The following is a 144,179-nucleotide window of genomic DNA, read 5'->3' as shown; positions in this document are numbered from 1 at the left end:
AGTGGTTCCGGGTGTCACCTAGTTGTTCTGAGGTGCCATGTGTCACAATGTCATTGGAGGGCCAAATCCGCCCTCATCAGTATTGATGACAATTCACGGGGGTTATTTCATTGGTCAAAATTCTTTAGCTAGGTACCATGCATGTGTTTTTGGTGTCATAGATTTTTCCTTGAGAAAATGATGGAAATCTAAGATGTGAGTATGTTCTGCCTCATCATCTTATTCATGAGTTTCCATTCATTTTTAACATTTTTTCGTAAACTAGTAATTAAGCACATGCATTTGCACGTGAGAAATTTTTGTCATATTAATTATTTGAATTTTAGATATATCATAATTAAGATAAAAATTGAAAATTAATAAAAACAACAATATGGTTAAAAATAAACTCAACTGCTTATAATAAACACACATGTGCATTGCATGTGGAAATTTTAAATTATAATAACAATTATTATTATTATTATTATTATTGAATTTTGTATTCTATTAATTTTTGCCATAAATAAAAATAAATTTTATTTGTTATGATGAATATATAACATTATAAATGTTTCCGAGCGCAATAGAATTTTGTGTTTCATCTTTTTTAAATATTTATTATTCAATTATGACATCATGAGTTTCTTTGAAAAGTTGGATCATTGACCCACCATCTAGATAAGAAAATAGCTTTACTTTTGGATTTATTTTAAATTATATATTATCTACATTATATAAATAATTTTTACTTATTATACCTAATTTTTATTTGACATAATTAATATATAATTTCTTATATATTCTTTTGATTACTTGTAATTTTTTATTTTTTAAAGATTTATTATTTAACTATCATATCATCGGTTAATCCATTTGACCCAAACCACTAACCCACAACCCAAAAAGGAAAATAATTTGATTTCTATGTTTACACTAAATTTTATATTACATTTCCATCATTGATATTGAATGTATAATATTAGAGATGTACCCAATATTTATTTTTATGAATTTAATGATGAGAAGAAATTGAATGCTGGAATTATTAATTTATTATGTATAGATTTAATTAATAGAATTTAATGATGAGAAGAAATAAAGATGCCTTAAATATATGATTCAATGAAGGTGAATGCAAATTAATACCTTAAGTGTTGGATTTAATGAGAGGAAATTGAATATCTTATAATTGTCTTCTTTCAACTCATTTAATATTAAAAATTGATTAACCTTTTGCCCTCATTTTTTTATTAATAAATTTAAATATAGAAAGACAAATTTTATCCTCAAAAAATTCCAAAAATATTAGTGAGACTATTCGTGCTTTTTAAAGTAGTATAGATTTGTATAAATATTAACTCCAATTTTAAAGATGTATAATATATTTACTAACATTTATTGCACATTAAATCAAGATTTCAACTAATTGTATTAAAGATGTTAGATAGTCTACTCACTTGTGTTTATTTTAACTTTATATTTCACAAATTTTATTTACCATCAAAACTTTAACATCATTAAAGCTGTTAATTGTTATCATGGGGTCACATTCTTCGTTCCATGGTGCATACATGCACTTGATGCACTACAGATTTTGCTAAATATTAAATAAAGTGAGTATTTTCATACAAAATTGTAAAAATCTTCAACTTTTCAGAATAACTATTCTGTCATGCACTTCCATTTAGTGTGTAACAGCACATTACATGTGTAGATACCTGTCTGGATTGAATCGAAGTGTAAGATAAAGTTTAGGAAACAAGCATAGGAGATCCAAACCTTTTGGTATTACAAAAGACAAAAAGAGCTCTGATCTGTTGACCACAATACATTGCTGTCTATGTTCTTCCAGCTGCACATCAGGAACATGGGTTGTACTTTGCATCACCAACATTCCCAACATGCAACTAGATGAACGTGACTAGCAATGTGTTGTGGTTAGCAGATTTTGATTTGGATAAAAGTGGATTTTCATCCAATATGGAAGTGCATTTCCTCTTTTTTTTTGAACTCCTTAGAACAAGTGTAGTTTCCTATTGTTTAGATAAATGCAGAGATTTTTTGGGATAAGGAGGTTGCATAGTTCCATTTTTTTTAATTTTTATTTTACTTTTATTTTTTGGAAATTGTAAACATTGTAAAAAATAAGGATAAATTGTTGAAACTTCCCCTAAAGTTTGATAATTGCAATCTCCTCCCCTAAACTTTTTGATACAGTTGCTAGTAGACCCCCTCTATTAGAATTTTCTAAAAAGAGGCACAAAATGTTCAAAATAGCCAAGCAATTACTATTAAGGCTGGTTTCTACAAAAACAATAATACAAATTTTATAAACAAAAAAAAAACAGATAATTTAAAGTTGAAGATTTACCTTTGAATGATTGATATAAAGCATAAATTTGGAAAATAAATCAATTTCAAAAAAGAAATTGTAAGGGTTTTAGCTAGTGATTCATATGAAAACAAATTTTAAATATAAACATTTTGATCAAAAGTAACTACATAGGTATTTTGTTTGAGAACCACTAGCAACTATACCTAAGTATTTTCTTTGGAATCCAACATCCAGTATTAAATATTTTTTTCATTAACAAAAATGAAAATATTAGAGCTCAAATTAAGTATAAGGTTTGCAATACAAAACAGCAATAAGCCCTATATGATCTTGCCATTATCCAGAAATATTGTTTAATGACTTTTCCTCAACTTTATACTTGTTTTCTAACAAAGCAAAACAGCATTTGGATTTGGTTTAACATTGACAACCTAAATGAATGTGACCTGCACTAATTACGACACATGTCACGGTTTCTTGGCTTTTTTTTTTCAATTATTATTTGAACTAGAAAATTAAGTTGTATTTAACTTGTTACCAGATAGATGAACTGTAGCGCAGTTGGTCAATTGGTAGGGTAAAAAAGATAAAGGAAAAAAATATAAAAAAAAGGAAACGAGAAAAGACGTTCAATAGATTGAATTTTACAATAATTTTGAAAATGATATGAAAAATCATACAAAGAGACACATAACCATATTGCTGCTATAATATATGGTATTACGTAAGATGCTTTTATTAAAAACAAAAAGAAATCAGATGCTTATAATTTTTGGTGGAGACAATCTCTTAGTCAAGGCCCAAAAAAAAAAATCATATCTACTCTCCCATTTATCTTTCCTTTATTCTCTACTAGTGTAAAGATCACATGTTATGCATATATATGCAATATTAAGTCAAATATCGGCTTTATATGATATTAATGTAAGGGCACGTGTACAAGTAAATAATAAAGATAACATGCACAAACCAAGGCATGTATATATTTTATAATAGTATAGATAGATAATGTATATGAAAGATATATAGAAAGCAAACATTAAAAAAACCTCACAAAAGCTTTGCAATTAGGGTTGTCAATGGGTTGGGTCTGACTTGATGGACCCAAATCGATTGGGTTGGTTTTGGTTTTAGGATTTGTATTTAGGGGTGTCAACGGTATTTGAAATTCCAATTTTGAATTTGAGATTCAACCTAATCAATTGAATTTTGATAATTTGAATATCTAACTAGTCAAATTCGGATATGACCTGATTCAATTTGATAAATATTCGAAATTAGCCGATTATTTAATTATTATATACAATATATAAAACATTTAAATATTTTATATAATAATTAAGTTATATAAATACTTTATGTAAATAAAATATTTATTTTATATATTTATTAATTACAAAAATAAGTAATTGGTTGAATTTGAATAAAATCAAATATTTAATTGAATTCAAGTTCAAACATTAATTTTCAATATTCGTCTGATATCAGATTTTCTAATCAAATTCGAATTTGGATACTGGTTTATACCCCTACTTGTACTGATGGGTTGGTTTTGGTTCCTAATCTATTGTCCAAATTATTATTGGTTTGAAATTGGTTCTACTCACTCTCAAACTAACGTAGACCTGACCCGAGCCATATATACATATTAAATGTATAATATATTAAATAAAATATATGTTAATATGTTAAATAAATTATATATTAAATGTATACTGTTTTCAACAAGTTTATTATAATCGGTTCCATTGGGTCATACCTGATTGTCCCAAGTAGACTTGTTCATGGGTCGGGCTCAAGCTTCGCTTTTGCCAAAATTTGAGTGGCTTCAGCTCGAAGCCCAAGCCCAAAACAGTGTAAAGTTAGGTTCGAAGCCCAGTCCGTGAACAAGTCTAGTCCCAATAACCGATCAATTCAATTCTGGGTCTAAAATTATTAACCCTATAGGGTATAATTCGGTTTTGGTTCTTTGATATTTCTTGTTGGGTTAGTTTTGATTCTACCCTATCTCAACCCAAGCCTGACCTATTAACAACCCTATTCACAATGGCCTTTAGCTATATATTGGGAACATCTCCCCATGAATTTAACATATATGTATGGAAGATATTTTCTGATGTATAATTGGTCAGCTGGATTCTATATTCTTAGAGGTTTTTGCTGTTAGAAGATTTAGACTCACAAGGGGTCATTAATTAGTCCGGATTTGCATGCCTTTTTTTTTGCACTTCCATTTAGTTCGTGACAAGTGTTCTATTATTTGTGTAGTCTCTTATGAAGGATATTTATTACACGCATGTAAAGGGAAACCCATTACAAATTGAATAAAAGTTCAAGAAAAAAATGGGGGGAGGGTTCTGATTGGATGTAAAAGGGAAGCCCACTACATCCACTTTCTACCCAAAAAAATGATTGAGCTTGGGTGCCTCACTTAGATACCAAACACCACTGCCTGAGTTCTGATCTCTTGCCAATAAAACATGTTTTTGACACACATATTTCACCATGAGACTGCGAGGTACCATATAAGTGGGGCCTGTCATGTATAAGATTTATGGTGTTAAATCATGTTGGTAGGGTGTTGGAACATATTTCATTGGTAAGTGATTCAGACTGATTCAAACTCCACTTATTGTGGCAAATGGATCAAATCGATTTGGATATACCTATATCCATTTTTTGGATATTACCCATATCCAAATTTAATTCATTAATATTTGGATTTGGATTAATCTTTTCCATCGGATTTAGAGCAAATTAGTGGGGGTCGTGCGAGGCACGGACTTTGTTAAGTGAAAGCTAAACAATAGACATAAAAGTAGACAATTGTTTAATATTTTAATCTTTTAAATAATTAATAATTAGTTATATTTTATATAATACTTGAGTTGGCCAATTTTCTAGTATTTATAGTGGATTTCAGTTCAGCAATTTCCAAACCTGACCAGGTTGGAGCAATTTTAGTTTGATCATTTTGACTAAAACCAAACTGACCGGATGAATTAAAATTGATGAAAACATTATATATTTAATACAATGAACTAAAAATGACTATCGCATTGTATATTATAAATAAAGTGATTGAAAATAACTTTTACCAGACTTGACCCAATGAATCTTTACTTAAATATATAACATTTAAACCAACCATACTAATACATTATATAAATTAAACTTTTTCTAATGTCTTTTGATTCATGTGTTTGTTTCTCCAAAGTTAGAATACCACCAAGCTGACAAGGAAGTCTTGGGAGGTTTTGAAGAGTTAAGGGTACATTTAAGAAAAGTAGGAAAAATGAAGTTTTAGATTAATGTTCGACTATGATTCTAAAAAACTTGTTATTAGAGCCTGGAACTCCTTGAAATAAAAACTATACACACGTAACATTCAGCCACATAACGGGAATATATTCTTTTTGGTATTTTGTGTTATGCACATTTATTAAATTATTCTTAACCCTTTTTTCTTTCTATCCCCTCTCTTCTTTACATTCTTTTTGTGAGTTTGGTTTTACTACCCCACGACAACTTATTTTTTTATACTATTTATTTTATATTATTATTCATTATTTATTATTTATTGTTTATTATATTTATGATACATTTTACCAAGGTTTTAAAAACAATTTAGAATCGGAACTATTCAGATCATCATTTTCTAGGTTGATGATTCAACCATCTGATTCAAACGTCAAACGGGTCGATGGTTCAACTACTTGGGTCAACAGGTCATTGACCAAAATCAACGGTTTTTGGTCAAGGATCGAGTTGAGAGTGAAATAGAACCGGTTGTTTGGACAGAACAAATGGTCTGACCATCTAGGTCAATGATGGTTCGGAAACACTACTTTTTACTATAGTATTTATATTTTTTTATTATTTTATATTTTTTACATTATTTTATTAATTACCAATCTCTCTATTATATTTTATATTTTATATTATTAAATGATCTTTTTATATATTTATTTTACTATTTTATCATTATTTTAATATTATTTATTAATTTTTTTATTATTCTTGTACTATTTTTTATAATATTGTTTTACTTTCATCATTTTTGTTTATTTTTTTTTTTTTCTTTAACTTCAGATTTAGCGAACGCCACCTAAGTCTAAATTAGATCGTTGAAAGACAGCAAAATAGAGCCATCGTACGTTGGGGTCCGCGAAGTGTGCAAGTTTGACGAGGGAACCAAATTTGGTAGGTAGTTGATACTTGATAGTGTAGGTAGGAATATAGGATCAATGATCGATGGTCATCTATGCATCTCACTGTTTTTAACCGTGCATCGAGATCTGAACTATTTAAGCACTTGTTCATCGTCGTCCTAGGATATTACAATCGGACGGCGATGGAAGAGTCAGGTGAAAGTTGGGCAGTTAATCGTCTAGCACCAGATACATAATACCGTTAACAAAAAATAAGGAGCGATGAGTTGGCTGTCATGTGCAAAAGTCCACCTAAGATATACTGATGTAATGGCTGGATTTTGTCTTGTAAATGATGGCAAGTAGAATAATTAAGTAAAAGAGACGTGGACAAAATGGGAAATTCACGGGTTCACTAATTCTCGCCAGCCCTTCAGCTCATTATAGATTATACTGTTGAGCAACTTCTCTCGCTCTCTCTCTCTCTCTCTCTCTCTCCTATATATTCAGACGAGAACATGTGACCCCTCCACGGCCCGTCCACCCCCTGCGAGATTTCAGGATTCTCTCTTTCGCTCCTCCAGAGAACGAAGAGTGTGAAGGATAGAGAGAGAGAGAGAGAGAGGAAAACCGGAGCTTAGATTTAGGGCTCCCCTGAGAGAATTCATTGTAGTCAAAGTAGAACAGAGCAACATGGCTTTGCAGCAGAAAAATGTCGGGATTCTGGCCATGGAAATCTACTTCCCTCCTACGTGCGTTCAGCAGGTGAAGATCTCATCCTTTTTCTTGTTTCCCCTTTTCTGACTGACTTCTTCTGCATGCCATGAACTTCTTCTTCTTCTTCTACTACTACTACTACTACCACCACCACTACTACTACTACTGTTACTTCTTCTTCTTCTAATTTTTAGGTTTAAGTTGATGTGAAATATCTGGTTTGCTTTGATTTATCCTTCCTTCTCTAAATGTACTCTTAAGGGATAAACTGATGTTTTGATTTGGAAGTATTTTCCTCTGCAATTTAATGAACGCATTTTTATCGGGGTTCAGGGTTGGTGAAATGCAGTGCTGAGTTGAAAGAGAGTGATGTTTAAATTTGTTGACTTGAAGCTATGATGCTTCGTCCAGTTAGCTTTAACTTGGGGTTATGGTTGCATGGTAACTTTGGACATTCAGATGAAAAAGCTCTTTCAGCTTTGATCTTCACAAGTCTAAAATGTGATGGAATGTTTTGTACTGTTTGCATGTCTTTAACTGTTTCTTATCTGTTCTTGGCATCTAGAAACAGAGAATTTAGGAATTTAAATCTGCTCCCGATCAGATGTCCGAGAATCCTTGATGCCAGGCAGATCGGTTTAAATTCAGTTTGGAAATGCACTCTGATATGTCCATTTTTTCCTCTCAAGATTATCCTTCACTTATGCCGAAGCATTTTGGTGGGGGTTTATAACCAGCATATGAGAATTCATCCTGTTTCTTCTTCTATTATGAATGTTGCATAAAACATGTAACGAGTACATAGGATAGATGTCATGAGGATTTGACTAGGCAAAAAACCATTTATGACTTAAGTTATGGTTATTTAAAATATTTTATTCTAAATTTACAGGGTCCTTTTCACCACTTCATTGTAGCTCGGATTTTTTTAATTGAACTTCTTAGATTATTTACGTGCACTGTGTGATGTTCAATTTTAATTAATTAATTAATTAATTAATTTATTTTTTAAGAATATCCTTCACTGAAGCGAAAGTATTTAGATGGGGGCTTATAACCAACTTGTGAGAATTCACCTACCGTTGGCGTTTTTTTCTGTTTATTCCTCTATTAAGACTGTTGCATACAAGAAAGAGACATCTGAGTACATCGGATAGATGTCATGAGGCTTCGGCTAGAAGCAAATCATTAATAACTAAGTTCTGTTTGATTGGATTCTTTTGTTCTGAATGTACAGGGTCATTCACCTGACTTTCTATTTAAATTTCTTAGGTTTATTTACTTGTTCTGTTTGTTTAGAAGCTTCAATGTAGAAAAATATTTTCATTTTCTATTATCTCTGTCTAACTTTTTGTTGAAAAAGATTAGGGGTATTTCTTTGGCACAAAAAAACTGCTTAATACATATTTTCTTGTTTAGTTCCGTTTGCTCTCCCCTATTCCTTTTTGCAAGTCCCTCATGTTCTTATAATAAATAATGTCTAGTTTGTCATGTTCTTGTTAATGTTCTTTGCTACATATGGTCTTATTTGAAACTAAATAATTCAATTAATATTGCCCTTCAATTTATCCTTCTAATAGGAAGCTTTGGAGGCTCATGATGGTGCAAGTAAAGGAAAATACACCATTGGACTTGGTCAAGATTGCATGGCATTTTGTACAGAATCAGAAGATGTCATTTCAATGAGGTCTTCACTCTTTTTTTGATTCCATACTATTACTTATATCCCAGTTGTAGTAGAAGTTGTTCCTTTTATCTTCAGTTGACTAGTTGGACTTCTGGATTTATCATTGTTATTGTTTATTAGAAGGATAAGCTTATGAGCTTAGCAGGGCATGCGACATTTAATCTTAATCAACATCTCTACATTTTTCAAGTATTGATTGACATGAGTACAAGATCATTTCCAAATGTTTGGTACAGTTCCCTTGGTTTGTCATATACTATTACCTTTCACGAGAAGCTTGATGATTGATATGAATCAAGATCACTTCCAACTTTTAATTCTATACCCCTAATGGTCCTTGTATTTTTAAATATGAAGTTTTATTCTAAAGTGCTTTAATAGAAGTAGCAACTAGCAAGAGAGCTACATCATTAATTTCTGAACTCATGTGGCTAAGGTGTTGGTATGTTTCAGTGAGGTTTCTCTTGTCTGCCATTTGGGAACAAAAAAAAGTGGAAGCACTTCTTTGAAGTGTTACCAACTGCAATCTAAATTGGCACAAACTCCCTTCTCTTATATGAATAACATTTTATATGTACTTATCCTTGGGAATACTGGACTGAAGGATGCATAAAAGGAGCCTTGATTGCTGAACATCTGAAAGCATTTATGTGGTAATTAAAGGACATGAATGCATGTACATTGTCCGGCTATTGTTTTTATAAGAGTGACGTTTTCTACCTTAGCTATTTTTCTTGCTGCAGGTTTGTTCTAAATTAACAATATGAATTTTAATGATTGTTTAGAGCTTTGGTATTGTCTATTCCAAAGGTTCTGATTAGGACAGATGGTCTTGGCATTTATTCTACCAATGTTACTGTTGTATAGAGCCTTGTAATTGCAAAGCTTGTCAAGTTTTTCTTAGGTATTTTTTTCTCAAATTCTATGCTTTTTCAGTTTGACAGCTGTAACTTCCCTCTTTGAAAAATATGGGATTGATCCAACACAAATTGGTCGTTTAGAAGTTGGCAGTGAGACTGTGATAGACAAAAGCAAGTCCATTAAGACCTTCTTGATGCAAATCTTTGAGGTATTCTATCAATTCCATTGAATACAAATACTTTTTCCTGCAATTTCTCAACTTTCTCCTTCTCACATTATCTGTGTAAAAAACAGAAATATGGTAATACTGATATTGAAGGAGTTGATTCAACAAATGCATGCTATGGGGGGACTGCAGCTTTGTTCAACTGTGTGAATTGGGTAGAGAGTAGTTCTTGGGATGGTCGCTATGGACTTGTTGTCTGCACAGACAGTGCGGTATGATTCTTCTCTGTAGACGTTTTTTGTTTCCCTTATATTGGCAGTCACTATCAAGATTTTTATTCTAACAAGTATGACTTCAAACTTGTCAGTTTAACTAATATGATACTTCTTTTGTTCTCTACTCAGTAAGTATTTTTCCAATATATTTAGTCAATTGGCTTATGCATATCTTTCTTATATTTAACTTCCATGCATGAGCCAAAATACTTAAACTATTGACTTGTAGTGAGTGGTTACTATGTGCTAACTGAATTTTGAGATAAATGGTCAATCATATGGCAAGTTAAGTTGCTTGCTAGTTGACACTTAATCCGGAAAGGTATCATTTAGTTGCCTGATACTTTGATGTGCAACGTGTGTGGATTGGGTAGGGTTTAGTGCCAATCCAGGCTCAGCCATAAGACATGGACAGTGGGCCTGGGCCCAAACCCAAGCCCAAGTTAGCCAGCTCAAGCCCGGAACAAGTTAAATCCAACATAACTTGGTCTAGGTTGGGACTGACCTACTCAGGTTGGTTGGATTTAAAGATCTTCTTGCCTATGTTTTGCACTTCCACTTTTTCTTTGGGTTTGTAGTCTACTAGTCTTAGAGGTGCAACTTGTCCCAATCAAGGTTCAAAATATTGTTATGTTCGGCCGATACGTATCATACCGGGGCCTTCCTGATACGCCCCTACAGGGGGTGTATCGGGTCAGGCCATGGTTCAGAGGGTAGCCGGGACTTAAACTGACCCCTCTGAAACAGTTTTGAAAAAAAATATATAACATAAAAAAGCACCGATACAATCTGATACACCCTACCGGCATATTGGCCTGTATCGATATTTAGAACCATGGTCCCAACACAAGGTCTGAACCTCAAGCTAGGCCTGGCCTGGCCTATGCAAAATCAAGGCCCGGGCTGGCCAGCTCAAGCTCAACACGAGCTAAATCCAACAGGCTTTGGAGTGTACTTTATTGTGTACATAAATATTGCGAGTTATTGTATACACATGCATTTCTTAAATTATTCAATGCACATACAAATACATTAGAGAAGGTTGGGCAGGTTTTGATTGGATTGGTTTGGGCCTGGTATGGATTTGGGCTACCCAAGGTCTCAAGCTAGGCCCAACCTTTGCAGAACTTTGAGTGGGGTACTTGTGTAGGGTCAGGCTTGGATTAGGTTCACTGAAGTTGCAGCCCTATATAGTTCACTTCAGAAATAAAAGAGAAATGCATACAAGTTTTCAGGCCTCAAACCAAGCCCAACCTAAATTGAGGAGTACAAATTTTAAGGCCTAGACCCAGTCCAGGGCCCACAAAATCCAAGTACAATCCATGGAAAAGCTTGGGTCGGGACTGTTTCTGGTTGAGACTGCCCAAATTGCATCCCTACTTGATACACTTTAATGTGCTCATGTGAAAAAGTAAAACTAAAATGATACTTGTGTTGAATCTGGAACCTTATCTCTTGGCATTTCATTGATTTACCTTTCAATCGACCAGTAGAAAACCATATTGCACTCATTTTTTTAATATGTTATTGTGTTTTATCATCTTTTTTTAGTGACAGGTATGGTCGGTCATTCATGAATCTAAAGAATATCTTTATTAATAAAAATAAGTTTCATGATAGGTAAGGGGCATTTGAATACTGATAACAGCTAAAAATGCTGAACTGAAAAACTTATTGCTTTGTCTTTTAGTGAATCAGACTTTAAGGAGGTTGTGAGCTCCTTAATGGCTGAAAATGAAGTTGAGTAGACCACTATATCCTTGGAAATTTTACTATTTACTTAGTTTAACAACTAAAAGACAAAGAGATAAGTCTTTCAGTTTAGCAACTTCAGCTGTTATCAAATATGCAAAAAATTCATTGAAGTTTATGAATTTCTTGCAAATTTGAGGCCAGAAAAATCTTAATGCAACTCAACACCCTTAAAAGTATCCCCTGTATATGTTGTCAGACACCCACGGCATGATTTCCTCTGTCTATATGTTAACGTGTTTCCTGTGCTTAGGCAAGAGACTAGCTCCATAAAAGCTTTGTTTTGGGTAATGTATTGTTACTGTGCATTATTTATCTCATCAATAAAATCTGTCATGTTGCTGATAAAAAAAGTGTTCCCTATGCTTTTTTCTTGCAGTTCTTGTTACATGCTGTTCGTTTCTCAGATGCATGCATGGATAAACACAGATTAGAACATATGAAACTTGCTATTTTGTTTAACGTTAGGATGTTCGGTTTGCTTACTAGGATCTTCCTTCTTACAGGTCTATGCAGAAGGACCAGCCCGGCCTACTGGAGGTGCTGCTGCCATTGCCATGCTAATAGGGCCAAATGCTCCAATTGCATTTGAAAGCAAATATAGAGGGAGCCATATGTCTCATGTCTATGATTTCTATAAGCCCAACCTTGCAAGTGAATATCCGGTAGCTCTTCTAATCTTTCTTTTATTTTATAGATATCCATGGCCATTGTCAGTGCTTGTAACCCTGGTTAGATCACTTTTGTATGTTTCTGTGCTAATAGATTTTCTTCTTGCAAAGCAACTGCTTCTGGTCTTTTTCATTCCTTTAATTTGTGGGCCCCGTTCTACAGTTTGAGATTCTAGGAAATAAGGTTCATTTTTTTTTATTGTACTGTTAGTTTGTCTTCATCTGAACCTACCAACCTATTTCAAATATTACTACTTATTTTAAAAGGGCCATTACCCAATGATGGAAATCTAGGGTCTTGGGAGGGATGGACTGGATATGGACCTAACATTCCGCATTCCAGGCTTGAATGTACATTCTCACACTTACCATTGTGCCAAGCAATGTCCCATATTACTAATTTGATTACAAACATGTATTCCATGGACTTATTATATTAAATGATTTGAAGCTACTTTTATACCCACATGCTTTTCTGATTGTTCTGCTTTTATATGGAGTTGTGCAATCTATTCAATCTATAGAAAACAAAATAAACAACGATGATATCTAATGGGCTACCAGGTTGAGTCTAGTGTCATTTTAGACCTTTATTTGCATACTTGCATAAAGGTGGCTCTTATGTGAATGTAGATCATTGTATACTATGCTGATTTCATACACATTGCTAATGAAGCCAAAGAAATACATTTCAAAAACAAGGCAGTGGTTGTGTTGTCAAATAAACAAGGTTCTCTTATGTAACACCTAATAAACAAGGTGGAATGTTCAAATGTAAAATTTTCTATCTCAAGGCACTTGGTAATTAATACATGTTGCTCACTAATGTAACACCAAATTAGTTATAAGTGGTCATTACCAATTATAGCTGGTTGTTTTAATATGCAATTTGTGTATGTAGGTTGTTGATGGGAAGCTTTCACAAACTTGCTATCTTATGGCACTTGATGCTTGCTATAAACATTTCTCTAACAGGTAAGTTGACCAATAATGATAGTACTTCCTTTTTTTTGCTTTGGCTTTTGGTGATTATTATTTCTATTGGACTTCTTGTCCATCTTTCTATAGATATGAGAAGTTGGAAGGGAAGCCATTTTCAATGTCTGATGCAGACTACTTTGTGTTTCATTCTCCCTACAACAAGGTACTGCATTTTATGCATTTGGAATAAAAAAAAAACTATCTACTGTGGACTTAGCGGTTAAAATTCTTAAATGCTTAATAGTTTTATTTAATTTATTTCTTAAACTGGTACTGCAGCTTGTTCAAAAAAGCTTTGCTAGATTATACTTCAATGACTTCTTGAGGAATGCCAGGTTTTTATCTTCCACTTTTTCTTGAGCAACCTTTTGTTTCTCTGGTTTTAGATTTTATTATTTGTGACTGTCTTTTTTGTATCTTTATTAAATGTCTTATTATATGTTGCATCTTATTTTATTCGTCAGTTCTGTTGAGGAGGTTGCAAAAGAAAAACTGGCACCATTTTCATCTTTATCTTGTGACGAGAGCTATCAAAGCCGGGATCTTGAAAAGGTTGCTCTGGTGTCTTGATATTGGATGTTATTGCAATTTGTAATTTACAGTGATATGGTTGCTCTGAGTTGATATTTGATAATATTACTCAATTATAATTTCTGTATATTTGTTCATCTACAGGCATCCCAACAAGTTGCAAAGAACCTATATGATGCAAAGGTGCAACCGACTACTTTATTGCCAAAACAAGTTGGCAACATGTACACAGCATCCCTTTATGCAGCATTTGCATCCCTTGTTCATAACAAGCACAGCACACTGGTAAAATTAAAAATTTTCAGGCAATGACATGGCTTCTTCAAATTCAATGTTTTTTTTTTTTTTTTTTTTTGTAACTTCAAATTTTGTTTTATTTCTTGCAGGATGGTAATCGGGTAGTAATGTTCTCATATGGGAGTGGTCTAACTTCCACAATGTTCTCATTCCGTCTTCATAGTGGTGAACATCCATTTAGCTTGTCAAACATTGCAGCAGTAATGAATATCCCTGCAAAATTAAAGTCAAGACATGAGGTATTCTTTTGTTCATCATTTGTTGGAGATGATTTTTAGCCTCAAGGTTATTATCTAGTCTGGAGTTTTGTGCGCCTCAGCTTGTGACAGATAATTAAAAGGGCAGCCCAGTGCATGAGGCTCCCGTAAATCTGGGGTCTGGGGAAGGACCTCTGACGCTGTCTCCCTCTGTTACTATAATGTTGATTGTTAAGCAAAATCTCTGAATAGGGGACACGTCTTCTAGTTCCCTAATCTGAGTAATTCTTTCCTTCATAGTATTTATTGTCAATAAAAAAGTAAACCAAAACTGTTTTCTTTCTTTTCTTAAAATATGTTATTAAAACTTAAAATTAGGAAAAAGCTTAGAAGTACAACAAGATGAATTTCAGCCTGAGATAGCATACAAGTTTTTTTTTCTTTGTCTCTGTACCATTACCAAAGAATGGTAATGGTGAAGCTTGAACTTGAATTTGTGCTAGTTGGTTGAACAGACAGTTCTAATGACCGTTTTTCAGATTTGAACCCCAACTCACTACTAGACTTAGATAGGTACCCTCTTTTTTTTTTTGACCTCATCTCTTGTGGAAATGGGGATCTATTTGGTTTGTGTTTCAAGTTCTGTATTGCGTTTCATGGTTTGTTAGCTCGAGATCTCCTATTGAAATGAGGAAGCTTGTGCATTTCAGTCTTCATTCCCCGAAATCTTTTACCAAGTTGCCTATCTTTGATGCAAAGGCGATATGGTTCTTAAGATCTGCTGCCAATAAATTCTGGTTTGGAAGTATTATTGCGTGAATTGGGTTGAGTTGTTGGAATTAGTGTTGCAAGCTGAGACTTTCCCTCATTTTGGTAAGAATTTAATCGCTGGATGCAAAGTTAACATAAACGAGGAAAGGAAAATATGAGATGGTCTCTTGCTTTTGAGGAGCATGAGCTGACACAATACATGTCAGTACTGCATAGTTTCTATGTATGTTTGTTGTCTATGAAAAACAGTTCTGCTAGGCATTTCCTGTTTCTTATTATTTTTTTCCTTTTCCGTGCAGTTTTCTCCTGAGAAATTTGTGGAAACCTTGAAGCTAATGGAGCATCGTTACGGGGGCAAGGACTTTGTGACGGCAAAAGACAGGAGTCTTCTATCTCCAGGCACCTATTATCTCATAGAGGTGGACAAGTTGTACCGGAGATTTTATGCCAAGAAAGTCGGGGATGACAACACTACTGATGAGAGTGGTGGCACATGTTGTAATGATTCAGTGGCCAATGGTTATTAGAAGGGGGATGAAGGAGCCAAAGCCCGCCTAATTGCATATCCAAATGTTGTAGTTACTAGTTAGTGCTTTTCTATGATGGCCAGAGCATATGGCTCGATAAGCGGGTGTTCTTACTACTTAGTACTTACTAGCTCAATCAATGTGTTCCTAATGAATAAAGCATTAAGCATGGTTATGTTTACCCTAAAAATGTGCATTAATGAAATTGTTCAAATTTTTTTTCCAATCAGCCACAGATATTTCATTGGATCAAAAACATATACAATTCCTGGGTAGCCTCGGCTACCCCTCAAATAAGCTATTTTTTTTGTGTTTTTGGTGGAAAGAAGATTCATTACTGAAAAAAAACCCTACTTACTACAAACAAACTACCCACTACTGAAAAAGCCAAAAAAAAACAACTAGGTAGCATCTCCCAAAGCACCAGGAGAACGATCTGCTTCGAGCACAGGATGAAGCCACCAAGGATCAGTAACAAACAACACAGCCGAGATCTTCAAACCACTTTGGGCAGTAAAGTGAGCATCTCTGTTAGCTTCTCTTCTAACCCAAAGAGAAGACAGAAACAGGTTCCTGCATAAGAGAGTAATATCTTTTAACGGAAGTAAATCTACTTTGTGTAGCCCGAGGCTTTTAAGGCAAGAGACTGAAATAATTTCTCACAATCACTTTCCATAGCAAATGATTCAATGTTTAAACTCTGCCAATTTTATAGCTTCCAACACAGCTATAGCTTTAGCTGGACCATGAGACACAGCAACACACAAACCCCTGGAATCTCTAGCTACAACTCCAAAAGCAGAATGCTGGGGATCACAAAAAGCAACATCAACATTGAACTTCAACTACTGTCCCTTCGGAGGGAATCCAAAGAGCTGGAGACAGTATAACAGAGAACTTTAATTTCTTTACATTACAACTGAGCTCAAAAACACTGCTTCCTGCTTACTCCTTGCTTAGCTAATTGATCTGCAAAGCCATTAGTCAACCTTGGAGTCCATGAAAAAGTTGCCATCATCGCTCTTGAAAGCCTTTCTATACTTTTTATCTCATTCCTGAAATGCCAAAGGCCCTTCTCTTGTTTCATCCAGTTGATAATTAACTTGGAATCATCTTCAATTACCAGTTTTCTTACCTCTAGCTCCATTGCTTTTTGCATCCCAAAAATCACTGCCTTCGTAAATCTCCAAAGTATCCTCCCCCTTCTCTTTTGCCACATAAATGTAGAAGAGTCAAACAACCTGTCCAAACTACTTGGAGTATTCCATATGCAACTAAAGAGTGAGAAAAACCAAGCCCAAATACCAGTAAAGGGGCAAGAGATTAGAAGATGATAGGTAGTTTCACCATTTGGTTCATACAAAATATACCAATTTGGGGAGAGGTATCAGCCTGGTTTCTTTCTTTGAAGTAAATCATGGGTGTTAATAGCACCATGGTAAACCTTCCAACAAAAAGTACCAATTTTAGGGGGAATAGGCCCACTCCAAACTTCTTTAACTGGAAATGTCAACAAGGATTGGGTAAAAGAAGACAAAGACTTGAAGAAAAAAGCACAACTAAAGACCTCGGAAGGATGACTAGTCCACAAATGATTGTCCCTTTTGTTGGTATCAAGGAAGGCCCTTTCATGGTTATGTAGAAGGTTTGATATGGGCCCAATTTTGTATCTCTCACGTTCCTATGAAGACCCAAATTCCACCCACACCTAGAAAGCAAGGGAGAGGGGATTAAGAACTCAGAAACTGGTCTTCCTCTAAGGTTATGTTTGGTTTGAAGGAAAATGAAGGGAAAGATAGATAGGGAACCCTTTACAAACCTTGTATAGGGTTCCCTATCTTTCCCTTCCTTTCCCTACCTTTTCCTTCAAACCAAACGTGGCCTAAAGGAAGAAAGGGCCTACGAGAAAGGAAATAAATCCTTTAGAGGAATTTCACCCACCCACAAGTCTTCCTAAAACTTAATTTTATTAGCTGAGTTGAGATCAAACTTGATGTAACTGAGGAAAAGTGGGAGGACCTTATAGATAGCTTTCCACGGCGAAGCACAAGATGCTTTGTTAGAAATTCCAGAATTCCAACCATTTTCAAAGTGCCCATGAATGCTTGCTACCACAATGCCACCTTATGCCACAATTTATTTGTTTCACTCAGGAATCTCCAGTCATCTACCTAGTAGAGATGGATTCTTTTCCTTCAATCTTCTTAGACCCAGGCCACCACATTCCTTTTTACTACTCACCATTTCCCACCTTACTAAATGGTCATTTTTTTCCACCCCAAGTTCTCATAAAAAGTCCCTCATAATCTTCTCAATCCTCTTCACTACAACTTGGGGCATACTAAACTCTACTATCATATAGTAATTTTTGTTTCTCTTTTTGTTGGTAAACATAAAGCCATCTGTAATTACAAAATGCAAAATCATTATGGTTTGTTCCTTTCTGTCCTTTCCCGCAAACATGAACTTATAATTGGATTAATACATGAAAGCATGTACAATATATTAGTATTGTGTTCAGTCTATTTATATCGCAATTTAATCGAAGTGATCCTTCAGAAAATAAGCTAAGAAATTTCCAATTTATTCCTTAAATGATAAAGGTTTGGATTAACCATTTCTATATTATGTATGCTTATGGGGACCTGAGGAAAATTTTGTTATGTTGTAGGAAAAAATTGTCTTGGCATGCATCGAATTTTTCTCAAGGGGCTATGGCTAAAGAGACCATATACTTCTCAATAGTGGTAGAGGGGGTAGCTGTGGGTTATGTAGGGGTTGCTAGGATTTTCTTTGTTATGTCAGACCCACAAGCTAAAGTCTTCCCCAACCTCCACTCGAGTAAACCATGTGAGTACATAACTGCAGACTACATAAAGAGAACACAACCTTTGCCCTTAAGCAGTTGCCATATACCATGGTATCAGAATATACCAATGTAATCTCACCCAGATGATCTTTCAAAGCACCATCCACACCACACCTAATTGATCCCAATTCCCAATGGAGCAAGAATTCTGCTGGGTCAAAATTTTCCTTTCAGCCTAACATCTGATGTGGGATACAATGCAGATAAGCACTTTAACCTGAATCTGAAGTAAAATATAAGGCTATTATACTTAACTCTCGTTTTGCCTAAATTTGGGTTTCAAATTTTGCTTCTTTGGCATGGTTTTTGGTGTCATCAGAAAGGTGAATTTATTACCTATCTAATATTGTCAAGAACCACATGATGGAATACGAATCCAGAAAGTTATGTTCATTATACATACAACAAATCAGTATGTGATGCATTTTCTATTTGTGGGATGTTTATATGAGTAATTGAATTAGAGTATATTTTTAAGATATTATTTTGGTAGGATTTGGGTTCTGAAGTGGTTTTACTCTTAGAAATTTAATTATGTGAAAGTGTCTAATTTTAAAATATTTACAAGTTTTAGTTAGTTTGGAGTCTGTTCTAAGGCCTTGTTTTGATTGCAACAGAACTGGAATTAATTTAGGGGGTCTTTTCTGCAAGTTTTCAGGTTGAGTTTATCCTATAGAAGAGTGGAATTTAGAAATTACCGGGCATCAAGTCTCCAATTCTGTGTTTTACAGAGTGAAGATTTTCTTTTTTGTTTAGGGTGTCATTAAATTCTGCAGAATTAGGCAGAATGCATTTTATTTAAATTCATGGAGCATTTACATTAAAAGAAAAAAGAAATATGTATAGCAGAATACAGACCTGCCTGTGTGCCTGAATCGTATTTGACTCATCCTAGTCTGGGAACAAGGTGTTAGGTATGATACATTTTCCCATGATAGCTTGTGATATTACTAACTGATTCCATACTTCTCTTTGTGCAATAATTTGTTAAAATATCCATTTAATATATTATTCCCCAGTTATTTTTGCACTTTTTTTAAACTGCTAACAGTTCTATCCATTTAATAATTAGAGGTTAATATCACTATTAGCACTAAGATATCAACAGAAGGCACATTTGAGCTTCACCTTGTTTTTGCTAAATTGGGTAAAGATCCTTCTTTCTGAAGGCTATAGGTGGAAGCTGATGACCCAGTAGCTGAGTTGGTCACTCGGTATCCTCAAAATATGGAGGCGTGGGATCAAATCCGCATAATTGCAGGCTCTCTGTGGTATGGTCAGTGGATTTATTTCCTTTTGAGATGCAATTGATGGGTTACAATAGGAAAAACTATGGTGCATCTAAGATTTACCAGATTTTCTTATGTCATAGTAAAGTGATTTACCAAGATAAAAAACAAACTCATCATTCTTATTCCTGTTTAAATAGTAAAGTTTATGATGATGTTGTGATATAGAGGCTTTTGTTCATCCAACTTGTACAAGTAGTACCATTGGAGGAGGCAACAGAAAGTGAGATATCAGGTTTAGCTTAAAATGGTAAATAAAGACTACTGAGCTTTGTTTATAGTGCCCAATTTGAGAGCTTAAAATGAGGACCGACTCATGAAGCTTTTTTTTTTTTTTCAAGTATTCAGCTTGAGTGGTGAAGTATATTGGCTATAGGAATGGAAACTTGGATATATATAATCTCTGAAAGTTTTTAGCTCTACAATATAATAAGGGTTAGATGCTATTAAGTTTGTAAGGTTCCTCCAACAAGCTAGCATATCACCTTAAAGCCAATAGAGTCTAGAGGTGCATCTTGATTATTCATGTGGTTGAAACAGAAGAGGTCATGTGGTCAATATCCAAGTATTTGATGTGGAAAACTAATGAATGTGCTCAGATCTTTCCAAATTTGGACTCAAGTAACCTACCAGAAACTGTTTGGATTCTATTGAGTTAGGTTTTTAAGGTGTGAATTGTGAGAGACCCAAAAATATTATGTAACCTTTATTTTATTTTTGGAGGGGTAAGACCAGAGCAGGGTGCACTTGAGGTCCACCAGCCTTACCAGATAGAGCCTGCAGTGATTGTAGGTTTAATCCTATACGTCTATATTCGGAGTGACATCGAGTGACCATCTTAGCTACTACTGGGTCCTTGGCTGGAAAGGATTATGTATCCAATTTACATAAGTTTTGCGGTAGTTGGGTTGGGAACTAGAGAGTAGAGAGACTGAGCTGCAAGTTCTGTGAGGTGTTCCCAATGCATGGCTGAAAGTGTTGTGAAGTGGGTGTAAAGAGGATTCTGTGAGGAAATCTGGATTCAATTTCCATGGCAACGTGACATGCAGCAAAGCTGACAGAAAGAGCTCTTCTGGGATAGTGATCTTTGTGGAAGTAAGGCTTGCATTTTCACTGTAACTACTTATGTTTCTCTATAATCTATCTATAAACAATTAAACACTGCGGAAATTGACAATAATATATATTACACTTCATCTTCTCTTCTTCTCTGCTGGTTCTCTTTAATTTACCAATATTACTGTTGTATTATAAGGTTTTTTGTGCAAAGAACTTGAATTTATTTTTGGCTCTCGTTGTAGAAATGAATTTACTTACAACCCAATAAAAAGCCATCAACTGTATGTCATCGCAACAGACATGTGAAGTGCCAAGCTCCTCCTATGTAGCTCTCAACCATGGAGTCGGAATAAAGCCCAAAAATCCAAGCCTTACCCATGCGAAAACTCAGGTTCAGGGGCGGAACTGGGAGAGGGGGGCAGGTAGGGGTGTCAATTGGATTGGATTTGGTCCAATCCAATCCAGTCTAATGTGAGTCCATTGCAAATGGACCAGGTCCAATCCAATCCAATGAATAATTTGGACCATTTTGGACTGGTCCAATTCAATGTCCGGACCGTCCAATTTGTTCAAATTCGTTTTAATGTAGATTGATTTCAACTCAAACCCAGTCCATTGACACCTATATTATTATCTTATCTCAATGGATCCGATATTGGCTTAATCCAACCAAATCCAATATAAATTTATTACAGACGGACCAGGTCCAGTCCAATCTAATAAATATTTTGGATCGTACTGATCCAATCCACTATGTCTTTTTGGTCCATCCAGTCCGTCCAAATTGATTTTAGACTGGACGGGGTCCAGTACAAAACCGGTTCATTGACACCCTTAGACCCAAAGAAGCCATGGCCCCCCATATGGCCCAGAAATCCCCACTTATATATTATCCCTTCATGTATATTTTTCTCCTCCCCCATTAGCCCATTTATGTTTATTCTCCCTCCACTTTAGGTTTTGGCCCCTTCATAAAAAATTCCTAACTCGGCCCCTACTCAGGTTGGATTGGTCAGGCTCTAGTTAGGCCCGCCCTATTGGAAGAACCTCATCATAGTTCTTGTTACAATTGAATTTGAACCCATTTTCTTCTACCCAAACTCTATTACATGTGGACTGTAAATGAGTCAAGGCCGAGCTAGCTAGTTACCTTGGCTCGATTTAGGCCGAGTGTCTAAGTCCCTTAGAGGCAGAATTGGGAGCTATTCGTGGCTACTGAGCAGGGTTGGGAGAAGGTGGTTGTGGAATTTGGATCTCCTGCCAACAAAATAGGTTCCAACACCCTACCAACATGATTGGACACCGCAGATCTCATATGTGGCGGGTCCTAATCTTATGGTGAGATGTTGGATAAACCAGAACTTCAGGATTTGTCCAAATCTTTTTCTACAGCTATTTTTGTATGTATAAAAAAAGATCTAGTATGTTAGCTGCCCATACTATTAACTAACTCAAAGTACAAAAATCTTTTGGTAGGGTTAGGTACTGGTCGTACTCTCCACAAGTTGGTTGGAGACTGTTTGTTCTTCATTTTGTTAATGGTTTATTTAATTTTTCAATGGTATGTGTAAAAAACATGTAAAAAATAAAAATAAATGATCATAAATTACCTTTTCAATGGTACTTTACATCTCAATTAGTTTAAAACGAGTCCAGATCTCCTGCCCACGAGAATTCTGTTCATGTTAATTACAGTCACACATGGAGAACATCTCATCCTCTGCATAGTATTATGCAAGGGGAGATGTTCCCAATTCACAGGGGGTAGTGTATTGTAGTTAGGCATGAGTAGAGTTCTCATGGGCAGGAGATCCAGGTCGTTTAAAACAACATTACCATTGAAGGTTTCAATGGTCTGATCCAATCTGAGTCTGAGAACAAAGTATTGTAGTTGCAAAAAATATTATTTTTTTTCCTTTAATGCGTGTATTTGTTACTTTTGAGTGATTATTAGAAGTTTAGAATATCCCCCCTTCAAAAAAATGAGATGTGCTCCAAACAAGAGGTGGATCTGAAGTTGCTACCCATACATATGCTCCTCACAATACATTGAAAATATCTCCTATATTTTATGTGTTGTTATTAATGGAGAGATGTTCACAATACATGATGGGATGTGCTGTGAGGTGGGTGTTAAGTGCTCTATGAGAAGCAAATCCAGATTCTTTCATACTTGTGTTATCATTGATGAGGTTGTACTTGATCATGGTTCAAAATATCATAAGGTTGTGTTTGGTTGGTTTGAAAGAAATAAGGTAAAGGAAGGGAAAGGTTTTACAAACCTTATATACATTTCCCTACCTTTCCTTTCAAACCAAGCACAACCATATGATATTCCTTTTTTTATTATTTCAACCAATGTGTCTTGTTTGATATATTGATAGATTAGGAATGGCAAAGGAGCGGGGTTATATTCTTCATCCACAACCCCAATTTTGAAACAAACTCACATCTCCAACCCTGATCTCCATTGGGAATAAAAATTACGCTCTATTCCCAATCCCCAACGGAGGCGGGTTCCCTAGCTATGGGGCCAGGACTTGAAACCCTGAAAATTTTTAATTAAAAGCATTTTTTAATTGGGTTGGGGACTTCACTCTCCATCCTTGTTGATGAGGCTAGGGACATTGATGGGGATGGGGAAAATTGCCATCCCTACTTGAGATGCGTGAGTAACATCTTGTGGGTAGCACATCTGAACTCATTCAAATAACCCTTCTTTAAGAGTCCTAATATTACTTCCAACATGATTCATTGTAGCATATCTCAAACATGTTTGTTCTTGTATATTGTCATTGATGGGATAATATCATGAAGAGGACAATCACAGTCTGTAAGTCGAGTTGCCCGATTAGCAGAATTTCAAGTACATCAGGTTGGGCTTAGGGTTTGGGCCATTGAAAATTTAATAAATTCCCAACCCAAATTGCACCCTTCGAGATGTGCAAGTTTAGAGGATGTTGGAAGCTAGCAAATTAGAATTCCTTCTACTGGATCAACAGTAATGCACGTAGGGCACATAAGGTTTTTATTTGAAGTCCCATTAAGGTGCATTCATCGGTATTTGTTGCAAGTTAAATCAAGATTTCAATTAATCATGTTAAAATATCATATGATATATCTATTTTTCATTAGTTTAAACTTATCACTAAGGCTTTAAAAACATTAAAGATGTGGGTTGTGGTGTATCATTTTATCATTAATTCATGTCTTATAAGGCACAGTGCACTTGTTGCAACATAGGTTTTGCCTTTTATTTTTTCAAACAAAAATAATTGTCAAACCAGCAATCACTCCGTGAGTTCAGATCTACTATCAATAAAAGTGCTCCCAATACTGTTCCAACAAGCCACTACAGCAGCACATTAGGAACATCTTCCCATGAATGATAAGAGAGATATTCCCACAGTTCTCAATAACAGATTCTTACCCTCACTCAGCATCAGCATGTGGTCCTCTAATCCATCTTTCATTGTTCCTTCCACATTGCATGCACACACATCACTGAATCAGCTCTCCTTTAATGTATATTGTGAAAAACCGATAGTTCATGAATCATGATACGTACAATTCTTCAACAAAAAAGTGTTGACAGTAACTCAGAGTGTTCTCAAGCTGGGGATTCTACAGTTGTGGATATTGTTGAACAACCTATGGGGAATCAAGATTCTATTCCTAATAATCTGCCTATTATTCTTGGGGACATGTCAAGTGTTCGGAAAAATGACTTCATGAACAATGCTGTAATCTACAGCACATTTGTGCAAGTCTAGGAACAACGTGAGGTGGAATCCAGATCCACAACAGGTATTCGACAAAATGTCATTAAAGAGAGAGAAGAAACAGAAAGATCAGGTAGAGGAAGGTAATCAAAAGCTTTCTGACACAGAATCATAAGAGATGATGGAAATAGAACAAACAAACGAAGAATGCAATGATAGGAAATGGTATTTTTCTTGGTCAAAGGCAAATGAGTGGAGTCATGACGATCAAGAGATTGGAATTCATGACAATGTGCACTTCCTTTTTAGTAGAACTTGTCGCTATATTGTTGAGGGTGTTCCTAATAATGTATGTATTTGGTTCAGTTTATGTTTATTGAATAAACATTTGTACTTTATTTGCTAGTAAAATCGAGAAATGCAATAATTTACAACCGTTTATGATAATTATGTGCCACTAGGCTTTACATCAGCATAATAGTGAAAAAACACCTGGCCGTTTGTGGAACCTTTAAAAAATAACTTTCACAAATGGCTGGCATGCACAAAAACCAAAGTTCATTTCTTTCATTTTCGATGCATGCAGAAGAGCAAGAGAGAGAAAATGCCGAAGTGGTGCCTATATGGCACCGACAATAAACGTTTAGTACATAAACGTAAACGAAACCAAACATTGATCCTTTAGGTGAGCAACTGAGTAATACTGCTATACCCATAGAGACAAATAACTCAAATTAAGATTTGGTGACAATGGAAAGGAAGAAGAAGAAAATATTTCTAAATGCAATAAAACTTGGGCACCTCACTTAGAAAATGTCCATAAATCCTATAGAATAAACAAAGGCTACCACCCCATTATTCTTAAGGGGCATTCGTTTTTTGGATTTTGAGAGGGGGGAAGTTGATCAATGGGATTTTGATTCCCATTGACCAAAAATCTTATGCTCTTTTTTCAGATTTATGTGGGGATCAAGGAAAGTTTATTTTCCTGAGTATCATTTACCTATCATTTACCCAGGTAATGATATCCATCTCCTAGGTGAATAAATAACTTTCCCACCTTGGGGGAAAGTTGCCAACACTTGAAAGAGACAAACATAACCCTTATAATAATGGATTATTATGGCTAAAATGGTCATTATCTTATTTATATAAAAAATAAAAGAACATAGGTAAATACACTTATCCAAATAAATATTTTCCAAGAAAAATTTATCCGGATAAATGCATTTACTGGAATAAATAACTTTTATTTCAAGGGTAAGGCTTCATCCCCCCTCTTTAATTATTAATAAATTCTCCTTCAAAAAAATGAATCATGATACGTTTCTTCACAGTAAAAGGAAAAACCTGAAAACACAACTCGAGTTAACCACCGGACAATGGTTGGTCAGATTCGTTGCTGCAACTAAACCGTATGTACTATGTCGTAGGACACATGTGGACCCCGCCTCGTGGCAGATCTGAGATGAGAGATGTTTTAACATATCTAATCGTGTAGAGTAGAGAGGTGGGGGAGATGGACGGACCACTTCAAAAAGTGGGTCGCGGTCATCCCTCGACCCAGATGGTGGCCTGGCCTACGAGGATGAGCGGACCCCACGGCAACCTAGGGGGGCCGGCCGTTCACGAGAGCGACAGCTTCTGAGCTTCAGCCTTCAGCCTTCAGTTTGTGGGGGCCCCACCCACCACCTCAGAGGTCACAGCATTGGTGGGTACGACTCATCCACAGCGGGTTTGTTGACCCCTACAAGTTGCATGTGGTGGTCCACGTCGACCTCACTAATAATCCCCGACGTCTCCTATCTCTTAACTCTTAACCCTAGTTTACAGTTCAGTTCTGTTGGGGAAGGGCCCACCACAAGTTGGTGTGCTTGGTGTTGGTGGTGGCCCTGATTCCGCACCGGACCGGACCCACTCAGGTTTGACAGTCACGTATTAGAGGGCCCCGTCTACTCCTGCTTAATCCGTATATGTGTGCAGCCTTTACAGCTTACTACGGCTACCCACTCCTAACTTAAAATAAAGCGCTCTTTTATCTCATCCACGCCACGCGTGCGCATTTTAGCATGGCTTATAGACTTGTAGTCGTAGCAACAAAAATAAAAGTAATTTTTGTTTCTATTATTTTTCCACTCTCTACTCGGTCAACGTGTCGCAGGTAACTTACGATATGGTACGCCTAATACCAGGGTTCGTAGGGAACTGTTCGGGAAGAGTGCAAATACAAAAATGCAATGTTTTCAACCTGCTGTTGATTCGACCGATTGAACTGTTCTAATCGTTATCTAGTTAGGATTTCGGGTCTGGTTTAGTCAAGACCCGTTAAATGGTAAAAAATCATTGATTTGGTCAAGAATCTTTCAATTCGACTGGTTGAATCGTTGATCCATTCGATGGGTGATTGGGTCGCGAGTTGCACACTTAATGCATGTAAAACTTCCGGAGGCCATAACTTTGTACACCAATGTCTAATTGGGATGACATTTTTTTTTTTATTTTGGATAATTTTTTGAGATCTATGTGTCTCAAGGAGCCATAGGCGCTTTTCCTTGTTATTTTTTGTGAAAAAAATCTCTTTTTTGACATCAAATTATAATTTTTAATATTTTATAAATAAAAAATAAAAAACTGAATTAAAAACTATAAAATAATACATATAACATATCTAAAACATATTTATACATTATTTATTGCTAAAATATATATATTCATACACATATGTATACATATATACACATATATAATGTATATAAATATATACATATAGAATGGTCTGAACCGTTCGACCCGACTGGTCAAACCAGTGACCCATGACTTGGAGACAAAAATGGTTCAGCCTGCAGGTCGGTTTTTAAAACACTGATCGACTAATAACCAACAAAACTGAACCAAAGTGCCAATAAATAATAAACTGCATTTGCACCTTTTCCAAACGGAACCTTAGGTAAAAAACTGAAATATGTCATGGTGTCCATCTCGTTAAGCTTTATCCCATTGTATGGAGCAGTCTGTAATGCATGACGATAAACTCACACTAACGGAGTTATTAGGACATTTGGTGATGTTTGATATCATTACAATTTTCTTGAACAAGGATAACATTTATGCCTTACAATTCAATAAATTAATTTTGGATTTTGTGCATATTTGATATTGTTATTTATTATAAATTAGGTATGATTACAGGCCAAAAGTTGAAAATGTTGTTTTATGGCAAGCAACATTAAAATAGTGTTTTTATATAAAAACGGTTCTCACAAAATCTGAGACATTCAATAGTACTTAAAACAGTTGTAAAGTATTCAACCAAACAAAAGGAAATACGAGGGAGAGAGCAAAATGGCTACGTACATGTCAAAAATGCTTTAGAAAAAATAACTCTACCACCAAACACCACCATCTTAATTATTCATTCAAATAACAGTGATGCAGCAAGTGGGACCAATCCGTATGGTATGGTGTAGGCAGAGGTCAGACTCACACCACACAACACCACACCGAAAGGTAGTGGGATCTGGCGCAACCACAAGGATCCGTGAAGACTGAAGACCAGCACGAGGGTCCCGCGCAACATCTTCTTTAGGGGATGCGTGGGACCTGGGGCATCAACAGCTGCTTTTTAGTTTTTACTTGGCTTTTACAAAAGCTTGAGCCTTGGGGTAAAGGCTAAAGCACTCTTGGGCCGGTTCCAGCAAATTAATAAAAAAAAAAGGAAAGCACTCACCTACACTTGCTGTGAAGGCATCTTCATCTGGTTGCTTACATCTACCACCTTAATTATAAAAGCTATTCCTCTTTCCCTTTTTCTACGGGTTCAGTTTACTAACTTAGATACTGTAAAAGTTGTTAATCGTAAAAGTGGGTTTTTAGCACCACTAAGTGTTCCGTTTCACGAATTTGTCACATTACAAAAAGAAAAAAAAAAAAAAATCAAATCAGCCCCTCACAACCTCTCGTAGCACATGTATGTCATGCATTAAAAATATTTAAAATAATATAAAAAATGATGATGTCATCATCGAAAAGTGTTGTTAATACATGGCAGGAATGTGAGGGACGATCTTGTGAGGGCAAGAAAAAAAAAAAGAAATGGTAAAAAGTCATGTTTGGTGTGTTGTTTTTCCAACTTCAAAATTTGAAAAAGGAAAATTTTTTAAATAATTCGGATGGACTCCCCAATCTCCATAGAGCACGCCCCACAGCCCATTCCCTTTAAGTATTAGGAATATCTCCCATGCATCATGCGTGTCATGGGGAGATGATCCCAATGCACGGGAAGGATGGTTTGTGGGGCACCTGTTAGGCACATTCTGGAATCTGGAGAGCCCGTCTCGTCTCATTTTTGAATCATCAATTTCAATTGCTTTGGTGATCTTCACCGAGGTGATGTGGTATATTAAAATTTAAAAAATTGATAACTGTCGTTGTAATTTATAAATATATAATAATAAGTGAAATTTAGAATTCAGTCCATCTCAAATATTTATATTATTATAAACATATTATAATAACAAGTCAAAATAATTTAAACACCTATTCACCTGCATTTCCACCAAAAATGATTTTATTTTATATTTTTTCAAAAAAAAGAAAAAACCAGATTTGTTCATCACGAGATGCACCTAACACCAATCAATTTCAAAGCGCTATCAGCCCTACATCGAAAACATTTCCCATACTTAATATTATCATTCAGGAAGATGTTTCCCAATGCCTTGCGATGTACTTACTGTAAGGTTGGTGTGATGCACGCTCTGTGGAGAGTAAATCTGCAAAATACGAATACCCTAATCCTAATGGTCACTTGGCACCCCTCGAATTAAGAAGTGCAAAGAGCAAATCTGCAAAACCATAACCTCCTGTTATGTCCAAGTGGACCCTACGTACACCCTGCCCTACCCCATCTCTAGTTCTAGTTCCCCTGATATAATATGAAATTAAAAAAAAAAATGTTAGAGAAGGTCTAGGTGGGGACCAGTCTACATGTGACATTGTGAGGAAGAGATAATGAGATAAGGTGATTAACTGGTCAAAATTGTCCCTAGACTATGATCTCTAGGCAAAAGCCAGTAAAGATGATGATCAAATGGTCAAAATCATCAGTAGCCTATAATCTATAGGTAGGAATGTGACTCTTTGATGGAGAGTTGAGATTGAATCGCCAAACCTTCAACTCTGGAATGTGGATGGGTTTTTCAAATTAATGAGGTGCTTTAATAAAATAAGGCATCCATCTGAGGGGACCCATACCTCCCATAAAAATAAATCTGCGCTGTTCAAACTGTTGACTTCAACATAACGAAAGATGCGGTGCGGACCACTGATACTCTGTGTCGGCACGTTCAAGCACCATGGGACATGGGATCCACATTGCTCGCAGTCTGCAGACCATTAGATTAATAGCTCACGTGCGACCACACTGAACCTCTCTAAAAAAGGTGTGGGTCCCAACTCCCATCATTTCTGATCAAATGATGTGTATGGTTGGATATACTCGAAGCTCGTGGGTCCCTGACACCGTGGCCTCGATAGACGACACAAAACAAACATCCAAACGCCACTATCTAGCTTCCATGGCCCCATTTTTTTTTCTTCCTGCGCCTACACGATTTCCTAATTCACATGTATATTATATACCGAGCTCCGGGTGTCCAGCGCCGTCGATTTTACATCCAACGACGATTAATGCAGGTAGATTTCGTCATCACGGACGTGGAAGATGATGTCAGCATGTTTAGAAACCACATGTTTAGGCAGGAAGCAATAGTAATAAGATAAGGAGCCATTAGAGAGAAAACACGTGTTTTGGAAAAAGGTCTTATTAGCAAGCTTGTGGGTCCCGATCCACCATCGGATTGATTGATAGCCGTGGCCCACATCTGTTGCGACCCGGTCAAACCATTTAGGATGGTAAAATAGTTGACTTGGATTAATTTGGACCATGGGAATAAACTATTCTCTTCATTGTATCTGTAGGATTTTTCTTAGCAGGCAAGAGCTAGCTAATCCAAGAAGTTTCATATTCTGGTGGGCCACTTCATTTGGGCCCCATAGGTCCATTCACTTCCAAGTGAACCTGTCCAATGTCGAGAGAAGATCAGTCTTAATGGGCCGGTGGGCCCCCTTTTTTTACTTTGGTGATCAATCAATAGGAATTCTCATGATCTCATTAGGGCTGCAACTTGGGATGATCTCATTAGGGCTCCAACTTGACGGGCCCAACACTTAGGTAGCCTGAACTCGATTTGTGCTCGACCCAATTATGCATATATATGCCTATATATATAAATATTGCATACATGTATGGTTTTAAACCCAATCCAAGTGCATCAAATTACAGTGCGGGTTGCGTTTGGGATGGGAAAATTGGGTTTGACCATAAATTCGACCTAATTCATTCGATTTGCACCCTTAGATTTCATCTATGTTATTTCATGGTTTATGACATTGAGTCTTGATGAGGGCGGATTCGGCCCTCCAATAATATTGTGACACATGGCACCTCAGAACAAATAGGTGACACCCGAAATCACTTTGGCAACAATTTGCTTTGGCCAAATTGATGGTATCCCACCTGGCGGCCTGGCACAAGCGCGACCTGGCGGCCTGGCCCTAGCACGACCTGGCCCTGGCACGAACTGGCAGCCTGGCACAAGCCCGACCTGGCCCTAGCACGATCTGGCCCTAGCACGAACTGACAGCCTGGCATAGGCACGAGCTGGCAGCCTGGCACAGGCGCGACTTGGCGGCCTGGCCCTGGGCGACCCGGCAGCCTGCGAGACGTGCTCGACAACAAATTCAGCATGCATATCCATCCAAACACTCCCACAATCCTTGGAAGTTGGCCCATGTGCCGAACGATCCGGAGGGTCGTCAACGTGCATGGTGGTTACCTCAGGGAATCTCGGACCACTTAAACGACTTCTCAGAAATCTCGGATATGGTGCGTGAAGCCCACTCCAAACAATGCCTATATAAAGGCACCAACCCCAATGACATAGGGGAGCAAGTAAGCAAGTAAGCAAATTCTAGCTCTCATACTTTGTGATTTTTAGTTCGCAATCTACTATGAGAGTACTGACTTAAGCATCAGATCAACCTTGCCGAGTTAGCCACCTTGGGTCCTTTGACATTTGGTTCCTTGTAGGTCTCTAAAGAGCAACGAAACTCATCAATCCAACTTGGCACTTGGTTAGCTCAGCACCTCACAAGCAACTCGGCACCTGATCAGCCCGACACCTCACAGGCAGCTCGACACCTAGTCAGTCCGGCACTTCATAGGCAGCTCGGCACCTGGTCAGCCGGCACCTCACAGGCAGCTCGCCACCTGGTCAGCTTGGCACCTCATAGGCAGATCGATACTATAGTCAGCTCGCTTCCTAGCCTGCCCAGCTCGATTCAGCTCGGCAGCCAAAGTTCTTCACTTCGGCCTGAGTCATCGGCCACTTGGAAGCAGACCAAATGACGAGGTACTTAGCACGAAAAATTGGCCATCACCCAAAAAATTGATCCATCAAGTCTTATTATCTGAAAAGTGCTTTCTGCTTCATTATTTTCTTTTCTTTGGTTTTACTTGTTTTTTTCCTTTTTGGGAAACAATAATTGTAAAATCCTTTACTTTCTCAAGATTTTTTTTATCATATCTTTTTTCTTTTTTTTTTTTTTGGGGGGGGGGAATGATCAAACCTATACTTTAAGGGTTGTTTCAAGTCAATCCACGAACTTTAAAACATGTCTCTGTAGTATCTTGAACTTTCAAATTGTGTCTAATAGGTCCTCATCCATTAACAAACATTAACGAATAAGTAAAATGACAAAAATACCTATCATGTGTCATCTAATTTTCTTTATCTGTCACTTCCACATAAACCAATTCAAGAGCTAAACAGCTTGAAATGATAGCACTTTAGATGCTGTGACTATGGTGGAGAATTGTTGCATTCGTTAATATTTTCCTGCATTCTTCTTTTACATGTATGGGGAATGGGAGCTTCAACGTTTGATCAGTATTTGGTTTCATAGCCCTTTTTCCCCTTTTCTTCTTTTAACACAGACGAAATAGATAAATGGTAAAATAAAGGATAATTTTGCCATTTTGAAATTGTTTAACGAACACATGATGTCATGTGTAATGTTGACTAATGGTCAACTAACGACACAGACCTATTAGACAATTTAAAAATTCAGCGTACTGCAGAAATAAGTTTTGAAATTTGGTGACTGACTTGACACAACCCCAAACTATTGAAACAACATGTCGAACCTGGACATTTTCACCCCAAATGATCGGAAAATTTTCTACATTTGTTTGGTTGTAAGGTCAAATAAGCATTTAAGCTGTTACCCAAAATAAAGAAAAAGCATTTAAGCTTCTTAATTTACTACCGTCTTCGTGCAGAAAAATCTTTTGTCAAACTAGTGTATGGAACAAGAGTTGACAATGAACGTAACAACCCTAGCCGTCTCTCATCTCTCACTCATATGCGATTTTCTGGTTGCCGAAAATCTGGTTTCGGTGGAATGTAATCGATTTTGGTTTTCCACTCACATTCTATGGCAAAAAATATTCTCACCAGTCACCTTCTAAATTCAATTGTTTGAAAACGATAACCTAAAATGGCAACAAGAACTCAAATGCTGTATGGGAAACTTTGAAGTTAAACAATTGAAGAATTTGGGGATTGGGGGGAGATGTGTTTGGGTTTTGGTTGAGTTGGCTAAGAGTGCCACTTGGTAGCCTCTGCGACTAGTTTATTTCCTCAGCCACATCAGTACCACGTGGGATAGATAAATGCGACCAAATAGTGTCTTATACGGACGAGGAAGTTAATCCCACTAGGGAAGATGAGTCATCCCTGAAGACCTTGATGGGTAACCTCACCCTGACAAACCCGGAAATCTCAACCGAGTAGAACACGGTTCTTCAGCTATAAATAGGTAACTTCCGTCGAGGGTAAGGGACTTTTGGACTTTGTTACCTTTGCTTTACCTTTTCTGCTTGGACCGGTATTATTCTTACCTGCTTGGCCTGACCACTTATCCTTCCATTTGACTAACTTGAGCGTCGGAGTATCTACCTGGAAAACAACTCATCGGACCATCTTAATGGTCTTAACCTTCATTGCACCCTAATATGTGAAATCCAGGGGTGGAGCTAGAATTTTTTTTTAGGGGGACAAAACCTAGAAAACATGGATATGGGGGGGGGGGGGGCAAAAGCTAGGAAACATAGGTAAGGGGGTTAAAATATAAATGAAATTTAAATGGTTTTATGGGAATTTTGAAAGCATAGGGGGGCCATGACTCCCCTCCACCCCTAGTGAAACCGTTACAAAGAGTCTATAACATGATCATTAATGGGACCTCACCTATAAATAAGGGTCAAGGGGCACAAATAATCCTCTTAGGCTCTTTAAATCTCACCTCAGTACCTGCGTTCTTTGATCATGTATGCGTTTTGTTCTATGAGCGTTTCGTGATATGCGTTTATCAAAGCGCTGCTATGTTATCACCAAATCAGCATTTTTTCCATCATGTTTAATGTTTTGCCCAAAGGTTGAATGTTTATTCACTGCTCCATTGATGTGGCGCCTAATTGTCAATACACAATTTATCAAATACTTTTTCTCGATTTTGAAGACAAATGAAATACAAACGTCTATTTAGTAAACAGAAGCTGTACCAAATACATACCACATAAGCTGATTTAACTGTCAAAATTCTCGTCCCTGAAACTATACCCTGAGGCCTCTCACTTCTTTTTGTATTGACAGCATGTGGCCAAATGGCCTCAAAAGTTCCTAAACTACGTTCATTACATTCTTCATTAGCATGATGAGTTTTCTTTAGAGTACAAATTCAAATATATAGAGTGTAAAACCTTATATTTTATATTATCTTATATGTATTTACGTTTTACATATTTGCATTTATATTCTTTCCGAACTGAGGTTAATTGAAAGATTTAGAAGACCTTTATTTTTTTATATATTCAACAGATTTATGCTCAACTTATCATAAACAGCTCAAGCACACGAGCATATATATTCTGTTCTTCTTATCTTTTTGGAATCATATCTAGATAATGTTTTTACTTGAAATGTTAGAAACCAAGGAAGGAAAAAAAACATGAATTTGAGATATATTAAGATGGGATTTGAAAATCCACAGTCCTGATCGTGAAATGACAATCCCATATGCGAAAGCATTGCCATTGAGTCTCTTTTATTGGGAGATTCCAATAAAGAATCTGCTTGCGAACTTACTCACCATCCACTCAGTTTGGATTATTTAACGGTACAAAATAAAAAGTGGAATCAAAATCCGCCCTTCTCTCACTGAATTAACTAGCTAATTCAAAATCCTTCCTCATTCCCCCACTTCCCGGATTTTAAAATTCACAAAAAAGAAAGAAAAAAAACAGGAAAATCCACATGTTTTTGTAATGACTCGTAGTTATCCTTTTGGATCCAAGCAATGAAATCACGAAACGTTAAAATATGGTCGGAGAAAAATAGTTTATAGCGATGTTTGGCATCGTTTTCTGAGAAAACGGTGTGCGACGTAGACACTATATGATGTTACTCAATCCGTGGTGGTGCACAAACTGAAGAGGGCAATCAGATAGTCCTTGCTGGCAAGGTGGGGCCGAGTTACAAGGACAAGGCCGCACTGCGAGACCTGTGATCAAGGAAACAGAAGTCAGAGGCCCGAGGAGTTATCCCCGGGTAAGAACTTCGACGCTCAATTCAGTAGGAGGTGATAGGATAGTCGAGCCGAGCTATAAGGATGTCGGTTCGAGCTAAGTAGCGGTATAGGTCTCAGAAGTTGGATCCCTTACCTCGAGCATGGAGTACCTTTTTATAGCAGAAGATCCCTGTCCTGGTCGGACTAAGATTCCGAGGTTGTCGGGATGAAGTTAGCTGTCGAAGTATTCAGGATAGAGTCCCATTCCCCAACGGGGTCATCTTCCTTATTCCTTTTTACCTGTAGTTGTGTTCATCCGTATGACGTGTAGCTAACGTGGATGGAAGGATAAGATAGCATAGCTTGGTTGAGCTAGGCCGACGTGGTCGGGCTATGCCAACTCGGCCGAGTTAGGATGATGTGGTAGGGCGGTTAGTTGGGCGGCCACGTGTCTCGCAAGGCCAGCTCAGCCATGACTCGAACACCACTCCCCTAGTTCTGAAACCAAGGAATGAAGTTTTCTAGGTTCGTTGCCCGGTTGAGGAGCTTTCGAGCATGCGTATCGTCCGTGTCGTGTTGTCATTGCCGAGGAGTCCTCCGTTCGTCAGCTGCAGAACTTAAATAAGAACCAAAATTTTAGTTCCCGAACCACTCCCCCAGTTTTGCTGTCGAGGAGTGGGAATGCTCGGCCAGACTCTTGCGTGGCCTTGTGGCCGTGAGCTACTTAGTCTGAGGATTTGAGTGACCTAGTCGAGGAGTTGCGTCGAGGGCTGGACCGGTATGGCGGGTCTCCATGTCCATGGTTGGACCGATACAGTAGCTGAACCGGCACAATTAATGGGCGCAACCACTGCCTACCGAGGGTGTTGCTTCGGTTTCTGAGGTTTCCCGTCATACGTTATTGGTCACGTCGGTTGGCCTTCCGAGGTGTTGTTAGTGGTGCTTCATCTGCACCATTGATCTCTCCTCGGTCTGCGCCCCTGATAGCTATAAAAGGGAAAAGGGGTTCCCCCTTCCCTATCCCCAGTATTGCTTGCAAGAGTTTGGCATCCACTGCTCGACAGATTTGTCGGTCACATAATTCGGAAAATAGCTCGGTAGACAGCTCGACAGATAGCTTGGCGGGTAGCTTGGCATATAGCTCGGTAGCTTTCATTGTTTAGCTTCGCAAATTGCCCGGTATGTCATCTTCATCTCGTCGGTCCTCTTCCTCATCCGGGTCCTCCAGTAGTTCTGGTTCCAGCTCTTCTCGCGGCTCGACTTACGAGCCTGAGCTGAGAGACTTCGTGGCTGCCGAAATTGAGGAAGCCGAGGCTGGTCCCTTTGGGATGGAGACAGAGCTTCCTCTTCGAGCGGGTCACTGGTTCAGTACCACGCCTGACGTCTTGACACCCGAGGATATGGCTCGAACCCGAGCTACATATGCCATTCCTGCGGAGTACTATATAAGGTGTCCGCTGCCTAGGGAGATGGCCACTGATGCTCAGCCCGGTGAGCTATGTGTTTATGAACATAGCTTGGAGGCTGGGTTGAGGTTTCCATTGAGCGAGGGGTTTGCCGAGGTGCTAAACTGATACAAGGTGTTTTCGATGCAGCTGATGCCGAACTCCTTTAGGTTTTTTCTCGGCCTCATGTCCTATTGTGCGGTTCGCGATATTGAACTGACCCTAGGGATGGTGAGCTTTATGCTCCAACTGAAACACCAATAGTAGGGGTACTATTACTTCTCCACCCGGTGGAACATTCGGTCATTGGTCGGAGTCCCTTCTTCTATGAAGCACTAGAAGGAGTCATTCTTCTTTGTGCAAAACCCTGGGGGTCTCCCTTTTCCTATCGAGGACGTCTCTGTCGCACCCTCAATGGTCGTTGCTTACTTGGGAGGAGAGGTCGGCCTTGAGCATGATCCACGAAATTGATGTTATCGCGTACATATGCTCGGAGATGCTGATGCTCACCGGGCTGATGGAAAGGGTGGCCGGTCTGTTTCCTTTTACTTTTGTTTTCCGAACTAACTTTATTTTGTTTGCTTTGTACTTATCATGGGCCTCTTATGTTGCAGGTGTAAGCATGGCCAGTGAGGAGGAAATTGTTCGTCGGATGAAGGCGGTCCAACAAAGGCAGGAATGAGTCAGTGTGCAATCGGAGGCTCGTCCCGAGGCAGAAGAGCGACCACGATCCGAAGACAGGGCGGCTCATCGGCGAAGAAGGGTTTGACAATGAGAGGTTGAGGATGATGACATTGTCGTGGTTGACCCCGAAGGGGTCCGTCGTCCTACTGGTACCCCGGTGATTGAGGCAGGAAGTAGCTCGGGTCTACACGTGCCGAGGTGGTCGGTTCGCATGGACGGTAACCTGGAGACACCCGGGTCCCTAAGCAATTACTACAAGGAATCTTGACCATATCCATAGCTCAAGAATCGGTTGGGGTTGGTAGCAGAGCCTTAGAGTGTGCTCTGCTTCGGTCTGCTGCCCAGGTAAATCCTCTTCTCTTTACTCCTTGTGTTTTGCTCTCCTTTTTTGGTGTACTTATCATATTTGTCTACAGAATGATTGCACGACAGTCGCGCTGGTTGATCGTCTCTGGGACGTTCGATCATCATACGAGCGGGAACACTCTGAATATCTGCGGTAGAAGGCTTAGTTGGCCGAGCTCCAGGCTGCTGGGGAGCGGTTGGCCGCGCTGGAGAGGGAGGTGGCCGAGATAAAGGCGCAACTGGCTGAGCAGGCTGGTCTTGTCCAGGAGCTGAAGCGGGAGATCGCCGAGCTCAAGGCTGAGCAGGACATGCTGAGACAAGAGGCCGCCAAGGAAGCCATCAATGAGTACAAGGCATCGGAGGAGATGCAGCTGCACATGGACGAGTACGCCGAGGCCTACTTTGCGGTTGGGTTTAACCTTTTCCGACGAAGGATTATTCGTCGTCACCCGGAGTTGGCCGTTTAGTCGCAAGGTTGGGACGCTTTTGACCCCAATTCTCCACAAGGGTCCACCGAGAGATGAGGATGAGGCCGAAGCTGCTGTTGGTGCTGCTGATTCTGCCGCCGAGGACTGATCGGTGGCCTCCTATGCTCATTATTTCTTGTGTTTGTTTGTTTTTTTTTTTTTTGTATTGGCTCGACATGCCGAGCCTTAAATAATGTAATGGACCATCTTACGTTGAATATAAATTCTTCTTTATGTTGACTATACCTGTTGTTGTTGCTATACTTGTGCATTTTCCTTTTTCCAGCCGAAACATGCCCGACCGGGCTATTATGCGTGCCGAGCCGAGCCATGCCTCAACATCTTGTTACTTGTGCTTGCCAAGGTGTGGCCGGTCGGGCTACTGTGTGGGTCGAGCCGGGCTGTGCTTCGGGCGTCCTCTTTGTACTTTACGATTATAGTCCATTAGCCGAGGTATAGCCGACCGAGGCATGGTTGGCTGAGGCAAGGCCGACCGGGCTAAGCCTCGGCATCTCCCATCTTGCGTTGGCCGAGGTTATCGTTGGTCGAGGTGCTGCTAGCCAGGGTATGCCTTGGCATCCCCAATTTTGTGTTGGCCGAGGCATAGCCGACTGGGCTTTGCCTTGGCGTCCCCAATCTTGTGTCAGCCGAGGTGTCGTTAGCCGAGGCATAGCCGGCCGAGCTATGCCTTGGTGTCCCCAGCCTTGTGCTGACCGAGGTGTTGTTGGTCGAGGCAAAGTCGGTCGGGCTATGCCTCGGTGTCCCCAGTCTTGCGTTTACCGAGGTTACCGTTATCCGAGATCTTTTGGTTCCCAAACCCGGGCTACACCTCGGCGTCCCTAGTCTTGTGCTGACTTAGGTTACCGTTGTCCAAGATCTTTCGATTTCTGAGCTCTTAGCCATGGGACGCTTAGTTTCTGGTCTCGGGAGCCTTTGGGGCCCTTATGTGGCTTGCCATTTCATAGCTAGCTCAACCGTTAAGTCGGCGGCAGTGCGGAGTTCCTTGACCGGCCTCGGGCCTTAGTGGGCGGGGGCGTTCTTCCTCCACGTTTAGGCTCAGCCGTTGGCAGCTGACTCGGGTAGCTTGCTTGGCCATGTGCTGTCGAGCTAGGCGCGATGGGCTCGACCGTTTGGGGATCGACGGAGTTAGCTCAGTTGGAAGTGCGACTTAGCATGTGCATGTGTAATGTGTGCGGTGGTCATGGACGCGCCTTTGGATCGATGAAGTAGCTTAAAAGGAGACTTTTATTGCTTGCGGGTCTATTGGTAGTACATCCTGAGGTTTCCCGAGTTCCAACTCCTCGGTATTGGTCAGCCCTCAAGGTCTTCAAGTCTATAAGTACCTGGTCCGAGGACTCTGGTGACCCTATACGGCCCTTCCCAGTTGGATTCAAGCTTCCCTTCTCCTGGTGTGGTGACTATGACTTTGCGTAGAATAAAATCGCCTGTCTTGAATTCATGTCTCCTTACCTTAGAATCGTAATGTCGTGCCACCTTCTGCTATTGTGCAACTATCTTCACATGTGCCCGGTCCTGAGCTTCTTCCACTAGGTCCAACTTCGTGCGTAGATCCTCGTCATTCTGTCCTTCGTCAAAGAGCTCGGTCCGAAGGGTTAGGGAATCTATCTCGACGGGGATCATGGCCTTAGCCCCGTAGGTCAGACTGAAAGGGGTCTCTCCGGTGGCAGTTTGTGGGGTCGTCCTGTATGCCCAAAGAATGCTCAGCAACTCCTCAACCCACCTTCCTTTGGCCTGATCTAGGTGTGTTTTCAAGTCGTGTAGTAGGTTGCGATTGGTTACCTCAGTCTGCCCGTTGCTCTGAGGTCGGTGTACCGCGGTAGTCCGGTGATCGGTCCTTAGGTCGACACATTGGGCCTCGAACTTCTTGTCAGTGAAATGTGTTTCATTGTCTGTGATGAGCGTGCATGGGATACCGAAGTGGCAGATGATTCCCTGCCAAAGGAAGTTCTAGGCATTGTGGGCGGTGATGCGCGCTAGGGGTTCGACTTCTATCCACTTTGTGAAGTAGTCCACTACTACTAGAAGGAATTTCTGTGCAACCGCGATGGGGAAGAGGCCGAGGATGTCCATTCCCCATTGGGCAAACGACCATGGGCTGGTGATCGGTCTCAAAGGGGTCGTAGGCTGGTGATAGAGATTAGAGTGACATTAGCAACTGTCGCAGTTCTGAACTAGTTGGGCGGCATCCTGCTTTATCGTCGGCCAGAAATACCCCTGTTGAAGCGCCTTATGGGATAGTGTGTGCGCGTCAGGGTGATCTTCGCAATTTCCCTCATGTATTTCCCTAAGGACATAGTTTGCCTCGGCTGGGGGGAGGCACCTCAAGTAGGGAAGCGTGTGGGAACGGTAGTAGAGTTGATCCTATATCAGGCAATACCTGGCTACTCTATGTTGGAGTCTTCTTGCTTCTACTCGATCCTCCGGGGAGGTGCCCTCTCGAAGATACTCGATTATGTGGTCCATCTAAGATGAGCCATGTTGCACTGGAAGGATGAAGACGGCTAATGGTGGAATGCTTGGCTGGGCTGGCGTGTCTAGCCGGACTATTGAGCATATTTGATGTCGACCGGGGAGCGTATTTGTTGTCGAATTCGCTCAGCTCTACGCTCCACTTGACTAGGTGGCCCGACACTTTTGGTCTCTGTAGCACTTGCTTGAGGGGCTGGTTGGTGAGTACTCGCACGCTGTGGGCCTGGAAGTAGGGTCTGAGTTTTTTGGCTGCGGTGACGATGGCTAGAGCCAACTTTTCGAGATTGGAGTACCGGGTCTCTGCATTGTTGAGGACCTTGTTGATGTAGTAGATCAGCCTCTGTACTCGGTCCTCTTCTTTGACCAATACTGAGCTAATGACCTCATCCTCGGCCGAGAGGTAAAGCAATAGCTCGTCCCCTAGGCTTGGCTTAGTCAGGAGGGGCGGCGAGGTTAGGCACTACTTTAATTCTTAGAAGGACAGCTCATACTTTTCTGTCCATTGGAAGTCCTTTCGCCGTTTAAGAGCTTTGAAAAAGGGGAGGCACCGGTCCGCAGACTTAGACATATGCCAAGGGCGGCTATTCTCCTAGTGAGCCGTTGCACTTCTTTGTGGGTCCGGGGGGATGGCATGTCAAGAATGGCTTTTATCTTTTTCGGATTTGCTTCGATTCCTCTCTGTGTTACCATAAACCCCATAAACTTGTTGGAGCTAACCCTGAAGGTGTACTTGGTCGGGTTGAACTTCATCTTGTACTTTCTAAGTGTGATGAAAACTTCACGAAGGTCGGCCAAGTGGTGTTCGACCTTTTTTTCTTCACGAGGATCACGTTGTAAGAGGAGAGGCAACGAACGACGATGAAGTCTACCATGGCCGTTGTAGTCTTCGATCAAGAGGGAAAGAGTTATCCTCCCAGTGGGCTGGAAGGACTCTCTCGAGAATCCCATCAAGGGAGTGCTAATTGGTGTAAGCCGTTCTCTAGCAATGCTGAGCTTTTCGAACAGTACGTCGGCAGAACTCCCTATGTCGATTAGGATCCGCCGTAGCTCAAAGTTGGACACTTCGGCTGTGACGACCAAGGCATCGTCGTGCGGTGTTTGGATTCCTCGGAGGTCGTCGTCGGTGAAAGTAATAGATGTGCCATGCCTCCTCCCGTGACCTCGGTGGTCGATCTCGCATAGCCGAGCATATCTTTTCCGTCCCGAACTGCTTTCCCCTCCGGAGGCGCTTCCTCCCGATATTACGTGGATGACGCCAGCTGGGGGGCCTCAGGGCGGGGGCTTCTGAGCTTCTTCCACTTTTCTTTCCTCTTGGGCTGACTTCTCTGTTCTGTCTACGAAGCCGCTGAGATAACTACGCCTAATTAGATTTTCGATATGGTTGCGCAGGTCGAAACAATTCTCCATATCGTTGTTGTGGTCCTTGTGGAACTCGCAATATTTGTCTCGGTTCCTCTTGTTACTTTGCGTCTTCATCTTCTCGGGCCACCTGACATCGTTGCGGTCTCGGATTTGCATAAGAACTTCAGACTACGGAACATTAATCGGCGTGAAGTTCCGATAGGTCGGCGGAGGGGTGCAAGGTTTATGGTTGGTCTAGCGATCGTGCCTCTTGTGGTCTTTGTCCGACCTCTCGGACTTCCGCTCGTCGTTTTCTCTCATTTTCTGCCGGGCTTCTCATCCTCATCTTTGAGTTGCGGCTAGGCCTCTTTAGCGTTGATATACTTCTGCGCGTGGCTCATTAGCGCGACCAACGTTTGAGGAGGATTCTTGGAGATGGAGAAGTTGAACAGTGAAGGGCGGAGTCCGTGTTGTATGGCCGTCACTGCGACTGATTGATTCAAATCCCTGACTTGAAGTGTTTCTTTGTTGAACCTCGCCAGGTAATCTCTAAGGGACTCCGTTTTCCTTTGTCGGACTTGCATAAGGCTGGCCAAGGTTTTCCAATGCTTCTGACTAGCTGTGAACTATGCTAGGGACTGGTTCTCCAGTTGGACCCATGACTCTATAGACCTCGGTGGCATGGAGGATTACCGTGCTAAGGCTGGGTCTTGCAGCGTGGTTACAAGGGATTTGCACATCAATCCCTCTAACGCACCATGTAGAATCATTTGGGCTTTGAGTGTCGTGACATGGTCGAAAGGGTCGGAGTTCCCATCATACTTGTCGAATTGGGGGGCTCGCCATCCGGCAGGGGGTACCTCATTCACTATGTCCTGGATGAAGGGTGGCTCCTTGGTGATATGCGCGGTGCCCTGCACAGGCTGGTTTATGGTGGGAATTGCACTCTTATGGGTGGGGGTGTGCTCTAACTCTTCCAGACGTTGTCAGAGCTATTTAATTTTGTCATCTCTGTCGTCTAGGACTGCAGTGTGTATGGCCTCCCTTTTGGGTCATGTGGGGTGATCCTTACGAAGGGCGGCGTCCTTTTGCCGAGCCTTTCTTTGGCTGGGATGCGCACTGATTGGTATGTCTGGTTATGGTAGTCCCGTCCTCAAGAACGGGCAGTGGCGGTGATCCTTTGGGTCGTGTCTTGCCTCGTATGCTTGGACTACTCTCCCCTTATGTCTGACCGGTGTGCTTTGGTGTCCTCGATCCGAGGATTGTCCTTCGTGCATGCTGGGACGTGAGGGGGGACCGCCCGATTGGGTGGCGCGGCAGACCCTAGTGTTTGCATGAATTCAAAGATTTTATCAACCTTTTCCTGCATGGCTCAAAACTGCGTTGGATCTAATGCGGCCGAGGGTTGCGGGACTTCTTGGTTCTCCCGAGACGGGGAATGGCCAGTTGCTCGTTCAGACTGGTTTTTAGGGATCTTAATCGCTTCCTTAATTGTGCGGCCGGGAATGAGATTTTTGGGAAAGGCTTTTTGTGTCGTTCCCACAAACGGCGCCAATCTGATGCTGCTCAATCCGAGGTGGTGCACGAACCGATGAGGGCAATTAGATAGTCCTTGCTGGCAGGGCGGGGTCGAGCTACAAGGATGAGGCCGTGCTATGAGACATGTGATCAAGGAAACAGAAGTCAGAGGCCCGAGGAGTTATCCCTGAGTAAGAACTCCGACGCTCAAGTCAGTAGGAGGTGATAAGATAGTCGGGCTGAGCTTTAAGGATCCAATCCGAGCTAAGTAGCGGTGTAGGTCTCAGAAGTTGGATCCCTTACCTCGAGCATGGAGTACCTTTTTATAGCCAAGGAGCTGTGTCCTGGTCGGACTGGGCTTCCGGGGTTGTTGGGATGAAGTTAGCCGTCGAGGTATTCGGGATAGAGTCCCATTCCCTAGTGAAGTCGTCTTCCTTACCCCTCTTTACCCGTAGTTGTGCTCATCCATATGACGTGTAGCTGACGTGGCTGGAAGGATAAGATAGCATAGTTTGGTCGAGCTTGCCCGACATGGCCGGGCTAGGCCGACGCGGCCGGGCTAGGTCGACGTGGCCGAGCATTGCTGACCCGACCGAGTTAGGGTGACGTGGCAGGGCGGTTAGTTGGGTGGCCACGTGTCTCGCAAGGCCAGCTCAGCTATGACCCGAACAGGTCCGATGTTCCCAGTACTGATGGCAAACACCTATTATGATTGTCGCACTTGGAAAACCAATGTTTTAAAATTAGACCAGAATTTGAACCAATCTCCACTCGGTTCAACCCAATCTCATTAATATTAAGGGTCCATTTGGTTTGCAGTCCTAATTGGAATCAAAATCCTCCAGAATTGGAATGGTGCATTCTCATATAGTCTGTTTGATTCAGACAGAAATGGAAGTGAAAATTGAAATCAATAAAATTTGGATTTCATTCCCAAAGGAGAGGCAGGGAATGGCTATTCCATTCCAGCAAAAATGGAAATAGAATTTCGATTCCATCCAACCAAACAACACCCATTCCGATTCTAATTCCATACCCTATTCCCACGAACCAAATGGGGCCTAAAATCTTCGAGAAAATAAAATAATACCACAAACCAATAACCCACATAATGGGTCAATGGTTCAAATGCCCGGGTTGATGAATAATTGACAGTATTTTGACCTAGCCACTGGTTCACCGGTCTGACTGGCCAGGTCAGTGACGGGTTGAAACTTGAAACTTGCAAACATTATTGGTCTGAGTCTTTTGGTTATCGATTCCGCCATCTGATCTTGTTGAGTCTTACAAATTTGCTTTTATTCCGGTTGGGAAATGATGATGAGATCATTTTTATCGTGGTATATATGGTATTTATTAGTGATGGACAGGCGCTCTAAATGGCCTATCTATCTTAATAATGATGATGTGGATGATCTGAAACTGATTTTAATTGATTTCAGAGCTATCACAATGAGATCATTTTGATTTTTGAGTTAAATGATTCACTGTTGGAAGTGCCAATCTGAATCGTATGCAAATTTTGCACTCATTTGTTTATAATTATGATTTGTATTCCTATATGATGCAAAATTGGCACCGCTTATTAACAGTGCAAATTTTGCATTATTTTATTTTCTATTTTACTTCTTGCAAAACAAATAACACTAAGCCCCTATTTGGGAATGCTTATTTTTGGCTGGGACCACACCAATAAGTACTTGAGTTCAAATCAGGCCCCCCACAAGATTGCTCCCCACAACGTCCCACAACACATTCCTACGTATATTGGGAATATGTCCCAATGATGACATCATCATTTTTAGGATTATCATCAGGAGATGTTCCCAATACATTGCGGGAATGTGCTGTGGGACGTTGTGGGGGGGCTGATTTGCTCTCTAAGTATTTATATGCATTTGGGAAACAAACCCAAATAAGCATTTTTTAAGCAAATTAGGCCATTTTGAATAAGCTCAAAATTTTAGCTTTTTTTTTAAGTGATGTTTGAAATTGCACTTATTGCATTTCTGGCCCATCTTGACCCGCCACATAATTTTCAAAATGCCTATACTACAGTTTTTGAAAGCACTTTTTTGACCAAACACAAATAAGCGCTTATTAGGTAAGAACTTATTAATATATAATCACATATTTATCCATTAACCTATCTCGAATGACCACAAAGTCAAATCTAAAGCAAAAGCAAATCAATATTTACACTCAGGTGGAATTCAACAAAGTCTGATGTTTAAATGCCAAAAAGCTATTGTTCAGTTCTAAAATCTGAGAAAAGTAGAAATGATTTGTTGCTTTTTAAAAGCTCTAAAAAAATAAGATCACTTGAGTTGGAACAATTCTCTAACATTTAAAACTATGAAGTTTGCGATTTTACCCATAGAAATAGATGGCTTTATAATATCATACATAAAAAAGAATATTAAATAAAAATATTATTATATTAATAAAAGTATTATGATTTGTTGAAATAAATAATTATTTATTATTAACTAATAATATATAAAAATATTTTAGTTTTTATTATTAAATATTCTTATTACTAAATCAATATTATTATTTATTCAAATAAATATATTATTATTTATCATTTAATTAATAATAAATATTACATATTATTTACTATTATCAAATGATATTTTTAATATTATAAAATAATATTTAATAACACTATTATTATTATTATTATTATTATTAAACATAAAATAACTTTGATACCATCTCAACCAACATAAAATAGAATAACAACATAAGGAGGAAACAATAAGAATAAATAAAGAAATACCAATGTTTAACATGGTTCGGCTTGGTAGCATACGTGAGGAGAGGAAGCATATCCACTATGAGAATAAAAGATACAACTTTCTCTCTCTCTCTTACTCACTTTGCTTAAGTAAGCAAAAGACTAAAATACATCAGAATTACACATAAGTCCATTTTTCTAACATAAATACATATAGGTCCCCATAACTTATCACTGTTAGAAATATAACGAAATACAATATATCTAACAACAACAACAACTATTATTATTATTATTATTATTATCAAATGTAAAATGTGTCTAATTATAAAAAAACATGAGATCATGTCTTATCATTTCAAACGTCTTTTCCCTTTTTTTATGTTAGAAATAGATGTAATCTCAAATGCCTCTTATCTCTCTCAAAAGCAAGTTTTTCAGACTTTGGATGTATGAAAAGTGTTATTAAACGCATGAATCTATTTGCACTCCCATGCATTTTTACTAATGCAAATGAAAATCGAACTGCAAACAATAGAGCGTTACTTTTGCCCAGGTCTGATCTGGTGTTGAAAGGATCAAGATGCATGGCTGAATGGGTCCAACCTAAGAGCTTGCATACACCAAAAATCTACATTGAAGACATGGTTACAACCTATTGTGAGGTTTTAGGTTTTGCTATTCCCATGGCTACAATGTCTAAAATGTGTTGAAATTCTTTTCAGACATACTTGAACCAGTCGAATTAAGATCTTCTGTCAATAAAACACGTTCCAACCCTCTATCGATATGATCTAACACCGCACATTTTACTATAAAACTAGAGTGTTGGGATGTGTTTTGTTGGCAAGTGATCCGTATTCGAATCAGTCATGCTTTTCTGCCTTACTCATGAATTAGCTTTAGCTCTAGCTGAATTTTGTTGAATTCATGAAGCAAAGAGAGTTGGAGGTTTGGAACTTGGAAGAATGACAGATGCATAGATACTGCCAGGTGATGGATTATTGGATTTCCAGCAAAGGATTTGTGAAAATTTGAAAGAAGGGTGACAAATGAAAACAATTATGTTGCTGACTGTGACCTCATTTACTACCTTAAATAAAATTTTGTCTACTACTAGATCCCGGATTTTAACTTGTCACAACAGTGTAATTAAACTTTGTTTGTTTGTCAAAAGCATCACTTCTTCAGTTCCCACCTTAAAATGTTATATTCTCAATTTCTCACTCAAGCTTCTTCACTTCCAACTATTAAATATTATATATATAGAGAGAGAGAGGATTTCATTTCCTATTGCTACTGTCACCTCAAATTTACTCACTCCCTTTAGAAAGAAAGTAAATACATGAATACAAAGTATAAATCAATAAAGCAACAAGTACTAAACATGTGATTTAACCAATATCTTGGTTCCAACTATGACAATTAGTGTGGTTGATTACTGGGTAGGCAAACACCCCCCAAATACCGGTGAGCCTTTGAGTCTTTGACCTGAACTCAAACCCGTAAAGGTTAATAGGAATAAGGAAGATAGAGTTTAGTCATTTTGGTTAGATTTTACATTGAAATCTTTTCTTGAACTCCCCCCTAAAAATAATGAAATCCTTTAGAAAATTTTGGGATTTTTGGTTACCTTTTTTGCCTTAATTTATGAAATTTCAGGAAAATTTTATTAATGATCCAGAGTCCCAATTGGCCAAAATTTCAGAAATTTAAAACCATGGTTATCAGTGGCAAATCACTGAAAATACATTCTATTGAATGTATGGTGCTTACCAAACAGAAACTATCAGAACAGGATCCCCATCCCAAATTGTACAACCATGATGATTGATCTGAATATCTATCCTTATCCCTTATCTCTTTGTGTAGATGTTAATACATCCCCCATATTGAACCAGGAAAAATAGAACCAGAATCTTTTTTCCCTTCCTTCTCAGCCAATTTTGGAGGGTTAAAATGGATCAATTTTGTATTAAAAATAATGTATTTTTGGCGTAAAGTTGGTTAACATGGTTGGACCCTAATTTAATCGGATGTTTTTGGTCCTTTTTTTTTTTCGATTCTCCATGAACTATACAACTGGGGTAGCCCATATCCAAATATCCCTCAACCCTGGTGCAGGCGGGATATGATATTTCGATCCCAAATCTTCGCTACAACCAGTCAAAGACCTTACCAACTAACTAGCTGGGACCTTACATATTTTAGATCCCGATTAAACGATTATTTTTATAAATTGAAGGGACAAACCATCAAATTAACTGATAAAACCATGACCCCATTGAGCATTCCAGTTTTTAGTCGGGTCCGAGTGTCACAACATTGATTCTAACTAAACAACCAACCAAAGTACTTTTGTATCCCCCTTGTGTTGAACTTACACAGTTGCTTGTACAACAATTAGTAAGGGAAATTTAAAACGGAAAGGCATTGATTGGGTTGGCTATCAAAAAAGAGATGAATTCTTTTACTCATTAATGTGGTGCAGTTCCATTAACATTAGTTGAATAGTTACATCAAGGCTAATATCAACAGCGATTCTTGAATCCGAAAGTGGTAACTCTTGACCTGACCCATCAACTCTCCCGGATCTGTCCACTTGCCTCAACCCAAATATCCAAACCCACCCAGAATTTTACCCAAGAAACAGAAAAAGCAGACAGACAGCTGAGTCATTTAATCCAAGGGGTGGTTCATGACTACAAGATGCCGAGATGGGCTTCTGGCTTCTGTGTTTGTTGGGGTAGATTTGCAGCCCACGAGTGAACAACTTTTTATAAAATGGTGTCCTTGTGCATCGTTTCCCTTTTTACTTTAATTATGGGCTACGGTTGCCGTGTCCGACTCGATTTTAATCATTGATACCTTGATGAGATCTGTAGACCGTAGTTTGCTCCAAGCATGTCATATTATGACATGATGATAGTTGTAGGTAAGAAACACTGGATCATTTCTTTTTTATTTAAAGGAAAAATATGTGAAATATAAGTCGTTGAAGAGGGAGGGAGTGGGGTTATTGTTAAAAAGAGAGGTATTAAATTCGGACAAAATCCTAACCCTATCTTACAAAAGGTGCATCCCAAAATCTGTGAGTTAAGTTCATGGAATATTCCTTTAACAAATTATATTTACGTTGTTTTATAAAAACATATTGTCATTTTAACTTGGTTTTTTAAAATAATAAACTTATAATGCCAGAAAATTATAATATCGGAAGAGCTTTGACCAATCAATCGTCATAGGGCGACTCCATAAATTTTAATATTTATCATTTTTATGATATTGATTGATGGGTTAGAAGTTTTTATTGAATCATGGTTGAATATATAATTTTTTAATTTTTAAATCCTAAATTTCACATGTTTCTCTTAATTTTCTTTCAAAAAAGTTTATGTCAAAGGTTGATCAATTCATCGCACAATATTTGTGCTTTAAAATTATTATTTTCATCATCTTAATATTTATTACTGGCAGACTATAGAATGTTAAATGGACAATTTAGTAAATTTACTTTCACTGTCAAGTGTCAACCCGCTAGCAAGTCAGGGGGAAAACTGAAGTTTGGGGGGACTAAGTGTTATCACCTCTTACTGAGAAAAATGAAAAGGAGTGTGGACGTTTTGTTTTCTTGGTGGACTTTGCCGCATTCGGGAAAAGAAGTTAAGAAGTTTATCCAATTGGGCAAAATTAGAAACCCGCCCATAAGCCAGTAAGTAAAGTATCCATCCATATGGCTCCTTAGAATAAAAAGTTTTTTAAATAAATAATAATTACGGTAACTTATAATAAAAAAAAAAAAAATACATTCAAAAGAAAGAAAGAAAGGGAGGGAACTCGGTTCTGTGGTTTGGAGCCGTCACCATTCACCAGTTTTGACCCAATCGAACAGGGCACACAAGCTAATGGGGCCCACAACGTGTCCTTTATCTTTTGGGGGAGGGGGTCCATATCTTGAGTAAGATGCACTGGGGACCGTAGATTTTGTTTATTCGTGGGCTATATAAATAAGTATTTATATATAAGCAAGTCTAAAGAGTATTGGCGATGCAGAAAGAGGAGGGAGGGTGGTCTGGTCTCTCTTCCAAATCCAAAGTTTCGTTTGGAGTGGAAAAGGATAAAGAGGAAGGAGGGTCTAGGGTTTGTTCTTCTGTTTTATTTATCTTTGTTCATCCCAATTTTTATATATAAATTCGATCATTCTATTCTTTCCCTCCCCATTTATCTTTGATGGTGGGGAGGAGAACAAGAGAAAAACTTTTTCCGTAGTCATGGCTGTAGCTGAAGCACGTAAACAGCAAAGATATCATCCTTTCTTTCTTCGCTCTTTTCGTCCTCTGGAAAGTGTGTTTGTTTGTTGAACTTTTTTGTCTTGGTCTTTCGTGAAATCTCTGAAACTTGTCTTTCTTTGTCTTCGATTTTTGGGGCTTTTATCTTGTATCGTCGAGGATTGGATTCGTTGTTGGGATGGCGTCGGTTCAGAAACAAGAGATTGAAGAAGACGACGAAAGAAGGACGACTGCTGATCCCACAACAAACGATGGAGGTGGCGAAAGCGAACCCGCTCCTGCTCATGACGGAGACAACGTGCAGAATAGGGTGGAATCTTCTAATCCCACGGAGGCCGAACAACCGTCGCCTGCGACTGTTTCCGTTAGCTCGCAGCCTTCAGCACCGGTACCGATAATGTCCTTGAAAGAAGAACCCACGGAAACGGAGCAGGACATGGAGGAGCGGCCACAGCCCATTGGGGTTGTCCCGGTGGCTATGCAGATGCAGGTGCCCGTGCCTATGCCTATGTCCATGCCTTTGCAGATAAGAAAAACGGCGGTTCCAGGAAGAAGGGCCTCCACGAAAGACCGTCATACGAAGGTTGAAGGTCGAGGACGGAGGATCCGGATGCCGGCAGCTTGCGCGGCCAGGATTTTTCAGCTAACCAGGGAACTGGGTCACAAGTCCGACGGAGAGACGATTCGATGGCTCCTCGAACATGCTGAACCCGCCATCATCGCCGCTACGGGGACCGGCACTATACCTGCTATCGCCATGTCCGTCGGTGGCACACTTAAGATCCCAACTACGTCTTCGGCTTCCGACGGAGACACCACGAAGAAGAAGAGGAAGCGGTCTGCAACGAGTGAATATTACGACGTTAGCGGTGGAGTCTCTATTTCTTCGGGTCTCGCTCCTATAGGAGCCACTGCAGTTGCTGCGGGACCCCAAGGGTTTGTCCCCATGTGGGCTGTGAGTAGTGGCGGAAGGGTGACACCATCCAACGCCGTGGCAGCCGGAACTTTTTGGATGATCCCTCCTACTACTGCCATTGCCGGACCTTCGAACCAACCTCAAATATGGACGTTTCCAGCAGGCGCGACGCCGCTCATCAACATCTCCGCGAGACCCATTTCGTCGTTTATCTCAGCGATGCAGCCTGGAATTAATATAGCTACTCCTATTGAAGTTCAGACTCCGTCCGTTTCCAATAACGCAACAGCATCTTCTGTGTTATCCACGGGAGCAAAAGCAGCCAAAACTTCCACGATGGCTCCGAGCACAAGTTCTACCACCACCGCTGCTACTACTACTACTACTACTACCACCACCCAGATGCTGAGAGACTTCTCTTTGGAAATCTACGACAAACAGGAGCTTCAGCTAATGGGTCGTTCGGCAAATAATCGGCAACATGATCATACACCATCTTCTTCCAAGTAACGAGTGCAGGGAAGATCGTATCAGAACTTTCAACCCTGCAAAGCAGAGGTTTTTTTTTTTTTTTTTTGTTATATGGGTTCGGTGCTTCGAAGGGCTTTGTCCATTTTTTATCAGATATCCCAATCTTCGGTGATTCCGCCATTAACGACCTTCGTTCTTTGTCCCCTCCCTCCCTTCTTTTTTCCAGTTTTTTTGTTTTGTTCTCCTTTCATTTTTTTTTTCCCTCTCCCTCCCCCCTTCCTCCGCAGTCCGCAGTCCGCAGCGCAGTCCACAAAGATGGAGAGGGTACGGTCGGGTCTGCACGTGCGCACGTGTGTATTTATCCGTATACGTGTAGAGATCGGATCGGGTTAGGCGGAGGAGTCTGTTGAGGTAGGGACTAGGGAGGGTGGTGGGTCAACAAGTGATGTTAGGGGTGCTCCGTGGACTGTGTCGAATTGGTTTCACGTGGGCCACCACCTGTCCATCATGTGATGGCCGGCGCGGGCCCCAAGAGGAACTTGTGGGGTCCAACAGCTTCTCTCCTCTCTCGAGGCGGCCGCGTGGTGGTCCCCGCTCGCTTTTTGGTGTGTTTCTTTTGGGTGGTTCGATCGAGATGAGAAGAAAGTTTTTAGACTGGCTCTGCCGACACGCGTATGGTGCTTAGCTGTTAACGTGGGGACCATTCCATCTTCAATCTGACACGTGGACCCGAGGCCCTTGCGGAGAGAATATCCGTTATTGCGTCCTTACAACGGGATGATGGTGCATCAGATACGGTGGATCCGTCCAGTTATTTTCTTTATCAGAGCATGGAACACTGCATCTATGTGTAATCGTAGCATATTAGTTTTTCTTCATTTTTCTCCGCTAACCAAATTCCAAAAATAAATATAGATAGGTTTTCTTTTTTTTTTTTGGTTTAACGCTTGTCAAATTTTAATTATCACCCTACTTGTTCTGGCCCGTGCACTTGATTTGAGAAGTTTTGGGGCACAATTTCAATTTCAACTTATCGTGGTCGTGGCGATTGATCTTTCAACTGATGCCCCAACCAACCATCGTGGTGGGTCCCAAGGTTTACCACCAACCGGTCCCGTCCATGATGGGCCACCTCATGGGATGGACCATACATACAAAAAGAAAAGCTGAAAAAGAACGTTATCTCAGTCGGATCCACGGGATGGACGATCCCAAGCGTGCAATTAGTATCCTTAATCTGGATGTGGCCCGCTGATTTGACCTAACCTTTTCGGTATATTTTGCTCATCCATGATGTGGGTCCATCAGTCCGACGGACGGATTGCATTGATGGCGCCCACCCGCTCTATTCTCTTTCAGCAAGGACTAAGCCCGAGGACAGCTGCTGGAAAAAAAAATGTTAAGCTACGCTTCCGGACTACCGACTGCGATACGGCATAAAATCGCTAAAATCCGCCCTCCGGTAATCGGATCAAACGGCCGGTGTTGTCTCTAAAAAACAGAATGTAACAGAATCCCCAGGATTAACTGACTGTTGATGACGACGGACGAAGGTTCCGTGGGATGGATATTCTATATTTCTGACTGCTAAGAGATGCCACATATCTCTAACCATACAGGAATGCCTTTTTTTTTGGGGGGGGGGATGAGCGGTAAGGGCAAAGGAGTGAAGGTAGGGAAGCGTGGGTGGTGGGATGTTTCAAGCCAATGTCCACTTTTCGTGGAATGTGGGCCCTACCAGGGTTTCGACAGTCTGGATCAATGGGCTTCGGTGGGCCACAGTTGCGCTGCCTGGTGTGGTTGTGTGTTAATTGTTATGTGAATGCGATATAATAGTCCGAGTCTAGTCAGACTGGGCCGCATGAAAATTTTGTTACGCTAAGTCTCCCACTTTATAGCCGTTAATTTATTGAGCCAATGTGAATATATGAATAGAAGAGAAGAGAGGGGGGGGGGATTCAGGATTCTTATCACAAGATAACGTGGGGGAGAGGGGAGAGGTGGTGGAGCCCACCGGCCACAACCCGATACCACCGCCACCACCAGCATCAGTACCAACCCCATCTAAATAGGTGGGGTCCTCCTCCGGGGTGGAGGACCATTAAACATCACACAAAAAATTGTCGGGCGGATGAGTTGATCTACACCGTGCAATCAATGATGTTCCCTGTGGACCATTGCTTCTACTTTAGGAGAGGAAATGGAATTGATTGGCTGGTCAAGTCTCATCTTTTAGCCATGGTCCCACTAACAGAGACGTGAACCTATTAACCCCCAACCACGTGGGTCCATCGTCTTAGGCGGCCTAAATTATGTGGCGGGTCCACACGCTAATTGGAGGGCAACAGGCTTACCATTTTCAAATTTGAAAGCTACATTTTCACCTTTTTATTACCTCTCTCTCTGTTCAATGCCTTCGCGCTTATTATATTTTGGTGAAATGAAATGCAGTGTATCTGCCGTTGATTGGCGTTCTACAACACCAATGCTTTTTTTTTTTCATTTGCTTTGGGAATCGCCACATTAAAAGAAAATGTCCTTTAACTCTATTTTTTATTTTCAAAGGCAAAAGTAAGTTGATTTTATTTCAGAAAACCAACAAAATATTGTGATGGTTCGCCATCTGACTATTCCTAGCTGAAAAGCGATTCAAACTCCAATTTGGCCGTGAGCTGGATTGGTCTGTAAAACAGTGAATTAGAGAATTCGGGGTAATTAACCCGGCAAGGTCGTTTCGATACTTAAGTCAGTACTTATGCTGTGAATACGAGCTAATTATTTAAGAGCTTGATTGCTAGTGAGTAAAATAATCACGCGTACCTTTGCCTTGTGGTTTCATGTCTTTATATACTAGAGTAGTCGAGGGCCTTTCAAAAGAGCTTTGGGATCTCTGGGCTGTGGAGATAAGGTTTGTTCCATTTTTGAAGGAGAGTAATATGTTGATAAAGTTTATCGTTTACCTTCGATTCAGGCGGAGACGGGACGGGTTCTCATCGTGATCTCGGGAAATTCGGGATCTATTGGCTCATTGTGATATTAGGAAATTCGAGATCTGTTGGGGAGGCCTTTGGAGTCAGTTATGTAGCGTTTTGGCTCATTAGCTTTGAGCTGGAACTTCGTTTCTTTAGTCCCGAACTGGATTGGGTGTCGAGGTGCCTCTACACCGAGGTGGGTTTTGGGCCGAGGTGGCTAAATACCTGAGCTCTGAATGTTGCGAACTGAGTTCGCTTGGCTGAATTATCACCCCTCGATCAGATCGCGCCCACGTGTCTCCTTCTTGCTAGGTCGTACCAAATCACCCTTCATCATATTGATTTTAAAACAAAAACAATTTTTTATTAGTATGGAAATTATGTAATTTATGGATTATGGTGTTAAATAATTAGATGAAGTTTGAAAAACATGTTTTCTGTTTTATTTTTGAAAACAAAAAACACATATAACCAATAACATGGTACTTGTGTTTTTATTTTAAAAAACAATTTGTTTTCAAACGAAACCGTTTTAAAACCAGCAACAAGAAAAACAATTCACGTTGTAGAACACCTCCTTAATCGTATCCTTTAACCATAACCGTTACTTCTTATTTGGGATTTTAAGAAATGGTCCCATTGAATTTAATCTACTATTAGTACTTAGTAGACTAGTAGATGTTGATGGGGGAGGGCTACTCCAATTGTGTTGCTTGTTCAGAATCGGAATGTTCTATTTTTATAATCTGTTTGATTCAGATAGGAATGAGAATGGGAATTGGAATCAATATGAATGAAATTTCATTCTCAAGGGAGGGGCAGGGAATGACCATTCCCTCAAATGGGGGAATGGAATTCTAGCAGGAATGGGAATGAGATTCCAATTCCCCCCAAACAAACAATTGGAATCTGAACAGCCCATTGCGATTCCAATTCTAGTTCCAGATCCCTATTCCTGCAAACCAAACGGGGCCTTATTCTTTTTTTTTGGGTCTTTTTTTGAAAAAGATTGTTTTTTTTTTTGTTGAATTATAAAGATATGCCTCTAAACTTTCATTTGTGACAAAACCTCCTTGAACTTCAACTTTGTGACAAATACCCCTTTCGTTAGAGTTGTCAGTTAACTTTGGAAAAATTTTCATTCAGATGTTTAAAATTTTTTAATCTTTAAACTACCCCTTTCTTATTTGAATGATTTGCGATTCGATTAGTTTTCTAAATATATTTCAATATTCAAATGAATGGTAGAGGTTTCTTTTTGATAGATATAGATTTATGGTTTCACTTGGTTTTTCTTCATTTATGGAGAAAGTATTGGATGATTTTTATATTTTAAGATGAAGAGAGACATTCATGTCCATGAAATGAATCAAGAATATATAAAAAAAAAGTGGGTATTTTGATAATTTAACACATTCTGTAATTTTACGTAACGGTGAGGAATATTTGTCGCAAAGTGGGAAGTTCAGGGGTTTCTGTAATTTACTACAATGCTCATCCAACGCAATGTTGGGCCTGGTCCAAAAACTTATGGATTTTCCTATACACAAGTCTTGAGAAACCAAAAAAAAAAAAATCCCGATCCTTGTGTTTAGGGCATGTTTGGTTATGAGCTTTAAACATAGAAAACCTCATAAAGGCATTCTCAATATTTCTTCTATATTGTCAAGGTAAAACCAAATGGAGGATATTAGAACTTTCTCGTAATACTTTTAAAAAGCGCTTCAATAACCTCACATTTTCTCTAATATTTACATATTATGGTCCAATAGTATATCCAATTTTGGCATTAGGCATATAAATAAGTGAAAGGTATTTGTTTCAAGCACTTATTCCTCTGTATTTTCAATTGGATCGTCTCATTAAATCTGTGAATTGAGGAAAGCCTGCTTTTTATATAATTTGTTTTCATTTTTCACTAAGGGTATGTTTGGTTTAAAGGAAAAAGTAGGGAAAGAAAGGAAAAGATAGGGAAATCAAACACTTATTCCTTGTATAGGTTTTCCTACTTTTCCCTTCCTTTCCCTACCTTTTCCTTCAAACCAAACATAGCTTAAAGTAATACACGGGTTTGAATTTTATTTTTAGATTGCATGAATAATAAACAGACATTAATTTATGTGTAGCCCTTTATCTTGCGTTGTGTGTTTGAAAAAAAATGGTGTAACAAACACCAATTTTTTAAAAGTAACCCATTTTTAGGAAAAACTTGGTGTTAATGTGTTATCATGGGACGGACATGATTCTGGGCCCATTTTCATGTTTTATAGGTGTTGTATTATAATATTTATTTAAAACATAAAAAATAACATAGTATATCATTATATACATATATATATATATATTTATTTATTTATTTAAGAATATGTACTGGCTGGGCCTAAAATTTGTGGGCCTGATGCGGGCCATGGCCATGCTAAAAATGATAATTTCTATGAAAAACACAGCACTAAGAAATAACTTGTGGTTTTATCGACAAAAAAAAGAAAAAGATGCAACTTGTGGAAAATTCCTTAAAGGGCTACAATAGCAAGGGCCAAAGACAAGCGAATTAAAAAGTGGCCCGGCAGATATGCCCAGAGAAGAGGATACCTTTTTGACCTAGGACCTGAATATGCTTAAGTAGCACGCCCACGGCCCACCACCTTGCGGCTTTTATTGTCTCATGTCTCATCTTACACCATTTTCTAATGGCCAATGCCTTACAAATGTTTTGAGAAAATTACAGGACTCGTATTGGGTTGGGCTTCATGTATCAAACTCATGGGTCTCACAGTCACTGAAATGGGACTTTCAAGCCATGTGCAACTAAATATTCCAATTTGGCCCCACCCCATTTAATGATGCAGGATTCAACGATGCACCTCTTGCATAAATTTCCAAATTCAGTTGTGGGCCTATGGCCCAATTCGTCCAATTTGTGGTCTCTGACTTCCTATGTGCGTTCTATTCATATTGTGTAGGTTTCATACATACAGTGGCTGTACCTTACTCTTGCCTATGGTGCCACTGGATTTTTTTTTTTTTTTTGATGTTTTGATTGGTTAGATGGTCTGAAGACTCTGAACATACATTACAAACCCAGCATGGCTTAGTTATGTTCATTTGTTGTTGGGTCTGTCAAAGGCATCCTGATCTCAAGCCCCCCAAAATAAGAAGTCTGGATGAAAAACTAAAGTTCATTTTGCCCAATTGTTGTTGAAGGTGGGAAAAATTGAATTGTGTAACTTAGGGTTTAATTTTTGCCTGGTTAGCTATTAATCAACCTGAAAAGATCAGGTTGTGTTAGAGTTAGAATTGGAAAAGAAGAAAACTTAATTCAACATTGGATTGGATTAGGGTTTTCGCCTCAATCCATTCCATTGATTCCACTCAATCCAAACCTGATATGTATGCATGTATGTATATATGCCTTAAGAACTTCAAGTTTAAGGGCAAAGATATTTTGTGTAACATTATTGCTCCAAAGGCACCATAGTTTTGTGATTGTATACAAGGATTAAAATATGAATACGATATGCACCGTATTATGTGTATTATATTTATATCAGTGACTATAGAAACACATAGATATATTAAAAATTTGGAAATAATGCCTAGATGTATCATGCCTTTATAATAATAAAAAAAAATACCGGCTATATTGATACACATCAATACCAGGTCAATATTGATATTTTAGTCCTTTTAATCCTTGATTGTATATATACTGATGCTGAAGTTAATCAACTCCAATTGACAAATCCAAGTATAAGATGTTAGAACTTTTTTATTTCCAACAAAATGAAGTAAAGAAATTTGGCCCAAACAAAACCTAAACCCAAGCCCAAACCAACTGAATGGCATTGAGTGGGAGGTTGGGTTAGGGGTTGTACAACTCCACTTGGGCTAGGGTTCACTTTAACTCAACTTGACCCGGGCAGATTTGCACCCCTACTTCTATTAACAATCAGGTAGACTGACGCTACTTGGTCCATCTAGCATCCTCCACTTCAAAATGGACAAAGGAGAAACAAACAAATGGATTTTTTTTTCCATCTCATATAAATTCTCAGGCTGATACTTGCCACATGGAAATGCATGCATCACAGCCGATACCTCAACTCTGAAAGACTATAAGCACAGATATATACCCAAAGATAGCGTTCTCATTGAATGTCCACTCTGAGTAGGAGGTAGCATATGCACAACCCAGTTATTTCTCCAGTACTCGTCGTGCATTCCAGATGCTTGGTCGTCAATCTTGTACTGCAGATGCAGTACATATTATGTACTCTCTAGATCTCCCACCAAACGATACCATTTCCTGGACCCACTCTCTGTATTTTATTTCAGCAAACACTTTGTTGATCCCGCAAGGTATTCTTAAGAGCCTAGGTGGACATACTTGGTCTCAAAGCACACCAAGCTGAGACGAGTTTCAATTGTCTTCTTAAGTAACTTGGAAGCATTTTAATTAATCAACATCCAACGTCAAATGGGAAATGGGAAATGAGATCTTTTTTTTATTATTTTTTTTTGGGTTTCTAATTAATTGCACTATTTATACATGCATTGCGATATAGTTCCTTCATTCCATGCAACTCCCATCCATCGATTCTCTGCTAATAGTTGTTTGTTCTAGTTTGATCAGTTTTTGTTTCAGCCAAGAACAAATGAGTACTGTTACACTTGCACCTTCTGCTTTTGCAACTCTTTTTCTTCTCTTCACTGTGATTCCTTTGTCAACTACTGCTGTGCTTGATGCCTACTATTACGATCAGAGATGCCCACAAGCAGATAAAATCATCTTAGAGACTGTTCGCAACGCATCGATGCATGACCCAAAAGTCCCAGCTCGCATTCTCAGGATGTTCTTCCATGACTGTTTCGTTAGAGTATTCACCTTCACAACGAATTGAATATTGTTTTTTGCTTTCACTTCCTATTATGGGTTTGCGATACAATGGTTTCTGGGTTATTTGCTTCTGTTGCAGGGATGTGATGCGTCGGTTTTGCTGGACTCAACTCCGGGCAACAAGGCAGAGAAAGACGGTCCACCCAACATCTCACTTCGATCTTTCTATGTGATCGACGATGCTAAAGCTAAGCTCGAACCGGCATGTCCACAGACTGTGTCTTGCGCTGATATAATCGCAATTGCCGCAAGAGATGTAGTAGTTCTGGTAATGTTTTAATGTAGAAGCTCAAGAGTCAAGACTGGTATTTTCGTTTTCTTACTGCCTCATCTCTCTGTTTTGTTAATTTCTCTCAGACTGGAGGTCCTTACTGGAATGTACTCAAAGGAAGAAAAGATGGAAGGGTGTCGAAGGCCGCAGAGACTACTAACTTACCTGCTCCATCCTTGAATGTAACACAGCTCATTCGGAGTTTTGCAAAGAGGGGATTAGGAACTAAAGATTTGGTGGCTCTATCAGGTGGTCACACCTTGGGATTTTCTCATTGTTCTTCGTTTGAGGCTCGGCTTCGAAACTTCAGTTCCACGAATGATGTCGACCCAAGCTTGAACGATGTGTTGGCAGAAAATCTGAGAAAGAAATGTCTGAAACCCAACAGAGATGCCAATGCAGGAGAGTTCTTGGACTCCACTTCATCGATATTCGATAATGATTATTTCATACAACTTGTGGCAGGAATGGGTGTGTTTGAATCGGATCAGTCCTTGTTTAGCGATTACAGAACAAGGTGGATTGTGGAGTCATTCGCGAGAGATGAAGGTCTCTTCTTCAGAGAGTTTACAACTTCAATGTTGAAACTCGGAAATGTAGGGGCGCTTGAAGATGGAGAAGTAAGATTGAACTGTCGAGTTCCCAATTGAGAGAGAGATAGATAGATAGATAGAGAGAGAGAGAGATGCATAAATAAAGATTTTTTTCCTTAGAACTTAGAAGGTTGTGGAAATAAGATCAGTTTGGAAAATTCTGTTTCATCAGTGACATCTCTATACTTAAAAATATTTATTCATGGGATGCACGGATGAAACGTGCTGTGAGGTCAGTGTGAGGCGCATTTTGTGAGGAGCAGATCCCATCTCCCTTGGGACTTTGCTTCAATTCAAAAGCACCATATGAGCGTTAGGGTTTCTGATGTCTCTTATTACATATTACATTCGATGGTTGGGTTCAAGACCAACCTAGGTCCAGTCTTTATGATCTGGATTTTGGGCCTTTTTTATGTATCGGATATTGGGCCTACCTCAATGAAGGTCATAGCTCAGATGGGCTTGGTTTGGTCTGGGCAGGGAAGTTGGTGAGATTTGAAAACCTTCTTCTACCTTTAATTTGGGCTTTATAGTCTAATTTAAAAATTAAAAAAAAAGGAAAATGTACACAATTACACAATTCCTTTACATAGATAATTTATATAATTAGAAAAAGATACAAGTAGATGAAACGAGGTCCAATGGTCACAAACCATACGCAGCAAAAGATAAGACTTGTGACAGTTATGTCCCAAATGAGATGAGATGGACAAACAAGTAACCCATTTTGAGTATTAATGGTATGTGTACCTGTCTTCCTTGGGCAACCGCCTATACTTGAGATTACAGAGACTGTCCAATGGCTAAGACATGGCAGCTTTAACTTCTCTACCCATTCTTAGCTTGCTTGGAGGTTTTCTCCTGAATTGTCATTGCCAGGAAAAGAACGTATGCTGGTATGAAGAAATGAAAAGGATCTTTTTGTTGTCCAAGTGTTCAAAATACATTTTTTGGTATTCTAATGCTGCTAGGTGTTCTATACTAGACATAGATAGTGAGATTAGTGACAGGGTGAACATGGGGTTCACTAGCACAATGCAGAGAACCTGCTTACCTTTAGGCAATGTTTGGTTTGAAAGAAAAGGTACGGAAAGGTGGGGAAACCTATACAAGTTTTGTAAAGGTTTCCCCACCTTTCCCTTCCATTCCCTACTTTTTCCTTCAAACCAAACATACCCTTAGGGTTTGAACTTGTGTCTCCACTTTAAGAGGGATCCCATACGACCTACTGTCAACCAGGAGTGAATTGGTATCCTCTTTCCGAGGGATGCTGACCCCATACAGTTTGGCTAAGGTTTGGATGATGATGATGGGTTGTTCCCTGTGACTAACTCCACCTTGGATATCAGATCATTCATGGCTTAATTCAGGCTTCAACTTCTAATGTCCAAAACACAATACAAGGCTAAATGGATTAACGAGTCATTACTTTCAAGCCGGATCAAAACATTTTTTTCTTTCTTTTCAAGCAAGTGCTTGTGTTATTCCCACCCCACCAACCTGTTGATATATTAGTCTGAGACAAGTCAAAGCTTTAAGTGGTTGCAAATTCAGCTTAAGCATGCCCTGGACCATGCAATTCCAGCTTGGACCATTGCATTGTTGGTGCCACACTCCCTAAAATTAAGTTTTTCATGGAGTTGGATTAGATGTTGAAAACCTTGGAGGAAACACAAATATCCTTCCAAGTTCTTCCATGCATCTATTGATCTAACATCAAAGATCTGACATACAACACTTCTATCTATCTATCTATCTATCTATCTATCTATCTATCTATCTATCTATATATACCACTTGCACATCTTGTCATCTGCTATTAGTCATCCAAATGTGAGTGACACAGAGAACCTTTCCAACAATCCCACTTCCAAATTTATTAGAAATTGCATCTATATAAAAATCCTACTTATCACTTGATTTCAGACAATTATAGCTGTGACCAATGGCTCTCATAAAAAGATATAATTAACTGGATGATCTCAATCATTCTATCAGCATAAGAAAATTAGTTGAACTATTTATCTATGGCCAGCCCACCTACTGCACAGTCGATGTGATCCATATAATTAAGCAAATGCTAAGTGTCACAATTCTTGAAACAGTTACATACTTCAGCAACAGAGAAAATGTCGGATAACAAACTAGTTAAAGAAAAAACTTAACCTCTTGCAATATATTTATTCATGCTTTGATAAGAATACACTGTTCAAATATGAAATAGGAGCTATGGGGCATACAATGGGGGAAGACAAATTACTTCACATGAGAATGTGAAGTGTGACATTTCTTACCCATACAAAATAACACTGGAAGATCCAATATGCAGGAGCTAAACTCAATAGACAAGATCAGATGCCAAACAACCTAATCTAAAACTGTCAAACTGCAGATGTTTTCTGATTCGGCTTGAATACATACTTTATGAGTGACTCCTTGATGGGTAGGAGTTCAGGGAACTCCTTCTTCAGTTTGGTGGTATCCAATTCATTGTTGCTCCTTGGGGCAATAATCACCTTTGCCTGTTCCTCCAGAGTGAAGTTCTTCCACACAAAGTTGGGATCAATGTAGTCCCGGTACATCTCCAGGATCTCATTGTGGCTAACCACTCCAGGATTGGTGAAGTTCCAGATTCCAGTGAGGTTCCTCTTAGCCATCTCAATAGATATTGGAAGAAGTTCATCCAGGATTGTCATTGAATTGGGAATGTTGACCACCTTCTCATATCGAGTAATCTTAGTAATGAAGTTGCGAGGGTTAGATAGATCAGATGAGATTGGCATTCTGACACGCAAGGTACAAACATTCTCATAGTTCTTGAGCAGATCTTCCACCTATCAGATTTAGGGACATGAGACCAACTATTAGCTACCATGTAAAGATTTCCCTTTATAAGCTTCATTTATTTCATTCACCAACCACATCTCAAGAATTTAATAATGATGAAGAAGAAAGTGATTACAACTTAATGCAGAATGGGGATGAAATACCATCATAGTAGTTCAACTCTTAAAACAGTAATTTATTCAATAACAGAGGCACAGAGCACAAATCCATGTATTCCTTACCATAAAAACACTCTTTTGTAAAAATCACAAATATATCAGGTTAACGGTTTCTAGTGCTGTCAATGGGTCAGGTCTGGTCTGGTCTGACTCAGGGTAGATCCAGTCCCAAACAGGAAAGTAAATGTGCAGAACCATCCCTCAAGAAATAGTAAATGCACAGACTCAGTCCCACACCAGACCCTATAGGGTCTGTAGTGACGGATCCGGAACATATTGAAAATTCTCTAAATAATCCATTATAAATTGCAAAACATATTGAAAATTAAATAATTACTCCAATTTCTACAACATAAGTAGATAAGAAGGAACAGATGAAATACCGGAAAAATATCAATTACAGTCCCGTTGTACAATTACAAATAAAAAGTTGCTTTAGTGTAAATATGAAGATAACTAATCAGGCGCAGATCAAGAAGCAATGGAACTTCAAGAGTTCTCCACTAAATTATCAGCCAAGTGAAATAGATGATCAGTCACAATTTATCTTCTCTCCAAAACCTAAGTACATAAATGCAGAATAGGCTTCTAATAGAATATAGTTTAATGTACAACTTGGATCAGGCACATGATTGCATCATATAAGAGACTTAAGCGGATATTCTTCCTTCCTAGGCATTTTGAGTAGCTTGGTAATATTGAGTTCAATCTATACGCAGTACTCAAAAGCTGCACAACGCAGTATTTACTTGATCCAAAGTAAATGACTACAAAGATGCAGATGCAAAACTTTAAGCATACAGACAAGATCCAAAAAGTCCAAGCTACCAGATCAGAACATCATGATTAACAAAACATTTAAAGACAACCAATGCAATTTAATCATTCAAGTATTGTAATTAGCATATTTAATCATTCTTAATTCGCACTCTAATAGTGCAAAACGAACTCTAAGCTATCAGACTACAAGATCTCAAGTTAACCAAAACTATCATAGCATAGCGATCTGCAAAACCACTAAACCAGAGAGATAGGGAGAATGAAGAACATAATCAATTACTCACCATGGCCTTGGTCTTGGAATAAAAGGACCCAATAAAATTAGGGACATCTTCCTCCTTGAATCCGATCCCAGACCCAAGAGGATGGATCTGATCGTACTCAAAGATGCAACCAGTGGCATAATTAATCAAGATCAAACCCTTTTCTCTGCAAACATCAGCGAGTGTCAGGGTTCCGACGACATTGGTGCGGATGGTCTCGACCTTATGGGACTCGCACCAGTCGACGTTGGGCCGACCAGTGACGCCGGCGGCATTGAAGACATGAGTGGGTCGGACGGTAGAAAGGTCGGCCTCCAGCGAGGTTCGGTTCTCAAGTCGGCCAGAGCCGTAAGCGTAGTCGATGCCCTGAGCTTCACAGAGCTTACCGAGAAGTCCTCCAATCCACCCCGTCCGGCCGTAGATCAGAAACTTCAATGGCTTATCTGATGCAGATGTTCCGTTCGACGGAAAACCCATTAGAGGTGGATCGAGAGAGAGAGAGAGAGAGAGAGAGACGAAAGATAATGCTAGTGTCAAGTAGCAAACAGTGGAAGAAGAAGATGATGAGATCTCTGGTTGAGTAATTGAGTTCGGGGCTCGTTTTACCTTCCGTGAATCAGTGATGAGTGATGACTGGTCATTGGTTGTTGATCTCGATATGTTTTTGTCTCTCTCCCTCTCATTCAGGAAACACGTCATGTTGGTGTTTCAACATTGTATCAAGGGTTGATGCTCCCTAAGATCATAATCGTTGATCACCAAAAGAAAGGTCTTGATTTATTGAAGGGTTAGTCAGTCAGCGGATACTCTTCAGCCGTCCATTCGGTATTGTCAGTTTGGCAAACACAAAATCATCTGCCATGAAATTAGAAGAGGTTACCCGCACCTGAGGCTGCGGCTACGTGATTACTTCGCGGTGGGATCCATACCACAACCATAAGCGTTGGCGGTGGCGGTTGGCCAGCTCCGGATCCGGGCCTCCGGGGCAAGAGGAGGAAATGCTAATAAACAGCGACTTATATGCAACTCTTGTGTTCATCGCCTACAGACATGGTGGGACCGGCTCTAAGATCGTACGCTACATCTCAAAAGTAGACATATGACTTTCTTTGGACCCCCTTCCGCCTTGTCTCTACGGCGGCATCGGACTCCTCACAGATCGCTCCTCACACCGACATTACATCACAAATCAGAATAATCAGCCGTGTATGCACGGCTGGGACGTACTGTGAGAGCAGATCCCGTTCCGATCCGAACTCCTCTACGGCATCTCCTCATAGTTCTCGGCTTATTAGATGCAATCGCCAATCGGTCTCTGATCTGCTGCCCACGAGTTGTTTTCACAACCTTACCCACAAAACATTAGATCTGTGTATTTGGAATATCTCCCTGATCATTTATGGGGAGATGTTCTCAATACACGCAACGGTTCTGAGTAGAAATATGGGAATAATTGATGGGTAGCAGATTCAGAGTTCACATCTCCACCCCATAAGGGGCCGCCCCACTACTATCCATAGCACATCTTCGCCGTGTATTGAAAATATCTTCCGATAATAATATTAGAATTAATAATGTCATTATCGGGAAATGTTCTCAATACACGGTGGGGATGTGTTGTGGGGCGGCCCCTTATTGGGCGGAGATGTGATCTCGCGGATTCACAATGGATGCAATCATGTAGTCATGCAAAGAAAAGAAAATCTTGGGTGCTCTATTCTTTACCGATTTCCTTGTTGGTAAGTTGCAGGCCCAAGCCCAACCTCCCAACCCACGCTAAAGTCCGGGCTTCACGCCAGGCCTGAACCTAAAATTCAACATTTCAACTCAACAAAATATTGGGCTGGGCTTTAGATCAAAGGCATTGGGTATACAAGCCCAACCCGATATGCACCACAAAACTATATTTGGTTTTACTCCATTAACATTATGTATACTAAAATATGATGTATATTAAAATTAATAAATACCTTATCAAAGTATTCTTCTAAGAGGATTTGAACTACAAACCTTATTTATACAAAACCCTTCAATAATTTGAGACCAAGTCTGGTTCAACTTTAATAACATATTAACTACTTAAATGGACAAGCCCAACAAGTCCACTCAACTTTAAGGGTTGATTATGAGGTTGGGTTTGACCACGAACCGGGCCAAGGCCCCAACTTGGGTCATAGGTTCAACAAAATTCCTCCCTCAACTTTTTGTTTCTCTTTTATTTTCTATTAAACGAAACATACCCTTAGACTATGTTTGGTTTGGAGGAAAAGGTAGGGAAAGGGTCATAGGTTTCCCCGCCTTTCCCTACCTTTTGCTTAGAACCAAACACAGCCTTAGGTTTTGATCTATTTGATCATAAACCTAGTGTGTTGGCAGTTGGCATCACATGGTTTCGATCGCATAAAAGATCCAATCACGGTACTGGAACCGTGTAAGTGCTTTTGATTATATTTCAGTATATTAAGGCTATCTTTGAGAGTGCTTCTCCATTTTTTTTTTTTTGGTGTGGTGGGTGGGGGCGCTTTTAACATTAGGGAAACCAAAAGACAAAAAAAAATTTGCTTGGTGAAAAAGTCCAACATATAATAAACCCGTTTCAAAATGTGAAAATAAGCTCCATTTAATTTTTCATATTGGCAAGAAATTACTTTGAACAAAAAAGATGTTTGAGTAGCAAACAATAAAACAAATTTTTTTTTCAAAAAGCCTACTTCAAAAATTGACTGTTTAGAGGCCCAATTAGGCCGAAAAGCACTCTCAAACACGGCCTTCTCTGGCAAGTAGCATTGGGAGAAGCTAATTCAGAAATCCCATAGAAGTAAGGGAACAAGTATGTCCAGGAAAGTATATGAAGTGGATTCATCCAGAAAGGAAAAGCCTTATGTGAAGGTTGAAATACGTGACCAAGTTCTTGGTGGGGTCCCAAGACTTTGTGAAAGGTTGTTGGTTGAGTTATTTGTTGGTACTTGGTAGAAAATTTTCCAATTTTTGTTGCTTCTCGTTATTGCAAAATTTGAATCCTTTTCAAGAATTTACAATTTGTGCTACTACCCAAATCATTTTTTTGTAGACAACCCTGTACACGATAATGGATTTACAAGAACAATAAAAGGGCAGCCCAGTGCCCGAGGCTCCTGCCAATTTGGGGTCTGAGGAGGGGCAGATGTATGCAACCTTAACCCTGCACATACAGAGAAGCTTGTTTCCAAGGATGTATAACAACAATGACATCTAATATTACAATCGCTAATTATGTCTCTGTAGATGCCACTGAAGCTTGTCTTGATTGCTCTCTTCTGTAACTGTGCAACCTGTGTTTAATCTGAATCCCTGAATAACAGCTGGGGACGGTCAAGTGTGACCTCCAGGAGGCAGGGGACTGAAATGGATCAGATGGTGAGATTTTCCTGGATGGCAAGAAATGTTCCAACTATACTCCCTCCCACATCAGGAAAAGTTTCACACCCAGGAAGAGGCTTCACCTTGCCCTTTGGATCAACTTCAACTGGGTATTTTAGGAGGTGGCCCTTCATCTCGCTTATGTCTTCAGCTACAAATTGTCTCCAATTCTGCTCCCCCAGTGATCTGACCCTCCTAACACATTCCAGACTCTCTGGTTGTGTAAAGCATTCCTCAGCAGCTCCCAAGTGCTCTGCCCACAGTGACATCCTATACCCATATATCTAACAAACAAATACCCACTTGAAAGTCAGAAAAATTTTCTGTCAAGAACATAGATCTAGATTAAATATAATAGCCAAAATTTCAAATTCTGATACATCACTAAGTCTAGAAGAAAGTTGGACAAGCAGGTTAATATCTGATAATAGAAAAGGTTATTTATTCTGATCAAATGTTTACCTGCCCACGTGGAGAACACAACTTTCTTGCCCATGTATGTGAAGGTTGGTATGCACCCATTGCAATCTCAGTATCTCTAGTGCCCTCCATGGAGCGCTGGTTGATGTTTGCAGATCCTAATATTACATACTCATCATCCACTATCATTCCTTTTGAATGAACATATATCATGAAACGCCGTTTTTTCCAACTGAATACCTGGTGGGAAGATATACAGGGCATGAAAATCACAAATAAATATATAAGTTCTGACTAGAAACTAAAAAGATAAACAAAGTTCACGCTCAAAAGAGACACCAAACGATACATTCAACACAATTATCAGAAAATTGGATATGGATTTTTTGTTATGAATATGTAGTAATGAATAAGTTCATCCCCTTATTGAAATGGAAAATAATTTTGTCCATTTGGAACTAGTTTAAACAAGAAAAAACAAATGAAAAATGGAGAAACGCATTTCGAGAAGGAAAAAGAAAAGCCTTAATGGTAGAGGGACAGAAAAGAATTACTTGGGGAGTATTTGAAGCATTAGGAACTCCCACACAGGAAGCTTCATTTCCATCTACTTCCTCACGATTTCCCAGGCAGAAGAAATTCAAATAATCCTGTGGAACATATGTCTTTTCCAGCCCAACCTCTTCCAAAGCTTTATAAATAGTCTCGTACATCATTTGCATTGTTTTGTTCTGTCACAATAACTTCAGTTAAACAAAATATAATATTCCTGTCATGATGCCTTATTGTAAAAAGAGGCAACTGCATTACATTAAAGACTTAGAGAAAGGATTTGACAGGAACAATGTGGCACTGATATAACAAAGTATGGAAACCGCTTCAGTACTCGAGCATTTTAGAGGACTCCACCAGAATCATATAAAGATAAAAAAAAAAAAGCAATGAGACTTTGATAGAGGTGCCTGCACAACATGATATGTTTGAGCCAAATAAGCTTCAATTGTCAATTTGTCATCTATAAACTGTTGGAATTTCATATTTCAATGTTATTTGAAGTAAAAAAGTCATATTTCTTTCACAGCATACCTTATACTAAAAAATGATATAAGGTCAATGAAATAAGATCCTCAAGATTGGACATTGTCTTACTAGAATATTGATTTTTTTTTAATTCAACTGAAGTACAAGCTCTGTGTTAATAGAGGTCCTTGGAATTTAATAATATTAACAATTGCAGTTTGTTGCACCTTGCTTTCAAATAAAAGATTAAAACTTCGTATTCAATTCAAGTGTCAGCTCTGTCCACAAGGATCCATGTCAAATCAAGGGATTTTGGTTGAACGTAGAAAGCTGAATAGCTGATATGATGTCTCTCCCTTTTACAAATAAAAGAATTATAGTTTTCTGATGGTCCTCTAGCTTCAAATTTACATTAGAACTAAATTTCCTAGATGTTAATAAGCTTTTAATCATATCTCCATTATTAGAGAGAGTAGAAAATCAAGAAACCAAGTAAATTGCTGGAGAAGTCAAAAAAGAAGTGAGAGAGAAATGAGGAGAGAGGCAAAAAGTTGTCTGGCCAGCTCCTCTCTTTGTATTTATACTTAACTGAAAGTGTACAATGACTAATAAGCCCTTAATAGGATGGCTATAACCAAAGGGCCCACAACTTAAAAGAAATAAAAGAACAATTAGTGGGCTTAGGCCCAATAATTAAAGTGGAACATAACTAATAATAAACAAAAGAAAAAACTGGGCCCATAAAGGTCTCGACCCATTAGCTGAACTGTCAACACTCCCCCTCGAGTTGGGAAAAGATGCCAATCATTCCCAACTTGCTTAAATCATGTTCTAGCTTGTTCTTTGCTACCCCTTTAGTGAAGATATCTGCCAACTACAACTCTGATGTGACATACGGTAAACACACCTCTCCCTAATAAAGTGTCAGTCAACCTTGATGTGCTTGGTTCTATCATGTCGAACTGGGTTGTGTGCAATGGTAACAACAGCATGAATGCCACAATACAATATCATGGGTTGCTTTGCATCGGTCCCAATCTCACTTAATAAAGACCTAAGCTAAAGGAGTTCTGAAACACAATGAGCCATGGCCAAATTAACTAGGTGTGGAGCAGCTCTTGATTAAGGGGGATTCCAAGGTGGTAGTGCACTGGTTGAAGAACCCAAAGACTGTTGTATGGTCCTACAATAATGAAGTCAAGAAACTTAAGTGGCTAACATGTAATATGTTTGTAAGAATACGAGTGGGGAGACCAGCAAATGCATTGGCTGATTGTCTGGCCAAGCAAGGGGCAAATAGGGAAAAGTTTTTTAGGCTCAGATGTAATTTGATATTTGTTTACTTTGTACATTGTTTGGAGAGGATGCAGATCGACTCTCCAAGGGATGCTTGTATCAGTTTAAACTTACGAATTAATAATATTTCCTTTTTGTCAAAAAACACCATGAGCCATGGGCCTGTACTTTGCTTCTGCACTAGATTTGGCCACCACATTCTACTTCTTACTTTTCCATGAAACCAAATTCCCACCAACAAATGTAAAGAAGCCTAGTGTAGATCTCCTATCCTCTAAGCATCCTGCCCAACCTGCATTGTATATGCTTCTAGTTTCACATGTCCATGAGTAGAAAATAATACACCTCTACCAAGATGTTTCTTTAAGTGAGCAAGGATCTTATCAATAGCTTCCTAATGAGTAGTCCATGGAGCATGCACTTGACTTACCACACACTTCAGAGGAGATATATGGGCATGTCATACATAGATGTAACAATCAGCCCAACAATCTCTGATACCTCCCTACATCCCTAACCAATTCACCATCTAATGCACTACTTCTGTGATTTTGATCAATGGGTGTACAGTAGGTTTCACCCCAAGCTTCCCTGTCCTACAGTAGATCTAGAATATACTTCCGTTGTGAGATAAAAATACCATGTCTGAACCTTGCAACTTCTATTCCCAAGTATCTCACTTCCCCCAAGTCCTTGATTTCAAACTCCTGCTACAATGCTTCAATGATTTATTGAGTGCACATATATCTCCTCTAGATCACTGCCTATGACGACAATGTTATCAACATATACTTTCCAAATTGTCACCAGAGTCCCCTCTCCTTTTCACAAAGTATGACCAAATTGTGTCTGTGTATACCCAAAATGGACCAAGGCTCCCCTTAATCTACCAAACCATGTTCCGGGTGACTATTCCAAACCATACAGATCTTTAGCTTATACACCTTGTTTACTTAAACACAACTATAGAATTTTGTTGGTAGATCCATATACACTTCCTCCTGTATCTCTCTGTTGGTTCAATTGGTTTAGTGTTTATGTTAGCCTTATTTATGTTTTAAGTTCTTAGTTATTGGGCCTAAACTTGTTTTATTCTTTTTTTATGTCTAGGTGTCCCATCACTAATCAGGGGCATTCTAGTCCATTCTTGTAACATTACTTTGTAAACATCTATATAAGGTTATAGGGCCGGCTGAAGTGTGTATGCCGCCATTCTCAAATCTTCTTCTTTTCTTCGGTTGCTATTCTCCAGCAAACATGGTATCAGAGCACTAATCGGTCTAACTGGTTACAGCCGCCTCTTTTCTCCACTTCTCTATTCCTTCTTTTTTTTCTCTCTCCTATCTCGTCCACTGTGAAGAAACCCTAGGGCTGACCGTAAAACACAGCAAGGTCTGTATCTAGGGTTTCCCTTGGTTGTAGGGCCCAAGGGGAGTTTGTTCCAGAAGCTGATGCCCTACTAGAAACCCTATAGCAGGTAGTAGCCATTCGGCTGCTAAGAGAGATCTGTGTGGAACAGATCTAGGTGGAAGGACTGAGTTAGACAGTCCTAGTACAGATCGTAAGGGTGGTCACAGTCTACGACAGTAGAAGTCAAAGTTCAGTCTAGAAGTGTTCAGCACAGTACAGGGGTGGATTGTTCTTGATTTCAGACCTGTTACGAGGGGTTCTCAGACTTGTAACAGCTTTGGTAAGTCCGAAATCGTGTTCTTTGTACCGAGTTTTCAATTGTGATCACTGTAAGAGGAAGGAGATGTCTTCAATATCGGGAGAAGTGTCTTCTAGGGATAATAGAACTGGTGGGAGGTCTTCTAATCTGGAAAAGCCAAATCTGCACAGCTTGCAGATCACCAGTGTATTGTTGGATGAATATAATTTCAGGGAATGATCTGTTTCAGCCATGCTCTTCATTACTTCCCGGGAACTTACAGGTTGTTTAGATGGATAGAAGCAGGAACCTGAAGTGGGTAGTGTGGAGTACGCAATATGGCGTAAGGAAAATGCTACTGTTATGTCCTGGCTACTTGCTTCGATGACTCCAAGAGTGGCCAGGACTGTTCAACACTTTCCCACTACTGCTAAGATTTGGGAGAAAGTGTCTAAAACTTATGGACAGAGAAAGAACAATGCAAGAATCTATAGGCTAAACCAAGACATTGCTGCATTGAGACAAGGAGATATGATAGTTGCAACTTATTTTGCAACCCTAGAAGGACTATGGGAAGAACTTGATCATCATCTTATTCTTGGTTGGGAGAATGTAAGAGACAAGGAGAAGCATGATAAACAAATTGAAGAAGGTAGAGCATTTAAGTTCTTGGCTGGCTTAGACCCAATGTATGAGAGCATAAGGTCTCAAATTTTGGGAAGGGATGAAATGCCAGATTTACACCATGTCTACTATCTAGTAAGGAATGAAGAGGTTAGGAGGAAAGAGATGCAAGTTGACACTCAAATACAGCCTGTTGAACATTCAGCCTTGATTTCTTCAAACAAAAAAGGGAGCAAGCACTCGAACAAGAGGCATCTTAAGTGCACTCATTGTGGAGGTGAAAGGCATGTAAAAGAAACTTGTTGGGTTCTTTATCCTCATCTGAAACCAGCTGCATTAAGGAAAGACAAGAAGCCTTAGAGGAATCAAATAGCAAGTGGGAACCTTGTTACTAGTCACAGTGGTGAGAGCCCGAAGAATACATCTACAGTTACACCTCCTCCCATGGGACAAACTGCTAATTCCCACACATCCGAGTCCTTGGATTTCACTACTGATGAGGTAGAGGTCCTTAGCCGGGCCTTAACCCGTCTAAGGACTAATTCCCTTGCTTCCACCTCTCTTGCCAGATCAGGTATTGTCTCTGCTTATAGTGCAACTAGTTCTATAGAGTCTACTTCTTGGATTATTGATTCCGGTGCAACTGACCACATGACACACATGTCCTCTTTATTTTCTTCTTATCATTTGATGTCTGGCCAAGATAAGATGAGAGTTGCTGATAGTGTCCACCATCTCTGGGAAGGGGGGGGGGGGGGTGACCTAAGCAAAGACCTCTCTCTTAAATCTGTTCTACATGTTCCCAATCTTACTTCCAATCTATTATCTGTTTCGAAGCTTACCAAGAATTTAAACTGTAGCATAACTTTCTTTCCTACTCAATGTATCTTTCAGGACATATTGATGAAGAGAACGATTGGGAGCGGTCATGAGTGTGGAGGTCTCTACTGTTTTGATGCAGACATCAGTTCGGCCTTACAATCAACTGTTGCCAGTAGTCAGAATAATGAGGAGTCAATAGCTAGGTTATACTTGTGGCATGCTAGGCTAGGTCATTTACCTTTTTCATCATTGCAAGGGCTGTTTCCTGAATTATTCAAGGGTATTTCAATTCAAAGTTTAGTTTGTGAAGTGTGTCAGTTGTCAAAACAATGTAGAACTCTTTATCCAATTTCTAGTAATGAAATTCAAGCTCCTTTTGATTTGGTCCATTCTGATGTTTGGGGCCCTTCACCTCTTGTTTCTGTAGATGGCTTTCGTTACTTTATCAGTTTCATTGATCACTACTCACGATGCACATGGATCTACTTGTTAAAAGGATGTAATGAAGTGCCACGGATAACCATGGCATTTTGTAAAATGATTGAAACTCAATTTGACAAGAAGATTAAGCAATTCCGTTCAGACAATGCTGCTGAATATTTTGAAAGATCCTTGAACCTGTTCATGGAGGATGCTGGCATGCTACACCAGTCATCTTGTGCTAGTACCCCTCAACAGAATGGGGTTGCTGAGCGCAAAAATAGACACTTACTGGATACTGTTAGCGTAGGGGTATTTCTGTCTTTATACCTTGATTGATGTTGCTGATCTGTAATGTTGTGTTGAAACATGTGCTCTTAGCTTAAGTAAGGGCACATAGGTCTTTTTAGTTATGTTTTAATAATAGTATAAATACTTACTGGCCGACTGGGAGAAGTCAAGTTGACTCTTTCAGTTCGAACCAGAATTCTCTCTTCTCTCTTTCTCTCTTTCTCTCTTTCTTTATCCTTTTTCTTCTTCTACATAACTGAACTCAGTCAGGCCGAACTCTAAGGCAGACCTGAATTCTAACATGGTATCAGAGCTAGGTTAAATCTGCCTAGATTTCTGCTTGCCTAGGGTTCATTCTCTGCGCACCCTATCTAGGGTTTTCTCTATTTTTTTCTGTGTTCGATTGGAGATAAGGGAAAGGGCTGAAAAGGAGTGATCGCCCTCTTCCCTTGGGGGTCTCTATGCCTCCAGTCAGGTCGTATGTGGTCGGTTGCTGTGATTTCTGAGATCGCCCTCTCCTAGTAGAGGAAGAATAGAGGGCCGAACTGTGTGTGAAGCGGCTATTGTGTGTGGACTGCTCTCCTGCTCACATGGGTGTTACTTCAGCAATAAGGTAAGAGATTTCAGTGCATGATATCTGTTACGGATTAAATAGGAGGTGTGTTTTAGACCATTTGCTAGGGTTTCGGCCAATAAGCGCTAGGGTTTATGCTGGTTTCTTTGTGCATTTTGAAGGAAGAGATATGATCATATAGTGGTGAGATTTCAGGTAGTTGTAGGAGTAGGGTTTGTGGTGTGAGCACACTTTTCAGCAACAACAAGTGCTGAAATCAGTGTGACAGGTGTGACCTAGTGGTGTGGAGTGTGCAGATCTCAGTGATAATAGAATTCAGCAAGTGTGCAGAATTGGTGATAACATAATGGGAGACAATAATGATTATAAACCTAATGTGATGGTGCCTACAGACTACCTGAATGTTCAGATGACCTCCATTAAGTTAAATGGAGAGAATTATGTGCCTTGGGCTAAATCCGTTGAAGTCTTTTTGAAGGCAAAGAAGAAGGTAAAACACATCAGAGAGGAGAAACTCTCCTCTAACTCTCATGAGTATGAAGACTGGGAGCAAGAGGATGCTCAGATCATCACATGGTTGTGGAACAGTATGGAACCCAGGATTAGTGTGAACTTCATGTTCCTTGATACTGCCAAAGATGTGTGGGACCATGCGAAGAAATTGTATTCGGGGTAGGACAATACAACCAAAGTTTATCAGCTTTATCAAGAGTACTTTAATCTGCAACAGGGCAATCAGAGTCTTGAGGAGTACTATGCCAACATGAGGAACATACGTAATGAGTTGAATGTCTATCATCCTCTCACTTTTGATGTCAAGATTCAACAACAACAGAGAGAGCAGCTTGATGTGACTAGATTTTTGGTGGGACTAAAGTCTGAATATGAACCAGTACGGGCTCAGATATTAGGGGGATCAGCTCTGCCGTCCCTATAAGAGGTATTTGCTCGACTTCGGAGGATTTCTATCGGATCTACTGAGAACTCTAATATCTCAGATAGATCTGCCTTTGCTGCATCGAGAGGCCGTGGTGGTAGAGGTGGAGCTCGAGGAGCTCAGTCTGGCCGTGGTGTTGGTAGTGGTTCTGCATATGGCCGAAGTGGCAATGGTGGGTCTACTTATAATCGTGGTGGTGGTCGTACTGAGAGCAGAGAGATGCAGTGCCGTCCCTAATGCAGAGAGATGCAGGGTCGTACTGCCCTCCCTAATGCATCACATGCATGTTCCCAAACCTTTTTGGAGTGATGCAGTGCTTACCTTTTGTTTTCTGATTAATCGGATGCCCACGTTCATCCTTGATGGTCAGTCTCCGTTTCAGGTCTTGTTTCCCACTTTGTCTCCGTTTCCTCTTACGCCGAGAGTTTTTGGGTGTGTCTGTTTTGTCCATACTCTGGGTCCCGGGAACGACAAGTTTGATGCCCGTTCTCTCAAGTGCATCTTCCTTGGCTATTCTCGGACCCAGAAAGGGTATAGGTGTTACCATCCTAGTTCTCGACGGTCCTTTGTGTGTGCTGATGTCAGTTTCTTTGAGTCTACTCCGTTCTTTTTGGGGTCTGGTGATGCTTCTTCCTCCTCATCACCTTCTCCTCTTCCACTTCCCGTTGTTGATCCTCCTCCCTTTGTTCCAGTCGTGACCAAATCCTTGCCTCCGGTGCCACCAACTGTTGAACGCCCACCTATCCGTCATGTGTATACACATCGCCCACGTGCACTGGCTACATCTCCGTCGACGGATCCGGCACCAGACCCCCACTTAGCATCTGAGATTGATCTACCCATTGCTTTGCGGAAAGGTAAACGTACTTGCACCCTTCATCCCATTTCTAATTATGTTTCTCTTACTCACCTTTCCGCTTCCCATCGCTAGTTTGTTACCTTGTTATCATCAGTTATTGTTCCTAAAGATGTCCAGGAAGCCCTTGCCTCTCCAGGGTGGTGCCGTGTCATGGAAGAAGAACTCTCAGCCCTTCATCATAATCATACTTGGGACCTCACTGCTCTTCCTCCTGGGAAGCAAGCTGTTGGTTGTAAGTGGGTTTATACGGTTAAGTATCTGCCTGATGGTAGTATTGAACGCTTGAAAGCGCGATTAGTTGCAAAAGGGTACTCCCAAACCTATGACATTGACTACATAGAGACCTTCTCACCGGTTGCTAAGATAGGGTCAGTTCGTGTTGTGATCTCTCTTGTAGCCATGTATGAGTGGCCACTATATCAGCTTGATATAAAGAATGCCTTTTTGCATGGTGACTTACTCGAAGAGGTCTACATGGAGCAACCTCCAGGGTTTGTTGCTCAGGGGGAGGATGGTAAGGTGTGCAGACTAAGGAAGGCTATATATGGGCTTAAACAGTCTTCTCGAGCATGGTTTGGTAGGTTCAATGAGGTGGTAAAGAAGTTTGGCATGAAACAGTGCAAAGTTGACCATTTTGTATTTAGTCATGACTTTCCGGGAGGAAAAATACTATTGGTGGTGTATGTAGATGATATTGTTATTACTGGGAATGATAACATTGGTATTGATAGGCTGAAGACTTATCTGCAGGATCACTTTCAGACAAAGGATTTGGGTAAACTGAAATACTTCTTGGGGATAGAGGTAGCGAGATCCAAGTATGGGATTAACCTGTGCCAGAGGAAGTATGTGCTTGATTTGCTGGAAGAAACAGGCTTGTTGGGTGCCAAACCAGCTGAAACACCCATGGACACAAATACCAAGCTAAGCAGTGATATGGGTGAAGTGTTTGAAGACCCTAGCAGATACCGACGACTTGTGGGCAAACTGAACTACCTAACCATTACCAGACCAGACATCTCATTTGCAGTTAGTGTGGTAAGCCAATTCATGCAAAAACCTCTGATTCCTCATTGGAATGCGGTTCTGAGAATTGTGAAGTATCTAAAAGGGGCCCCGGGTCGTGGTCTGATATACAAGAGTGGGGGAAAACTTGAAATAAAAGGGTATTCTGATGCTGATTGGGCCGGTTCTATGTCTGATAGGCGATCTACTACAGGCTATTGCACGTTTCTGGGAGGTAACCTGGTGACATGGAAAAGTAAGAAGCAGACGGTTGTGGCAAGAAGCAGTGCAGAAGCAGAATATAGGGCTATGGCGCATACTGCTTGTGAATTAGTGTGGCTAAGGAACCTTCTACAGGAAGTAGGGTACAACATTAACACTCCAATGAAGCTCTATTGTGATAATCAGGCTGTAGTTCATATCTCCTCTAATCCAGTGTTTCATGAAAGAACCAAGCACATTGAGGTTGACTGTCACTTTGTGAGGGAGAAGGTGCTGAATGGAGAGCTAGACACACTACACATGTTAATATAGGAAATCAGTGGGCTGACTTATTTACAAAAGGCTTGAGTCGGGGAAGAGTGGACTACATATGTAACAAGCTGGGAGTATATGATATATACTCACCAGCTTGAGGGGGAGTGTTAGCATAGGGGTATTTCTGTCTTTATACCTTGATTGATGTTGCTGATCTGTAATGTTGTGTTGAAACATGTGCTCTTAGCTTAAGTAAGGGCACATAGGTCTTTTCAGTTATGTTTTAATAATAGTATAAATACTTACTGGCCGACTGGGAGAAGTCAAGTTGACTCTTTCAGTTCGAACCAGAATTCTCCCTTCTCTCTTTCTCTTTCTCTCTTTCTTTATCCTTTTTCTTCTTCTACATAACTGAACTCAGTCAGGCCGAACTCTAAGGCAGACCTGAATTCTAACAGAGACTGCTCGAGCTTTACTATTTCAGCACAAGGTTCCCAAGCACTATTGGTCTCAAGAAGTCCTTACGACATCATATCTGATAAATCGGATGCCACCCAAGGTGTTGGGTATGAAAACCCCTTTCTCTGTCCTTTGCCTTAATCTTCCAGACTTTACTCTTCCACCTAGAGTCTTTGGTTGTGTATGTTTTATACATGTAAAGGATCCAAAGAAGACCAAGTTGGATCCTAGGGCTACGAAAGGAATCTTTCTAGGGTACTCTCCTACACAGAAGGGTTACAAGTGTTATGATCCCGTCACCAAGAAAAAATACGTCACAAAAGACGTGGTATTTTTTGAGTCTCACTCCTATTTTCATTCTTCCCAGAATCCTCTTCAGGGGGAGACTAGTGGGATGGAAGAGGATTCTTCTTCCCCCTCCTTTTTTGTGCCTCTTTCTACTTCGGGCCTTCCATCTTCTCCTCCTGATCCTCCTAGTTGTAGCATCCCGGGTGAACCTAGTGAGGCTCCCATTGCACCTGTTACCACTCTTGATGCTGCAGATGTAATTGAGGACACCAATAGGCAACAAAAAGATATAAGAATCACCTACAACAGAAGGAAAAAGGACCCTCTAACTCATGGCAGCAATCAATCGGACTCGGATCAATCTGTCTCAGCAACTCCAAGTAATCTTATCACTCATACTTCTGATTTGGATCTCCCTATTGCTCTTCGTAAGTCTACCCATTCTTGTACTATCCAACACCCCATTGCTGAATTTGTTTCTTACTCACGTTTATCTCCTCATTATTATTCCTTTGTGTCTATTCTCTCCTCCGTGCATGTCCCTACTAGGTACTCAGAGGTAGTGTCTGACCCAAGATGGAGAGAGGCTATGAATGAAGAAATGAAAGCCTTAATGAAAGCAAGGACTTGGAAATTAGTGGATCTACCAGAAGGGAAGAGCACTGTGGGATGCAAGTGGGTGTTCACTGTAAAGCATAGGGAGGACGGGTCCATTGAAAGATACAAGGCCAAACTTGTGGCAAAGGGGTTTACTCAAAAGGAAGGGATTGACTACAAAGAGACCTTTGCTCCAGTCGCGAAGCTCAACACAATCCAGGTTTTATTGTCATTAGCTGCAAACTTCTCATGGGAGCTACATCAGTTGGATGTGAAGAATGCTTTCCTAAATGGCGATCTATGTGAAGAGGTATTCATGGATCCTCCACCAAGTTATGGCTTTGATGGAAAAGTGTGTAAACTGAGGAAAGCATTATATGGTCTTAAGCAGTCTCCTCGGGCTTGGTTTGAGAAGCTTTGTGAGGCCATGAAGAGAGTGGGATACACTCAAAGTGGTGCAGATCATACCTTGTTCATAAGGAAACAGAATAGCAGACTTACGACACTCATCGTCTATGTGGATGATATGGTGATTACAGGGGATGATCTGGAAGAGATAAAAAGATTAAAAGAGTTCTTGGCTTCTGAGTTTGAGATCAAAGACTTGGGCCATCTAAGATACTTCCTTGGAATTGAAGTTGCTAGGTCACAAGAAGGCATTTATATATGTCAACGGAAGTATGTCCTTGATCTTCTAGAGGAGACAGGTATGATGGGGTGTAGACCAGCAGACACTCCAATAGAATAGAACCATGGTCTACAGGAATTAGTAAGGGAGGACTACCTTGATAAAGAGAGATACCAAAAACTGGTAGGAAAGTTGATATATTTGTTTCTCACTCGACCAGATATTGCTTATGCTGTACATGTTGTCAGCCAGTTCATGCACTCTCCAAAGATTCCTCATATGAGAGCAGCGGAAAGGATTCTTAGGTATTTGAAGACTTGTCCAGGAAAAGGAATTATGTTCAAAAAACACAATAAAATTGAAATTGAAGCGTATACTGATGCAGATTGGGCTGGTTCTGTTGGAGACAGGAAGTCTACTTCTGGGTATTACACGTTTGTTGGAGGGAATTTGGTTACATGGCAAAGTAAAAAGCAGAATGTGGTTTCTAGATCAAGTGCAGAGGCTGAATATCGAGCTATGACTCATGGTGTTGCTGAACTATTGTGGCTTAGGACCCTTCTTGGTGAGCTCGGGATATAGGTCGAGTGTCCTCTCAGGCTGTACTATGATAACAAGGCTGCCATCAACATTGCAAATAACCCAATGCAACATGATAGGACGAAGCATATTGAGATTGACCGACACTTCGTTAGAGAAAGGATAGTCTCAGGGGAACTCTGCATTGCTTATACTCCTTCCGAGATGCAGATTGCAGATGTGCTAACAAAAGGACTAGCTTCAACGAAATTCTTAGACTTACTTGGCAAGCTAAACATGACTAACATCCATGCTTAGCTTGAGGGGGAGTGTTGGTTCAATTGGTTTAGTGTTCATGTTAATCTTATTTATGTTTTAAGTTCTTAGTTATTGGGCCTAAACTTGTTTTATTCTTTTTTTTTTATGTCTGGGTGTCCCATCACTAATCAAGGGCATTCTAGTCCATTCTTGTAACATTACTTCGTAAGCATCTATATAAGGTTATAGGGCCGGCTGAAGTGTGTATGCCGCCATTCTCAAATCTTCTTCTTTTCTTCTTCTTCTTCTTCTTCTTCTTCTTCTTCTTCTTCTTCTTCTTCTTCTTCTTCTTCTTCTTCTTCTTCTTCTTCTTCGGCTGCTGTTCTCCAGCAAACACTCTCCATTGAGAAAGACATTCTTGACGTCAAGCTGAAATAGGGGCCAAGAGTAGGTGGTAGTCAAGGATAGAAGAACCTGAACTTATGTCATCTTCACAAGGGCAAAAGTATCCAAGCAATCTACTCCATAGGTCTGTGTATACTCCTCTGCAACCAACCTCACCTTGTACCTCTCTATGCTACCATCAACCTTGTATTTTACTATAAAGGCCCATCTATAGCAACGATTTCCATATCATCAGGCAAATCAACTATCTCCCAAGTCTGTTAGTGCCTTCACATCCTCCTGTACAGCTACCTTCCACTCAAGTTTAGAGAGAGCCTCATTAATATTCCTAGGTATACTGGTCAAAAAATATTTCTGGGTATAGACACAGAATCAAGAAAAGACAAGAAAGCATGCTATGAAGGAAAATGCACTATATGAAAGGTGAGATACAATAAACAATAGAGATAGTACACTTCTGTGGGGGAAGTGCAAGATCTAGAGAAGTGGGCGGAGGAATAGGGATGTAGAATAGGTAAACTACCTTCGAAGTATCTGGGGGATGCCTTTAAGTGCTAGGAGGAACTCCAAATCGATATGGGAGCCCATTATGGAGAGGTTAGACAAGAGATTGGCATCTTTGAAAGCAAAATATTTATCATATTGAGGTAAAATAATTCTGCTAAAAAGTGTTCTGTCTTCCCTTCCTATGTATTTACTCTCTGCACCCAATTCCTGCTGTGATGTCTAAGTCCATAGAGAAGAAGATGTGAGATTTTCTATGGAGAGGTTGGAAGGATGAAAAGAAAAAATACATGCTGGTCAGTTGGTCTAAGATTCGTAAACCAAAGCTTCAAGGAGGTTTGGGTGTGAGGAGTGAAGGACATCAATACTGCTTTACTAGGAAAGTGGTTCTAGAGATTTGGAGAGACTCAAGGCGGTCTGTGGAGGAGGGTGATAGCGGCTAAGTATTGGTATAGAAATTCTGGTTGGGACCCTGGGGAGCCAAACCAATCCTATGGATGCTCTTGCAATGGAATTGAGAAATTGATAAATATAGGCACATTTCCCCAAGTAAGGTCTTATGTCTTCGATAAAAGCATGGATTATTGAGTAAGAAGCATAAGATAGACTGTTGATTACTCTTTCCTCAAAGGGGACAACTTTTTCTTTGGTCATGAACCACGAGAGACAACTCTCTATATAGATGGTCACAACAGTCAACAAGAAATGCCTGATCTGCTGGACCACACACGCTATCAGAATAAATTTTGCAAAAGTTTGAGGATTCATTTTTCCTGACTTCCTACATAAGAACATACTTTGAAATATGTGGAGAAACAGACTAGTAATTTAGTGAAGTCCCTGCCACATTAGTTGTCTTTTTTTATTTACCTGTTATTAGTATTTTGGGCCTTGTTATTAGTCTTTCTGGGCCTTACTGGGCCTACTATAGTTGCTGTTACTACTACTGTTATTGTTTATTAAGGAGTGTGTTGGGAGGCAGTAGATGTCATTGTAGATCTTGTTATAATAGAAACATATAAATACCAAATCTGGGCGGCAGAAACTGATTAAGATCTGCCCTAGATGTCATTGTAGATCTTGTTATAATAGAAACATATAATTTTCATTCTTCTTCTATTCTCTTCCCTTCTCTTCCTCTCTTCTTTCTTATGTTTTTCTCTTATTTCTTATTTCTTTTCTTGGTTTTCTTGCTGAAACCACATCAGAATACTGATCGACTGTGAACAGCACCAGCCATCTTGGTATCAGAGCAAGGTCTAGGGCATGCTAGGGTTTCTATGTAGGCTTCTTCCAGCTGGCTACATAAGGATGTATTAGGGCTGGATATTTCAGTCTGTCTTGCCTGATTATTGGAGGTTGATTGGAGAAATTTTTGCTGCCCAAGATCTGCAATCTTGGAGATCACCAATAACCAGGAAGAATCAGAGTTCTTTGAATCAGATTAAGGTTTAGGGGCTAAACCTCCAATTGGTACTGGCGCTCAGTGGTTTCTGTAATCTGAAGAGCTATACTCGAAGTAGCAAAGAAGAGAAGAGAACCACAAAACTGAAGAGAATGTCGAACTGTACTAGGCAGTCGACCAGTCTTTTATTTATAGATGAATATAGTACAAGGTACAAGAAATTACTGGGATGCCCCTGATCAGTGATGAGACACCCAGATGACTTAAATCACTAAACAGGATTAGGCCCATTAACACAGGCCCAGTTACAAGATAAGTTAAACATAAGACTGGGCTAATAAGAACTCTTATCAGCCGAACATCCCTCTAACATTCTAACACTCCCCCTCAAGCTAAGCATGGATATCAATCATGTTTAGCTTGCCAAGTATGTCCCTGAACTTTGTTGATGCCAGCCCTTTTGTTAATACATCTGCAATCTGCATCTCTGATGGAGTATAAGGTACACAGAGTTCTCCAGAAATAATTCTCTCTCTGACAAAGTGTCGATCAATTTCAATATGTTTTGTCCTGTCATGCTGTACGGGATTGTTGGCAACGTTGATAGCAGCTTTATTATCACAATACAACTTGAGAGGACCCTCAGTCTTGATACCAAGCTCATTAAGGAGAGTCCTGAGCCATAAGAGTTCAGCAACCCCGTGTGCCATAGCCCGGTATTCTGCTTCTGCACTTGATCTAGCCACAACATTCTGCTTCTTACTGCGCCATGTGACTAGGTTTCCTCCCAAGAATGTACAGTAACCTGAGGTTGATTTTCTGTCTCCAACAGACCTAGCCCAATCAGCATCAGTGTAGGCTTCAATTTCAAGTCTGCTGTTTTTTCTGAATAGAATTCCTTTCCCTGGACAAGTCTTCAAGTATCTGAGGATTCTTTCCACTACTCTCATACGAGGGGTCTTTGGTGAGTGCATGAATTGACTGACAACATGCACTGCATAGGCAATGTCTGGCCGAGTAAGGGATAAGTATATCAGTTTTCCTACCAACTTTTAGTACCTTTCCTTATCATAGTATTCCTCACCCGTTGATTCTTGTAATCCATGGCTTGGTTCTATTGGAGTGTCTGCTGGCCTGCACCCCATCATGCCTGTTTCCTCTAGGAGATCTAGCACATACTTTCTTTGACATATGTAGATTCCTTCTCTTGATCTAGCAACTTCAATTCCAAGAAAGTATCTCAGATTTCCCAGGTCTTTGATCTCAAATTCTGAAGCTAAGAACTCCTTCAGCCTCTTCATCTCTTTCACATCATTTCCAGTAATCACCATATCATCCACATACACAATGAGTGCTGTAAGTTTGTCATCCTGTCTCCTTGTAAACAATGTATGATCTGCACTGCTCTGAGTGTACCCTACTTTCTTCATGGCCAAACAAAGTCTCTCAAACCATGCCCGGGGAGATTGCTTCAAACCATATAATGCTTTCCTTAGTTTACATACCTTCTTTCCAACATCATATCCAGGTGGGGGTTCCATGAATACCTCTTCATGAAGATCACCATTTAGGAAGGCATTCTTCACATTCAGCTGATGAAGTTCCCAAGAGAATTTTGCTGCTAGTGACAGTAGAACCCTAATTGTGTTGAGCTTTGCTACTAGGGCAAATGTTTCCTTGTAGTCAATTCCTTCCTTTTGTGTAAATCCCTTTGCCACAAGTCTGGCCTTGTACCTCTCAATTGACCCATCTTCCCTATGCTTTACTGTGAATACCCACTTGCACCTAACAGTGCCTTTCCCTTCTGGCAGGTCCACCAATTCTCACGTCCTTGCTTTCATTAGGGCTTTCATCCCTCATTCATGGCTTCTTTCCACCTTGGATCAGATGCCGCCTCTGAATACCTGGAAGGGACACATACAGAGGAAAGAGCAGACACAAAGTAATGATAGGCAGGGGATAAGTGTGAGTAAGAAACATAATCAACTATGGGATGCCGAGTGGTACAAGAACGAACAGGCTTACAAAGAGCAATAGGAAGATCCAAATCTGAATTGAGTGAGTCAGAATTACCTTGGATTGCAGAGACAGATTGATCTGAGTTCAACTGGTTGCAATCATGAGGTTGAGGGGCCTTCTTCCTTCTATTGTATGTAAGTATCTCTTTCTCTTGTTTACTGGAACCTTCAGAAGCATCAGCCGAATCTGGAGAAGCAACTGGCACAGTGGAAGTCTCACTAGGTTGACCCAGAATGTTACAGCTAGTAGTAGTGGAAGGGATGAAATGGGAACAAAAAAGAAGGGAGAATGAGAATCCTCTTCCAACCCACTACTCTCCCCCTAAAGAGGATCTTGAGAAGACTGGAAATAGGGTTGAGACTCAAAAAAGACTACATCCCTGGTGACATATTTTTTCTTGGAGACAGGATCATAACACTTATACCCCTTTTGCGTAGGAGAGTACCCCAAAAATATTCCCTTTGTAGCCTTAGGATCCAGTTTTGTCTTCTTTGGATCCTTCACATGTATGAAGCATGTACAGCCAAAAACCCGCGGGGGAAGAGGAAATTCTGGAAGAGTGGGATATAAAACAGAGAAAGGGGTCTTCATACCCAGTACCTTGGATGGCATCCGATTTATCAGGTATGATGCAATGAGAACAGCTTGAGACCAATATTGCTTGGGCACATTGTGCTGGAAAAGAAGGGCTCGAGCTGTCTCCAATAGATGCCTGTTCTTGCGCTCAGCAACCCCATTTTTCTGAGGGGTGTAAGCACATGATGATTGATGTAACATGCCTGCATCTTCCATGAATGAGTTCAGGGATCTTTCAAAGTATTCAGCTGCATTGTTTGAACGGAATTGCTTGATCTTTTTATCAAATTGTGTTTCAACCATCTTGCAAAACATCATAGTTATCCGGGGAACTTCATTACGTCCTTTCAACAGATAAATCCAAGTGCACCGAGAATAATGGTCAATAAAACTGATAAAGTAACGGAAGCCATCAATGGAAACAATGGGTGAAGGACCCCAAACATCAGAATGAACCAAATCAAAAGGGGCTTGAATTTCATTACTAGAAATTGGATACACTGATCTACATTGTTTTGACATTTGACACACATCACAAATTAAACTCTGACTCGGAATGCCCTTACATAATTCGGGAAACAACATTGCTAAGGAAGAAAAAGACAAATGACCTAGCCTAGCATGCCACAAGTGCAGCCTAGCTATTGACTCCACACTTTCCGGACTATTAGTAGAAGCTTGCAAGGCTGAGCTGACATCATCAAAATAGTAGAGGCCCCCATACTCATGACCACTCCCAATTGTTTTCCTCGTCAATCTGTCTTGGAAGACACAATGAGAAGGAAAGAAAGTTATATTGCAGTTCAAATTTTTCGTAAGCTTTGAAACAGACAACAGATTTGAGGTAAGACTAGGAACATGTAGGACTGATTTAAGAGAGAGATCCTTGCTTAGGTCAACCACCCCCTTTCCAGAGATGGTGGAGAGGGACCCATCAGCTACTCTCATCTTATCCTGGCCAGACAACAAATGATATGTAGAGAATAAGGAGGACATATGTGTCATATGATCAGTGGCTCCGGAATCAATCACCCAAGAGGTAGAATTAATGGAACTAGATGCACTAAATGCAGAGGCTGTACCTGATTTGGCAAGAGAGGTGGAAGCTAAAGAATTGTTCTTCAGACGGGCTAATGCCCGACTGAGAACCTCTACCTCACTAGCTGTGAAGCCCGAAGTACTTGGTCTAGAGGAGTCGGCAGCCTGCCTTGCGGTGGAAGATGACACTGTCTGAGTACTCTGTGAATTGTCACTACTGTTGTTGGTGGCAAGATTCCCACTTGTTTATGTGGCCCTTATGTTGCCTTTTGTCCTTTCTCAGAGCAGCTGGCTTCAGATGAGGGTACAAGACCCAACATTTCTCCTTTGTGTGTTTCTCACCACCACAATGTGTACACTTGAGAGACTTCTTGTCTAAAAATCTATTCCCCTTAGTGGAGACTAAGGCTGAATGTTCTCAAGTAGTTCTATTGACTGTGTCTGGGAGTCAACTTGCATCTCCTTTCTCTTTAGTTCTTCATTCCTCACCAGGTAGTAGACATGGTGAAGTTCAGGTAATTCATCTCTCCCTAGAATCTGTGACCTTATACCTTCATATACAGGGTCAAGTCCTGCCAGAAACTTGAAGGCTCTGCCCTCCTCAATCTGCTTGTCATGCCTCCCCTTATCATTAGCATTTTCCCAATCCAAAATCAAATGGTGGTCAAGCTCTTCCCAGAGGCCTTCCAGTGTTGCAAAGTAGGTTTCCACGGACATGTCTCCTTGCCTTAGGGCTGCAATGTCTAGGTTCAGCCTGTAGATTCTAGCATTGTTCTTTTTCTGGCCATATGTCTTAGATACTTTCTCCCAAATTTTAGCAGCTGTGGGGAAGTGATGAACAGTTCTGGCCACCCTAGGAGTCATAGAGGCCAGCAACCAAGACATGACTGTGGCATTTTCCTTGCGCCACATGGTGTATTCAGGACTGCCAATTTCTGGTTGTTTCTTGTCTCCATCCAAATAGCCTGTGAGCTCACGAGAGGTAATGAACAGCATTGCTGAGACAGACCACTCTCTGAAGTTATACTCATCTAGCAGCACACTTGTAATCTGCAAGCTGTGCAGATTAGGGTTTTCTAGGTTTGAGGACCTTGTAACAGGTCTGTTATCTCTAGAGGAAACTTCACTGGATAGTGAGGACATCCTGACTTCAGTCCAAGAGTTGTTCACAGTGCTGTAGGTGGTTTTGTTTAGGACTGGCCGAAGTGGTCACAGTGTTCACAGTGCTGGTAGAAGTGTCCACAGTTCGGGTACTGTGCAGTGCTGTTTAGGACTGGCCGAAGTAGCAAGTAAGGGGCTGTAACTGAACCAGTTCACAGTGCTAGTAACTGAAGTTACTTCAGTTAGGGCTTGTTCTGCGACCTGAAGTAACTGTGCAGTGCAGTAACTGAAGTTCACAAAGTAGGACTGATAACCGACCTGAAGAAAATCTGTAACTGAAGTTACCACAGTTCTGCGCAAGTCTTGCTGGGGCACGAAGCTGCAACTGTAGAGAAGGCTAAGTCTTTACCACTTGTTCTGCGCAAGTCTTGCTGGAGCACGAAGCTGCAACTGTAGAGGAAGCTCTCCCCCTTTCGGCTAGTGCTAGGACTGCTAAAATCAGTCCTCAACTAGGTCTGTCCTATACAGACCTCTCTTAGTAGCCCAATAGCTACTATTTGCTGGAGATAATCTAGTAGGACACTACTTCTGGGTCTTACTTCCCTTGAGTCCTACAACCAAGAGAAACCCTAGGTTCGAACTTGCTTTACTCTCTTACACTCCTAGGTCTTCACTGCAGCAACCCAGAAAAGGAAGAGAGAAGATGAAAAGACAGAAAGAGAAGAGAGTGCGCCTGCTGAAACCAGGAAGGAGCTAATGCTCTGATACCATGTAATCTGAAGAGCTATACTCGAAGTAGCAAAGAAGAGAAGAGAACCACAGAACTGAAGAGAATGTCGAACTGTACTAGGCAGTCGACCAGTCTTTTATTTATAGATGAATATAGTACAAGGTAGAAGAAATTACTGGGATGCCCCTGATCAGTGATGGGACAGCCAGATGACTTAAATCACTAAACAGGATCAGGCCCATTAACACAGGCCCAGTTACAAGATAAGTTAAACATAAGACTGGGCTAATAAAAACTCTTATCAGCCGAACATCACTCTAACATTCTAACAGTTTCTGAGTAGAAAATAGTTCCTTTATGAGATTGACAGCTTGTAGGAAGTGATTGGGATCTTCTGGAAGGAGCAGCTGAGTCTTTTGTTTTTCTCTCTAGGCTGGTTCTAAGGTTTCTACCGAGAACAGGTCAGTTCTAGTGTCTTTTGACCTACCCCATTTACTTCTACAGTTCTGATTTCACTACTGGACTGTTAAGGGAGTAGTTCAGACCTGTAGTTTGTACTGGATTACTGCATAAGCTTTGTTTCAGACCTGTTAAGGGAGTATTTGTAAGGTCTTTTTGGTGTGATCAGTATGGAAACAGGTGGGAAGGAACCAAAATCCTTTGGAGAAGGATCTATAGGGTCTGGGAGTATGTCAGATAATACTTTTCAGATTACTACTGTTAAATTTGATGGCACAAATTACTTGGAATGGGCCCAATCAGCCATGATGGCCATTGGGGGAAGGAGAAAGCTTGGATATGTAACTGGAGACATTAAAAAACCACAAAGGAAGATTTAGCCTATGCAAAATGGGTTCAAGAAAACTATCTAGTGATGACCTGGATTTGCAACTCTATGCAGCCACACATCAGTAGAAATTACTTATGGGTGAAAACTGCTAAGGAAATTTGGAAGAATATGAAGGAAACCTACTCACAGCCCCTTAATGTTGCTAGGGCATGTGGGCTGAAAAGTGAAGTGAATAACCTTAAACAGGGGGAGAAATCTGTATCAATGTACTTCTCTCTACCTTAAAATCTCTATGGCATGATATTGATCACTTGGAGACCATTGAATGGAAAAGCCAAAAGGATGCAGCAACATATAGGAAGTTGGTTGAAACAAATAGGGTGTTTGAATTTCTTGCTGGACTGAATTCAGATTATGATATTGTAAGGCAACAATTACTCACTAGGGATAGTGTCACCTTGTCTCAAGCCTATTCACTAGTACATAGTGAAGAAAGTAGAAGGAAATTTATATTACAAATTCCACCCATGGAATCAGCCTTGGCAGCAGTGAAATCAAAGCCTGTTGGTGATAAGGAGAGGGAAATGAAAAGGGAAGACAAGAGAGATATGGTGTGTGATTATTGCAAGAAGCCAAAACACGCTAGAGACACTTGTTGGAAATTGCATCCTCATCTTGTTCCAGCAAGACTCAAGAAAAAGAAGGGGAATGCCAATGCAGCAGTTACTACTGATTGTGCATCTTCCTCTGCTGCAAAACCCACATCCCTAGATGCATTAGCTGCAGTCAGAGTTGCCTTAACTCAGTTCGAGTGTAAAGTTGGAGCCTTAGGATCATCTCAGCCTTCAGCTGCTACATCTACTACTACTCCCACTTTGGATTTTGCTCACTCAAGTACAAGAGCTACTGTGTATCATGCTTCAGCCCCAGGTAAAACTAGCCGTTTTTGGATTGTTGATTCAGGTGCTTTTGACCATATGATTAGTTTATCCTCCATGTTTAATTCCTACTCCTTATCTTCTGGCAGAGACAAAGTTTCTATTGCTGATGGCTCCTTTGTACCTATTTCAGGCAAGGGAGATACCAGAGTGTCTGATACCATCTCATTATCCTCTATCTTGCATGTCCCTAAACTTAGCACAAATCCTAATTTTAGTTAGTAGCATTATTAAAAACCAGAATTGCTCAATAACCTTTTTCCCTGATCATTGTGTCTTTCAGGATCTGGTGACAAGGGGGGTGATTGGGACTAGTCGTGAAACGAATGGAATTTACTTGCTTGAGCATCCACCTGGAAGGAATAAAGATGTTGGGAGGTCTTTTGTGTCTTAGTCTATGAGTCAGATTATGCTTTGGCATAATCGATTGGGTCATTTATCTTTTGGGTCATTGAAGAGTCTTTTTCCTACTTAGTTTGAGTTTGTCCAAGTGTCTAGTCTAAGGTGTGAGAGTTGTAAACTTGCAAAGCCTTGTAGATCAACCTATTCTTTGAGCAATAAAAGAAGCATTATTCCTTTTGAAATTGTGCATACTAATGTTTGGGGACCTTATCACATTAATGCAATGGGGGGTTACAGGTATTTCATACTATTTGTTGATGACTATTCTCGTTTTTCCTGGGTTTATCTTATGCGTTCTCGAGACGAGATACCTACTTTGACCCGTGCATTCCACCAAATGGTTTTAACTCACTTTGGGGTCAAGATCAAAATTCTCAGATCTGATAATGCCAAGGAGTATTTTGCAAAGCCCTTGGCCTCATATCTACTTGAGTATGGAGCTATCCATCAGAGTGCTTGTCCTCATACACCTCAGCAGAATGGAATAGCTGAGAGAAAGAATAGACACATTCTTGAAATTGCTAGGAGTATCATGCTAAATTCTAATTCTCCTATTCGTTTTGGGGGGGTGTCATCCACACAGCTTCCTACCTTATCAACAGAGTTCCTTCATGGGTTTTAGACATGAAAGCACCTTTTAACCTATTGTACCCTGATAAAGACCAGTTCACTATTCCCCTTAAGACCTTTGGGTGCACTTGCTTTGTTCAAATCCTTGGGCCTCACCATTCTAAATTTGATCCTAAGGCAGCCAAGTGTATTTTTCTTGGGTATGCACAAAATCAAAAGGGGTATTGCTGTTATGGTCCAATCTTTGGGGCAAGGTTTGTGTTTATGGATGTTACATTCTTTGAGGATATCCCTTATTACTTCAGGACTTCACCTAGGGGGAGAGTGGTGAGCAGGGTGTTTTTGCTCAAGAAGTTCCATTGCCTATTCCTATCAATGAAGGGGAGTGTAGTGAGGGAGGTTGTCAAAAGTGTAAGGAGTTGAGAGTGTCCCACAAACGATCGTAGAAGCAGGTTGGTTCCAATAATGAACAGGTCGGACCACCTCCAGTCTCCTCTGCGACACCAGATTCAGGTATTTTACCATCTGTACCTTCAACTATTGTAGATGATATGCCTACTACCACCATTGAACCTCAACCTCTCGCAGATGATCTTGACCTTCCTATTGCAATACACAAAGGAAAGCGTCGCTGCACCTTATCTACTGCCCATTGCATCTCTCGGTTTCCTTCTTATGACCATCTTTCACCATCATATAAGTCCCTTTTGGTGGCCATTGCTTCTGTACCTATCCCCAGAACTATGTAGGATGCCTTGGTAGTACCTAAGTTGAAGGAAGCAATGAAGGTTGAGATGGATGCACTTATAAAAAGTGATACTTGGGGGCTAGTCAATCAACCAAGAGGGAAGAAACCGGTTGGGTGTAGGCGGATATTTATAGTGAAGTACAATGCAGATGGGTCAATTGAAAGATATAAAGCTTGACTGGTTGCTAAGGGATACACATAGACTTATGGTATTGATTATGTAAAAACCGTTGCACCAGTTGCCAAAATGAACACAATTACAGTGTTGTTGTCTCTTGCTACAAACTTCTCGTGGCCGTTGTTCTAGATGAATGTTAAAAATGCTTTCTTGAATGATGATCTACAGGAAGAAGTGTATATGGAGTTGCCCCCAAGCTTTTATAATGAAGACAGTGGAAAAGTTTGCCGATTGAAGAAGGCCTCGTCTGGCTTGAAACAGTCTCCAAGGGCATGGTTTGACAGGTTTAGACATGCCTTGGAAAATTTTGGCTATGCACAGGCTCAACCTGATCACACTTTCTTTTTCAAGAAAGCAGGTTCAACTTTAACTCTCCTGGCTGTATATGTTGATGATATTGTGGTGACAGGCAATGATAGTAATGAGATTAGTTCTCTCAAGAAGCTACTTAATAAGGAGTTTGAGGTAAAGGATCTAGGGGATTTGAGATATTTTCTGGGAATTGAAGTGGTTAGAACCAAGCATGGTATCTTCATATCCCAAAGGAAATATGCCCTTGATCTCTTAGAAGAAACTGGAAAATTGGGAATTAAGCCAACAGACACACCAATTGAGACAAACCACGAGATAAATGCAGAAGGGGGTGAACTACTTGAAGATAAAGCCATGTATCAACGGCTGGTTGGAAAGCTTCTCTACCTCTGTCTAACATGCCCAAATATTTCTTATGTTGTTAGTGTTGTCAGTCAGTATATATAGTTTCCCAGAACATCCCATCTTCTTGCAGTTGAGAGGATACTTGTCTACTTAAAAAGGTGTCTAGGTAGAGGTATGCTCTTCAAGAATAATGGTCATATGAAGATAGAAGTGTACACTGATGCAAACTGGGTTGAATGTGTGGATGATAGGAGATCTACCTCAGGGTACTGTTCCCTTGTTGGGGGAAACCTTGTCTCTTGGAGGAGTAAGAAACAAACTGTTGTTGCCCGCTCCAGTGCTGAAGCAGAATACAGATCTATGGCTAATGGGGTGGCTGAAGTGTTATAGTTAAAATCACTACTTGAAGAGTTGGAGGTTGAATATGAAAAGCCCCTAATGTTGTATTGTGATAATCAGGCCACTATTAATATTGATCATAATCCAATACAACATGATAGAAGCAAACATATTGAGGTGGATTGACACTTTATCAAAGAAAGAGTTGCCTCCAAAGAAGTGTGCCTTCCTTATGTTGCCTCCGATATGCAGCTTGCCAATCTCTTCACCAAAGCAGTTACAAGGGTCAAATTAGAGACAGATTTAATGCAAGTTGGGAATGACTAATATCTATTCCCAACTTGAGGGGGAGTGTGGAGAAACAGACTAGTAATTTAGTGAAGTCCCTGCCATATTAGTTGTCTTTTTTATTTACATTTTATTAGTATTTTGGGCCTTGTTATATTAGTCTTTCTGGGCCTTACTAGGCCTACTATAGTTGTTACTATTACTGTTATTGTTTATTAAGGAGTGTGTTGGGAGGCAGGGGCATAGATGTCATTGTAGACCTTGTTATGATAGAAACATATAAATACCAAATCTGGGTGACAGAAACTGATTAAGATCTGCTCCCTTTCTCTTCTCACTCTTCTATTCTCTTCCCATAGTTTTTGAGGCACCAAAGCGAGGCTAGGCGATTGGGCACCTAGGCGATGGATTTTTTATGTTAAAAACATAGATCCTAGGGTAGTTCCCTAGGTACCATAACCATATTTCTTTAATAATTATTCATGATTTTCATAAGAAAAGTATAAATTTCATACTAAAGTATAGAAAATCAACATATTCATGAGAAGAAAAGGAAGAAGAAAAATAAAATTCAAAAAACATAGGGGTTGAACCCTTATTTTTGTTATAGGAAAAGAAGAAAATAAAAAGTATTGGTAGTAGTAGTAGTAGTAGTAGAAGAAGAAGAAGAAGAAGAAGAAGAAGTAGTAGATGAAGAATATATGGAAGAGGAAAATGTGCTGATTAGATAAAATTTTTAGTTCTTCCTTACTTATTGGTTCAGGTTTTTAAGTCTTTGAGGGTTCAACACAGCATTTAGCAATGTTTGTGTTGATTAAACCCTAATAAATAAGAAAATAATAAAAAAAAATAGTATATAAACACACAAAATGATTGTTTTAGTTTAATAATGTCTATTTTATAATTATGATCTCAAAAAAGAATGAATAAAAAAGTATTTTATAGTAGGAAGTAGAAAACTGTTAGGCGATTAGGCGAGGCGAGCTTCAAAGGGCGCCTTGTCGCCTAGGCGTCGCCTTGACAACTATGTCTCTTCCTCTCTTCTTTCTTATGTTTTTCTCTTATTTCTTTTTTCTTTTTTGGTTTTCTTGCTGAAACCACATCAGAATACTGATCGACTGTGAACAGCACCAGCCATCTAAATACTCAAGTACTATTGGACAAAGGTTTTGTGCTGGTTATTCAATCTGTTTTATCCATTTCAGATTGAGACTATCAGCTTCAAGCAACAAAGCTAAGGACTGGTGCAATTATAAGAAATCCAATATGAATCTAACAATATAACTAAAACTATTGTAGCTAAAAGGAATTGTAAGTACCATGCAGTTCAAAGAAATATTATCTTCCTTGCAGTTCAAATAAATCTAATTAGATTGACCAAAAAAACTGCAATGATAAAAAACCATTCAAAAGAAATACTATATTATTGGCTCAAGAAGTAATTCAAGCTAGTTGTTGGAGCCTGCCTGCCAAAAGAGAATCCTTTGAGTAGCAGCACCAGTTGGAACACCCTCTGGCCACATTGGGATAACTATATAGGCAGAAAATCTCTCATTTGCTCTGATTTTGCTAGCAATTTTTAGAGCAATTTCCATTGGTATTAAATTGTTTGCACCTGCATGTAAGTAGAAATATATGTTCAGCAAAGAGAACTCGATAATGGTATTGACAATCACCACCACCTAAAGTGATATTCAAGAAGAAAATAGAGAAAGAGACCGACTTACATCTTATGCAATTTAAATACATGAAAAAAACAACAAAAAGAAATATAAAAGTATTCAAATCAATTTATAATAAATTTAACTAGTAAGTTAGTAACACAAGTTTCTGCCCTAGCAAATCATGATTGCTATCAAACTGAAGCTTAAACTTGAAGAAATAGTTGGTTAGCCATGGGTGTGGGGTTCCATACCCACACCTAGTTGTTTCTAATTTCTTTTATTAGTAGTTTCTAATTTCTTTTATTAGAAGTTTCTAATTTCTTTTAAGTTGGGCAGGCTGGCCTTATTGTTTCTAATTTTTGTTTATTTCCTATTCTTGTAAGGAACCTAAAGCTATAAATAAAGAAGTGTATGGGGCGGCAGATCATTAACCACCGAACCCCTTCTTTCTTTTCTCCTCTCTTCACTCTTCTCTCTCTCTCTCTTTTTCTTCTCTGCGAACTTGTATTACTTCTCTAATACAGTAAACAGTTCTTCTTCTTCTTCTTCTTTCAAGTTGGTATCAGAGCCTTCGATCTAGGGTTTCTCATGCGGATTTAATTCAGCCAACCACATGAGAATTGTTTAGGGCTGAAAGTTCAGAAAGATCCTTACTTCGGCTGATTCTTGGAGGTTGCAAGAAGGCTTTAGCAGCTGTCCTAAGATTGGAGAGAGCTTCTTGTAATCAGGAAGAATCAGGCAGGAATTGAGTGATCAAGATCGATTCTTGATCAAGATTGGAGGTGTCGATCAGCTTTTTCTTGGTTCTTTGATCAAGATTCAAGGTGCTGACAATAATCGATTGATCAAGTTTGAAGACTGAAGGTAGCAATCAGTTTTCTGGGCATTTTTCTTCATAAAGTAAGTACCTTTTCTTGAGATTGATACTCAAAAGGACTTTGTTATTCATTCAGAGAGGTATGGATAGAAAATCTCAGGACTGATATCAATCCCATGACAGTAGTTGACTATTATCTAACTGCAAAATCATTGTCCTAGGTCAGCTGTTATCAGCCTAGAAATACAGTTTTTCTTGTCACAGTAGTTTAAAGCCTCTTCTTAACTTAGAATGGAGTACAAGAACTAAGGGGAAGGTGCTTTTGGGACTGGTGGTTCAGGTAACATGACTGAAAACACCTTTCAGATTACAACTGTTAAGTTTGATGGATCAAACTACTTGGAATGGGCCCAATCAGCCATGATGGCTATTGGGGGTAGAGGAAAATTGAACTTCTTGCTAGGGGATGTGAAGGAACCCTCCAAGGAGGACCCTACTTATGCTAGGTCGATCCAAGAGAATTTTTTGGTGATGACATGGCTGTGCAAATCTATGCAGCCATACATCAGCCGAAACTACTTGTGGGCCAAAATAGCTAAAGAAATATGGGATGTTATAAAGGAAACATATTCTCAGCCCCTTAATGTTGCTAAGGCCTATGAGCTAAAATGTGAGGTTAAAAATCTGAGGCAAGGAGAGAAGTAGGTCTCTGTTTACTTTTCAACCTCAAAATCCCTGTGGCATGAAATTGGCCATCTTGAAACAATTGAGTGGGAGAGACAGAAAGATGCATAAACATATAGAAAGTAGGTTGAAACTAACAGAGTTTTTGAGTTTTTAGTTGGTCTGAATTCTGAATATGACATTTATCTTTTGGGTGTTTAAAGAGTCTTTTTCCAAACTTGTTTGAGTCAGTAGAAGTGTTTGGGTTAAAATGTGAAAGTTGTGAACTTGCCAAACATAGTAGATCATCTTATCCTTTAAATAATAAAAGAAGCAACCTTCCTTTTGAGATTATGCATAGCGATGTTTGGGGGCCCTACCATACTCCCACCATGGGGGGGTACACATATTTCTTATTATTTGTTGATGACTATACCCGTTTTTCACGGGTCTATCTTATGCACTCTTGAGATGAGGTCCCCTCTCTGACCCAAGCTTTCCATCAGATGATCCTAACTCAATTTGAAACCAAGATCAAGATTCTTAGATCTAATAATGCCAAGGAATACTTTGCAAAACCCTTGGCATCCTATCTCCTTGATCATGGGATCATTCATCAGAGTACCTGTCCTCACACACCTCAGCAAAACAAGGTTGTTGAGAGAAAAAACAGGCATATTTTAGAGGTAGGCAAAAGCATCATGCTTAACTCCAATGTTCCCATACGCTTCTGGGGAGATGCAATCCGTACAGCCATATACCTCATTAATAGGGTTCCTTCACAGGTCCTAAACATGCAAACCCCATTCAGTCTTCTATATCCAGATAAGGACCTATTCACTATTCCCCTCAAAACTTTTGGGTGTACTTGTTTTGTTCAAATCCTTGGACCTCATTGCTCTAAGTTTGATCCCAAAGCCACTAAGTGTATTTTCCTTGGGTATGCACAAAATCAAAAGGGGTATTGCTGTTATGATCCAGTTTCAGGGAAGCGCTTTGTGTCCATGGATGCCACATTCTTTGAGGATATGCCCTACTATCACAAGGCTTCTCCTCAGGGGGAGAATAGTGAGGAAGGGATTTTAGTTTCAGCTCCAAGAGTTCCTTTACCTATCCCGGTTACTGAGGGGGGGAGTTGTGAAGAAGGTTGTCAAAAATGCAGGGAGTTGAGAGTGTATCACAGAAAGTGGTGGAGGCACGTTGATTCTCGTACTGAATAGCAATCCAGGCCAGTTCCAACATCTTCTACAACTCCAGATCTAGACACTACTACTGCTCCCACTGTTGATCCCACTGTTACAGATGTTCAGCCTTCACCAACAGATGACCTTGATCTTCCAATTTCTATTCGTAAAGGGAAGTGTCGTTGCACCTCATCTACTGCCCATTGTATCTCCAAGTTCCTTTCCTATAATTGTCTCTCAGAATCCTACAGATCTTACTTGGCATCTATTTCTGCTATTATTATACCCATAAAAGTGAAAGAAGCTCTTTGATACCTGAACAAAAGGAAGCAATGCAAGTAGAGATGGATGCTCTTGTCAAGAACAACACATGGGAACTAGTTAACCAGCCTGAAGTGAAAAAACCTATTGGATGCAGATGGGTATTTACTGTGAAATATAATGTTGATGGTACTATAGAGAGGTAAAAGGCCAAATTGGTTGTAAAATGATTCACACAAACTTATGGCATAGACTATATAGAAACCTTTGCACCTGTTGGAAAAATGAACACTATCAGAGTTCTTCTATCCATTGCTGCAAACTTCTCATGGCCACTATTTCAGCTGGATGTTAAGAATGCCTTCCTCAACGGAGACTTGCAAGAGGAAGTATACATGGAGTTACCCCCTGGTTTTTATAGTACAGAAGTAGGAAAGAAAGTTTGCCTTTTGAAGAAGGCCTTGTACGGGCTGAAACAATCCCTGAGAGCTCGGTTTGATAGGTTTAGACTGGCTTTGGACAAATTCGGATGCATACAGGCTCAGTCAGATCACACTCTCTTCTTTAAGAAGACAGGTCATTCCCTGACTCTACTTGCAGTCTATGTAGATGACATTGTGATAACAAGAAGTGACACTAGTGAAATTAAAACCCTTAAACAACACCTTCACAAGGAATTTGAAGTGAAAGACCTAGGAAAGTTACACTATTTCCTAGGAATTGAGGTAACTCGATCTAAGCATGGCATTTTCATCTCCCAAAGGAAGTATGTTCTGGACTTATTGGAAGAAACTGGCAAGTTAGGAGTGAAACCTGCTGATATTCCCATTGAGCCTAACCATAAGATAAGTGCAGAAAGTGGAGAACTCCTTGAGAACAGGGCTATGTACCAAAGGCTGGTTGGGAAACTTCTTTATCTTTGTCTAACCCGATCAAATATTTCTTATGCCGTCAGTGTTGTCAGTCAATACATGCATTCTCCTAGGACCACCCACCTCCTTGCAGTAGAAAGGATCATTTCCTACTTAAAGAGATGTCCAGGGAGAGGTATATTCTTCAAGAATAATGGTCATATGAAAATAGAAGTGTATACAGATGCAAAATGGGCTAGATATGTTGATGATAGGAGGTCCACCTTTGGATATTATGCATTTGTGGAGGGAAATCTTGTTTCCTGGAGAAGCAAGAAAAAAAATGTTGTTGCTCGCTCCAGTGCAGAAGCAGAATATAGATCCATGGCCAATGGTGTTGCAGACAGGACTAAGCATATCGAGGTATTGTGATAATCAAGTTGCAATTAATATTGCCCACAACCCAATATAGCATGACAGGACTAAGAATATCGAGGTTGACAGACATTTTATCCGAGAGCTAGTCGCATCTGAAGAAGTATGCCTTCCTTACATTGCCTCAGACATGCAGTTAGCTGATCTCTTCACCAAAGTAGTCACAAAAAGCAAATTTGAGACAGATTTATGCAAGTTGGGCATGACAAATATCTACTCCAACTTAAGGGGGAGTGAAGAAATAGTTGGTTAGCCACGAGTGTGGGGTTCCATACCCACACTCAGGCTCTAGTGTGTGTGGTTTCATACCCACACCTAGTTGTTTCTAATTTCTTTTATTAGTAGTTTCTAATTTCTTTTATTAGAAGTTTCTAATTTCTTTTAAGTTGGGCCAATTGGCCTTATTGTTTCTAATTTTTGTTTATTTCCTATTCTTGTAAGGAACCTAAAGCTATAAATAAAGAAGTGTATAGGGCGGCAGATCATTAACCACCGAACCCCTTCTTTCTTTTCTCCTCTCTTCACTCTTCTTCTCTCTCTCACTCTCTCACTCTCTCTTTTTCTTCTCTTCGAACCTGTATTACTTCTTTAATACAATAAACAGTTCTTCTTCTTCTTCTTTCAAGTAAACTCAATAAAATCACTTTAACTATAGTCTTCAAATTTATTTAGTCCATAATAGAAATCAATGACTTCACTCAACTCATTTTGAATTAAAAATCAATGTTCAAAGAACTGGGCCGGGCATCAACTAGGAAAAGGGAGAGGTTCATGGGTCATAGGTTCAACCGGGGTTGAACCGGAGGTCGAACCATGATGATATATATATATCATAGTTTTCAAGGCGCTAAGGCGAGGCTGGGCCTTAGGGGGGCGCCTTGTCGCCTAGTCACCTAGGCGGGCGCCTAGGCGTCACTAGACCTGTTCATGGGCCGCGTGGCCCGACAGGCCGACCCAGCCCCCGGATGGGCTTGAACATGTTTATAGGCCCATGGGCTTAAACTCGGGCCAAAAATCCCGGCCCTCAATAAATTCGAGCCGGGCTTGGCTTTTGTCAAAATAGCCCGGCCCGAGCCCGGCCCAGCCCAACCTAAAATTAGACTTAAAATGGGTTATGTGATTATGTCCATTTGAATAAATTTTTTGATTTAAGAATGTAAAATTGTGTTTTAAAACGTAAAAGAAAAGGAAAAAAACCATCTTGTAGGCACATTATTCATTTAAATTGGAAAAAAAAACCATTTGAATTTTTAATTCTAATTTGAATAGGGAAAATTGTAATTTTTTTTATTAGGTCGGGCTTCAGGCTTTTTATCAAGGCCGGGCTCGGGCCCAAGTTATAGGCCCGTTGGTCGGGCCGGGCTCGGGCTCGGGCTCGGGTCATTGGTTTTCCAGTTTCAATCGTCTAGGCCACCGGTATTGGCCTTTTTTGGCCAATGTGGTTTTGGTGGTATGACTGAACCGGCCAGACGCTTGGGTCACAATTCAACCGGTCCAATTGATCGGTCTAGTCCAATTTTCTAAACATTGTTAAAAATAATTATTTTTAAACAACATAAGAAAAGTGAGTAAGTTTTGCATACAAGAATGATATGACCATATATATGCATTGAAAATTTTTGGAAATTGTATAGTTTTTTTTTGTAATGTTTATATTACTTTAATCTTTTGACCTTGTTGCTGATAAAAAAGAAGAATAAAGTTGGATTAATCCAAAATCTTTAAAAATTAAGAATAAATATAAATGAACTTTAGATAAACAAAGGTAGTCATGCAACTTCACATGTTTGATTTCTGGTTTTTTATTTTGTAATTGTTAGTGTCGAGTATGTAGGGGTATTTCTGTCTTTGTGCTTATGTTTAGGTTGCTGATGTGTAAGATTATGTTAGATCTAATGATCCTAACTTAAGTAGGGGCACATGTGACTTTTCCACAATATATTAGTAATATATAACAAATATGGACGAATGGGAGAGTGGACTTTTCTCTCATTCGAACTAGACCTTTTCCTCCCTTTATTCTCTTCTCTTCTCCTCTCTCTCTCTCTCTCTCTCTCTCTCTCTCTCTCTCTCTCTCTTCTTTCTTTCCCTTGACTGTTATCAGCCTAACAGGCAGGCCAAATCCTAATATGGTATCAGAGCCAAACTGAGCAAATCGAATCTCCCTAGAATTCTATTCTCTATGCACCCAGTCTAGGGTTTTCTCTTGCTTTCTTCGCCATCAGTGGGAGATAAGGGAAAGGGCTGAAAAGGAGTGATCGCCCTCTTCCCTTGGAGGTTTCTATGCCTCCAGTTGTGCTGATTGTGGCTGGTTGCTGTGGTTTCTAAGAAGCCCTCCCCTAATCAATGAAGAGAAGAGGGCTGATTCGTGTGGTGCAGTGGGTGCCTTGTGTGGTCTGATTCTTGGGTGATTAGGTAAGAGGTTCTATGCAATTTTTTTTTTTTGGTGTGAATCGAATGATAAGTCTGTTACAGACTGTATGGTGGGATTTCAGATTGTAGTGTGCTAGGGTTTGTGCAGTTTTCAGTATGATTCGAAGGGGGAGTGGTCCTCAAACAGTGTGGCGAAGTTTCAGGTAGTCGTGAGGTAGAGTTTGTGGTGTAAAGAGTGCAGTTTACAGCAATAGTAAGTGCTGAAACCAGTGTGTTCAGTGTGTAGTGTGGTCTAGTGTGCAGTGTGCCGAATTCAGCAATGGGAGACCACAGTGATAGCAAGACTAGTGTGATGGTCCCTACTGACTACCTGAATGTTCAGATGACCTCTATTAAACTGAATGGAGAAAATTATGTACCTTGGGCTAAATCTGTAGAAGTCTTTCTTAAGGCAAAGAAGAAGGTGAAACACATAAGGGAAGAAAAACCCTCCACCGATTCAATTGAGTATGATGATTGGGAACAAGAAGATGCACAAATTATCACAAGGTTATGGAACAGTATGGAACCCAAGATCGATTTTCGATGGGGCTTAAATCTGAGTATGAACCAGTACGGGCTCAGATACTAGGAGGGTCAGCTCTCCCTTCCTTAGAAGAGGTGTTTGCTCGACTTAGGAGGATTTCCATTGGATCTACCTAGAACCCTAGTGTTTCCAATAGATCAGCCTTTGCAGTATCGAGAGGCCATGGTGTTAGAGGTGGAGCTCAGTTTGGCCGTAGTGGTAGCAATGGATTGGCATATGGCCGGAGTGGTGGTAGTGGACCAACATATAACCGTGGTGGTGGTTATACTGAAAGTCGAGATTCAGGGGGAGCCCGTGGCAGAGGTCGTTGTTCGGGTCCAAGGAGGTGTACACACTGTGGTATGGATGGGCATACCATTAATTATTGCTATGACTTGCATGGTCCACCCTCAACTTGGGCCAATCATGCCATGACTAGTGACAGTAGCTTCAGACAAGAGAGTCATTCAGCTGATCAGATACCTCCTACATCCACAGATGTTACCGGGAAGGAGATGATGAGTGTTCCCCGTGATGAGTATGAGAGGTTTGTTCAGGCCACATCTCAGCAGAACACGGCCACTCTCGCACCATCAAGTATGGCTTGTCTGGCATCCACACCCAATCCCTAGATTATTGACTCTGGAGCCTCTGATCACATGATTGGAACTCTAGGTGTGTTTTCTTCCCTCACTCATTGCCCAACATCACAATCTGTTACCCTTGCTAATGCTTCCACATCCTCCATTTGTGGTGTTGGTAATGTTAACATGGACCCTGTACCCTTATCCTTAGTTTTGTATGTCCCTAAATTTCCTTTTAATCTTATGTCAGTTAGTAAGTTGACCAAGTCTCTTAATTGTTCTATTACCTTTTACCCTTCTTCGTGTGTTTTTTCAGGATCTCAAGACGGGGATGAAGATTGGTGGAGGGCATGAAGCTGGTGGATTGTATTATCTTGACGGTGGTGAAAGTACGTCAACAGCTCTCCAGTCATCTCTTTCTCCTCTCCAGTGGCACTGTCGATTTGGTTATCCTTCACTGAAAGTTTTGAAGTCTTTGGTTCCTTCGTTGAGTCATCAATCTGTTTTGGATTGTGAGTTGTGTCAGTTGGGGAAATATCACCATGTTCCCTTTAGTCCTAGGGTTGATAACCGTATGTTGAGTCCTTTTTCTTTGGTTCATTAAGATGTTTGGGGTCCTTATAAAGTAATGTCATACAATGGATATAAATATTGTCATTTTTGTTGATGATTATTCAAGGATGACGTGGCTCTATTTACTGAAAGAAAAGAGTGAATTGTTTACCATTTTCCAAAAATTTTATGCTGAGATTCGCAACCAATTTGGTGTTCACATTAAAATTTTTCGTTCCGATAATGGCCATGTTTATTTCTCTTCACCATTTCAAGAATACCTAGACCAACATGGCATTATCCATCAGACTTCATGTACCTACACCCCAAAACAAAACGGGGTGGCAGAGAGAAAGAATCGCCATCTTTTAGAAACAGCTTGGTCCCTCATGCATCACATGAATGTCCCCAAACCTTTTTGGAGTGATGCAGTGCTTACTTCTTGTTTCTTGGTTAACCGGATGCCCACGTCTATCCTTGATGGTCATTCTCCATTCACCACATTGTTTCCTACCTTGTCTTTGTTTCCTCCTTCTCCTCGGGTTTTTGGGTGTGTCTGCTTCATTCATAATCTGGGGCCAGTAAGGGACAAGTTAGATGCACGATCTATTAAGTGCATCTTCCTTGGTTATTCCTAGACTCAGAAAGGGTATAAGTGTTATCATCCTAGCTCTCGATGTTCCTTTGTGTGTGCTGATGTTACCTTCTTTGAGTCTACTCCATTTTTCTTGGGGTCCGGTGATGTTTCTTCCTCTTCATCACCTCCTCTCCTTCCTCTTCCAGTTGTGGATTCTATTCATGTTGTTCCAACTATGACCAAGTCCTTGCCTCCGGTGCCACCACCTGTTGAACAACCACCTATTCGTCACGTGTATACACATCACCCACTTGTACCGGCTCCTCCTCCATCTCCATCATTGTCGACAGATCCAGTAGTTGTTCCCACACTAGCCCCAACCCCAGTATCTGATCTTGATCTTCCCATTGCCTTGAGGAAAGGTAAACGCAGTTGTACCCTTCATCCTAATTCTAATTATGTCTCTCTCACTCATCTTTCTTCTTCCCATCGCCAGTTTATCTCCCTATTATCCTCTGTTGTTATCCCTAAGGATGTCCAAGAAGCCCTTGCCTCTCCAGGATGGCGTCGTGGGATGGAAGAACTCTCAGCTTTAGCTCATAATCATACATGGGAACTCACCACTCTTCCTTCTAGTAAGCAGGTTGTTGGTTGTAAGTGGGTTTATACTGTTAAGTACTTACCTGATGGTAGTGTAGAGCGGCTGAAAGCTAGACTGGTTGCCAAAGGGTATTCCCAAACCTATGGTATTGATTACACAGAGACTTTCTCCCCGGTTGCTAAGATTGGTTCAGTTCGTGTTGTGATTTCTCTTGCTGCGAAGCATGATTGGCCCCTCTATCATCTTGATATCAAGAATGCCTTCTTGCATGGTGATTTGCTCGAGGAGGTCTATATGGAGAAACCACCGGGGTTTGTTGCTCAGGGGGAGGATGGTAAGGTGTGCCGACTACTGAAGGCCATTTATGGGCTTAAACAGTCTCCACAAGCATGGTTTGGTAGATTCAGTGAGGTGGTAAAGAAGTTTGGTATGAAACAGTGCCAAGTTAACCATTCAGTCTTCAGTCATGACTCCTAGGCAGGGAAGATCCTATTAGTGGTGTATGTGGATGATATTGTCATTACCGGAAATGATAAAATGGGCATTGACAGGTTGAATGCTTTTCTGCAGGAACATTTTCAAACAAAGGACCTTGGTAGATTGAAATATTTCTTGGGGATAGAAGTAGCAAGGTCTAAGCATGGTATTAACTTGTGTCAGAGGAAATATGTTCTTGATCTGCTTGAAGAAACAAGTTTGTTAGGTGCTAAACCAGCTGAAACACCTATGGAAACAAACACTAAGTTAAGCAGTGATATGGGTGAAGTGTTTGAAGACCCTGGCAAATACCGGCGGCTTGTAGGTAAACTGAACTACCTAACCATCACTCGGCCAGACATTTCATTTGCAGTTAGTGTGGTAAGTCAGTTCATGCAGAAACCTCTAGTTCCACATTGGGATGCGGTTCTAAGGATTGTGAGGTATTTAAAGGGGGCTCCTGGTTGTGGTTTGATATACAGAAGTGGTGGAAAACTTGAAATAGAAGGATATACTGATGCTGATTGGGCCGGTCCTATATCTGATAGGAGATCTACCACAGGCTATTGCACTTTTCTTGGGGTTAATCTGGTGACATGGAAAAGTAAGAAACAGACAGTTGTGGTAAGAAGCAGTGCAGAGGCAGAATATAGAGCTATGGCACATACTACTTGTGAATTAGTGTGGCTGAGGAACCTTCTACAAGAGATGAGATACACTATTGATACTTCGATGAAGTTCTACTGTGACAATCAGGCTGCAGTTCATATTTCCTCTAATCCGGTGTTTCATGAGAGAACCAAGCACATAGAGGTTGACTGCTACTTTGTTAGAGAGGTGTTGAGTGGAGTGATAGATACTGCATATGTTAACACAGGGAACCAGTGGGTAGATTTGCTTACTAAAGGATTGAGTTGAGGAAGAGTGGACTACATATGTAACAAGCTGGGATTATATGATATATACTCTCCAGCTTGAGGGGGAGTGTTAGTGTCGAGTATGTAGGGGTATTTCTGTCTTTGTACTTATGTTTAGGTTGTTGATGTGTAAGATTATGTTAGATCTAATGTCCCTAACTTAAGTAGGGGCACATATGACTTTTCCACAATATATTAGTAATATAAAACAAATCTGGCCAAATGGGAGAGTGGACTTTTCTCTCATTCGAACCAGACCTTTTCCTCCCTTTATTCTCTTCTCCTCCTCTCTCTCTCTCTCTCTCTCTCTCTTCTTTCTTTCCCTTGACTGTTATCAGCCTAACAGGCAGGCCAAATCCTAATAGTAATTAGATCTGTAAAGTTAAAAATAAGTATATAAAGCAAAAACAAACAAAAGAAATTTTTATTTGAATTTTTATATATAGGGATGTGCAGACAAATATGCATCTATTAGCTAAAGGGGTATTATGTTATACCATATGATTAAAACTAGGACATTTCAGTTGGGATTTGACTATATGGCCTACTATAACCATGTGGAGCAGTATTGTGGACCAACCTACTTGGGATCATGATGACAATTTTGTGCTGACTCAAAATTTGACCTGGTATTAGGGATCATGATGCAAGATATATTTAGTTTATTAAATTTATATATTTGTGTTCAGTGCTTCTTAAATGATGGTAAAAATTATAATGAGTATATGGCATTTTATATATTCTTACCAGCATGGCAACGCATTACAGTCTCTTAACTTTCCAGTGCTTGAAGTGGTTTCACAGATTTCTCAAAAATCAATGAAAAGGCAAAGTTTCTGTATTTCAATTTGGTTAAAGGCCCCAACGTGGAGTCTTGGAAGTGGTACTCAATCATTGGTTAATCTATTTGATATTTTTGTAGCGGTCAGTTAAGATTTTTTGAAGGTAAATCTCTAGAGCAAATACCCAACTCCTCTCAAGGTGTGTTTTGGTGCAAGGTAGGGTTCCTCCCTGTAAAGATTTCCAAATATTTTACTGATCTTCAGACTTGATATCTCCTGGATAATCCTATGATAAGAAAAGGGTAATAAGTTTAGTTTTTGAGACCTATGGAATCCTTTTGGGATAATCTCAAAAGGCCTAGATCAAACTCTTATTACAGGCAATGCTAAGAAATGTCCAAATGTGTTGGTGACCATAATGAAGCTAGATGGAAACCAACTATTTGGGATGGGCACAATCTGTAAAGATGCATATTAATCATTGTGACCTAAGGTGTGTTAGTGTGTGTGTACTAAAAACATTAAATTGAACCATATCCAATGTGTTCCTATACTTTGAGATTGGTTGAACAATTGGATGTTGCTTTTAATCCTTATATTGGTATCATGCTAGGTATCAAACTTGGTTGCCTTTGATATACCAATCACTGAGATCCTTTTGGAGTCAAATATCAGGGTATGTTGGTTGCCTTTGATATACCAACATAGAAAACACTTTGTATGGCTTCCTATGGTGAATTCTTGAATTTTCTAGCAATAGGATTATATGAATCCTCTAGTAGGGTTCATCAGGGCAAAGGTTGCACATTATGTCATACAAGCTAAGAGGAAATAAGTCCTTTCCCATATGCAGCGTTGGGTGTTAATGGTAGAGAAATTATTTGCAAAATGATATGTTGGGCTAATTACCTGATAATCACTTAAATGGGTTGAACTAATTAGACATGGGCCCTTAGGATGGTCAAGCTCCAAGTAAATTAAGTGTTTGACACTTAAAGCTTAAGTATAGGCCCAACACCCTATGGTCGAATTTGCCATGTTGGCAAATTCAGGGTTTAAGGCCGAATTTGCCTGTTAAGATCAAATTCTACCTCCACTCCAAGATCCCACCCTCCATCTACCAAAGATTCCATTTCAGTGATTCCAATTACCCAAGGCCTTTAAAGTGTAAAATTGCTCAACCACATCGCAGCAATGACATCAAACCATGCCTTTAAACCTAAAAGTACAACCTCAATTAGCCTAAGAAATATCATGACAAAATTTCTTTTCTTAACCCAATAACCACCCTAGATTGTGTTCTAATGATGTAGATTGGACAACTTGATGTAACCTAAGATGCTCTCATCCATCAGATTTCTCATTCTACCCATCCGATTGAAAATCTATCTTTCCTGTTAGATCCCAGACACCTTCAATCACCCATTCACATATTTTCACCTTTGATCCACACCATCTAGCCTTCCATCAAACCTAAATTCCATTTCAATCCATCTCATTGGCTGAAACCTTCAATCACCTTTGATCCACACCATCTAGCCTTCCACCAAACCTAAATTCCATTTCAGTACATCTCATTGGCTGAAACCTTCAAGCCTCAAATCTATCCCTTTGACTCAACTCCAGACCTATCAGACACCACCAACAAACTCCAGACATCTCAAAACATCTACCCACCAAATTTCAACCCCAAAACTCCAATCTTTACCCCTCCATTAGACAAAGATTCCATTTGGGCTTTCTCATTGATCGAAACACCCATACCCTGAATTCCTTTGATCCTAACATCTCTGAACCAATCAAACCTCGAAAATTCATCTAGGACCCTCAAGAACCCTACATAGTTAAATTTTAGCTTAAAATTCCTATGTTTACCCCTCCATTTGATAAAGATTCCATTCTGGGCTTTCTCATTGGTCGGAACACTTGTACTCTAGATTTCCTTGACCCCAGCATCTCTGAACCAATCAAACCCTGCTAATTTGTCCAAGACCCTTAAAAACCTACCATGTCAAGCTTCATTCCAAAATTCCCTCATTTACCCCTTCATCATACACAAATTTTATTTTAGGCTTTCTCATTGGCTGAAATACTCGTACTCTAGATTCCCTTGATTTGAGTGCCCTTGAACTAATCAGAACCCATCAGTCAATCAAAAACACATAAAAGCCCCACCCTATCAATTTTTATTCAAAAATGCATTCATTTTCCCGACTTTCTTCCTAAGTCATCGAACTAGGTCAACAATGTTAAGTTAGGTTCTCACCACACCATCAAGGGTGGTAATCTCCAATCTGTTGTCATTTCACCTCAGCCTAGATTTAGCTTATTGAGTAGCTTAATCTGTAACCCAATTCCCCAAGTTGAAGTCACAATATTAATCTTTTGGGTCCTCCTGTTGCAATGACAAACGAGGGTAATCTCAGACCTAAATGATGAGACTGTTAGGTATTTGACCAGTGTGGAACCCCCAATATCTAGCACAACTCCCTTTTATTAATTCAGTTTGTTTAATGCCAAGTTCTTGGCCAGTCAAAACCTGTTAATTTCCGTTAGCTTCCATCATTGCAATGATTGTTATTCTCCCAATTTGTTTAATTCCTAATTGTTTTTCTTCTTCCTTTTTCTTTTGGTTATTGTTTTTTTAATTTTCATCAGAATCAACTTAGCACCTATAGCTATGGTTCACCCCTTTATTGAAATTAATTAACCTCATTTGATCTCTTAGTTCACTTCTTTCTAAGGTTTATTCATTTACCTGACCCTTAGTATTTTTAATTGAATGAATCAGTATGTTTGATCATTAGCTTCTTCTTCTTGTTAATTAATCTGATTGATCTTTATTTCTGCCTCTTCATGACCAATATTCCTTAAATTGGTAGGATCTGTTGCTATTTTCATTGCCCTTGATATTCACTAATGACTACATGCTAGACAGCATTCCTCATTCTTGTTTGTTTTCTTCTTGTTAATAAATAATTCAAACCGCACTGTCCTCTCTTTTAGACTACGTAAGCTTCATCCTATATTCATATTAATGAATTGTTCTTTTCATATCATTAAGTCTGTTTATCCTACCAAGTAATTCCCATCCCATGTTATTTAATTCTCTTTTTATATGGTTTAGTAATTCTCCTCTTTTGATTAGATAATTCTTATCTAATGTGATTGAATGGTCTTCATCTCGCATTAGTGATTAATTCTCCCTTTTACGTTAAGTGTTCTTTACCTTATGCTATAGAAAACTCCTCTCTTCTATTGCTGAATAACTCTATGCTTGGGTTATGTCTTCCTTCTCATTGCATTCTTTTTTTTTCTTGTCATAATTATTTGTATCACTATTGCTTTTATGTTATTAAATGATTCTTGACCTTGGTTTGTTCTTTCTTAGGTTCATGAATGGGTTCTTATTCTATGCTAATGGATGTTTCTTTTTTTTATGTTATAATTCTCATTGCATGTTGATGTTAATGTCCCTCTTAGGTAATTAACTTGGTTGATTGGTTTTCGTGTTATGTTTATTGGATAATTCCTCCATGTGGTTCAGTGCTCCTTATTAGTTTGTTTATGTTTGGTGATTGTGCTTGCTTTGAGAACCCCATGTGAGCCCCACCTATTGGAAATAGGAAAGGGGTGCCTAACCCCTTCCCTCTCCCATCCTAGTCTTACCCAGACAGATTGGACCATTACCTTAGGTTTGGAGTCACTACATGGACCAAAATTATTTTATGTAAAAATAACCCAGGAGGCCCATCACTTCTAGTTTCAAATGAGCTGTTTTTTTATGCTCAAAATGGTTTTGTAGCTTAATTGTACTAGTCAACCTAGGTTTTGATTAGGTTGACTTACTTGGAATATCCTAATGGATTTAGAATTCAGATTAGAAAGTCTAATGTGTATTCTAATGAGGTCAGGAGTCTTAGTGAGAAAAGTTTCCTATTAGTTCTAATTGGATTAGGCCTCTGACTAGTTTGACTAGGAAAGTTTCTAATTAGTTAGAAAACCTAGATAATAGGAAGTGAGCTGAAGTTGGGAACTTCCTACTATTCTAGTATCCTAATAGGATTAGGAGGTTTTGTTTAGGAAAGGACTGGGTTCTTGAAGTCTATCCTAGACAAAATATAAAGACCATTAGAGAGGGGTGAATTTACTAGTCTTGTAAGATAAACTAGCTTAATTGGCCCAACACAATTAAGAGAGAATTGCCTAGGATTTTGAAGCCCATTCCAGCATACTTTGACTAGCCCTTTGAGAGTACATTCCCAGCTTTGTTTGGTGGGATAATTAGAATAGCTTCTCAGCCAAAGAGGAGCAACAAGTTGCTGCCATTAGAGGGGATTAGAGGTGGACACGAGCCAAAATTTTCCCGAGCCATTTGAGCTCAGCTCGTGAAAAGCTCAATTCAGCTCTGTCTAAACCGAGATTTGAGCCAATTTTGAGCTCAGTAGGTTCATTTGTTAATCAAGCCGAGATCAAGCCCAATGAAGCTCGGCTCGTAAAGCCCGCAAGCTTAATCGAGCTTATGTTATATATAATATTTTTAAATTTTATGTAAAATTTTTATTTTTTATATGTATAATTTTTATTTTTAATGAAGCTTGGCTCACAGTTGGCTCAGCTTGAATCCACCCCTAGAAGAGATCGAACCTGAACTTTTTACACCATCATTGTGCCATCTTCAGTGTAGTTCTTGGAGGGATTGAAGCTTGGATGTGAACGCCACTTGGATTTTTTCTGCACTTGTGGGCATCTGAAATCAGGTATTACCTTCTCCCAACTTCATATATTTGATCTGCCATGGTCCAATAGACCCTAACAATCCAAAGAGAAAAACTGGTTTTTTCATGATGTGCAATTGCAACATTGGAATCGATCCAAAAATTTTAAATTTTACCATTCCTTCTGTTGGACTTTTTGCACATAATGATCACTTGATGATCATCTTTCATGATGCCCCAAACACCTTTTATGGATTATTCTACTAAATTATCTTTGAGACCAAAGACATCATCCCTATCTGATGATTTTAAGGGTGAGGATAAAAAGGTGGTAGTATGTTCTTCAGCTTCCTGCATAACTCACATTGAGGTTGATAGACACATTGTTAGAGAACATGTGATTTTGTGCCTTAAGAGCATAAAATTGCAGGTGTTTACCTGGGGGGTCAAGTCTAAGTTGAGAAGTAATGCAAGCAAGTTCAACATGGTTGATATCTATGCTCAGGTTGAGGAGGGAGGGGGGGGTATTGAGATTATTATATATTTGCACTGTTTACGTTTTTTTGTTGCTGTCTTATGTTGTTTTTATATGTTTCTCCTGTAGGGGTATATTTGTAATGTTAACCACCAAGACAGTTCCTCCCACAATCTTCTTCTCTTCTGTTCTTCTCTTATATTGATCATCTTTTCTTCCAGTATTTAACTCTATTAAAGATTATGGAATTCTTTTTATTCTATCACAAACAAGTGAAACATAAGACAATTATCAATCACAAGTAACATCTCAGGGTCTGGCACCATCATGAGTTTGTATCTACTCTTGCTGACAAGACAATCACAATAGGTCATATAAGATATGATCTTCAGTCAATAAGTAGACACATCTTTACTTCATTGACAACCCAAACAAGACATAGTCTTCACTCCTTATAAAAAAGTTGCAGTTCCTCACCTAAGTCTTTGTTTGAAGCCCAATTATATGATGAACCAACGAAGTACTGATTCTCGATATAAATGAAATGTTGGGCAGCTCGGATGGCCTTTACATATGCTGTATGTATGCTCATATCAATCAGGACATTTTTACCACAAACAAGGTTCTGTTGCATACAATACAATACTGTCATGCAAGAAATAATAGCAATAACAAATAATTCCTAGAATGCAGCAATCACCAAAAGAAAGCTAATTATTTATTTCCCCTCACCTTGTTTATAGCTTCTTTTGGATCTTTGGGAAACCCTTTCACAGAAGATGAATCAATTGAACGAAAAACCTTTATTTGTTGAGGTTATCAACAGAAAGAAACAAGTTACTAAAAAGCACATCAACTACTGAAAACCTCATATCAGCATAAGCCATCCAATTTACCTGGACATGCCAAGTCTCTGGATCATTCTCACTTAAGCAAGGAGCATCATGCATTCCAACCATGTCAGGAATTCTTTCTAATCTGAGTAATGAATCATCATATGCCATTTTCAATTTTTTAATCCCATGAGGTTTTGAAGCCCTGAACCAGCGCTCTTCAAAGTTGGTAAGAACGTCATAAGCTGCTGGACCATCAATTTTACAATGCAAGTCATGCCACGGTTCTCTTGGACAACCAATGATGGATCCCTGTTCAGAAAAAATAATAAAATAAAGAACAAAGAGTAAAGAAGTATTTATAACCTCACACAACAAATTAATACCGATGCAACTTTAGTTGATTTACTTGGCCAGAAAGTGTTTTTTTTTTTCTTTTAAGATTTTCGATTGTTTGACTGACATGAGAACTAAATCTATAAACATTTATATGTAATTTTCCTGTATTCATTTACATTTGTAATTAGTTGGAATGGACTAGATAATTCAACCATCTCTGAACAAAACCAATTGTGAAAATGATCCAGATCAATTCTAGACAATTTTTTGCCAAACTTGGTCAAATTTCATTTTTTATCCATTTCTAGTAGATTCCTTTTATTTATAATGTTTTCCCTCTTTCTTGTTTACTGGTCAGACATTTTCAACTGGATTATCTAACTTCTAAACCATGAATAGCAGCTATTTGACAATCAATCAGTAGCCTGGTTGTTGACACACAAATCCTTGGCTGACTGCATCCAAAATTGCATTATGTACTCAGGAAATGAGAATAAATACTATTAATTTAACAAATTAAAGGAAAAGAAAAATTGTAAATGTTGGATGCTAATTTCGTGCAAAAACTAAAAGCATAATGAACCTAAGAAAGTGAGCAATATAGCAATAGTGCAATTATGTCACAGTATAAGCACAAAGCAAACAACCACTCATAGAGCTATACAAAAATATGCATTTTTTGGCTTTAAAGAAAAGAAAATTTATTAATAATCAAATAAGGGACATAGAAGGGGAGGGTACAAAACCTTAACCCCAAAAAGAATCTATACAATAGAGCATTTGCTCTTAAAACAAATTTGTGACTAAATGAACACGTCATGATGAATACCAAGGGTGAAACCCTTTGTTTGGTTGCAAGGATCTATAAATCATTTCCATTTGTTTATAGCCAACCTCGGTTTTGATCTTCCTTCTTCACAGATGTAGCTTCCTTTTCAGATATTTCCCCACTCTGAATTTCTATCATCATTGAACTGGCATCAAGTTCTTGATTCTGATTTTGTGTCACCTGGGATGCAGTTTCTACTTCAAGATTTTTCACCAATATAAAAGACTTACCCCAAGCATGATTCATACATCTCTGTAGGGTCTCACTAACCCTCCTCCAATCCTCCAAACTCAGTCCTTCCACCTCCATGTGTTGGTCCTCATCCAAATCACTAGCAACAACTTCCCAGCTTGCACCTATAACATTGGATTGTCCAGCCTCGATATGCTCCTCCACCTCACCACTAACCTGAGCTGATCTATCTTGATATAACATTTCTTGATAATTAACAAACACCCCATACTGAACTACAATATCAACAACTGCGTCTTCTTGGCCATTCTGAACCTCCTTCCAATCATCTAGCTTCATAGAAGCATTTCGAAAATTTTCATAGTTTTAGGGCAACCTTGCAATTCCTGCAGCTAAGCCCTAAGGCCCTTTCTAAATTAACCAATCTCTATATTTAATGCTTAAATCTTTCCTAAAGCATATTCAAGACAGCCAATACCTTCCCAGACTCACCCTTCAATCATAATTTGCCATACACCATTTGGCATCAAAGCCATCAATCCTACATTAATTAGTAATAGAGTGGGTGGTCCATCACTCAACCAGAAGAAGAATTAATAATAACATTTTATTTCCACGTGAATACCAATAAATAAAATAAATGATAAAGTTATAAATAGCATAGGTTGAGCTTGGATAAGCTTCAGGATTTGTGCTTTTAATGTTCAAAAGCACAAAGCCCCAATTTAGGCATTGTGTTTTGGGGCTTAAGTGTTTTGGCTAATGGTTTTAAAATCAACTCTTACCAAACACTCAAAACATCTTTTTTGGGTCATTTTTGTTTCTCACAGCCCAGAGCTCAAAAGAAGAAGCTTATCCAAACAGAGCCAAATTTTAGAATTTAATTAGCACAAAGAAGACAAGATGTATTGACTTTGTTAGAGCTAGCCGAATAAGGGTGGATTAGTCATTTTATTTCTGTTAAGTTATGTGCTTATATGGCAGTTTTAATAGAGACTTCCTGTCCCATACTTAAGTGGGGGGCAGTTTAGTCTTTGTACAACTAATTAGAGGCTAATCCATATTAGGGTTGACTGATAGGGTTTATGCTATCAGATTCGACTGTTCTTCTTCTTCCTTCTTCTTCTTCTTTCTCTCTTACTCTCTACTATTTCGAACTACTTAAACAGAGCTGTCAAAACATGGTATCAGAGCCATAAACGAAGGAGAAGAAGGCTGCGACTTCAAGATTTCCATCCTACGACTTCAATTTCTCTCTCTTTTTTTTCTTCTTCTCTGGGCTGCGAATCTGAGGTACACAATCTGATAGCTGCGGCATCTGTTATTTATTTTTTGTTTTAGGACTGCCGTAATCCCTATTACATGTATTAGGAAGGTGCGGCAACCCTAGGATATCAGCCTAATACTGCTGTCACCATGTGTGACAGCCCTAGTCGTGTGGTGGTGCTTGTGGTGTTTACCCTCTACTGAACAATTTCAAGAGGGTTTGTGTGTGGTTGCTCGAGTTGTTGCATTGCTGTCATGGTGACTACTATTTTTGGGTTGTTAGTAGTGGTGTGAACAGATTTTTTTTTTGTGTGTGGTTGCTTGAGTGTTGTGTTGTTGTAATGGTGCCTAATATTTCTAGGATGTTAGTGGTGGTGTGAACAGAAAAAATTGTGCTGAAAGAAGTGGCCGAATACCTCAGCCTGGTAGCTTTCATCAATGTTCTAATTTGGATGGTAGCCGAATCTGGTCAAAACATCCAGTTCTTAACCTTAATGTTAGTCTACATCAAGTTGTAGATTGTGACTAGTTGTGAGATTGTTATCAGTGTGCTTAGTGTTGCCTTGACAGCAGTATTTGGTTGGTGACTGAAAGTTCAGCATTAGAGATAGCAGTGGGGGACATAATGGCAGCAACGGGAGATGGTTCCAGTGATCAGAAACCAAGTGTGATGATCCCCTCCGACTATTTGGGTGTGCAGATGACCTCCATTAAACTTAATGGTGAGAATTATGTGCCATGGGCCAAGTCAGTGGAAGTTTTTCTCCAGGCAAAGAGGAAAGTGAAACACGTGAAGGAAGATAAACCATCAGCTGACTCTCCAGGGTTTGATGACTGGGAATAGGAAGATGCCCAAATCATGATATGGTTATGGAATAGTATGGAACCCAAAATAAGTGCCAACTTTATGTTCTTAGATACAGCTAAGGACATATGGGAACCTGCCAAGAAGCCTTATTCTAGGCAGGATAATACTACAAGGGTATATCAGCTCTATCAGGAGTATTTCGATCTGCAGCAAGGGAATAAAACCCTAGAAGAGTACTATGCCAGTATGAAGAACTTCATAAATGAACTCAATGTCTATCATCCTCTCACTCCAGATGTTAAGGTTCAGCAACAACAAAGGGAACAACTAGATGTCACTAGGTTCTTAGTGGGGTTGAAATCAGAATATGAACCAGTTAGGGCCCAAATATTGGGAGGCTCTACTCTTCCTACACTTGAGGAAGTTTTTGCACGGCTTCGTAGGATTTCTTTGGGATCTACAGAGAATCCCACACAGTCTGACAGATCAGCATTTGTGATAGCCAGAGGAGGTGGACGTGGTACTAGAGGAGGAGGACATGTCTCCCGAGGAGGTCGTGGTGGTTCCATATTTTCCGTGGTGGTGGTAGTGACTCAGGGGGAGGCCGTGGTAAAGGAAAAAGTAACTCTACAAGGAAGTGTACCCATTGTGGCAGGGACGGATATTCGGTGAATTTCTGTTATGATCTCCATGGCCCACCTTCTACATGGGCTAATCATGCAGTATCTGGTGGGGTTGATGTCAGTGATAACCAACAGGCAGATCTAACACCTTCCACATCTACATCTGTTTCCGGGAAAGAGATGGTGAGTGTACCACGTGATGAGTATGAGAGGTTTCTCCAGGTTACTTCATAGCATACTACAGCCACCCTTGCCCACTCAGGTATAGCTTGTCTGGCATCCAAGCCCTCTCCATGGATTATTGACTCTGGAGCCTCTGATCACATGACTGGGACTCCAGGTGTGTTCTCTTCCCTCTCTGAAACTTCCACATCTCAAACTGTTACCCTTGCCAACAGTTCCTCTTCTCCCATCTGTGGTGTTGGTAATGTTGACACGGCTTCTCTTTCTTTATCATCTGGTCTATATGTCCCTAAGTTTCCATTCAATCTTATGTCTGTTAGTAAATTAACCAAGACTCTTAATTGCTCTATTACATTTTTCCCTTCCTTTTGTGTTTTTCAGGATCTCAAGACGGGGAAGAAGATTGGTGGGGGGCATGAGACTGGTGGATTGTATTACCTTGACGGTGGTGGATCGCCAGTTGCACTTCCGACTTCACTCACTCCTCTACACTGGCATTGTCAACTGGGACATCCATCTCTCAAGGCACTCAAGATATTGGTTCCGTCTTTGAGTCATTTGTTGTCTTTACAGTGTGAGAGTCGTGTCAGTATGGAAAACATCGTCGTGTTCCCTTCAGTCCTAGAGTTGAAAGTCGTATGTTGAGTCCTTTTGCTTTGGTTCATTCAGATGTTTGGGGTCCGATTAAAATAGTCTTATAATGGTTATAAGTATTTTGTCACTTTTATTGATGATTGTTCAAGGATGACATGGATTTATTTAATGAAAGAAAGGAGTGAATCATTTTCCATTTTTCAAAAATTCCATGCTGAAATATGTACACAATTTGGTGTTCCAATCAAAGTTCTTCGTTCAGATAACGGTCGTGAATACTTTCTTACTTCCTTTCAACAGTATTTAGAACAACATGGCATCATTCATCAAACTTCATGTGCATACACTCCTCAACAAAATGGGGTGGCTGAACGAAAAAACCGTCATCTCCTTGAAACTGCTCGGTCTATTCTTCATCATATGAGTGTTCCTAATCAATTTTGGAGTGATGTTGTACTTACTGCGTGTTTCCTTATTAATCGGGTGCCCTCCTTCATTCTTCATGGTCGGTCTCCCTTTTCTATTTTGTTCCCCACCTTGTCTCCCTTTCCATTAACACCCTGCATCTTTTGCTATGTGTGCTTTGTTCACAATCTGAGTCCTGGGATAGACAAGCCGGATGCACGCTCTATTAAGTGTGTCTTTCTTGGCTACTCTCGGACTCAAAAAGGGTACAAGTGTTATAATCCCATTACTCAGAAGTACTATGTCAGTCCTGATGTCACCTTTTTTGAGTTTGTCCCCTTCTTCTCGGGACTTGAAGCATCGGTGTCTCCACCTTTGCTTCCTCTTCCTCTTTCAGTCAGTGATCCCGTTCCGGTTGTTCCAGTTGAAGTTGACCCTTCACCTCCTCCAGTGCAGATCCCTACTGAACGACCACTGATCTGGCACGTGTATACTCATCGACAGACACCGGCTCCTCCTCCAGCTTCTACCTTGTCTGTAGATCCTGTTGTTGCTCCTGTCCCAGAACCTTCAGGACTTGATCTTCCCATTGCTTTATGGAAAGGTAAACGTAGTTTTACCCTCCATCCCATTTCCAATTTTGTTTCAGTCTCTCGCCTTTCCGCTTCACATCGCCAATTTGTTTCATTGTTGTCATCTATTTCTATACCTAAGAATGTCTAAGAGGCTCTTAGCTCACCTGGGTGGCGACAGGTAATGGAGGAGGAACTCTTTGCCCTTCAGCATACTCAAATGTGGGAGCTCATTACTCTTCCTCCTAGTAAGCATGTTGTGGGTTGTAAATGGGTGTATACTGTTAAATACTTTCTGGATGGTAGTGTGGAGCGTTTGAAGGCCAAACTTGTTGCTAAAGGTTATTCACAATTGTATGGGGTGGACTATATGGAGACCTTCTCTCCAGTGGCTAAGATTGGCTCTGTCAGTGTCTTAATTTCCCTGGCAGTTATGTATGATTGGCCCTTGTTTCAACTTGACATTAAAAATGCCTTCCTTCATGGTGACCTTATGGAGGAGGTATATATGGAGCAACCACCTGGGTTTGTTGCTCGGGGGGAGGATGGTAAGGTGTGCAGATTGAAAAAGGCAATTTATAGGTTGAAACAATCACCTCGTGCTTGGTTTGGGAAGTTTAGTGAAGTGGTGAAGAATTTTGGAATGAAACAATGCCAGATTGACCACTCGGTGTTCAGCTATGATTCAGAAGCCGGAAAGACTTTACTAGTAGTCTATGTGGATGATATTGTCATAACTGGTAGTGACAAATTGGGGATCAATAAACTAAAGGTCTTTCTGCAAAACCATTTTCAAACAAAAGACCTTGGGACATTGAAGTATTTCTTGGGTATAGAAGTTGCTAGATCAAAACAAGGTATAAACCTATGCCAAAGAAAATATGTTCTTGATCTACTAGATGAAACAAGACTGTTAGGTGCAAAACCGGCTGAAACTCCCATGGAGCCAAATGCTAAGTTGAGCAATGATACAGGGGAAATATTTGATGATCCTGGAAGGTATAGACGGTTAGTGGGGAAGCTGAATTATTTGACTATCACGAGACCAGACATCTCCTTTGCAGTCAGTGTGGTGAGCCAATTTATGCAGAACCCTCAGATACCTCACTGGGATGCAGTTCTTAGAATTGTAAGGTACCTGAAGGGAGCTCCAGGTTGTGGGTTATTGTACAAACCAGGAGGAAGACTTGAGGTAATTGGGTATACAGATGCAGATTAGGCAGGCTCTGTGTCTGATAGAAGATTTACTACAGGTTACTGCACATTTTTTGGAGGAAATCTTGTGACATGGAAGAGTAAGAAGCAGACGGTTGTGGCAAGGAGCAGTGTTGAAGCCGAATATAGAGCCATGGCACACACTACATGTGAATTAGTATGGCTGAGGAATCTCCTACAAGAAATCTAGTTCTCCATGGATAGACCTATGAAATTGTACTGTGACAATCAAGTTGCACTCCACATCTCATCTAACCCTGTTTTTCATGAGAGAACAAAACACATAGAGATTGATTGCCACTTTGTGAGAGAGAAGATCCTTACTGGAGAGATAAGCACAGAACATGTGGGCTCAGGTGATCAATGGGCAGATTTGTTTACAAAAGGCTTAGCTCAGGGAGAGTGAACTATATATGTAACAAGTTGAGATTATATGACATATATTCTCCAGCTTGAGGGGGAGTGTTAGAGCTAGCTGAATAAGGGTAGATTAGTCATTTTATTTCTATTAAGTTATGTGCTTATGTGGCAGTTTTAATAGAGACTTCCTGTCCCATACTTAAGTGGGGGGCAGTTTAGTCTTTGTACAACTAATTAGAGGCCAATCCATATTAGGGTCAACTGATAGGGTTTATGCTATCAGATTCGACTGTTCTTCTTCTTCCTTCTTCTTCTTCCTTCTTCTTCTTCTTTCTCTCTTACTCTCTACTAGTTCGAACTACTTAAACAGAGCTGTCAAAACAGACTTCACTATAGAGAGATTGGGCCGAATGGGCCCTAGCCCATTACTATCTTATTGTTAGTTCTTCCTAGTTGTTTTGTTTGCTAATGGGCCTTTAAATTCTTTTTTTATACTTTCTTTAAGTATGTTGATGAGCTGGACACCCACTTAAGGGCAGACTTGTAATTTGTTCAATCTTAGTAAGATTAATAAAAGATAAGAAAGATGGAAGAGGAGACTATTCTACTCTTCTTCTTTTCTTCCTTCTTCTTCTTCTTCTTCTTCTTCTTCTTCTTCTTCTTTTCTCTCCTTGTCATAATCTGAAATATTTTACAGATTTTTATTGGACTGAATCACATCTTGGTATCAAAGCAAGTCTTCCTTTTTTGTTTTTTTCTTTCTTTTCCCATACATCCTTCGATTAGAAGAGTGTATGGAGAGATAAGTTGTTGATTGTTCAGAGAACTTTTATGCCTAGTTGGTAGAAGGTTTGGAGAGTCAGAATCTGGCTGTAGAATGCCAAGAAAGTGAGGTTGTTGATCATTTGCCCAAAACCCTAACCAACTAGAAAGTTTCCAATAACAGGTTAAAGAGATTGTTTGGGTGTGGCACTCAAGGCTTGGGGGGTTCCTTTCGATCTCTAGAAGCGGGCAGATGCAGTTGAAAGAGGTTTGGGAAGCTCTGGTAGGAGTGGTTACTTATTCTCTCTTTCTCTCCAAAAGTCAGGTGTAGTGAAGCCTTAGATTTGGGACATTTAGGTATTGAATTAACCACATTTAGGTCCATAAAGATTGAAAACCTTGTTTTTGGATTTTCGTTTGGTCAATGGAACAATCTGGAAGTGAGATGAAGTAGATCTCAGTGTTCAGGGTGGTCCAGTATATTCCATTTTGACTGGAGTAACTACAATCAAATTGTATGGAACAAATTATCTAGCATGCTTGCAATCTAAAAAGATTTATGTCTGTAGTAGAGGTAAATTGGGGTATCTCATGGGCAGTAAGGAGAAACTGATAGAGATTGATCCTACATATGAAAAATGGATGCAAGAGAACTACATAGTGATTGGGTGGTTAGTCAACTCTATGCAGCCTCACATAAGTCAGCATTACCTCTGGATGACTTCAACCAAGGAGATTTGGGATAGTGTCACAAAAACATATTCTTATAAATTGAATGTTGCAAGAGCCTAAGTTGAAGAATGATGTAAACAATCTGAGACAGGGGGAGAAGAGTGTAGTTGTCTACTTCTCTATGTTGAAGTCATTGTGGCAAGAGATTGATGTTATGGAAATAGTTGTATGGGAGAGCACCAAGGATGCAAAGATATTCAGAAAATTGGTGGAAAGAAACAAAGTGTTTGAGTTTCTTATAGGACTCAACCCTGAGTTTCACATTATGAGACATAATGTTCTGGCCAAGGATGAAGTAACTCTTGCTTAAGCATATTCTATGGTGAGCAGTGAAGAGAGTAGGCGGCAAGTACAGTTACAAGGACCAACTTCAAAACATTTTTCACATGTTGGAATACAGCCAAAGGGGCCAATGGAGAAGAAAGAGGTGATATGTGAATATTGCAAGAAACCAAAACATACTAAGGACACTTGTTGGAAACAATTTTTTTCCCATAAAGGTTTTAGAACAGTAGCAACAATAACAACAACTTTAAGAAAAATAGTCAGCCTAGAAAGTCCAAGAATGCAAATGTTGTTACAACACCTAAAGGAGGAAATAGAGAAAGTGAAAAGAAATCTATTGTGGAGCAATTGGCAGTAGTGAAGGCAAATTTTGAAAGATATGAGAGGTTAATTAATCATTTGGAGACTACTGTTGTAGCCTCCTCCTCAGGCAATACCTCTTCATCTACATTTGCTCACTTAGGTACTCGTGCTTCTGCAAATCATGCTACTGCTTCAAGTAATCATAAAATCCCTTGGATTATTAATTCTAGTGCATCATACCATATGCCCAACATACCTAACCTTTTTTGTTCATATCATCTCCTTTCTGGTAGAGAGAAAATATCCCTTGCTGATGGGTCTCTTGCTCCCCTCTCCAACAAAGGGAATATTAAAGCCTCTAACTACCTTGCTTTATCCTCTGTCCTTCGTGCTCCCAAACTCAACACAAATTTTTTATCTATTAGTAGCTTGACTAAATCAATGAATTGCAGCATAACCTTCTGTCCTACTCATTATATTTTTCAATGGACCTAAAATCTCAAAGGACGATTGGGAGCGGCCATGACGCGAATGAAATATATTTGTTTGATACCTCAGATCCTAGACCACTTAGAGGAGTAGCTTTGGAGTTTATTTCATTAGAGTCAATTGATAGAGCATGTTATGTCATTTAAGATTTGATCATTTGTCTTTTTTCTACTTTGAGTCATTTGTTCCAAAAATGTTTAAGGGAATATCTCTATCAAATCTTCATTGTGAGTCATGTGAACTTGCAAAACATTGTAGAAAATCTTTTTCAATGAGTAATAAAAGATCAATTTCTCCTTTCCATATTTTGCACTCTTATGTGCGGGGGCCATATCATTTATCTACTATGGGGGTTACAAGTATTTTATCATTTTCATTGATGATTTCTCTTGTTATACTTTGATTTACCTTATGAGATCCCCGGATGAAGTGCCAACTATTGTACAAAAATTTTATGAACTTATTCTTACCCAGTTTAACACTTGGATCAAAATATTCTGATTTGATAATGCTAAGGAATATTTTGAGAAGAATCTTTCATCCTACTTTGATACCTTTGGGGTTATTCATCAAAGTTCTTGTTCTTACACCCCACAAGAAAATGGAGTGGCAAAAAGGAAAAACTATCATGTGGTTGAAGTTGCTAGGAGCCCTCCTTTTTGCTTCTCATGTTCCTATCAAGTTTTTTTTTTTTTTTTTGGGGGGGGGGGGGGGGGGGGGTCTGTTCTTATAGCTACATACTTGATAAACCATATGCCTTCCCGGGTTTTGGGTTTCAAAACCCCCTTTAGCCTCCTCTTTCCATATGAGGATCTCTTCTCTTTCCCTCTCCAAGTTTTTGGATGCACTTGCTATGTTCATGTTCATAGTCATCAAGACATAAGTTTAAGACTAAAGCACACAAGTGTGTCTTCCTAGGATATGCCTCCACATAGAAGGGGTATTGTTATTTTGATCTAGTTTGTGGAACTTGCTTTGTTTCCAAGGATGTCACACTTGCAAAGTCTATTCCTTTATTTGGTACTTCTCTTGAAGGGGGGCATTCAAAGGAGTTATTTGTTGTCATCAGTTGTTCCTCTTCCAGTTCCTCTTGAGCCTTCTATTGAGTCTCCTCTAATTGAGTCTTCTATTGAGGCCCCTTCACATGTTCCTACTCCCCCTCCTCCTCTAGCTCATCCTCCCACATTTACTTCCCATCCTATTGTCCAAAGGTGGTACCAAAGACAAAGACTCAGGTATGAGCAAGTTGTTTCCACTCCTTCAACTGAGCCTCTTGCACCTCCCATCACTACTGAGGTAATAGATCAACCCTCCTCTACCCCTTTTGATACCTTTCCAGACCTTGATCTTCCTATTTCCCTTTGGTAAGGCAAACGGAAGTGTACAACCCATTGCATTTCCAAACACCTGTCCTACAACCTTCTTTCCCCCACCTATTATTCCTTTCTTGCTTTTGTTTCTACACATGTAATTCCCAAGTTTGTCCTAGAAGCCTTATCCAATCTAGGATGGAGGAATGCTATGATGACTGAACTATATGCTTTGCATAAGAACAATACCTGGGAAATTATGGATTTGCATGAAGGGAAGGAACAAGTTGGTTGTAAATGGGTGTTCACTATTAAGTATCAATCTAATGGTACTATTAAGAGGTTTAAGGTTCATTTGGTTGCTAAAGGATACTCTCAGATGTATGGTATTGATTACCTGGAGACTTTTTCCCCTGTGGCTAAAATGACTTCAGTTCAGGTTTTGCTATCTTGGATGCTACTTTTGATTTTTTTTATTGGCCACTTCATCAATTTGATGCTAAAAATGATTTCTTGAATGGAGACCTACATGAAGAAGTCTATATGTCTTTACCTTTAGGTGTGTATGGGAAGAAGATGCAATGGAAAGTATGTAAATTGAGGAGACCTCTTTATGGCCTCAAGAAATCTTCTAGAGCTTGGTTTGAGAGATTTCAGGCTGCTCTTGTTACTTTTGGTTACACACAAACTCAGTTTGATCATACCCTATTTGTTAAGAGGAGAGATTCCTTGGTAATCTTTCTGATTGTCTATGTTGATGATATTGTGGTTACCAGTAATGATGCTCAGGAAGTAAGTCATCTCAAAAAGCTTCTTAGCACTAAGTTTGAGATTAAATATTTGGGTGAACTAAGATATTTCTTGGGAATTGAAGTTTCTAGGTCTAAGGATGGTATCTTCATTTCTCAATGTAAGTATGTCCTTGATCTATTTGCAAAGACTGGCAAACTGGGTGCTAAACCAACATCCACTCCTATAGACCTCAATCACAAGCTCTCAACTACTAATGGTAAACTATTGACTGATAGAGGAGTGTTCCAGAGGCTGCTTGGGAAGTTGTTCTTTGCATGACTTGGCCAGATATCTCCTATGCAGCTAGTGTCATTAGTCAGTTCACACATTCTCCCAGAGATACACATTTAGCAATTGCAGAGAGTGTTCAGTGTTACTTGAAAGGAACTCCAAGTAAAGGTATTTTGTCTGCTAAGCATGGACACATGAAGTTGGAAGCATACACAGATGTTGACTGGGCTAAATGTATTGATGATAGGAGATCCACTTTAGGTTACTGTGCTATGGTGGCAGGGAACATTGTGTCATGGAGAAGTAAGAAGCAGTTTGTAGTGGCTAGATCCTCGGCTAAAGCAAAGTACAGGGCAATGGCACATGGAGTTTTAGAACTTTTGTGGTTGAGATCACTTTTAGAAGAATTCAATATTGACTTTGAGAAGCCAATGATGCTATATTGTGACAACCAGGCCGTTATCAACATTGCACATAGTCCTATTTAGCATGACAGAACTAAGCACATAGAAATTGACAGGCATTTTATACGGGGAGAGTTGCTTCAGGAGAAGTTTGCCTGCCATTTATTGCTTCTAAAGAATAGTTGGTTGATGTTCTAACAAAAGGTGTTCCTAAAGGAAAGTTGAATCACTATATAAGCAAGTTGGGCATGATTAACATCCTATGATTTAGCTTGAGGGGAAGTGTAGAGAGACTGGACCGAATGGGCCCTAGCCCATTACTATCTTATTGTTAGTTCTTCCTAGTTGTTTTGTTTGCTAATGGGCCTTTAATTCTTTTTTATGCTTTCTTTAAGTAGGTTGATGATCTGGATGCCCACTTAAGGGCAAACTTGTAATTTGTTCAATCTTAGTAAGCTTAATAAAAGATAAGAAAGGTGGAAGAGGAGACCATTGTACTCTTCTTTTCTCCCTTCTTCTTCTTTTCTCTCCTTGTTATAATCTGAAAATATTTTACAGATTTTTAATGGACTGAATCACATCTTTCACTAATTCCTCTAAGTGAACTGCAATTTGATTAATTTGATCTTGTTTATAGAAGCAACATAAAAGGTACAAATTATAATTGAATTATAACAAGTGCAATAATCAATGACATGTATTCTAGTCATCATTTGATTCATGAATGAATACTATAATTTGAACTTTTGTATTGCACTATTGGCCCCAATAGATGGAGGACTGTGTCATGTTGGTAACTTACATAAAACCATTTGTCAAACCCTTGAAGCCTGAACCCTTAAACTCAGCAATTCCAGGCTTACAGGTGTTCAGTATAAGAAATTCAGAGCAAAGTCACCAGAATGAAATGAGAAATGGGCAAATTGCATTTTACCAGAAATGATGGGATAAGGCCTAGTTGAGTTGAGCTGAACTTGGTTGGATTTCTAGGGATAGAGGGAAGTAGGGGGGTCGGTTGGACTGGATTTGGTCCAATCTGATCCAGTCCAATGTGAGTCCATTACAAATGGACCAGGTCCAATCCAATCCAATGAATAATTTGGACCATTTTGGACCGGTCCAATTCAATGTTCGGACTGTCCAATTTGTTCAAATTCATTTTAATTTAGATTGGCTTCATCCCGGTCCATTGACACCTATATTCTTATCTTATATCAAAATACTGGATATTGGCTTAAACCAACCAAATCAATATAAATTTATTACAGAAGGACCAGGTCCAGTCCAATCTAATAAACATTTTGGACCGGATTGGTCCAATCCATTATGCCTTTTTGGTCAGTCCAAATTGATTTTGGACTGGATGGGGTCCAGTCCAAACCGGTCCATTGACACCCTTAGAGGGAAGTAATAATATGGAACACAAGACAGCATAATCACATCAATAAAATAGAAGAATAAAGAGTAAATGCTACCGTGAATGTAGGGTTGTGATAGTCATCTTTATGCACTGTTTGCAATGTCCTAAATAAAGAATGTTTTGGGGTATCATATCGCCCATCACATAAATCAAGTCCTCCAACGAAAGCTATAATTTTCCGCTTGTTATGACCAGCATCAGCATCCACAATCACAGTTTTTTGATGGTGTGTATAAATTGTCTCAACTTCCTGGAGACCAAAAACTAAGAAGGATTAGTTCAGTGCAAATTTCCAATTTCAAATACCAAAACTGAAGAGATAAGTGACAAGGAACACTATAAATAAGAAATTGAAAAGAAAATTCTGGAAACAGGAATAAAAACATTAAGTGTACATCCATCTATATAAGTCTTTGGAGCAGTTCTGATTTATCTGAGTTATGTCCTTTGGTACTTAAAACTAAATGATGTAAGGAACCTCCACACTAAATGATATCAAGGTAAATATAAAATTAAAAAGGTAGAATCACTCCTAACTAGATTAGGATAAGTGAAATGTCTAAAAATTTTGAAATATTCTTGCCAACAGAATCAGGAAACTACTCGTGCTGCAATATCAGAAGAATTCATTGGGCTATATTGTTAGTGAAGCTCCTAAATTTACTGGACTAATTGGAATGAGTTTAAGTAGTATTTTTCCACAATAAGTGCATAATTGAGAAAAGAAATTTGGGCTGTACAAGACTTTCCTGTATACATGATATCTGTGATAGTATAATACAGTCAAAAGTTATCGAGATATCTATGATATGATCTGGTATATAACCTACTCACTAAGAAATTTCGTTTCCAAAATATAGCCATCCAAGAGAATAAACCAAAATTTCCCAAAAATGTAAGACATGATAACTGAGTCATAATTTACCTGGAATGATAGTTGATTTCATAAAATACATTTAGTCCTGACTATTTAGGATAAATAGCACTTTATGCATTCAATATCAACATTATGGGAAAAATAAAAATATCAATTCCATATCAACTAACATTTCAGGACTCACTTTGCAACTTTACATTTAATAACCAGCAACAGATGATTCCAAAAATTAAAACATGGCACTTAAATAACTCATGCTGGATGTAGAAAATAATTGAATATCTAAATTAACAAGACTTCTATCACAAACCAAATATACAGATAAGATAATCATTTATTTCTGACCTGCTTTTTTGCCCAGCTATGTCGTTTTCCAGCAGTTCGAGGACAAAGTAGCACCTGCACTGAAGAGTGCTTGAAAAAACAACGAGTCTCCTCATCATGTGTTGCCATTATACCATCCTACATACAGTGGAACTTGATGAGAAGAGGCATAGAGCAAATCTCTCTGACAATTAACATAACATATCCGAGTGAAAAAAAAATGATTCAAGAATTCCACTAACAGCAACCAAAATAAGAAGATTATTTTTATTTTCCTTACATGAACGGCTCAGTGGTCAGCCATCAGTAGAAAGGATTGATGAAAGCAGTATTCTATCCAGTTAATTTTTTTATATGTAAGGTAAAATTTTATTAACTCATACTTCAGAGGGAAGAAAATAGTACACAGTTACCCGAGGCAGCTCAAAATAAACGAGCCACAACCTCAAGGTAGAAACCCCTCAAATTTTCCACAAGTAACAGAACTAAAACCATGTGTAGACTGCAAGAAGTCCTTAAAAGTAGAAGGCCAAGACCCAATTTTTTCCTCCACAATCCTGACTTTGTCCTTGGATATACTTTTATTCCTTTCAGTCCAGATTGTCTAAACTATAGCTGCAGGCACCAATTCCCAGATTACTTTTCCTTTTGTATTCAGCCCATGCAAGTGCCAACTACCAAGTAAGCGGCAATTCCTTTAAGGAACTGGACATTATCCAGCTTAGGTTCACTGCCTTAAGGAAGTGCAACCAGATCCAGCCATCCACCTAGCAATGAATCAAAAGATGATTAACAGTTCCTAGATCCTGTCTACACAGATTGCATACTTGATCTTGAATCTGCAGACCTCTTCTTTGCAGGCTGTCCTTTGTTAAACATTTCCCAAGCGCAGCAGGCAACATAAGGAAGCCAATTTTTGAAGTCACAATGATCTCCATATCAAACTGCTTGGATAAGAAATATCCCTGGGGGCACTCAGGTTTCTTGTAACGACAGTGAAAACTTCAGTACTCTCCCATCTCCACTACCATTCATCCTCATTATACTCCCTGATTTTCTGACACCCCCAAAATCTGTAGGAGCTCCAAAATGCTGCTCACTTCCCAATCATGGAGATTCCTCCGGAAACTAGATGACCAGAGCACCTGTCCTCCCAACACTTGGTAGGAATCAGCCACTGAAGCCTCCTTATTTTCAGGCAGCAAGTGCAACTGAAGGAAATACTCCACCAGAGTTCTTCACTCCACCATCTGTCCTGCCAGAAGCTAAATATTTCCCCATTTCCCAGCTTGTAGGACACCCCATTCACAAAGGCTGTGTAGTTCTTCATAATGCCTTTCCACACTGAATTTCCCAAAGAAAGCAAAGGGTCCTCCCAGGTCCAATTACCTCTAGAAACTGCAAATTTGCTTGCTATCAATTTCCTCCACCAACCCTCTCTCCTAACCATGATCCTCCACATCCATTTCCCAAGCAATGCCACATTAAAATCTTTGATTCTCCTAATACCAATCCCACCCTCCTCAAGAGGAAGACAAGTTTGGCCTCACCATACAACATGACTTTTATTCTCATCTTGCTAGCCATGCCATGAAAAATCCCTTTGTAGCCTTCTCAATCCTTCTAGAAACCTTCATAGGGATGAGGAATAAAGACATGTAATAGGTATCCCCTACATAATGGGATAAAAATAAAACAGAAAGTAAGGGCATATAAATAACTGTGACATATAGGTACCCCCTACATTGTTATCCTTTTCTCTCCTTTCCTTTTGGCCTTCTTAAGTGGCAACTAAAGGCCATTCTCTCCAGGACACTCTCATTGTGATGACAGAAATTCACACAATTTCCTTCTGTTCAGGTTGATCTTAATGTTTTAATACTGATGAGGTTTGTAATAAACAGTATTTTGGTAAATGAGTAATAAATATTTCCTACCTGTTGAAGTCTCAAAAATGCTTTTGGTTACCTAAATTTGTTTATTTATAACTTGGGCATTTTATCATGTGGGCAATCATATCAATGTATATTCAGTATGGACCTGGCCCATCTATCTAGTCATCAAAATAAATTATGAAGATTGGAACTTATTTCCGTTTCTTCTCTTTTAAAGATGGAGATGGCTTACTGTCTTGTTATTTTGAACATAAAATTGCAACTCAGGCACTAATGTCCATAAATTCATATATCAATAAACAAGATCAGGAACCATCCTCCTTTGATCCTTTCTTCAAGTCAATGAACAGGTATTACACCTAGAGTGTCAAATTTGTGGTGCAGAGCATCAACAACTGAGTTTTCAGCTTAAGCCATAGGGGGCATTCCACCATCTAATCTTTCCTCTTAAGAATGAATTAGTGAATGGATTTTAATGATAATAATAATAACAACAACAATAACAACAACAACAATAATAATAATAATAACAGAAGCAATAACCATAAACAGGGGGGCCGTTTCTTCTTTGTTGTATTTCTTTTTCTCTGTTGTCAGATGTGGATAGCCTCTTGGGAGGTCCAGCTTTGTACACTTCTTTGGCTGCACTTTTGTGTGCAGCTTGTTTTTAACGAATTTTCTCACTGTGTTGCTTATCAAAAAAAAAAAGAAAAAATAAATAACCATAAACAGGGGGGCACCTTGATCATCATTCATTTCTTAGGGATGCTGCAAAATAAGAGAAATGAGTTTCATTTTGACACTTCAGGAATATAAAAAAAGAAAAGAAAGGGATTTTTTTTCTTACTGTTTTATAACCCAATATGTTCCTTGAAGTTGGATCATCCCATACAAGCAGCAGAACCCTCACACCTTCCTGTGACTTGGACTTGAGAAGATCCCCAAGAGTGCACTCTGATGCATAAGCAGCATCCCTGACCAATCTGACTTTGTGATACACTGACCACCCAGTGATGTAAACTAGTCGGCGAGCCTGACTTATTGAGTCAAAAATGTCTTTCCAACATTTACCATGTTCATAGTGCATCCCATAATTGAGCTTCATACTTGGAAGGTAACCATCAGGCACATGAGCATCTTGGTAAAGTGTAACTCTTCCACCTTTTCTAAGTGGAAAATATGTACCTGGGACACCATAATAGTCAGGGCCTGAACCAACTCCGTGATGGTAAATGGTCATTTTCTCTATTGGGGTATACTGAATTGACAGGGTCAATGCAGCTCCACGCTTACAGGGCTTCCCACTTGAGTTGAGGATTGGGAAGCTTCCTTCGATTTTTGCTCCTGAGTATATGTTCTCCACTGGGATTGCAACAACCCCTATTAGCTGGGAACCAACAACATCACTGTCTTTGACAACAAAATGCACCTCTGCAGCATAATGTGCAACAGGGAGATAAAACCTCTGCATCCAAACAGGGTTTTCACTATTACTAATCACATAAGTCCTCCCAATTACAGCATTGGACATAGAAATAGAGACATATGGATCGCTAGTTATCTTATGAGGCATGTGCCCTTCAATTTTGCTGCTGACATTTATGGGCAATTTCCCAAACACATCTCCTAAAGTTTTGTGGAACATGTCCATATTCGGAAGGTTCTCTGCCTTAACGATCAAAATATCTAAATTCCCATGTAACAGCAAGACTTTCAAAGACCCTTTAGATGATTGAATTGGCACTATCTGCATACTCTGACTATGCTGTGAGCTATCGAATGAAACTGATGGGGAATAAGCTAACGGTGGAGATGAAGTAACCGGGCCTGAGTGAAAAGGTTCCCCACCACTTGAGAAAGAATTATTAGTACAACTATACATATCCACCCAGTTATTATACCTTGCGCTCTGGCTCTGAAACCTCGGAGGTGGATATGATGCTGGTGGCGAAGATGTCAAACTCGGGGCAGTGGGACGGAGATCAAACAATTGCACCTTATCGAATAGATCTTCCACAGGAGGATAAAGAGAAGGGCGGGATGAAGAAGATTCACCTAAACCAAGAGTTGGAGAGGACCCAACACTGGTAGGCACTGAACTATCTTGGTGACTGTAACTAGAGAAGCTATTGACACGGGCAGGAACTGGTGGGTAACTTTCTGGCGGTGGATACTGATCGGACTGTTGGGAAAGGTAAGGCGATGAACCGTATTGGAAACTGCTGTGGTGCTGTAGGCTAGGTTGATGAGAATTCTGAGTTACTGGGGGAACAAAAGGGGAATTCGCATATGAGTATGGATAGGGAGGTTGGGAATAGTAAGAAGTTGGGGGATAACGATATTCTAAAGGCCCAGAATGACTCGAGTATGGAGGAGGAGGAGGAGAGTGGGGGTATTGAGGGTAAGTGAAGGAGTGTGAGGGAGATGAAGCATACAAAGAAGCATGACTTGGAGGTGGTGGTGCTGGAGATGGTGAATATGGATCTGAATTTGGAGGAGGAGTACTGGTAGTAGAGGGAGGAGGAGGATATCGATATGAATCACTATACAAATATGAACTATAGTTCTCCATTAACAAAGAGAAAACTGTTCCTTTCAATGAATTTGCAATTCTCAACCACTAATGAAACAGAGAGCAGAAGATAAGCGAGAAGAAATCAAAATGAGTTTGTTCGTTTCTTTTCAAAGTTTATTGTTCTTCACTCCGAGATGGCTTACAGAATTATTAGCCAGCTGAATTGAATTCAAGTCAATTGAATTTGGTGGTTTGGAACTAAAATTAATAAAAAAGGATCAAAGAGTTACCGTTCAGAGTTGGTTATCAGAGAAGATGTGATGGAACCGTTCCCAGGCAGCCTTCAGACAAAACGAGACATATAGCGAGAGAGCGAGAGAGAGAGAGAGAGAGAGAGAGAGAGAGAGAGAGAGAGAGAGAGAGAGAACGACGAGGAGGAGGGTGGAAAAGTTGGGTTGACGAGAGACAGAAGATGGAGCGAGCGGAATTTTGGCTTTTTCAATTTTATTGCTTGGTTTTGTAATTTCGTCGTCGTTGTTTGTATCGTTTTCTTCTTCCCTCGGTTAAGGAACCCATGAACGTTTCCTTACGGAATCTGGTTAGCTTGCTCGCTCTGTAAAGGTTTCCAATTCTCAATATTTTTCTGTTATTTTGCCGTGGGCGATTAAAACTGGATTTGGTTTAATTAATGAGGCAGAGTTTTTACTGGACTCCTCGTCAAAATGTTGCCAAAAAACAATAGAGTATAGACTCCTCGTCAAAACCAAACGGTATTGTCCGAATTCTTAATTTGGACTCGGATGCGGTTAAGGATTACCCGAATTAGATTCATTGAATATGGATCCACCCTTGTATCCTTCTAATATGATTTATATTTGAAACTCAAATTGTTTTCTAGCAATATAAAACAAAATTGGTGTGAATGTCATATTTTTCAGTAAAAAAATATCATATATAGGTAGTTTTTTCAAAACCCGGTTCCGACCCGGTTGACTCCTTTTTTTTTCATGTGGTGGTTCATCAGTTCAATCGTCGAGAAAGTTGAACGAGTCAAAGTATCAAACCATGAGAAGACCAATGCCAGTCAGATTAATATTAATATATTAATGGCACTTAGTTTGCTTTTTTATACAATATTTAAAGAAAAAACAAAATTATTGAATTGATTTGGAAGTGGTTAATTTTTAATCCGTTATTCATTATTCCCATTGACAGTTCATCCACCACCAAACACACCACACCTCCTTTTTTACAGGGTAAGGAGTTCTAATCTGATATTCAGACTATATTCTTAAATATCTCTGTCATAAATAATATTATATACAAAATTATATAAAAATTAAAATATCGATACAATACATATTCATCAAAATATATTATGTGTACAAAATGTGGTATATGACAAGTTCTATTGCCACTTGTCAAGTCTTTGGTCTTCTTACATTTATTAATTTTAATAAGTTAGCTAGAATTGAACAACAACCAGCTGTCTGTTTTATCGAGAAGCTTCCATGGATTAAATTTCTTTGTGCCATGTTTTCAATAGGGATGGAAGATCAAATTTCTGTTTCATGGTGGTCGTTCTCGGGCGTAGACTAGTTAATTATCGCACCAACTGCTCCCAAACTCTCTCACCAATCGTCAGTCGTGAATAGTGATAGCTAAGGCTGACGACGGTCCATAAGCCCGGTTTAATAAATACAGTCTGCTCTAGGTCTATTACTTAGAGACTGATCTGGATCGGACCTGGGTCTAACTTCACTGGGCCCAGACTGGCCCACTGACAGCTTTAGGATAGCTATCCAATGTTAACAGGTACGACAGAATTGACTTGAGGGGCTTGGATCTGGAGTTGAGGGGTTCGGATCTACCGCCTACCAGTTTTCCCACATCTCAGGATATTATAACTGTGCCATGGGAATTTGTAGTTAATAGATCTCGAATTGAGGGGCTCGGATCTCCATGAAGAGATGTAAAAACAATTTGTGGGGAACAGATCCAGAGTGTGGATGCATCAGTTAATTAATAAAATATTAATTTAATTAAGCATTTGGGAGTCCCTGTCAGTGGGCTGAGAGCGTTTCCCCACGGTATTAATTAGATTATTTCTTCTGATTTATGAGTAAGAAAAGAAGAGAAATCCTTGGAAGCAATTAAAAGGCTTAAGGGTGCATCACCAAGACCCTTCAACCAAGCAAGCACCAAAGTCATGGGCCTTAGTCAATTGGTTAAGCGTGTTGAAAAAGCCCTAGTACCGCATTCTTCCTGGTTCCTGCTAGCGTGTTCCTTCAATTCAATTCTTCTGATGAAATTGTTGGAAGAGGGTGGAGCTAGAATGGAAAATTTTGGTTCCAGCTATGGCCTTAACCGTGGAATGATGGTTGAGCTGGACAGGGTAAAATGAGATTTCTTGCAAGTTTGCAACTCTATGATTACTTCACGGATTTAGACTTTGGAAGAGTACACAGCAGCTTACTCTAGAATTCTGAAGTTACAGTCCCTTATAGTCTATTAATAGCCCCTGTCTCCTATAAATCACATAGGAAATACTTCCTGTGGATTTGTCATCAATCCATAGTCAGGATTCATCCCACAGGTGGGGCTAAGAATTCTGAAGTGGGCTGAACAGTCATTTTTCCTTTAGACTTTGATTTAGAAGGTTTTTTTTTTATTAATTGTATTTAGTGATACTCGCAAATCGTTGAGTAGCACAGCACCACACTAGTAAGTAGTAACCCCCTAAAATCAGTGGTAGTGAATTGAATTCACGTCTATATTAGAACAAATCAGTTAATGTACCAACTGAGCCACCCCTCAATAAGCATACAAGAAAAGATTTGATGCAAAGGAAGTTTGTTTTGGTTTGAGCTATTGAGTGGGATCAACACGGGAAATCTTTATTCAAGCCCAAAACTTCCCAAATAGGAAAAATAACTGAAACAACTGATTAATCCAAAGCTGATCAATTGTTTCTTATAATATTGTTACCCAACATGTAGTTAGTTCATCATCATTTTCATTTAAATCTTATATTAATTATATAGGGCCAAGCATGAATCCTTTTTCACCATTCCATTCTGCTTAGTGCCATGTCTATTGTTAAATTATGAACACTTAATTCACTTCTTATTTCTTCAACCCATGCCCTTTTTTAGTGTATCCCTAGTCCTTTCAGCCACTTCAACTTGTTATAGATCACTTCTTCTCATGGATATGTGGATAACTGGATATAGAGAATTATGCTATAAAAGGATTGCATGGAAAGACAACGAAAGAAAATATCCTGAATTCTTAATTTGAGTGCAAAACAAGTTCGGATATGTTGATACATAACGTTGGCCACATTTAGGGGTGATCTTTTTCAGCTCAGCCTGGCCTAGAAATTCAAGTTCACATCTGCCCTTCACAGAACGTGCCCCAAAAATGCCCCACATGCACATCTCAACATGCATTGAGAACATCTTGGGAGATGTTCCCACTACACGGTTAGGATGTTTCGTGGGATGTTTTTGGGGTGCACTCTATGGGGGCAGATGTGAACTCTATAAATTCCATGTTGGGGCCTAGGTTGTTTTTATAGAATATACAAAATAAATCTTATACAAATACTATATGACATATAATATATAAAATTGTATATATTTAATATCTTATAGGATCATTTAAATAGACACCCATAGTTTCATGTATTTACTAAAACCTAACCTATAGTTTCATACCCTATGGTTTGCAACTATTTTATTCATCACTGTTATTCTTAGATGGGAGTAGAAAATGGTGCTTTTGAAAGTAACATCCTATCTAACCTAATTAATCAAAAGAAAATAGAAAACAACACAACATTTATTTTTCCCCAAGGTTTTGTTCATAAAAGGTAGCAATGGCAACGGGGCGGGGCACCCCCTACCTGTCCCCGCCCTAAAACCAAGATACTCTACCTCGCCCCTAGTGGCGGGGTAAGTTCAAGGCAGGGCATTCATTCCTCGTTGGGGATGGGAAATCCCCGAATTTTTCCCACCCTAAGGCAATAACTTAAAAATATATTTAATTTTAGGATATTTTAGAAAGAAGGATTATGAGAATTTGAGGGTATTTTAAGAATTGGATTATAACAATTTTGAGGTATTTTAGAAAATGGAATTATAGTATTTTAGGATTTTAAGAATTTGGGAAAAACTTAGAGGTGTTTTAAAAATTAATATTAAACATTGGGATATTTTACTAATTTACCATCAATGAATTATATGCAAACCCCATCCCCACCTTATCTCCGATTTGGGGCAAAAATATTTTCTTCATTCTCACTTCGTCCCTGATTTGGGGAAAAAATAATGCCCTCATTCTCACCCCATCCCCGTTTAAGATCAGGGAAAACCCGCCCTATTCAGGGCAAGGCGTTGCCCTAATTTTACAGGAAAAATTGACGTCCCTAATAAAAGGTTGATATGAGAATTGCTAGGGGTACTCTTGAAATTAAAAAAAAATACTTAGGCCATGCCCTTTCACATTCTACACATGTTTTAAGAGGTCATTTGACCAAATAAATGACATTATTTTATACATAAAAAGCTATAGGCTTGGAATCAGACCCATACTATATCTCTTAGGTGGCGTTTGATAACACTTTTCAGACGTCTGAAGTCTGGAAACGTTACTTTTCAGACATCAAAGCTGTTTGTAAGTGCATCTGAATTTGGATGTAAAATGAATTTTCAGATTTGAACTAATAAGACAGAGGCCAGATGCTGAACACGGTTAGATGTGTTTCAGACCTGGCCAAAAGTCCAAAATACCCTCAAAATGATCTGAACTAAACATATGCGTTTCTCGGGCACCGTTCATCTTCTCCACTTGACGCAGCGGCAAACCAGTGGCGGTGAGCTTCCTCCTTCGACAGGCACCATTCATCCTCTTCTTCTTCTTCTTCTTCTTCTCTGGTCTCGTGGCTTCCGCCTTCTCTGCTTTTTTTGTTTTCAATCGCTGCTACAACTCTCAACAGCGGAAATATATTTTCTCCTCTCCGGCAGCGAGCTTCTTCTTCTTCTCCTCTCTGATCCCATGGCTTCCGCCTTCTCTACTTTTCTGTTTTCGATTGCCACTACAACTCTCAGTAGCAGCAATCTATTTTCTCCTCTCCGGCGGCGAGCTTCTTCTTCTTCTTCTTCTTCTTCTCTCTGATCCCATGGCTTCCGCCTCCTCTGCTTTTCTATTTTTGATCGCCACTGCAACTCTCAGTAGCGGCAATCTATTTTCTCCTCTCCGACAGTGAGCTTCTTCTTCTTCTTCTTCTTCTTCTTCTTCCTCCTCCTCCTCCTCCTCCTCCTCCTCCTCTCTCTTCCCATGGCTTCCGCCTCCTCTACTTTTTGGTTTTCGACCGTCACTGCAACTCATAGCATTGGCTATCTATTTTCTCCTCTTTGGCGGCAAGCTTCCTCCTCTAGTCACCGCTGCATCCAACGCAACCTGTTGATGCTCGAGAACTAGCTTCCCCTCTTCGTGCTCAAGAACAACAACAAGCCAAGGCTCCTTCTTCTCCACGTTGACTGTTAATGCCTGCTTCCCTCTTCCAAGAGAGCTTCCAACAAATTCTGTCCAAGATCAGGCAACGTAAGAAGCACCAACTCCAACTAATGACCCACTGTGTCACAATGTTGAGGGACACGGGAGTGAAGTTCAGGAATTTATTCATCAACCATGGGGTTAGGAACGAAGAGGAGGTGGGAGTCTTGGAAGTTATTCATATTTTTTAATATTATTTTGATTTTAATAAATTATTTTTAATTTTTTTATAATTTTTATCAAATAGTATGTTCTAAGGGTAGAATAGTTAAGTTAGGGAATTTTAGAGGTTGAAGGCTTATTCAACACAAATAAATTTATCTATTCAGAGTTTCTAAAAAGTAGAAAATCATCTATACATTTTTTTTCAGATTTCAGACAAAATAATATCTTTTTAACTTTTCAGATTTCATATTTAAGATTTATCAAACGCCATCTTACTCTTATCACAAGTGCAAAGCCCAGCCATGGTCAACCCTATCCCACATCCTATAGGTACGGCTTTGGGGTTTTATGCACAAGATATGACCAACGTTTTGTAATCAACAGATCCAGACTCGTGGGAAACGTGTTAAGGTCATGGGCACTGCTGGTAGTGGTAAACCAGATATGACTTTCTCCAACCACCAGATAGACTATTCCCCATTTGCCGTGGGAAAAGAAATTTGGAGCAGCAGCCGGGAAGAATGGAGAACCGGCCACCCCACTGATTGGTGGGTCATTGACTCGGGAATTAATTTACCAACTATTTACCCAGCAAGTCTTACCCATAAGGCTCAGTTTGGAAAGAGTACAAATATAATTATACAAATATGTAGAGTGTAAAATCTTGTACTTCGTATTGTTTTATATGTATTTGTACTGTACATATTTGTATTTGTGCTTTTTTTCAAATTGAGCCTAACTAATTGATCCTTTTTGAATAAGGAAAAATCTATGATGTGGAAAAGACATGATACCAAAAGAGTTTTTGACCAATCGTGGCATAAAAAAAGAAAGAAAAGAAAGAGTTTTGATCAATCAAAATCCACCCATGAATTTTGATAAATAACCCCTGATTGGCTACCATGTTTATAATACCAATAATTAAATTGATCAACTGTAAATAAATTATAATGCCATGCTGCCGAACTCTATTTTCAATAAATCAAAGAAATTATGGTGGTAAATGGAAATAAAATGGTACTTGTTTCATAAACTGAATTTGGAAGGAGTACAAATGCAAATATGTAAAGTGCAAAACCCTATATTTTGTATGTATTTATGCTGTACATATTTGCATTTGTACTCTTTCCAAACTGAGCCTTAGTTTGTGTCCCAATTAATAATTGGGTCAGGACCAGTTTTTTTTTTTTTTGTTTCAGAATGATTATATAATTAATAGTATATAGAAGTCTCCTGGTTTTCTTATAATTTTTATTATGTTTTATGTTTAAAAGGGTAAATTTCATAAACAGTTTATAAGATAATTTTGGTTTTTTGGTAAAAATAATTTTGGTTAAAAACATTTTTTATCAACCTAAAACAATTTATTATTTACTATCATTTTTATTCCAAATTATTATTATAACAGATTATGATAAATGTCGAGTATAATTAATGTTCATTTTAAAACAAACCAAAAGCACAACCCTAACAGTAGTATACCAGCACCAGCAGTAGTAGTCACAATAATGTAGAAAACCCTGCAGATATGAAGCAGTCTGATGGCAATAACAAAGATATTAAACCAGATTTCATCCCCTTTTCATATTGTTTCCTTAATGCGAGTTTTTTTTTTTCGTTAAAAAAACTTAGGTCTCATTTGGTTCGTGGGAACAGGAGTTTGGAATGGGAATCAGAATTTTCTAGAATCGGAATTGGAATGATAGGGGGAAGAAATGGCCATTCCCCTCAAATGAGAGAATGTCATTCCACCAGAATGAGACTGATTCCACCCAACCATACAGTTGAAATTGGAATGGCCCATTCCGATTCGAGATCCCTATTCCTGCAAGCCAAACGGGCCCACAATATGTTTAAACAAGTTACACATCTAACTAAAGTAAAGTTGAACTACCAATAGGGCCAATACCAATCTCAAAGAAGGAAAACATAGTAGTTGAGAGAGAGAGGCTTCTGCTGTTCAAAACCTTTCAGACAAGAATCCGGATTTTCTCTTCAGAGAGCACACCTCACTCCCTGGTTACAGCATTTTCAGCCGTGAATTGAGAACTTCTCGTACTTGATGTTGTCCTTCATGGAAAGATGTTCTCAATGCACGGCTGATACATGGCTCTTATGTGTTGTGAGGTTGGTTTGTGCCACACTCTTAAGGCTCAATTTGAAAAGGGTATGAATACAAATATGTACAGTGCAAAACCTTGCATTTTGTACTATTTAATATGTATTTATATTGTATAAATACAAATATATAGTATAAATACATACAAAATATAAGGTTTTACGCTCTATACATTTGTATTTATACTCCTTCCAAATGGAGCCTAAGGAGCAAATCAAATCCAATTTCCTCATTAAGATAATGGCAAAGGGAGAGTGCCAGTAGAGTCAGTGGACCACATATAAGGGCCCACTACATTGTTATCTCCACACACATGCTCACAAATTCAACTGCAAAACAAGCCCATTATACAATGGAAGACAAAAAGGTTTTTTTATCGTTTTCTATCTATAGTTGGGGATTGTTGCTCTAGTTTGTTCGGGGACAATAAGAAGAGAGAAGGATTTACCAATTTTTTGAAGATTTAAAGGTAATTTTGGTATTATAATTTTTTTTGGAGTGTACTGTTAATGATTCTAAGCGGTGGCGGTGCAATGAAAGAGGTTGTCTTTATTCGGGGCCGGTCAATATAAATTGATTTTAAAAGTTTAGTTTCTAAAATGTATATCGTATATATAAGTAATTAATGATTAATGATTATGTAAATTAGTTTTGAGATAGGGAACATATTTGAGAATATTCTTTTCTTTTTTTTTTTGTCTTTCACTTCTACAAACCAAATGCAGCCTTAGAGTTGCTTTTGAATTTAAATTCCAATACCATTAGATTAAAGTGATTCAGATTTCATTCTTTATAATCGAAGCAAATTTGCATGTACTCTAATTCAATTTCATGTAGATATAATTGAAGCAAATAGGATTATAAAATTTAATACAATCATATAATATTTAAACATTTACATGTGTTTGTATCTACACAAAATTATAGATCTATCTATCCGTAAGTTGATTTAAATGTTGTATATGTAATAAAGAGTTGTAAGTTCAAGTCTCATAAAAGTTATTTTCAATTATTTTATTTATGATATCTAATTAGCGGTAGCAATTGGGCGGGTTTAGTTTGGATTGAGGTTCAACCCAATCAATTTAGCCCACCACCCTATTAATGACCTAATTATATAAAATTAAATGGGTTGAGTTCAACCTAAACCCTCATTGACCCAATCCAAACCGCCCAAAACCATTAATCTTTTATTTATGTACTTAAAACAAAAAAAAAAACTAACTCTTATTTGACAAATGAGTTGGTTATAACTTGGTGGTAATAGTAGTTGTTATTTACACAAGTGGTGAAAATTCAAATCACATTACATGCATGTCATTTTTACACAAATGGTGAAACCATTTAACTATATTTGGGTTTCAGGTTTGATTGAACCACTTAGGTTCAAATCGGTTAGACCAACTTGAACTATCTAATTGGATTGTCTTTGAGCTAATCACATTAAGAGTGGTTGAACCATTTGGATTCGGATCAGTCCGGTCAGACCGGACTATAATAGTTTAGTCAATGGTGGATTGACTTGGACCAACCCATATCAGGTTGTGCATGGGTTTGGGACCAAACCAACTGGTCTAAAGCGAGTCAAGGGGAGTAAATCGGGTCTGGCCAAATTTGGATCGGGTTGTGTAGATACAGGTTGGATCGAGTTATCCGGACTAGGTTAAAGCAAGCGGGCCAGATTTTAGGGTTGGATCAAACTTGGTCCAGACCAAACCAACCCATCCGGTTCTGTTTCGGATTCAGGACGATCCTAATCAAGCTGATCTAAATCAGGTTGGGTTTGGATTGGGCTGACCGACACAAATGAAATGAACCAAGGTGATCGGGTCTGTTCATATTTAATCGAGTTGAACTGGTTCGGTCTCAGGTCAGGTTGATTGGGATTTATGTTGATTTGGGTGAAGTGTGTTGATTTGAGGCAAAACTAATTTTAGTCAATAATTAATAGAAAATTAATACATTAATTATAAATTATTTCACTCAAATGAAGAAAATACAAAAAAAAAACTAAGGAATTAATACTTGTATCTTTAGTGGTTAACCCAATGGTTATCCACAACACAACCCAACCCAACCCATTTAAATTGACCCAATGGGTGATCAACCCATTTCCAACCTGCCAAGTAAATGGGTGGGTTGGGTGAGAAATTGCCACCCCTATTATCTAATATTAAGTTGTCTATTTGGTAAGTCTTTTTACAAAGATCTGACAACCTAGATGGCCAAAAGATGTAATGAACTTTTGAGGGCTTGTCTTTAAAGATCTAGATCTGCCTACCATGGTCTATAGAATTGTTAAATGAATGATTTTAGGTGCAAAAAGACAGAAAGTTTCACTTGAAGTTTCCAGATTTTTGAACATTTTAGGCTTCTGCGATAATTAGGGCATATGTCTTGTTGGTTTCTTATCTTTCATTGCCACATAAAGAAAGACCAAATTTTGGTCTTCCAAGCTTTAAAAAGCCTGAAAGACCACACAAAAAGACTTGCCAAATGCCCATATTTTTTTTATTAATAATACATTGTGGTTGTGGGAGCATATCTGTTAGACTGCAAACTCGGTCTAACCCATCTCAAGCTGGTCTGGTCTAACTTAGGTCAGGAAGTAGCCATTTGATTAGTGGCTAACAATTGGCACTTATGGCATAACTATAAATGTGAAGAATTCTAGAGAATAATCTAGTAAAGGACAACATTATATAAAAGAGGAAGAGATCCCTGAAGTGAAGATTCCCCCCTCTCATTCTCATCCCCTACAGTTCTCTCTAGTGAACCATTAAACCTAAAAACTTAAGCTGTTAGTTGAGGCCCCTGAATAGGTTTTATTCTGAACACACCCTCATGCATAAGCTTATTTGGCTTGAAACGACAAATACAATTCCACCCATATCTTGTGCTGAAACTTAATTAAATATGGGGGCAACAAGGATCAAACACTAGACCACTTGATCAAACATTCTTTGATACTATCTCAAGGAATCGTTCAACCTTAAAGTTTAAGCTGTTAGGTAAGGTCCCTGAAAAGGTATTTATT

The 144,179-nt window shown here is 39.5% G+C and overlaps 5 protein-coding genes across 5 annotated transcripts; 3 read left to right on the top strand and 2 right to left on the bottom strand.

Moving 5' to 3' along the window:
* The first annotated feature begins 7,084 nt into the window (after window positions 1–7,084).
* LOC104608333 (hydroxymethylglutaryl-CoA synthase-like) lies at window positions 7,085–16,091 on the top strand. Its single transcript, XM_010274282.3, has 12 exons — window positions 7,085–7,233; window positions 8,766–8,872; window positions 9,809–9,941; window positions 10,028–10,171; window positions 12,433–12,591; window positions 13,499–13,572; window positions 13,666–13,741; window positions 13,858–13,913; window positions 14,043–14,130; window positions 14,254–14,394; window positions 14,496–14,645; window positions 15,674–16,091. Exons 1-12 carry the CDS (start codon window positions 7,162–7,164, stop codon window positions 15,899–15,901), a joined length of 1,428 nt encoding a protein of 475 aa, XP_010272584.1. The 5' UTR covers window positions 7,085–7,161; the 3' UTR covers window positions 15,902–16,091.
* Window positions 16,092–50,591: 34,500 nt separating this feature from the next.
* On the top strand, window positions 50,592–53,264 carry LOC104608334 (transcription factor TCP9-like). Its single transcript, XM_010274283.3, has one exon. It carries the CDS (start codon window positions 51,027–51,029, stop codon window positions 52,272–52,274), a length of 1,248 nt encoding a protein of 415 aa, XP_010272585.1. The 5' UTR covers window positions 50,592–51,026; the 3' UTR covers window positions 52,275–53,264.
* A 6,440-nt stretch (window positions 53,265–59,704) lies between these two features.
* LOC104608335 (Peroxidase superfamily protein) lies at window positions 59,705–61,126 on the top strand. The gene is made up of 3 exons (XM_010274284.3): window positions 59,705–60,084; window positions 60,184–60,372; window positions 60,462–61,126. Exons 1-3 carry the CDS (start codon window positions 59,785–59,787, stop codon window positions 61,023–61,025), a joined length of 1,053 nt encoding a protein of 350 aa, XP_010272586.2. The 5' UTR covers window positions 59,705–59,784; the 3' UTR covers window positions 61,026–61,126.
* A 1,990-nt stretch (window positions 61,127–63,116) lies between these two features.
* Window positions 63,117–65,684, bottom strand: LOC104608336 (bifunctional dTDP-4-dehydrorhamnose 3,5-epimerase/dTDP-4-dehydrorhamnose reductase). Its single transcript, XM_010274285.3, has 2 exons — window positions 65,038–65,684; window positions 63,117–63,802 (listed from the first exon to the last, which is right to left on the bottom strand). The coding sequence occupies exons 1-2, from the start codon at window positions 65,491–65,493 to the stop codon at window positions 63,350–63,352; spliced, it is 909 nt and encodes a 302-aa protein (XP_010272587.1). The 5' UTR covers window positions 65,494–65,684; the 3' UTR covers window positions 63,117–63,349.
* A 2,304-nt stretch (window positions 65,685–67,988) lies between these two features.
* On the bottom strand, window positions 67,989–133,909 carry LOC104608337 (phospholipase D gamma 1-like). The gene is made up of 10 exons (XM_010274286.3): window positions 131,632–133,909; window positions 128,911–129,027; window positions 127,744–127,938; window positions 113,638–113,886; window positions 113,474–113,542; window positions 113,219–113,366; window positions 95,712–95,860; window positions 69,390–69,566; window positions 68,878–69,075; window positions 67,989–68,699 (listed from the first exon to the last, which is right to left on the bottom strand). Exons 1-10 carry the CDS (start codon window positions 133,354–133,356, stop codon window positions 68,406–68,408), a joined length of 3,321 nt encoding a protein of 1,106 aa, XP_010272588.1. The 5' UTR covers window positions 133,357–133,909; the 3' UTR covers window positions 67,989–68,405.
* Between the last annotated feature and the right edge of the window lie 10,270 nt (window positions 133,910–144,179).

The sequence above is a fragment of the Nelumbo nucifera genome, chromosome 6 (assembly GCF_055504915.1).
Source record: "Nelumbo nucifera cultivar China Antique chromosome 6, China Antique-T2T, whole genome shotgun sequence".
Taxonomy (NCBI): domain Eukaryota; kingdom Viridiplantae; phylum Streptophyta; class Magnoliopsida; order Proteales; family Nelumbonaceae; genus Nelumbo; species Nelumbo nucifera.
The sequence above is the reverse complement of the archived record's forward strand: the minus strand, read 5'-3'. Positions and strand labels throughout refer to the sequence as shown.

What these genes read in the sequence shown, in the direction of transcription:
- LOC104608333 (XM_010274282.3), top strand. Translation starts at nt 7,162, where the DNA reads ATGGCTTTGCAGCAGAAAAATGTCGGGATTCTGGCCATGGAAATCTAC. An exon ending in CTCCTACGTGCGTTCAGCAG is followed by an intron (nt 7,234 to 8,765) that starts GTGAAGATCTCA and finishes TCCTTCTAATAG; the next exon opens with GAAGCTTTGGAGGCTCATGA. An exon ending in TTCATTCTCCCTACAACAAG is followed by an intron (nt 13,742 to 13,857) that starts GTACTGCATTTT and finishes CTGGTACTGCAG; the next exon opens with CTTGTTCAAAAAAGCTTTGC.
- LOC104608334 (XM_010274283.3), top strand. Translation starts at nt 51,027, where the DNA reads ATGGCGTCGGTTCAGAAACAAGAGATTGAAGAAGACGACGAAAGAAGG.
- LOC104608335 (XM_010274284.3), top strand. Translation starts at nt 59,785, where the DNA reads ATGCAACTCCCATCCATCGATTCTCTGCTAATAGTTGTTTGTTCTAGT. An exon ending in TCCATGACTGTTTCGTTAGA is followed by an intron (nt 60,085 to 60,183) that starts GTATTCACCTTC and finishes CTTCTGTTGCAG; the next exon opens with GGATGTGATGCGTCGGTTTT. An exon ending in CAAGAGATGTAGTAGTTCTG is followed by an intron (nt 60,373 to 60,461) that starts GTAATGTTTTAA and finishes AATTTCTCTCAG; the next exon opens with ACTGGAGGTCCTTACTGGAA.
- LOC104608336 (XM_010274285.3), bottom strand. Translation starts at nt 65,493, where the DNA reads ATGGGTTTTCCGTCGAACGGAACATCTGCATCAGATAAGCCATTGAAG. An exon ending in ATTCCAAGACCAAGGCCATG is followed by an intron (nt 63,803 to 65,037) that starts GTGAGTAATTGA and finishes TAAATCTGATAG; the next exon opens with GTGGAAGATCTGCTCAAGAA.
- LOC104608337 (XM_010274286.3), bottom strand. Translation starts at nt 133,356, where the DNA reads ATGGAGAACTATAGTTCATATTTGTATAGTGATTCATATCGATATCCT. An exon ending in ATCACAACCCTACATTCACG is followed by an intron (nt 113,887 to 127,743) that starts GTAGCATTTACT and finishes TTTTCTGAACAG; the next exon opens with GGATCCATCATTGGTTGTCC. An exon ending in ATGCTTCAAATACTCCCCAA is followed by an intron (nt 69,076 to 69,389) that starts GTAATTCTTTTC and finishes TCTTCCCACCAG; the next exon opens with GTATTCAGTTGGAAAAAACG.